The 124,218-nt window shown below is 41.9% G+C and overlaps 2 protein-coding genes across 2 annotated transcripts; one reads left to right on the forward strand and one right to left on the reverse strand.

The window, feature by feature from the left end:
- Positions 1-26,046: 26,046 nt before the first annotated feature.
- LOC110175108 (homeobox protein engrailed-1a-like) lies at positions 26,047-35,854 on the reverse strand. The gene is made up of 2 exons (XM_055150868.1): positions 35,257-35,854; positions 26,047-26,366 (listed from the first exon to the last, which is right to left on the reverse strand). The coding sequence occupies exons 1-2, from the start codon at positions 35,852-35,854 to the stop codon at positions 26,047-26,049; spliced, it is 918 nt and encodes a 305-aa protein (XP_055006843.1).
- A 20,172-nt stretch (positions 35,855-56,026) lies between these two features.
- Positions 56,027-112,505, forward strand: marco (macrophage receptor with collagenous structure). The gene is made up of 14 exons (XM_020940862.2): positions 56,027-56,411; positions 60,673-60,771; positions 65,637-65,791; positions 69,915-70,032; positions 70,135-70,179; positions 84,139-84,174; positions 89,197-89,223; positions 97,630-97,689; positions 97,909-97,944; positions 100,007-100,087; positions 101,232-101,258; positions 102,205-102,261; positions 107,936-108,100; positions 110,900-112,505. The coding sequence occupies exons 1-14, from the start codon at positions 56,309-56,311 to the stop codon at positions 111,028-111,030; spliced, it is 1,140 nt and encodes a 379-aa protein (XP_020796521.2). The 5' UTR covers positions 56,027-56,308; the 3' UTR covers positions 111,031-112,505.
- Positions 112,506-124,218: the final 11,713 nt, after the last annotated feature.

The following is a 124,218-nucleotide window of genomic DNA, read 5'->3' on the forward strand; positions in this document are numbered from 1 at the left end:
CTCTGGAACACGTGGACTTGAGTGGGGACAGTGGACGCCCCTGCCGCGTTCCCCCGTCAGGTGACATGTGTGAGGCTTGAGGTTTGTCCAGATGAAAGTGCGTGAGTTACGGCGTGGAGAGTGTGAACGAGGCTGCGTCTGCCGTTTGATCCTGGACAGAAAAAGTGACGCCGGCCTCAGATGTCGACCGTACGCTCTAAGACAGAAATAGATCCACAAGTATTCACACGTCCTCACAAGTGTTTCTTTGATTTACACCTGATCACACACTTTGAATTTATGAAAAATACTAAAAGAAATCTCTTAAAGCAACTATTTATGAAGCTATGCCCAGTTTATGTTATATTATCATTTGGAACTCGAGCACTTGACTTGTTTTTAAGATATTAAAATAATAATAATTATTATTATTATTATTTTAATCTACTATATAACTACCAACTGAAATACTTTTTTTTTTTTTTTCAAGGGCTACAATTTTCAGACAAATTGACAGAATGTGTTTGAATTTGGAGATATTTTCTGAAAACAGTCAGAAATATGTTTAAACCACAGAGATGAGGACTTGCAAGTCGTGACTTGGACTCGAGTCAAAATTGAGTCGCTATTTTTAGGACTTGAGACTTCACTTGATTAAATGGACTAACACCTGGGACTTGACTTGGACTTGAGGCCTGTGACTTAAGAAGCACTTTTAAATCTGAATTCTTTCTATTCTGACTGTAATGATTCACACTAAGATCTTGTGAAAACATTTAAAAAGGAAAAAAATTACTAAATTAAATTCTACCACTCTTATACACTCGATAAATACTCATATATAAATATGCTATGATTTTTTAAGTACAATTTATCTTAAAATTCATATAAATTGCAAAAAGTTACCTTGGTTTAAAGACTTGAAATGACTTGAAGCTCAAAGCAGACGACTTGGACTTGACTTGGATGTGTGGGCCAGTGACTCGAGACTCGACTTGGACTTAACTGTATTTGACTTGGGACTGGACTTGGACTAGAGGTCAAAGACTTGAGACTTGCAAAACAATGAATTGGTCCCACCTCTGTTGATTAGTGTAGCATTCTATCTTCATGGAGACCAAACCAGACCAAGTTACAGGTCAGATCTGTGGAGATGCCTGGTTTTGTAAGTATTTCTGAGCTATAAAAACATCTGTAATTGACTAAATATAAGGTAGAGCTGTTTAACCCGTCCAGACTGACCTTGTACCAGTTAACAGGTGAGAGTAATGACAGAAGCAAACAAAGTTTTAAAATGTTTATTGAAAACTGATTGAACAGATCAGATCTGTACTCAGATGAATTCGTGGGAGCAGGAGGCACCAGATCGTTCCGTCTCTGGAGCCGTTTTCCATCAGATTATTGTGAACGAAAGCTGCATCTTAGGGTGCATCATTTGCCCAACTTTTTGAAAAATGTTTGAAAATCAATCTGTACCTAGAATCAATTTTTACACTTGTGAAATTTCCATGAGAAATTTCATGAAAATCTCTTGATGTTTACTGGGTCCAACAAGCCTCTGAAGTTTAGTGTCTGCAGAAGCCTTAAAAATAAGATGAAAAAATCAGTTTTTTTTAAAATAACATCAAAAATAATTAATTTAGCCTGATAGTGTCAATGGAAGTTAAGTATAAATATGGACATTGTGGATCATTTGGTATCAGTTTTATGTCTCTGTCGTCATTAGTTTCTGAGATAATGGCAAAAGTGTGGACCTTGAATAAGCAATATTATAAAAAAAAAAATAATAATAATAATAATAATAAATAATAATTATAATACAAAAATATATTTCTTAAAAAAGTTATTTGAAAAAAACAGATTTTTCTGCCAGAGCCTTATGGACACTGTTAGGACTGAACTTAAAAGTCTTGGTGGACCCAGTAGATTTTATTCTACTGAGCTAATATTCCACAGATTTTCTTTTAATTGGTATTGTCATATTTTAAAATTGGGCACAAGTTGAATTTCTGACACTGCAGCCTTCTACCTCCACAACGAAAACAACTCAGATACATACTAGTGTGGGTCCAGGTCTGGGGTCAGTGGGCGCTGCAGTGAGACAGTCTGCCCCAGTGGGATTGCAGGACGGGTCAAATGCAAAGAAGTGACTGACCTACTCGTACAGTGATAAACTCCCCCTTACTGTAAATCCTCCCTCACATGACGGCGCGGCGTGGGTGCATTGTCAGGATACTTGTCACTGTGCTTTCTTTAGTGTGGCAGTTGTAGGCCGGTGATGAGTCTGAGTTATGGCGCGGAGTGTGAACAGGCTCGTGTCTCTCGTCTGATCCGGCTTCATTTGCACAGACGCCAGCCCTGCTCTCAGTCTGAGGACGCCTGCCAGTCTGGGCCATTGTCAAGAGACTAAATAATGATGACCAGCCGTGTCGTGTTTTATCCCTCCGTTTGCATGGTCAGGTCGTTGTTAAAGGCGCAGTGCAAACAGTTTAAAGGTTCTGTGCTGCGCCAAAGTGATTCTTGTGAGTCTTAACACTTTAGTTTTAGTTTAGTTTTTTAGTTTTTTTGTTTATTTTACTTATTCAGTGTCATGCACCATTGAATTGGTGCCCAGCCTGCATGGGTTTATAAGACACATAAAACAATAAGCAGACAGATCACACATCAAACATAAAATGTCTCTTACGGAGGTCCCAGGTTTTCTTTCTTTTCAAACTGAGCCAACTTGAAAACATTACATTTAAACAAATACTTCAGTCTCTCCTCATCAGACAAAACAAACCAACAGTAAGACACATTAAACAACAACTGACAGCGAAGGTCATGATACAAAGGACAGTAAAACAGAAAATGCATTTCATTTTCAATGTCCTTTAAGTCGCACAGACACAAGTGCGCTGCTCCTCCTCTGGGACTGAGTGGAATCGTCCCGTCTCCAAGACCAGAGTCAGAGTCCCACACCTCAACTGGGCCCATACTGACCTCTGACCTCTGCTCAGGTTCAGGGTGACATATTTTTCAGGTCCAAAACAGTCTGTAATTAAGATATATGTTCTTAATTTTGGTTTACATAAGATGTCATTGTGCCACTTTTGTTTATACTTATCAAAGTAAATGTTCCTCACTTGTCGAACACTACAGATTAATTTATTTCTGTAAATAATCTGGAGATCTGCAATCTCAAAAATGTTCTCCATCTCTCTACTCCAGGAAGATTTATGTAACAGACTCCAGTTAAAAACATGTTTGGTTCATCTTGTGTCTGGCAAATTAACCAACCTGTTCCATAACCGCACCATGTCACAAATGTGTCTCACTTCACATGGTTCCAGCCCATATCTCCATACAGAGCAAGTTTAGGCGCCTTTTTGTGCACGTCTAAAAAATACCTCAGAACTCTGCACGGAACTTTTTCACTGTGGGTGTGTTTACAGTATTAATCTATCTGCATCTTCAAAGCTCAAAGTTCCACCTTGTGATGTCATGTAGTGATAGTTTTGAAGTGAATACCTTTACCTTTAGCTCAGTAGAGAGTGTCATTTCAAGGGTGTCCAAAAAGCTTCTGAAAGTGTCTTCATAGTCCAGGAATGATGTACATTAAAGCGAACACAGCATTTTCAAAAATTCATTTTGCGAAAATAAGGCAGAACACCGTCACAAATGTTGGATATGTTAAAATCAGGCATCTAGTCTTTCTAAAACTGTCCATTTTGTGTTAGTGGGTGCCGTAATTTCTTTGGTATAACATGGTAAAGATGGAACCAAATTTATTTTTTCCATTTTTAATTAGGGATGTCCTCATCACATTTTTTTGCCCCCAAGTCCGAGTCATCTGCCGCTACCGGATCCAATACTTCTGGGTCTGGTCAAGTGGTAACGGAGGGAAACGGGCAGATTTTTTACATTCAAATCACTCTTATTCAGAAACTAGAGGGACTATTGAAATAAGTAAAGTATCAGAATGTAGGAAAGAGCGGTGGGACTGATGTTGCGGTGCGCTCCGCTGTGGGTTTGTGGATGTAAGTAACTCTTTATTTATAAAGACATTTACATACACAGACATTTTTGTCACAAAGACACTTTACAGAGCATTTTATTCAGCATTATTCATTCACTCTAAGCTACTGTTGTAGCCACAGCTGCCCTGGGGCAGACTGACAGAAGCGCAGCTGCCATGCCAATCAACGCCAACAGTCCCTTCGAACACCACCATCACTCACAACCTTCATATTAGGCAATGTAGGTGAAGTGTCCAGCCATTATCACCAGTGCTAATTTACACCTGTGGTCCCTGGGCAGATTCGTTGATTGATTTTATTTAACTGACCTTGAATATCAACTGTTCTGGAGACCTGGAGCATGTTTTGGGTTGATGAGGGAAACCGGAGGAAACCCATCCAGACACGGAGAAACATGCAAACTCCACACCTGGGGATCAAACTCGAGACCTTCTTGCTGTGAGGCATGAGTGCTATCCACTCAGCCACCGTGCCGCCTACGATGTGGTGGCGGTGGGGGGAGGGGTGTCGGTGTGCGGGTGAGAGGCTGTGGGGCTTCTGTCATCTCCTTTTTATTTGGTAAGATTTTGTATTATTTGGATTTCATAGACGAGTCTAAATGTTTCAAATATAACGCACATGTAAACATATAATATCAAAAATACAAAGTGTAGATTGTGCAGAGTCGAGTCTCAGGTCTGATCTGATTCTGGTCTGGTTCCTGTTTTGTCCAGTTCATTAAAGGTTGTATAGAGGATTTTTTTAAGGGAAGAGAAATACAGCGACAGTTCTTTTACAAATATTGTGCATGCGTGACACCACCTTCATCCTCCACAGCCTCAGTAGAAACACCTCCTCCCGCCTCTTTACTCTAAAAATCACATTTCTTTTTAACGGCCAGTGCGCGTTCAGAATTACTGTTGAAATGACCTGTCTAGAAATAATTTAGCAACCGACGCGTCAGTTTTTAGACCCTTCGTCCGCTTCATTCACGCAATCGCTGGAAGGAATCTCCAAGAATCACCTCGGTTTGTCTTCGCTCCTTTTCTCCCTTCTCTTCTTCTTTCAGCGACCTCAAAAAACGACTTTCTTTTGCGGCGAACTGGTCGTCGATTCTCGTCCGGCATCGCAACAAACTTTGTGCGAAATGTGAGGAAGCTACAATTTGAAAAAGCCTCTAAGAACCGCTGCATAAACCGCGTGATCCCCGCATCCCGACGAGTCAGTTACACTAGAAACGTAGGGAGTTTGATTGATGACCTGACAGCCAATAGATAAAGAGGCAGCCTCGTTTTCTATTGGCTGATGTTTATCTGGCCTCAACACGTCCACAGTTGATAAATTTTCATTCTTTTTTTTTTTTTTGGTCATCATAATTACAAGGCTGCTGCGTCTCTGTAATGGTATTTTAAACTTTCATTGACAATTTGAAACAAAAAAAAAAAATCCTCCATACAACCTTTAAAGTCATTTTAACTTGCCTTGATATTTTTGCTGTTTTCTTTACAGTCATGAATTCAAACCTGAACCTTCTTGCTGTGAGGTGAGAGTTCTACCAGTGCTTTTTTCCCGGTATAACACCATACACGATTTCTAACTGCGTCCTTGCATTTGTGGATTACTAATTACAAACCGCTAACAATTGTCTTAGGTTTTGTGTTTTGTGTTCCCCGGCCTCTCCGCTGTACAGTACCTGTCACATGGGACCGCGCACATGCCTCTGCGCCGTTTTATTGCCTTCATTTGCATGTAAATGAAAGCAGCTCGGACACACTCCCCGTGCACGCCGGCCCGGCCCGCCTTGAATGCGCCGCGCCGTAATTGGCTGGGAAATGTTAATCTGTCTAATTGTTTGAAAATTTGCATCGCGCTCTGTAATTTCACACGGAAGCCTTTTATTATTATGCAATTACTCCTGACGAGCTGAGGGAGGAATGACATTATCAGATGTGAGAGACGAGGCGCTTTGTTACGACGAGACGCATGCAAATAAAGATTTATGAAAAGCACTTGTACACGGAGGATCAACAGTCAGGAAGAAAGATGTGGGCTTCATTTTTACTGCTTTTTTTTTCTGTTGACGCACTTCACAATGTGCCAACTCAACACTTTTTTTTTTTTACTTTAAAGAGCCCAAACTGTGATTTTCTGATCTACTGGAGGTTTCACATAAATGACACTAAAAGCAAAATTTCCAAAACCACTGCTGTGCTGCATAGAGTCAAATTCTCACTAAATAGAGCAGAATTATTCACCTTTTTTAACTCTGTAATTGCACCAGATCTGATGGACTGAGTGGAAATTTGTGGGTCACGTGTAAAACTCAAAAACAGCCATTATTTAGTTGTGTCCATAATAGTGAAGATTTCTGTTTGAAATGTATTAATAATTGTGCCTAAACTGAAAGGTTCTGATTTGAAATGTTTTAAAGTAACTTTCAGTGTTGATGTTTTGTCTTGAAAAGGGAAAAGGCGACAGAGAACATAAGACGACTTTTCTTCTTTCTGCTCTTTTTCATTCATTTCTTGTGTGTTTGATGTTGTGACACTGTTAATGTCTTTTTATACTTTTATGAAATAAATACATTAATTATAAAATAATAATAATAATAATCTATGTTCTAATGTTGTTTCTGGAGTTGTGTTTTGTTTGACAAGGTGGAACAGAATGTTTTCAGTTCAAGAGAAGAACTCAGCCTTAACCCTCACGCTCTCCTCAGGGTCACGTTGACCCGAAGAATTTTTTTCCCCTTCCCGCTCTCTTTGGGGCGGGTCAATCAGACCCAAAAATTTATTTTCAAATAAATTCTCACCAGACGAGAAAATAAATTTTTGGGTCTGATTGAGAGCGGGAAGGAAAATTGAGGAGAGTCTGAGGGTTAAAGTTCTATTTCAGACATGTCAAACTCAGGCCTGGGGGCCAAATTTGGCCCATGATATAATTATATTTGGACCATGAGATCATATCAAATATGTATTAAAGCTGACCACCGGCTACAGGCAGACTAAAGAGACATTATTTATTTAAAATATTGTTATTATTTTATATTCTGTTGTGAAGAACGACAACGTGAAAAGTAAAGGAACGGAGAAGTTGGAAACGTAAGTAAAAGTCATTTATTGTTTTATCATTATTCGTTTCACGTTGTAGTTCTTCTTCTTCACTTGCCGCTTGATCGGTCCATTGGAAAATAGAGTCCAACGGTCAGTTCCGTTGTGGCTTTTTTAATGTGTTGTGGCTTTTTAATGTGTTGTGGCTTTTTTGATGTGTTGTGGCTTTTTAATGTGTTGTGGCTTTTTAATGTGTTGCGGCATTTGCGTTTGTGTTGTCGCATTTGTATTTGTCGCGGCGTTTGCATTTAAACCGAGTCCCGCGGTCATTTCCATTGTGGCTTTTTTTGGTTTGTTGTGGCTTTTTTTTTTGGTCACGTTTGCATGTGTTGCGGCGTTCGCGTTCGCAGTGACCCCTCTCGGCTCCCGTAAAAACCTGCTCTCCAAACTCTCTGTTTCCCGGTGGCGCGTTCAAAGCCCCGCCGTCGAGCAGGTTCAGACACGGCCGCGCGCGTCACTCCGCCGGGCCCTTTTTTTGACGAATGGACGTGGCGGCAGCGGCGGCGGTGGCGGCGGCGATGGCGGTGCTGAGGGGGCCGGCGCTGTTTCCTATCGGGGGAAGTATGAAGCGTCCGATGACAGATGACCTCCAGGCTCCAGGAAATAGCCAGTTTCATCAGGAAGACGCGCACTCGATAACTAATTTGGGCCCCGCGTAATTACAGCGGCGGCGGGGAGCGGTGCGCGTTTAGCGTCTTCTGATCGACACAGGAAGGAGGTTTTAAGTACACGGCGCTCGGACAAAGGGCGGGTTTAAAGGGGCAGTCGTGCTTTTAGGCTGAAAGGTGCTCACTGACAGATTGGAAAGAGACAAATCACCGTTTTTCCATTTTGGAGAAAGCTGTGGGTTCTCCTCGTGCTGGAGGTGGAGAAACGAACGTATAAAAGCTTTAATAAAAACTGTAATGACATGTAATGAAAAAGATACTCGAGTACAGTAATAACAGGACGATTAATGTCATTATTGCGCTGACACTCCTTTATAAACGACACACGCTGAAAATGCCCGGGGACTTTCCTGCACTGTTCTGTCCGACGAAGGCAAAAAGACTTTAACTCTCCAGAGAGTGAAACTGAGAAAAAAGTTTAATATTTGTTTGTGAAAAAATATTGAACTCAAATTTGACCTTTGACTGTTTGTATCATGGGTCTAAAATAAGTTTTTGTGCAAAAGACAAAGGCAGAAAGTCCTGGTTTAGTCCTGTTTTTTTCCTGATTCTGTTGGGTTTTCATCCTGTTTTCATCCTGGTTTAGTCCTTTTTTCATCCTGGTTTAGTCCTGGTTTAGACCTGGTTTAGTCCTTTTTTTTAGTCCTATTTTAGTTCTGGTTTAGTCCTTTTTTCATCCTGGTTTAGTCCTGGTTTCCTGGTTTAGTTTAGTCCTGGTTTAGTCCTGGTTTAGTCCTGGTTTATCCTGGTTTAGTCCTGGTTTAGTCCTGGTTTAGTCCTGGTTTTAGTCCTGGTTTAGTCCTGGTTTAGTCCTGGTTTAGTCCTAGTTTAGACCTGGTTTATTCCTGTTTTCATCCTGGTTTAATCCTGATTTAGTCCTGGTTTTGTCCTGTTTTCATCCTGGTTTAGACTTAGTTTAGACCTGGTTTAGTCCTGATTTAATCCTGGTTTAGTCCTGGTTTAGGTTTAGTCCTAGTTTAGACCTGGTTTAGTCCTGGTTCTCTCCTAGATCTGTCCTGGTTTAGTCCTGTTTTCATCCTGGTTTAGTCCTGGTTTAATCCTGGTTCTGTCCTGTCCTTCAAGATACTCGAGTTCAGTTCGAGCTGAATTGCCCTTTGGGATAAATAAAGTTGTTGATTGATTGATTGATTGATTAATAACAGGACGATTAATGTCATTATTGCGCTGAGACTCCTTTATAAAAGACACACGCTGAAATGCCCGGAGACTTTCCTGCACTGTTCTGTCCGACGAAGGCAAAAAGATCTTAAATCTCTAGTGTGAAACTGAGAAAAATTTTATGAAAGTTTCTTTTTTGTCCAGACAAAAGTTTAATAGGCAGGGCAACTAGTTACTATAATGAAGAAAATATTTGTTTGAGATTTTTTATTAAGAAAGGTCATGGTAACAGAGGGAAAAGTAATGAAGGGAAAATTGTGCAAACAAGTAGAAGGTGCAGGATTTTACATCATTTGTGGCTTTTTTCCTTCTGAATACTTTAATATTACTTCAAAATGAAAGGAAACTATTTCTATAAAATATGTCAAAAAATACTTTTTTTTTTTAAAATCATGTACCTTCATCAACAGTTCAAAGATGGAATAACACAAGATATGATGAAATACATCCATTTATTTACATGATTTTCAGGTCTTTGAAATTTGGGAAATAATTTTTGTTCCATGTTTCATACATGGTCTGTTTAAAACGGATGGAACTTTAGAACCAAAAATGGTACAGAAAAAAGGTCAACAGTTTGATAAACTAGAGTACATATGTATCTGTTCAATACATTTTTATATCAGATGCATTAACTTGAATTTTTGGTCTTGCTGTTTACTTCTGCTTGACCGGGACCATATAATATATTTCTCACCTTCCATGGTGGTTGGTTTCTCACCCTCATCCAGCTCGGGTCCTGGGAGCCTGAGAGTTCTTCAGTATCTTTGCTGTTCCTGTTCTGCACTTTTCTGGACTTTGATGTTTGTTGTTTTTCATGGTATCTGTTGTTGTCTCTTCCAGTTTGGGGGTTACGGCCCCGAGTGTCCGATCACCACAGGCACCAATGATTCCTTCACCCTCCAGACCTTCTGCAGCTCCTCCTTGAGCCCCTGGTATTTCTCTAGTGTCTCATGTTCGTGTTCCTTTTTTCCTTTTTCCTGATACTACCATCCATATATTCAAAAGTGCAATTAAAAAGTGTCCTCTTCAGTGCAGTAGTTTGAAATAATCACTTTTTTAGTTGCACTTTTTAATATATGTATATTTGGACAAAGTTTTAGATCCATAATTTGTTTCAGTTGTTCCATAATTTTACACCAAAAACAGAGTTAAAAAAAAAACTCTTATCGTTCGAGCACGAGGTATTTCAAAATTTTAAAAGCTTCTTAAGTTACAGTTTCCTTCCCATTTTTGTTTACGTCCATTACATCTGATTATTATTTGTCTTATGATTATTTAAAAGTAAACTCCTCTCATTTAATGTCATATTGAGAGAAACTCAAATTGCTGCGGATGATTGGTTTGGGGGCCCCTCCAGGTTTGGGGGCCCTAAGCAGCCGCCTGCTTTTGCCTAATAGTCGTGCCGCCTCTGAATATTTAAGTAGTTTTATGATTCAGTTGTATTTTTTATAAGTTATATTTTTATATTTGTAGACTTTAAGGTAACGTGCAGCAAATGTTTGAATTTTCGCTTTAATTTTTAAAATATTTTTTTATTGATTTTAAAGCTGCACTGCGTAACTTTTTGTCTGGGGTCCATCACCTGCTTGTTTCCACGGAGATGCCATTGCTTTACGTGAAATGTTCCACAGTGTGACATTAAACAGCTCGACTTTACATTTATTCAATCACAAGTGGTTTTAAAGCTTAAAAAAAAAAAAAAAAAAAAAAATTCTGACTGTGAGCAGGGTCGCCTCTCCACAGATCTGACCTGTAACTTGATCCGGTTTGGTCTCCATGAAGAAGATAGAAAGCATTAATGCCATACTGTGAAACATTCCAGACAAAGCAATCATCAACATCAACATCTCCATGGAGAAAAGCGTTTGACAGATCCTCCAACAGAAAAATTACACTATTATTATATTTAAAAAATAAAAATAAAAATACAAGAATAAAATAAAAAATATATGAAAAAAATAAAAAATAATAAATAAAAATATAATAATAATAATAATAATAATAATAATAATAATAATGCAAAATAAAAATAAAAATAATAGTAAAGAATACAAAATAAAAAATAAAAAAATCCTCCTGCTGCTATTTTCTTATTTTTGCTAGACTTTTTTTTTTTTTTTTTACAGTTTTATTTACTCAAGATTGCGTTTTAATGTTTGGCCCTTTGGAAATTTCCCCCCCGATCATTAAATACATTTCGAATCCAACGAGCTGCCAAGACAAACACGATTTCAAATGTTTTGTTTGTTTTTTTTTCTTCCCAGCCATAAACGTAAATGCAGCTCTCCCTCCAAAAGAAACATCGGGAAAATATGCAGCATTGTGTATCTAGTGTAAATCATAATTGAATAAGAAGCAGCTCCTGTCATCACCTTTGATTCTGTCTGAAGCGCTCAGACAGAATCGGAGTGCGCTGTCATATTTATGATCTGATCCAAATGCCAGCGCCCTGATGGATGACTGCTGTCTCTCCGGGGCATCGCGTCTCCGGGCCGAACACGCCTCGCTCTTATTGGCAGCTCCGGATCGCGCTCATCGTTTGTTTTCCAAAAAAAAAAAAGGAGGTTATGCGGCGAAACCAGGTCTGGGATTCTTTACAAACGTCTGTCATGCTTAACAAATGAGATCAATTTGTCAATAAGATCTGATTGTCAAAAGAAAACGCGGCGTCTGCTCGAGGTTTTTGTCTGTTTATGTGTTAATCACGGGAAATATCCGAGAAGGTTTTCGGCGAATCAGCGTTTCAGATGGAAGGTTCGTCGTTATTTTAAATCTGTGTATCGTTCGTTCATTCGTTTTTCATCATTATTTGTCTCCAAAACCAAAATGAAAGGAAGGATAATGGCCGATTTCCGTTTCTGTGACTTAAACTGTGATGCCAGGACTAAACCAGGACTAAAAACAGCCCTAAAACAGGACTAATACAAGACTAAAACAGGACTAAACCAGGACTAATCCAGAACTGAGTGTTGGGACCAGAACTAGGACTGAACTAGGACCAGGACCGAGACCAGGAACGAGAGCGGTTTAGATCTGGTTTAATCCTGGTTTAGTCCTGGTTCAGTCCTGGTCGATCAAGACAAAACCGAGACAAGACCGAGATAAGACCGAGACAAGATCAAGTGCCTTCAAGACTGAGACCAAGTGCCTTCAAGGCCGAAACAAGGCCGAGACCAAGCACCATCAAGAACGAGACAAGACCGAGACCTAGCTCCTTCAAGACCGAAACAAGACCAAGACAAGACCAAGACCAAGTTCCATCAAGATTGAGACAAGACCGAGACAATATTGAGACAAGATTGAGACAAGACAGAGACAAGACCAAGCACCATCAAGGCCGAGACAAGACCAAGACCAAGTGCCATCAAGACCGAGACAAGACCAAGACCAAGAGCCATCAAGACCGAGACAAGACCAAGACCAAGAGCCATCAAGACCGAGACAAGACCAAGACAAGACCAAGCACCATCAAGACCGAGACAAGACCAAGACCAAGAGCCATCAAGACCGAGACAAGACCAAGACCAAGAGCCATCAAGACCGAGACAAGACCAAGACCAAGAGCCATCAAGACCGAGACAAGACTGAGACAAGACCAAGCACCATCAAGACAGAGACAAGACCAAGACCAAGAGCCATCAAGACCGAGACAAGACCGAGACCAAGCTCCTTCAAGACCGAGACAAGACTGAGACCAAGCTCCTTCAAGACCGAGGCAAGACCGAGACCAAGCTCCTTCAAGACCGAGACAAGACCGAGACCAAGCTCTTTCAAGACCGAGACAAGACCGAGACCAAGCTCCTTCAAGACCGAGGCAAGACCGAGACCAAGCTCTTTCAAGACCGAGACAAGACTGAGACCAAGCTCCTTCAAGACTGAGACAAGACCAAGACAAGACAAAGACCAAGCGCCATCAAGACCAAGACAAGACCGAGTTCAAGCAGAATCAAGACCGAGACAAGACCGAGACCAAGCGCCTTCAAGATCGAGACAAGACTGAGGCAAGACCAAGACAAGACCAAGTGCCATCAAGACTGAGATAAGACCAAGTCCAAATGCGTTTAATGAGTCCGGAGACAAGACCAAGACTGTAAAAAAGCGGTCGAGGTCTTGAGTACTATCACAGTACTAATTAGAAATGAAAGATCACATTACCAACCTTTTTTTTTTTTTTTTTTTTTTTTTTTTTTTTTTTAAATATTCCTTTTAATTTTGGTAAAATAACTAAATTCTGAATACCACCAAATAAAAACATAATTGTACAAGAACACAGTTACTCAAAATCAGTATTGACACTGTATTTTTGGTCCATATTTTCCGTTATTTCCCAACACTGTCTGTTTATCCCAATGTTCAAAAGGTAAAGAAAGTTAAATATCAGTACGAAACGGAAGCCTCATCACAAAAACACACATGTCCCATTGAAACGGATCATACAGTGATATTAAATCGGATGTTCAGTGCTCAGAGTCTGTTACTACGCCTTTTATTTCAAACTGTAAATACTATTATTACGAAGACTTTCCCGATTTATGACCATCACAATCTGTGCTGTTTGTGAGTTTGCAGAGCCCTTTTCACTCCCACAGCTCTTCAGATCTTTTGTTGTTAATTTGCACGTGGAAACCGTAATTTGAAGTCTCAATAGAACACGTAATAATAAGTCTGCGTGTAGATGCGATCAGTGTGTAAACATTACTTTGTGTTCTCCAAGTACCAGACCTTCTAGTTCACGCATAAACCCGTGTGTTCGCCGTCGTCCCCGATCCAGACCGAGCGAGAATGAGAAGAGACAGAGATCATTTCATGCTCGGCGTCGTACTGAACAGCCGAAAGTGCTCTCTCTTTCTCCTTTTTTTCACAACCGAGGAACCGACGAGGCGAGGCTCACGGATGCAGTTGTGTTTCAAATCTGTGCGTCTTTTCACGCATGTTTTGGGATCATCCGTGCTCCTTATTTTGTGTCATAAAATGTACACAGTGTTTCTATACGTTCATACTTCTCGATTTTCTATGTTCTTATATCGTTTCCTCGTCACAAACAAGCCTCGAGTTGTGTTTTGATGTTTTGTTTCATTCACACATGGAAAAAATATCTAGGTAAATTCAAATAACTTAAATTAAGAACATGTAACTGAGTGATCCCCTTATTAAACTTCTCACAGAATCTGTTTAAAGTTATTGAACTTAATTAACATTTTATCGTTAATAAAATTCAGCCAAAATTATAGATATAAAAGTACCAAATTATGTTTTGTTCCACCTAATTTTACATTAAAAACCCCAGCTCCCATATAATTGTACAATACATTTCAGAAAAATTTCAGATAAATTCAAGAATTTTGTACGAAACAAATTATAAAAATCATTTCCAAGTACAAAGTAAAGTTCTTTACCACTTTCTATGTTTTAGAATTTTATATATGTACAGAAGATAGTAAATGTGCAAAGTAACATGTATGGAATTATGTAGCAAAGAAAAGAAAAATTTAATATATCTATTAAACGTTGTAAATATTTTATAACCAAATTCTCAAACTACCCACTTTTTGCTTTGTTGAAAAAAAAAAAAAGTTTAGTTTAGAGTTATTTCACTTCCATATATCTGGCTTCATATATTTGATGTATTTTATTTTATTTTTTTTTTTTACTTTAAACAGCACCCGTCAAAAGTTGGGACTCTTATTTCAACTTTTAATTTTTTTTTTTTAAACCACTTTCTACATTTTATATTCATACAGAAGACATCCAATATATAAAGCAAGATTTATGGAATTATTTAGTTTAGGTGTCAGTATTTTCTAAACTTTTCTACATTTAAAAAACAACAACATAGTACTGTAGTGATGGTGTCCCCCAAGGTTCAGTTCTAGGACCACATTTATTCTGCCGTCAAATGCATCAATGATCATTTCTGCAACCCAAGTGTAATATTGTTAAAAAAAATAATTCCATATGCTCTTCTATCTCCTCTTTTGACTTTTGACTGATAGTGTATGTTTGAACAGCACCTGTCAAAAGCTTGGACTCTTATTTAACATTTTTAGTTTTTTATTTAACACTTTCTATATTTTATATTCATACAGAATACATCAAATATATAAAGCAAGATTTATGGAATTATTTAATTTAGTTGTCAGAATTTTCTAAACTTTTCTACTTAAAAAAAAAACATAGTACTGTAGTGATGGTGTTCCCCAGGGTTCAGTTCTAGGACCATGTTTATTCTGCCGTAAACTGCACCAACGATCATTACTGCAACCAAAGTGTAATATTTGGAAGCTCATAAAGGTTTTATATTTATTTTTTCTAGCTAGAGTGGTAAATTTTAAACCTATTTACAATAAACTTGTGCAAAACTTCAAAATTCCACAAAGTTATACTAATATTTCCAGGGAAACACGAAAGCAGAGAAAGAGAGTTAAATGAAAAACAACTCAACGTACATAGCTTTTTAATTTAATTCTCTTATGATATTTTATTCCTCAAAATCTGCATTAATTAATTGTTTATGAAGTACTGGACAAAAACTTTATATAATTTTATACGTTATATAAACCACACAGTGAAATCCGGACGTTCAGATATAAAAGTTTATTTGGAAACATGGTTAAAATGTACATATAATTCACCAGCATCTTTCATATTCCCTTTTCATTTCTTTACCATTTTCATCACACACATTTTTATTATTATTTTTTTTATTCTGCTGCTTCTGTCCAACACGCAAACACAAACGGCCAAAATATCGAACAAAAATATTCATCAAAACCAAATCTTGTATTAGACAAATTGTTCTGTTTGATTTCGCTGAATTGGTGAAATCTGTAAATTGTTCAGGAATGTTAAAAAATGATTTCAAATAAATCGCCGGACGGAGTATAGAGTTTTAGTAAAAAGGAATTCACACCATTTTAAACGATAATATTCTGCTTTTTTTTGTGTAGACTTGAGTATTGACCAATGGTGGAAAGTAACAAAGTACAAAAGTAAAAGTACAAGAATTAAGTATGACTTTTCATTTGAGAGTAGATATTTGTACTTTCTACTCCACTACATTTTAGATAAATTACTTTTTTTATGGTTTAACACCTGCTGAAATGGCTGAGACTTAATTTTAGCTCATTTAATTTGAGTAAACATCCCCAACTTTGGCCCCGTCCACACTATTACGTATTTGAGCCGTTTTCATTGTCCACAAAATTGCAACGATTTTTCAGGTGAGTCCTTCTAGCAACAGAATTTAAAAGGACAAATAACGCAGAGAGAATAAAACAACAAAATGAAAATAAGCACCAACACAGTTTTGTTTGTGACTGGTGTTAATTGAGATAAACGTTAAATTAAATATTGGAACTGGACGTCGAAATCTGTTTTGTTGTTTGACAGTAAAACGGAAAAATGCAAGAACAAACTGTTTTCGTTCTTAATTGAAATTCAAAAGAACAAATGTGAAATACCCCAAAAGTAAATTCACAAATGTTGAACCTGATATTTTCTGAGTACAGATGTGATCCGGCACCGCGTGGACGCCTGAAAACGTTGATACTCTGACGTACGAGCTCTAGTCAGGTCCTTATTGTTAAGTAACGCCAAAGTTTGTCATGTTTGTCCACAAAATTGCAATTTTTTTTTTTTTCAGGGGGTCCTTCTCACAGCAAAACATCCAGAACAAATAAACCAGAGAGAATAAAATATCAGAATTAAAAAATTAACCAAGACTGTTTTGTTTCTGATTGGTGTTAAATGAAATGAAAAAACGTTAAATTAAATATTGGAAATTGACATCGAAATCTGTTTGTTTTTTTTTTTTTTATTTAACACTAAAACTAAATCATGAAATGAACTGTTTTCGTTCTTAATTGGAATTCAAAAGAACAAATGGACGGACCAATGTAAAATAACCAAAAAAAAAAAAGTAAATTCACAAATGTTGAATCTGATATTTTAAATTTTTGACTAAACCCCCCAAAATTCCATTTGTATTCATTAATATTGGCGTAGGAATTCAAATTTTCTCAGTTTTCTCTCAAATTCCAGACGATGTTGTATCCAAAATCTCAAAGAATCGCTGAATTGGTCCAAAAAAACAAAAATAAAAAGTGGTTGGTTTTGTGATTCTCTCGTTAAAGTTATATCCAGAAACAGCAGAGTGGGTGATCCTGATCCGTCCTCGAGCGTTTCAGTCCGTTCGCTTCCGTTCGCCGCCGTCCACCGTCCAGGCCCGATGAAATCTTTGGTTTGGCGTTGGGTTTTGAGTCTCTTCAGATTTTAAATTAGAGATTACATATTTACAATGTACACACCAGAACATTCCGGAGAGGCTTTTCTAAACACCGACGACGGGGACACTCGTACAAGCAAAAAAACTAAACAAAAAACAACAAAAAAAGTAGGTTTATATTCAATCCGTGTGTCGTTCGTTCATTGGTTTTTCAAAATAAAACCAAAAATAAGAAAATGGGAAAAAATATATATATATATATTTTTTTTTCTTCAGCTGAATTTTTGTATACGGACTGAACCAGGACTAAACCAGGACTAAAACAGGTCTGGGATCAAACCGGGACTGAGACCAGGACCAGACCGTGATTGAGACCAGGACCAGACCGGGACTGAGACCAGGATTGAGACTAGGACTGAGATCGAGACCAGACCAGGACTACAGCAGAACTGGGACCGGGACCAGACCAGGACAGACCAGGACTGAGGCCAGGGCTGAGGCCAGGACCAGACTGTGATTGAGACCAGGACTGAGACCGGGACCAGACTAGGACTGAGGCCAGGACCAGACTGTGATTGAGACCAGGACTGAGACCAGAACCAGACCAAGACCAGACCGGGACTGAGACCAGGACCAGACCAGGACTAAGGCCAGGACCAGACTGTGACTGAGACCAGGACTGAGACCAGGACCAGACCATGATTGAGACTGGGACTGAGACTGGGACCAGACCAGGACCGGAGCGGGCTGGGACTGGGACCAGGCCAGGATCAGACCAGTGCTGAGGCCAGGACTGAGGCCAGGACCAGACCAGGACCAGGACCAGACCAGGACCAGACTGTGATTGAGACCAGGACTGAGACCGGGACCAAACCAGGACTGAGACTAGGACTGAAAACGGTTTAGTCCTCAAAAATTGAATCAAAAACTGAAAAAAATAAATCGTTATAATTTTTTTTAATTTTGGTTTTGGAGACAAATAATGAAGAAAACAGTTTTTTTCTTTCATTTTCTTATTTTTGCTTTTATCTTGAAAAACAAATGAACGAGTGACACATGGATTATATTCGCAGTTGTGACAAATTACAAATCAAATATTAAGTGCTTTCGCTAAAGGTGCATTGTGTAACTTTTCTGGCTGGGCGTCCATCACCTGCTTGTTTCTATGGATACGTCATTGCTCTGGATGGAATATTCCACAGTGTGACATTAAACAGCTCTACTTTTTTTTACATTTATTCAATTACAGATGGAGTTTTTATAGCTCAAAAATGCCAAGAAAAACAACATTTTGACTGTGAGCGGCGTCGCCTCTCCGCAGATCTGACCTGTAACTTGGTCCGGTTAAGGTAGAAAGGTTTAAAGCCACACTGTGAAACATTCCAGACAAAAAAATGATGTTTCAATGGAGAAAAGCGTTTGACGTAACCTCCACCAGAAAAATTACACAACGGACTTTTAAATTTTTTTTTAAGTGTTTTCAAAATAATAATTAAAAAATGGCTTTGTTTTGTAGGGATGTAACGATATCCAAATCTCGATACGATATTTATTGCGATATTTTGAAGAGGCTGATATATTTGTTGATGGGACATTGTAGATTTTTGTTTTTAAAATACCTTGACAAGATTTTGTTGTGAATTATTTCCGTCATAATCCCAAGAATTCAAGTAAAAAACATATTTCTTCATGTTGTCTGCGCTGAAATGAATCATGGGAAATGTAGTTCCCCATGTTTATAAACTATTGCTTCAATAAAACCTGCATTTAAGCAAAGGAACTCGTGATTTGATTTATTGTGACAGCCCACGATGTTATTGTGAGACCTCTGACGATACGATATCACGATATTTCGGTTACTGTTACATCCCTATTGTTTTGTGGATTGAAAAAAAAAAAGTTTGCCAATTTTTACGGTATCTTCGTGTTGCCAAGGCACGACTCTCATGACTTCACAAATTCCAAAAAATCGAATTGAACCAAAACCAAAAAAGCCGGAAATACTAAACAAGATCTTCCTTTTTTACTTCTCGTGGAGCGACCGCCACCTTCTTGTCTCCGTGGAGATGTTCTTGCTTTTTCTAGAATGTTCCGCAGTATAGATTAAACCTCTAGACGAGCAGGTTACAGGTCAGATCTGCGGAGAGTCGCGCCAATTCACAGAAGGAGTTATTGTATTTTTTTTGAGCGACACAAGCACCCGTAATGAACAAACGCCGGATGGAAATGTTTAAAGTCACACTGTGGAACATCCCAGGCCGAGCAATAACATCTCCATGGAGACGAGCAGGTAGAAAAGTTACGCAATGCAGCTTTAACAGTTGAATTTGTGTTCTTTTTGAGCTGGATTAAAACCAAAGAAAGCAAATAAACGATTACGAGGAGGTCCGAAACGCTCCAAAGTTCGTGTGTTCTAAAGGTGCATTGTGTAACTTTTCCGGCGAAGAGTCCGTCGAACGCTTTTCTTTTTCAGCACCAGACCAAGTTACAGGTCAGATCTGCGGAGAGGCGACCCCGCTCACAGTCAGAATGTTTGTTTTTCGAGGTATTTTTGAGCTTTAAACCCGCCGGCGATTGGATAAATGTAAAGTAGAGCCGTTTAATGTCACACTGACGACGCAACAAGACGATGACGGTGCCCCCAAATGAAAAGTTACACAGTGCAGCTTTATTAAAACCCATTTACACTGCAAAAAACGAAATCTAGTAGAGTTAAGACGACTTGAATTAAGAAAGTTTTATCACGATTTGAGTCAATTTCACTTGACGAGTAAAATTATCTAGTGGAACAAGACTTAAAATATGAAAATACATCCTGCTGCACTTAAAATCAGAAAAAATAACAACTTTTTGGACTTAAAATAAGAAACGAAATCGAGTGTTGCTTGAATTAAGAAAAACAAACTTGTTCCATTTGCAGATAATTTGACTTGCTGAGTGAAATTTGCTCAAATCATGCTCAAACTAACTTGGCTAGATTGCAAAAAAACTAAATCTAGTCAAGTTAAGATGGCTTGAATTAAGAAAGTTTTGTTATGATTTGAGTAAATTTCACTTGACGAGTCAAATAATCTGCCAATGGAACAAGACTTTTTGTACTTAAAATATGAAAACACATCTTTCTGAACTTAAAATAAGAAAAACAACAACTTTTTGGACTTAAAATAAGAAACAAAATCGAATATTGCTTGAATTAAGAAAAACACACTTATAGGCGAGTTTCATTGTTGACAAAAGCGCGCGTTGCATGCTGGGAATTATTTTGGTCGGCGGCAAGAAACACTAATTCAACATGACGGACGGAGCGAGAAAGCACGTAAAGGGTATTGATCCCGGTTATTTATCCACTCTAACGGCAGAGGACCCAAGACCATTTGACCAGAAATTGGTCATAAGCATCGATGGACGACAAATCACCCTTTTCAACCCCGACAAACCAAATTTCTGGTCAGAATCTCCAACTACCTGGACAAATATTCACTTTGGCGATATCCACAATGACTTGGTGGAAACTCCTGGGCCATTCACAGCAGAAAAGATGAAAACCTCCAAGAGTCTCGATGTGTTGTTGAACTTGTTGGAGTCCACGGTTTGTTAGGATCTTCTACGTTTGCTCTGCGAATGTTTGAAAGACGTTTTAATTCACCGTTAGTGGTTCTTTTCACTCAGAATACGAAAAAGACATTTTCCTTCTTCCGTGCTTCTATTTGTGCATGCATCCGATAATGCAGCAGGAATGTACCATTATCAGGGATAAATACGCGAGGTTACGCACTGTGTTTGACGCTACCGTGTTTCTTGCCTCCGACCAAAATATTTCCCAGCAGCAACGCGGGCTTTTAATAACAATGACGTCAGCTGAAACTCGCCTATTCCATTGGTGGATAATTTTACTTGACAACTTGAATCATCCCAAATAAAGTGAAATCTTTGTAATTCAAGTCATTTTAACTCACCAAGATATAGTTTTTTTCCAGTGTGGACAACTCGTGTGGCTTATTTTGTACCGTGGAAGTCCGTTATTCTCAAACTTAACGTTGACGTTCCTGGTGTTTTCAAACGGGAATTATCTAGACGCAGTTTCCCGGCGATGTATCAGTTATCCTCTTTGTGTTTCCGGTGAAGTCCTTTTGTTTTGAAGTCTTTATCCGTTGGTTTTCTCAGACGAACTTCTTTTACACGTTCGTAATATCCAAAAGGAAAAATCCACAGCTGCCGGTGACGCGCGGACAAAAACGTAAAAGGGGCGGCCGCGGAACCTTCGAACTGCCGCTTGCTTCGCTTCTCTTCATCGAACTCACTGTTGTACTCGCTGCTTTTGCCTAGAATGTCCCGCAGTGTGACATTAAACGCGTCCGTTTCCGTGGAGACAAGCCCCGCAAAGCCTCCAGGCCAAGTTACGCGCTGCAAAAACTCCAACCTAGATCTTGAATTAACAAAGTTTGACCGCGATTTGAGTGAATTTCGAAATAATCTGCCAATGGAGCGAGACTTTTTCGTACTTAAATATGAAAATACATCTTAAAATAACAACTTAGGGACCACATATTCAAAGCTAGTTCATAGTAAAATGCATAATAAGTGCTTAATTACATCTTTAAAGTACTTTCAGTGCCATTTTTTGCGAGTAAAAACCCATGAGCTATTTTCTTCCCATTAAAATACTTGAGATCACAATAGATGTTTCCGTGCGTACACTGAAATCTTAATAAGTGTTTAATTAATACCAAACTAAAAGCTAAGTAACAGTTAATTAACAAACCAATTACCACTTAGTTAAGCGATTAATATGTGGTCCCTAAACTAAAGTGTTACCGAAACAAAAACACACTTTTTCCATTGGTGCACTGGAAAAAAACAATATCTAGGTAAGTTAAAATGACTTAAATTAAGAATGTTTTACTTTTTAATTTGAGTCGATTCAACTTTACAAGTGACAAAACAAGTGTAGTGAGATGTATTTTCATATTTTAAGGACAAAAAGTCAGATAATTTACTTCACTTGTCAAGTGAAACTGACTAAAATCTTGTTAAAACTTTCTTAATTCAAGTCGTCTTAACTCGACTTGATTTGTATATAATTTTACTTGTCAAGTTGAATCGACTCAAAGTAAAATGTTCTTAGTTTAAGTCATTTTAACTCACCTTGATGTTCAGTTTTGCAGTGCAGGTCAGATCTGTGGAGAGGTGAGCTCACTCACTGTAGAAATGCATGTTTTGTTTTGTTTTTTCTTTTTGTGTAGTAGAAGTTTTAAGCAGTAAAATACCTGTAATTGAGTTTGATTTTAATGCCATACTGGGAAAACTTCAAGGCAAAGCAAAAATATCTCCATGGAAACAAGATGCACTGAAAAAAAAACTATATCTCGGTAAGTTAAAATGACTCAAATTTGACTTTAGTTGAGTCGATTCAACTTGACTTGACTTGAAGTAAAATTTTCTACCAGTGGAGTAAGTGTGTTTTTCTTAATTCAAGTAACATTCAATTTTGTTTCTTATTTTAAGCCCAAAAAAGTTGTGTTTTTTCTGTGTAATAAGATGTATTTTCATATTTTAAACACAAAAAGTCGTGCTCCATTGCTACATAATTTAAATTTACTCATATCATGATGAAACTTGCTTAATTCAAGTCATCTTAACTTGACTAGATTTTGTTTTCTAGCCAAGATTAGATGACTTGAATTAACAAAGTTTGACCTCGATTTGAGTAAATTTCACTCAATAAGTCAAATTGTCTACTTATGGAAGAAGTGAGTTTTTCTTAATCCTAACAACACTTGATTTAGTTTCTTATTTTAAGTCCAAAAAGTTGTTGTTTTTACTTATTTTAAGTATTGCAAGATGTATTTTCACAGTTTAAGTACTAAAAATCTTAATAATTTTAGTTTTCAAGCAAAATAGACTCAAATCATGATGAAACTTTGACTAGATTTTGTTTTTTTGCAGTGTGTAACCTCATTTTGAAAAGTAAAACATTTCCAATTTTTATGTTTTTTTGGTTGAAGTCATCTTAACTTGACTAGATTTTGTTTTCTAGTCAAGTTAAGATAACTTGAATTAACAAAGTTTGACCACGATTTGAGTAAATTTCACTCAACAAGTCAAATTATTTGCCAAAGGAATAAATGTGTTTTTCAATTTAGTTTGTGCAAAAAGTTGTTTTTCTGTGTAGCAAGATGCATTTTCACATTTTAAGTACAAAAACTCTTGTTGTACTGGCAGATAATTAAAATTTTCAAGCGAAATTTACTCAAATTATGATGAAACTTTGACTGGATTTAGTTTTTTGCAGTGTGTAACCTCATTTTGAACAATAAAATACTTCCAATTTTAATGTTTTTTTTTTGATGTGTCATAAAAAAAGAGGTGAAAATCTTTAGGGGGACTTTTTGGGGGGGCTTTGGTCATCCTAGGAAGAGCTGGTGCTGCCCCTGTCTCATGGTTAAAGTCACGTTTTACACTCAGGGGTGTTGACAGGGAAAAGTGGTCTGTAGTCCCGGGGCCCAGAGTTGGAATTAAAATTTGAGGGGGCCCGTGTGAGTCTTCAGGCCCCAGCCCCCCTGATTTCTGTCGACGGACCTGCTTAGAGCATTAAATATAAATCATAAAGTCGTCGTTATTCCTCATTTGTCCACGGTAGAAAATGTTTCAGACGTAGAAATCTGGAAACGGTTTACGAAATTGAAAACGTCTGAGTTCCATCTGTAAATCTTTTTGTATCTTACGGTCTGGATTTAAGAAGCTGCAGGAACATCTCGATTTTAAAAACACTGTCCAGATTTCTACCTCTGAAACTTTTACGGTAAATTGAAGTGTGTTCTGGAGTTCAACAGTGATCGAAGTAAAATTCCCATTAACTTTTCCCGTAGACTTTACAAAAAAACGAAAAATATCTTAAAAGTCCGAAAGCGGCTTTTAAAATCTGCTTCTGGCACGTTATAACCGCGAAGTTATTGAAGCATTTTGCCGAGTTTTGTGTTTTAAAAATTGCTTTTTGGACTTAAAACAACCGCGTTAAGTCTACGGGAAAAAAATCCATGGGAAATTTACTTACAAACAACACAAAAATTCAGTTATCAGGCTCAGTACATGTGGATTTCCTCTTGGATATTTCTTTTTTACGAACTCTACCTTCCCCCGCAGAATAACATGGACTCCCTGCGTCTTTCCAAACGACCCCACGCTGCAAAAAGTACTATCTCGGTACGTTTAAATGACTCAAATTAAGAACTGTTTGACTTGATTTGAGTAAGTAAAATGATCCACCAATGGAGCAAGTCTTTCTTGATTCAAACGGCGTAAGATTCCAATTCTTTAAGGCTGAGTTCAGACTGCAGGGCTTGATTTTTTGTGAAATCCGATTTTTTTGGCGAAGTCGTTCACATTTCCAGTTAAAGGCCCAAAAGTGTGCTCAAAATACGGTCCAGATCTTCGTAAAACGGACAGGTTACACGTAAGTCTTTAGCCTCCTTGTATTTGGCTCGCAGGGTCTTGATTTTTCGTTGACGTTGGAGCCAGGACCGACTGTAGATCCGGTTTCTTTGGCGATCGTTTCAGAAATCACCAAGTTCCGATCGCGACCTGGCCGTTCAGACTGAAGTTGCGTGTCAAAGGATCGGATAAGTAAGATAAGATAAGTTTTAGGAGCACATATCCAAGTGGCCTGGGTCGCGTTTGAAAAAAATCGGATCTGTGTCGTTCAGACTGGAGCCAAAAATCGGATTTGAGCCACTTCTGAACGTAGCCTTAGTTTAGTTTATTTTTATTTCAAGTGCAAAGAGCTGTCGTTTGTCTTATCTCCAGACTAACCAGAGCCGTATTTTAAGTACAAAAAGACTTCTTCCGTTACCCGACCAGCCAGAACCACACGCTTTGACCAAACTTTACAAAGACGAAAAAGATCTGGAGCTCCCTGATTTCAACGAAAATCTACATAAAGGACTCAAAAACAGCATGGATTTTTCCAGAATCAGCACTTGAGGCACCAAAGTTTGACTTATCTCAGGTAAAAGAAGTTCTGTATTTTGTTTTGAACTCTACGAGAGTTTTGGAAGAGGAGAAGTCTTCTGCAATTACGAACGAGCATCTGTGGTTGGACCATTTCAGGTTTAGACGGAGGTTTTTCACGCTCTGTGGTCCAGTTTCAGTCTCTTCTAGTGAAAAATCATGAAATCGTATCGTCAAAAGTGTCATAATATTATCGTGGGCCATCGCAATATATCGAAATTACGAGTCTCTTGGCTTAAATTCGTTGTCAGCAAACAGATGGAACCACAAAGACCATGATCCTTTGGACGATACAAACAAGCATCTGTGGTTGGACCATGTCACGTTTAGACGGAGGTTTTTCACGCTCTGTGGTCCAGTTTCAGTCTCTTCTAGTGAAAAATCATGAAATCGTATCGTCAAAAGTGTCATAATAATATCGTGGGCCATCAAAATCACATCGAAATTACGAGTCTCTTGGCTTAAATTCATTGTCAACAAACAGATGGAACCACAAAGACCATGATCCTTTGCTGTTTCAGAGCAAAGTGCAAGTAGAAATCATGTTTTGAAAGACTTTTAAACCATAATTCTTTGCTTTAAAAGAAAACTAAAGACGTTTCAAGGCATTTTAAAAGGAAAACAAACATTCACAGTTTTGTTGGCCTCCAGAAAATATCGTGAAAATACGGGGAGAGGTATGGATATCTTTGCATCCTTCGTCCGTTCAGGTTTCGAACTGGCTGATCAGGCAACTCGTACCACTGGCAGATCATTTTACGCGTGAACTTTACTCAAACCAAACGAACATTTTGGTAACTCAAGTCATTATAACCTGGACAGATTCAAGTTGTTGCAGTCCACGTTTGCCCCCCGACCCCCGCCCGTCCTCCTCCTCCTCAGTCACTGTCCTCCTTATCGTCCTGTATGGTGGTGGTGGAGTGGTTGTAAAGCCCCTGCGCCATCAGCTGCAGCGCCAGGCCGTTCTTGAAGCCGGACGCCTTCTTGATCTTGGCGCGTTTGTTCTGGAACCAGATCTTGATTTGGGACTCGTTGAGGTTGAGCTCGTGGGCCAGGCTCTGACGGCGCTGCTCCGTGATGTAGCGGTTGAGCTGGAACTCGCTCTTGAGTCTCTGGAGCTGCTCGGCGGTGAAGGCGGTGCGCGGCCGCTTGTCCTCTTTGCCACTCTTGGTTTTCTTGAGTTTGCGCGTCCGTGGGCCTGCAGTGGGAGCGAACAGAGAAGCGGGAATGTGAATATGCAACATCAGAACCGGGACGACAGTGGATACAGTGTTTGTTAAAGGTTCTATATTACACAAAATGGATTCACGTGAGCTTTAAGACGTGTTATAATAATGTTTCCTCATCAAAAAAAAACCTGGAGTTGTGTTTTGGTTCATTCACATGTTTGATTCTTCATCTCTGTGACGTCGTGCAGCTGTAGTTTTCAAGTTAACAGCTCCTTTTACCTTTAGAATCTTTGTGTCATTCGTTCATTCGTTTTTCAATATAAAACCAAAAATAAGAAAACCAAAAAAAAAATAAAAAATTATTTTGACTCTAAAAACCAAAATGAAAAAACAGGTAATGATTTGTATTTTCAGTTTATGATTTTGTGTTTAAATGAATAATGCAATATCTGTGACTTAAAATGTGATGCCGGACTGGACCAGGACTGGACCAGGATTAAAACAGGACTAAAACAGGACTAAACCAGAACTAAACCGTTTTCAGTCCTGGTCTGGTCCCGCTTTGCTCCCAGTCTCAGTCCCGGCCTCAGTCCCAGTCTCAATCAAGGTCTGGTCCTGGTCTGGTCCTGGCCTCAGTCCCGGCCTCAGTCCTGGTCTGGTCCCGGTCTCAGTCCCGGTCTCAGTTTTGGTCCTAGTCCCGGACTCAGTCCTGGTCTCTGTCCCCGTCTGGTTTTGGTTTGGTCCCGGACCTGGTTCAGTCCTGGTTCAGTCGTAGTCTCAGTCCTGGTCTGGTCCCACTTTGGTCCAGGTCTCAGTCCCGGCCTCAGTCCTGGTCTCAAGCAAGGTCTCGTCCTGGTCTGGTCCCGGCCTCAATCCTGGTCTCAGTCCTGGTCTGGTCCTGGTCTCAGTCCCGGTCTGGTTTTGGTCTGGTCCCGGACCTGATTCAGTCCTGGTTCAGTCCCAGTCTCAGTCCTGGTCTGGTCCTGCTTTGCTCCTGATCTCAGTCCCGGCCTCAGTTTTGGTCTTGGTCCCGGACCTGATTCAGTCCTGGTTCAGTCCTGGTTCAGTCCTGGTTCAGTCCTGGTTCAGTCCTGGGTCAGTCCTGGTTCAGTCAGTCCTGGTTCAGTCCTGGTCAGTCCTGGTTCAGTCCTGGTCAGTCCAGTCCTGGGTCAGTCCTGGTCAGTCCTGGGTTCAGTCCTGGGTCAGTCCTGGTTCAGTCCTGGTTCAGTCCTGGTTCAGTCCTGGTTCAGTCCGGCATCACAGTTTAAGTCACGTAAACGGGAAACAACCGTTATCTGTTTTTTCCATTTTTCATTTAAACACAAAAACTAAAAAAACCGAATCATTTTCTGTTTTTTCATTTTGGTTTTGGAGACAAATAATGAAGAAAACAGCTGTGTTTTCATTTTGCTTACTTTTGGTTTTATTTTGAAAAAACAAATGAACGAATGACACACAGACTCTTTAGTTTAGTGTTGATCTTTAATTCCAGGACTGAAATCACCCAGATGATTCTAGTGAAGGTGTGTGGAGTTCACCTCATGACATCACAAGGTGTTTTCAGTTTGAAAGAAGAAACGGATCTGCAGGTTTCTGTTTTAAACATGTGTGAATGAAACAAAACACAACTCCAGGTCTGTTTGTGACGAGGAAAAGACATTAGAACATCAGAAAACAGAGTGTACGAGAAATTTAAAACATTTTTTCTCAAAGACTAAGTCAGGTCGATTTTTTTATTTATTTATTTTATTTTTTTTTTTTTTTTGGGGTCACCCTGTCACGATCTGCGTTTAGATCTGCAATATACATTTCTGTACATGGGTTAGGGTTTGTGGATCTTATCGTCGTTCTGGATAAACATCTGGTCTGAATCTCCGGTCCTCAGCAGGTCCAGTGTTTCTCTGTTTATTTCTTTCACTTTTACATAAATGTGTGAACTGAAGTTTTCTGTGCTCACAAAACTGAAGTCAGAGCACAGAGACCAGGTCTGAACCAGGTCTAAACCAGGACTGAACCAGGACTGAACCAGGACTAAATCAGGACTAAACCAGGACTGAATCAGGACTAAACCAGGACTGAACCAGGACTAAATCAGGACTAAAACAGGACTGAATCAGGACTGAACCAGGACAAAACCAGGATTAAATCAGGACTAAATCAGGACTAAACCAGAACTAAACCAGGACTAAAACAGAACTAAATCAGGACTAAACCAGGACTAAAACAGAACTAAATCAGGACTGAACCAGGACTAAACCAGGACTGAATCAGGACTAAACACTGACTAAAACAGGACTAAACCAAGACTAAACTAGGACTAAAACAGGACTAAACCAGGACTAAAACAGGACTGAATCAGGACTAAACCAGAACTAAATCAGGACTGAACCAGGACTAAAACAGAACTTAATCAAGACTAAAACAGGACTAAAACAGAACTTAATCAAGACTAAAACAGGACTAAAACAGAACTTAATCAGGACTAAACCAGGACTAAAGCAGAACTGAATCAGGACTAAAACACAACTAAAACAGGACTAAAACAGAACTAAACCAGGACTAAAACAGGACTAAGCTGGTCTCAGTGCTGGCCTCAGTCCTGGTCCTGGTCGCAGTCTCAGTCCTGATCACCAGAGAGTCTATGCAGACGAACCTCCAGGCCCGTCCCGACACTCCTGGTTCAGTCCTGGTTCAGTCCTGGTTCAGTCCTGGTTCAGTCCTGGTTCAGTCCTGGTTCAGTCCTGGTTTAGTCCTGGTTCAGTCCATTACATGTTGTTTCCATTTTTCATTTAAACACAAAATTGAAAACTGAAAAAAATTATCAGTTTTTTTAAATTTCCATTTTGGTTTTGGAGACAAATAATTAAGAAAAAAAATAGTTTTTTTTCTTATTTTTGCTTTTACTTTTAAAAACAAATGAATGAATGATACACAGATTAATTTCCTCTTCCTTTTTTTCAATTTTGTGTTAATATTGTCTCATAAAATCTTGTTCGGTCCCTTTAGGTACCGCAGGAAAACTCAAACTCAGACTCAAAATGTCCACTTAACAGTCTCTTCTGTACACCTAAACCTCACACTCGGTTTAATAATTTTTTATTTATATTTTTTTTGTAGTTCAAAAATAGTGAATATATATATAATATATATATATATATTTTTTTTATTAATTTTTTTGTGTGGATTCTTGGTTTTATATGTTCACACAGTTTACCAAAAATTCCTAAATAATTACACAATGAGGTCAGTAAATATAGGTCTACTAATAATAATATTACTAATAATAATTATTACTAATAATATTACTAATAATAATAATAATTCATTGATTTATTATTTTTTTAATGCAAATACGTGATGAAAAAAAAAAAAAAAAAGTCCTTTAAAACCGTGTTGACGATGTTAAATGTGACACACGTAAGACACTAGTAAATAATTTCGTAACAAAATCGTATCGCATTGTTTTGTTTAGTTCCCAGTTTTTCCATCTGTTTTAGAATTACCCCAAATTTTGAAGGTTTGCGTCTTCGATCGTTACGTAAGGTGTCCGTACGTGACGTAAGGTGACGTAACATGACAGTAGAAATTTAGGCCTTTGAGATGATTAGTTACTTTTTTTTTTCCAGATAATTTTAAGTTATTTCAAGTTTTATGTTAATTTATCAGATTTTTTATTTTTTATTTTTTTTTTAACTTTGGGCCCTATTTCTTCGATCATTGCGTAAGATGTCCGTAAGGTGACGTGACGTGACGTAAGTGATTACTTCGTAGAAATATAGGCCTTTGAGATGATTAGTTATTATTATTTTTTTTTTTCAGATAATTTTAGGTTATTTCAAGTTTTATGTTAATTTATCCGATTTAAAAAAAAAAACAAAAAAACTTTGGGCCCTATTTCTTGAAAAGGCTTTTTTTTTTTTTTTTTTTTTTTTTTTTTTTTTTAACGTTAAAACGCGTAACGCTGAGTGACTAGAAACACCCCCCTTTTCCAAAAACCATACATTTTATAATTACAAAGTTGGCACGTCATTTCTGTTCCCACCTGGGCGCACGGCACGCGGGGGCGGGAGTGAGGTGGGGAGGGGGGCACGTCATTTACGCGCGGGGCTCTCGAGCGCATCCACGTTGAACGAAATCACATTGTGCACGTGGAGAGCACCGGAGACAATTAAAGGAGCTCTTTGGGGTTCCAGCACGTGTCAGATTAGAACCCGAAACCCCGTTAAATACCAAGAGGGAAGAGATTGGATTTTCCTGTGACCTTTTGGAGACGGGGCGAGTGCCGATTTTACGCAGCTTTTTACGCACGGCGCGGAGTGACCCGTTCCAGCTCCGCACCCCATGTAGCGCTTTATAACAGATTACATTTACGAATTTAAGCATTTTACAAACAAAAACACACACTTTTAGCTCTGAATTGGGGGAGATGTGTTTTCAGGTGAAGTAAAAACACGTAAAATTTGTAATAAAGTATGCAAAAATACGTGAATTTTTAGATTGTAACCATGTAATGTAAAAAATAAAGCTACCTTAGTCACTGGTTTCAGAAATTTGACAAAAGATACAGCTGCCATAACGATAAATAATTCAAAATAATAATAAAAAAGTAAGTAAAATGTATTTTTAAATGGGAAAATCCTCGAAAATGTTGAACAAAAATCTGATTACGCGTAAACCTCGTAGCCTATAATGGTACAAAACAAATCACTTTTATTGTAAATTGACTGCAGACCTTAATTATTTAGGATTCAGGAAGCCTACGTATTTTAATTGCCCCTGTGTTATTATTTCAGTTCGTTTTTTCATCCATAGAGTTTGAAACGTGTGTGTTTACGCGTGTTGTGTTGTTCTTTTACAAATAAATACGTATAAGATTAAGCTTTAGGGAGAAAATGAAAACAGTTTTATTGCCAGTATCGTGTTTCAAATGTGCATTGTAGTCTGTGGAAAGAAAGTAAATTAAAATGCAAACAAAGAAATTAAATGTTTAAAAATTAACCTGGATAAAAGTACAACAATTACGCACGACATCCATGCGTAACAGCGGTCGTCTGTTTTCTAGGTTACACACAGGTTTGTTGGAATGGAGTACGTTTAAATTTGTTTTGGTTTAGGATTAGTCTCAGGTTAGGTTGGTAATTTGTAGAGTCGAAAGTCTGTTTCCTAAAAGGTAAAAAAAAAAATGATAATGGACAAAAACAGAAACAGAAAAGAGAAAAGAAAGACACGGGCCAAACACAAATTACGCACAATACGCACATTACGCACGACAAACAAACAAACAAAACCAAACTGAGAAATAAACCCACAACCTTAATCATCTAAAATCATACACCTACACTAACCTATTAAAGATTATTTTATGTATAGGCCTGTATATTAAAATAAAATTTTAAAAAAAGGCACAGAAGCGTATTTTAAAAGAAGCAGTGTTCTCAAACAACGCAGTCAAAGTCACTGCGTCCAGACAAATCACCTTTTTACGCACTATAGTAACACTTTTTCATAACAAAACATGAATTATAAGAAATATAACATAAAAAATATGTTTGAAATAGCGAAACAAAACAAAAAATATCTGGATTTGGTTGGATACGTGGTTAATTCCTCAATGTGGTGCCATGTTTCGTCGAGCTTTACGTCGAAAAAATGTAGAAATAAAAAACAAAAAGACTAACCAATAATATTAAAATGAATTGGAATTATTAGGTTTATTATTTATTCTAATTCCAGACCTATGTATTAACATTTGACACGTTTTAAAGACTGACTTGTATAAATGGTGCATGTGTTATGTCCAAATTGGCACATGGCACAAATTGGCACAATGCGTAAAATGCGCACGGTAGAATAGACGCTTTGTTTTTATCTCTAAACCAGCCTACATTGCTTTGTTTACATTTTAATTCATTTTGTGTTATATTTATTTATATTTTAAACCTGTAAAAGTCGAAGAGAGTTGCTTTAATGTTCGTTTTTGGTTTGTTTGTCCGTTTTTGTTAGTTTTTTCGCTTTTACGCACAGCTCTGGCTCCAAACGACGGCCCTGAATGTGTGTGTATTATTATTTTCTTACGACAACACACTAAAATGAACTGTTTTTAATATTTCCTGCACAAATTTAACCCAGTTTAAATAGATTATAGTGGGTGATCTGTTTCTGCTCTAGCGGAAGTCATAAATCCGTAAAAAAAAATGGTAATATTTGGCGATTTATAATAAAAGTATTGATCATAATTAATATTTTAGTATATTATGAGACATATATACTATTCGTGACGCTACAAAAGCAAATTAACATCACGGGTTAACCTAAAATCACTGCAGTTGTTTACCGTTTTTGTTGAGAGCCTTTCTATTAAACAAACAAACAAAAGCAAAAAACAATAAAAAATTAAAAAAAATCATCGTTCATTTTCTTTATAATCACAGCATTTCTCGCGTATTTCCCGGGTTTTATACACATTTATCTAATCTCTAATCTCACCCAACAGGCTCATGTGCACAACTTTGAATGCGCATTACAGAGCGGAGCGGATCAGCGTCACACGTGGATTACGGGATCAGCTCGGGCGCCAGATTTACGCACGATACAGTCCCGGGTTTATTACACGAGCCGCTGCGCAAATGTTTAGCTGTTTGTACGTTTTCAGAGCCGCAAAATCCTCACACACAACGGAATATAATCATTTTCACGACAGGAGACTCTGAGTAAAACGTAAATTGCAAAACGTGTTTGGGTAGAGGCTGGACGCAAGGTTACGACCGTGCGTCAGATTTGGATTCTGGTTTTCTTTGCTTATATTTTTATTGTTTATTGTAGATTTTAGGCCTTTATTGGGGAAAAAATGCTTATGTTTTTGTTCACTACACCAACAATGTAACAGTCCAAACAAAAAAGTGATGAAATGTTAAAAATGTGGCGAAAAAACGAAACAAAACACCAACAAAGGCGATGTAAATATAAAGTAGCCAAAGAACTAAAAGTATAAATAGAATCGTGTTTATACTTGGCCATTATTCAGCAAGAAAACAGCGTGTGTGCACATGCCCGTGGCTACGACATTGAGCATGACAAAGGAACAAAACGAGCTTAAATACGTAAAGACTGATAGGAAAAAATGCTTTTAAACGCGCTAAATATGAAAAAGTCGAGTGAAAATTGGATAAATACGCGTTGGATTGAAGAAATGCGTAAAAACAAGACACTTAAAGCCTCTGTCTACGTAATTAATTGTGATTATTTGCTGATAAAAGAAGGTGTGAATACGGATCTGGGCGATTAGTGAAAAAAATAAAACAAATTTTCAGTTTCTAATCAGTTCAGTGTTTTGGAACGCAAATTCAAAATGTTTTTCAGGAATAATTGGCTAAACAAGACAATTTTACGCAAAAGTCTCGAACTTCTCTGGACATTAACGTGCTGAATTTCGATTAAAAGTCGATGGTGCAGTTCTAAATAAACATCTGCGTAATTTCAAAGCGTAATCGGAATGAAAATACGCGCAAAAACGTGACCAGACGTGCGATTTCTGTCGGGTGATTTCGTCGTTAAACGTGCAGAGAAAGAACAATGGGCAGACGTGAAAGGCGTCATGTCGTTCCGGTTGAACACCCGGTAAGACTCTAAGCTTCCCTCACGCTCCTTTACGCATCCCGGTCACCGTAACCGTACACAACCGCTCCGCACTCAGCCGTGATCAAAAAACAAATCAGCTCAACAACACGGAGCCGGATTTAAGCAGGGAAATCGCGTAAACGTCGTTGCGTAACGCTCCAAACTGAACAAGGACGACGATTTGTAATTATGTCATAACAAACTGCAGCTGGAAATATTTAGACAAATCCTCCCCAAACGCTGAACACTTCAAAAAAAAAAAAAAAAAAAAAAAAAAAAAAAAATCCTAATTTCACTTCGATAAAGCTGTTTATTTTGAAAATGTAACGCACAGAAATGTTTAGAAACGTGACAGCGTAAAAATCTAAACGTAAAAATATTCCTACACGTGATAAAAATTTGATCTTTAAAAAAAAAAAAAAATAAATAAAAATAAAAATAAAAGAAAAATAGAAACAAAAAATGATTCAAAATTAAAATACATTTTAAAATAAATATAAAAAAAATTATAATTCTAGTTTTATTCTTTCAAATCCTGGCACAAAACCAAAATAAATCGCCTTGATAATATTCAGAATAATAAACATATTATTATTATTATTATTATTATTATTATTATTATTATTATTATTATTATTATTGGCCTTTTTTTTCCACCTTTTATTTATTTTACCAATTAAACTACAGTTCCAAAGTGTTTTACACAAGGACGTCATTGGGTTCCAAAAGGTTTCTGACGTAGCGACGTTAAGTGAAAATTAATTTAGCGCACAGATATAATTTGTTTTAAATGTAAATGTATTTAAAAAGGTGTTGCAGAGTCGGTGTGTTCAGCAGAGTCTGTGTGAGGCTCGTGTTTCGGGTCACGCTCGGCGCACGTACACGCGCACGCGGCTTTTGGTTTTACAGCAGCAAAAAGAAACAGGCCGAGACACGGAGAAAGTGTCTCAGAGAGAAGAAGAAAACAGCAGAACTCACTGAGGAATAAAGAGACTTTCACTCGAGATAAATTAAATCCAGTACAATAATATTTTCTGTCAATTTACGCACGTGATTTACACTCCGAGGATTATTATTTTATTATTTTAAATTACAGTTTATAAATGTATTTTCCCTTTTTCCAGTTTACAGTGTTTTTTTTTTTCTTTCACTGCGCACTAAAACAAATTTTCATGACGATATTAAAATAACAAAGCGTCTTAAAAAGAATAAAAGAGTGAAAGCCTCGTGCTCGTGCCCCGTGTCTCGTGCCGTGTGTGCGTCCTGCAGCTCGTGCGGTGCAGGGGCTCGTGCGCCTCTTACCAGATGAGGGCCGGTCCGAGTAGCGCGTGCAGTAGACCCACGCGGGCCACAGCATTGGCTGGCTCTCGGGGCTGGGCCCCGGGGTGCGCGCGGAGCCCGGACAGTCCTGTTGCGCGGCGCTCGTGCGCTCCTCGCCTTTTCCTCCCGGTGCGCTCGCGACCGCGGGCCCCGGCTCCACGCGCTCCCCGTTCTTCCGGGGGCACGCGGGGGAAGAGTCACTGCTGCAGCTCGAGCTCGAGTCCCGGCACGGAGTCCCGGGCGCGTGCAGGCGCAGGGTCACGCGGCCCGAGCCGTGCGGCCGCGCGGCGTCCTTCCGGCCGAAGTCCGGCCTCAGAATATCATCAATGAAGAAGTTGGTGACGCGGTGCGGCGGCGACGCGCTGTCCTCGCCGCTGTCCGAGGCGCTGCCGCGCCGCTCCTCCATGTCCCGCCTCTCAGTCCGGTCCTGGTCCGGAGCGGGTCCACGGTCCTGGTACTGGTCCACGGTCCGAGGCGGGTCCGAGTCTAAAACATGTCCACGGGTCCTGCGGGGCGCGTGCAGCACGCTGCGCACCGCGTCATGGTGAGTGGCTGCGGTCGGCGCGAGCTCACAGCTCATCACACACACGCACGCGCACACGCAGACCCGGGCCTAAGTGTCCAATCAGAGCTCGCGACACGTTTAGGCTCGAGGTGACGACGGCCAATAATGTCAGAGCTCGCGCGTGAAACCAAACAAGAGATTATCACGTCCCCCTCACGCGCTCACCCACCGTGTGTGCGCGCGCGCTACAGAGGGCTTCAGACGTTTACAGAGGTTTACAGAGGTTTACAGAGGGCCCTGAACGCACCACGGGCTCAGCCCATCATCTGCTACACTGTACACCCCCCACACCCCCTACTGCCCCACACACACACACACACACACACACACACACACACACACACACACACACACACACACACACACACACACACAGCGGTGTGGAGAACCCCAGGACCAGAGCAGGACCGGGGCTCAGTGAGTGCTCAGGCCCGCGGAGGAGCGCGGTGCTCGGTCTGAGCGGGGCGGGGGGCCTGCTGGAGCCGCTGCTGGAGCCGCTGCTGGAGCCGCTGCTGGAGCCGCTGCTCAGGTGCTTTGTGTTTGAAGGTCAGAGTGAGAGCTGCGCTCTGCGTCTTTGTGCACAGACAGACTCTGGTGTTTTTTCTTATTCGTCACAGTAAAGGTTAAATCTGAGTCCATTGTTCAGAGCTTCATCACGGACAAAAGTGCACAGTGATGCAGACACATCCTGTCACAGGCCGAACAGGAGATTTATATTATTATTAAGATTATTAAGATTATTTTCATTATTACAGTGAGGATGGGAGGAGACTCAGTTCTCAGGAGGAGGAGGCGCGAGATCAGATTCACAAGACGAGATTTTTGACGTAATTTAATATAAATTCGTTTCAGTTCAAGATTTTGGCCTCACAATTTAATAATTTATTTCAATGTTATATTTTTCTGTAATTGTATCACGGTTGTAAAAAGGTAAATTTTGACTTTGAGATGGTCAGACTGTTTTGAAAATGTAGTGATAGAAAACTGAATAACTCCATTAACACGTGTTTGTAAAGAGACTATGAAGACTTGTGCCATTATTATACTTATATTATTATTCTGCTTAAACTTACACTTATACTTAAAGCAGTTTTATATTATTGTCTGTTTGTATTTATTTATCACTGTTTTTATCACTGACATTATGATGAAGTCCCGCCATGTTTTCCCTTAATTTTTGGAAAGTAACTGTACTCTGAATTTCATAATTGTGAATGTATTTTTCAATTACTTCTGCCTGAAATGTCCCACAGTGCGACATTAACCAGCTCGACTTTACATTTATTCAATTACAGCTGGTTTTATCGCTCAAAAATACCTAGAAAAACAACATTCTGACTGTGAGCGGTGTCGCCTCTCCACAGATCTGACCTGTAACTTGGTCCGGTTTGGTCTCCGTGAAGACAGAAAGCTTTAAAGCCACACTGTGAAACATTCCAGACAAAGCAGTAACATCTTCATGGGGGAAATATTTGACGGAACCTCAACCAGAAAAGTAAAAATACCAGAAAAAGCAGAATAGCCTATGTCATTTTTAAATTTAATATTATTTTGTTATCATAAACTCATAAAAAACAAAAGTAGTTAATTTTAAATGTTTTGCAGTGGTCCAAAGTTCTTTCTCACTTACCTTCTGCATTCAGAGGATCGTAAACATTCACCACGATGAGTTTAAAAGAGCTTTTCTGAGCGAGGGTTTTGCAGACATGGTGAAGCAAGGTAAACAACAACGCACATCCCAATGTTCTAGGACAAAAAAATGCTTTTTAATTAGATGCAGACAGCACACAGCAGACTTATTTTGACCTCAAGAGTTGCTTATACCACATATTTGTACTCGAGGAAGACAAACTTTGCTCAAATACACGTAAAAGGCCCATATCACGCAATTTTCTGATCTAATGTTCTAATGTTGTTTCCTCATCACAAACAGACCTGGAGTTGTGTTTGTGTTTTCAAGTGAAAGGGACAGTCCGGAATTTTGGACGTAGGGCCTCATTTCCTCATGAGCCAGAGTGTTGGAGACGTGCGGAGACACTTTAAAAAAAAAAATTCCATCCAGTCCTTGTATTTGCAGAGGTCGCTGGTGCTAGACTAGTGCATGTCAATGGTCATAGTTTATCCTGACGCTAAAAACAGTCTTACCCACTCCACAAAACACCCGAAGAAAATCTATTATTACACCAGACTGTCCATGTAAATGTCTGTGTTTGAAATAAAACTAAACTTGCATTGCATCAGTCTTCGCATGTTGAGGGATTATTTTCTCAACAGCAGCGAGATTTTACTAGCTGGTAAGACAGGTCGCACTCCACTCATGACACAGTTCCCATTATTGCACAGCTCCCATTATTGCACAGCTCCCATTATTGCACAGTTCCCATTATTGCACACTCCACTCGTTACACAGCTCCAATTATTGCACGGTTCCCATTATTGCACACTCCACTCATTATCGCACAGTTTCCATTATTGCACAGTTCCAATTATTACACATTTCCAATTATTGCACAGTTCCCATTATTGCACACTCCACTCCTTACACAGTTCCCATTATTGCACACTCCACTCCTTACACAGTTCCCATTATTGCACACTCCACTCATTACATTGCTCCTATTATTGCACAGTCCCCATTATTGCACACTCCACTCCTTACACAGTCCCTATTATTGCACACTCCACTCCTTACACAGTTCCCATTATTGCACACTCACTCATTGCACAGTTTCCATTATTGCACAGTTCCAATTATTGCACATTTCCCATCATTGCACAGTACCAATCATTACACATTCCCCATTATTGCACACTCCACATATTGCACAGTTCCCATTATTGCACAGTTCCCATTATTGCACACTCTATTTATTACACAGCTCCAATTATTACCAGTCTCCTCAAACCGGGAGTGTCCCGGTTTTTAATTTTGAAATTCTGGTCGCTCTATGAAATATTCCAGTCGTTTCCACAGAGACGAGCAGGAAAGTGTTTTGTCATTTTTAACATGTTTCTTTCCATTTACAAAGACTCAGAAAACAAACAAACGAACAACTGGCCCCTGTTTTATTCAACACAATTATAATCACATTTGCTGGTGTCTGATTTGAAACTGTCCCCCCCATGAAACCAGCTGATCTAAATTTATTGATTTAAAGATTAATGATATAATATTGTTTACTTTTCATATGATGCAAACTATAAAAACCAAACAACACATCTTTATAAGAAAGGGTCAAATGGGATCAGAAGTTGTGTTTATGTTTTATGAATTCTTTGTCTGGGCATTTTTCAGTTTGTGTCCGTTGTTCTTCTAAGATGATTGTTTAGTGAATAACAGTGATGTAGAAGTTTGTTTCAGATTTCTCTTTGCTTGTTGGTGATGAGATATTTGTGAGGTCGTGTCCGTACATTTTTCCATGGAATATTGTCAGTAGAGTCGGGGTCTCACAGCGCACGAGTAGGGCTCCGTTTGGGAGGTGCACTTTTATTTTATTTTATTTATTTATTTATTTGAAATAGGGACAAAACACATTAATGAACATGTACGTGATATGTAAATATTTTATCAGATTTTAGCCCAAGGCAAATTTCCGTCTGCTGTCCCTGGACAGGATGATGTAATCATAAAACAAATACACACAGTAAAAACAATACACCCAGACAGACAATAACAATAACACAAAAAGACATAAAGAGCTGTTCAAGATCACAGACACGGGTCAACTAAAGGATGTTCAATTATTTGATCAAAATTGCACGCTGCCCTGTTTAGTTAAGGTGCCAGTGTGTAAGTATTGCACACAATACTTTGCACAACCCATCCATCCATCCATTTTCTTCCTCTTATCCGGGGCCGGGTCACGGGGACAGCAGTCTAAGCAGGGACTCCCAGACTTCCTTCACCCCAGACATTTCCTCCAGCTCTTCCAGGGGGACCCCGAGGTGTTCCCAGGTCAGCCCAGAGACATAGTCCCTCCAGTGTGTCCTGGGTCTTCCCCGGGCCCTCCTCCCGGTGGGACATGCCCAGAACACCTCCTGAAGGAGACGTCCAGGAGGCATCCGGAACAGATGCCCGAGCCTCAACTGGCTCCTCTCGACGTGGAGGAGCAGCGGCTCTACTCTGAGCTCCTCCCATGTGACTGAGCTCCTCACCCGATCTCTAAGGGAGACGCCCAGACACCCTGCGGAGGAAACTCATTTCGAGCGCTTGTATCTGCGATTAGAGTTTGCACAACCCTAAAAAAAACCCCAAAAAAGTGTAAAATGAGATTGCTAAATAACCCGTGTTATAAAGTGCTGTTCTACAATGTATTGCACGTGCCCTTAAAGGTCAAATTCTTTAATATACTGCCAGTGTTGGGAAGTTTACTTTTAAAATGTAATCCCCTACAGATTACAGATTACAAACCCCAGAATGTAGTTTGTAACATAATCCATTAAATTACTTAAAGTGAGTAATGTAATCTGAATACTTTGGATTACTTGATATTGTCATGTTTTTTCACTTGTTTTGTCAATTAATAAATAAATTAAAAATATATATATTGTCATGTTTTTTAAACTACATGAATGTAACAACCACATGCTGAAAATTACTAATACTTGACCACATAAAAAATATTATTGATAGAGAAATTATTTTTATATGAAATCACAATTATGTCCAGTTAGACTGTTAGTGTCATATTGTATTAGTTTAGATCTAGTTTAGTCCTGGTTTTAGTTCTAGTTTAGTCCTGGTTTAATCCTGTCTTAGTCCTGGTATTAGTTCTGGTTTAGTCCTAGTTTAGTCCGGGTTTAGTCCTGGTATTAGTTCTGGTTTAGTCCTAGTTTAGTCCGGGTTTAGTCCTGGTATTAGTTCTGGTTTAGTCCTAGTTTAGTTCTAGTTTAGTCCTGGTTTAGTCCTAGTTTAGTCCTGGTTTAATCCTGTCTTAGTCCTGGTTTAGTTCTGGTTTTAGTCCTAGTTTAGCTCTAGTTTAGTCCTGGTTTAGTCCTGGTTTAGTTCTGGTTTTACTCCTGGTTTAGCCCAAAATGTGAAAACAGGAAAATCCCTCTGTGTAATCCATTTATTTCAACCTAGTAACTGTAATCCAATTACCACTCACTGAAACAGTAACTGTAACTGAATACAGTTACTCATAATTTATACTCTGATTACTTAACTCTGGTACATGTAATCTGTTACTCCCCAACACTGTATATTGCATATAGCCCATAAGTAAAATATTAAAATACTTAAGTAATAAATAGTATATTGCATATTGAACATTGCACATTGTAAACTATAAATGGCCTTTAAAAGTGAAGCTGGGGGAGTCTCTATGGCTGCGTTCAGACTGCAGCCTGAAGTGACCCAAATCCGCTATGTTCCTGTATCTGATCTTTTAATGTCAGTCTGAACCACACAGATCCAATTTTTTCAAATGTGACCCAGGACACTTGGATATGTGCTCCTGAAACTGATACATATCTGATCTTTTGACATGTGACTTCAAGTCTGAACGGTCAAAGTGCATTCATCCACCTACACGTTATCAACAAGACACAAACGTCACTATTCTGCACTGAAGTAGGTGAAAATTGTTAATGAACTCGTGTCACTGAAGTGAAGCACATCACCACTCACCACTCTTGGCTCCGTCTCCACATCCACACGTTCCTTTCAACGGACTGAACCACAAAACACCACGACCAAAAACCTCGTCCTTCTCCTTCTCAATCTCCTCCTTAAAACAAGTTGTTCATGTTCTGGCTCCGGTACGAGAGGAACTTTAAAATCTCCAGGTGCTCGATGCTGCGTCCATGTTTGGACAACTTCCGTAAACACAGAGACGCTCGCTGCGGTTGACGTCGTCGTGTCTCCAGTGTCACATGTGGGACACTTTTGGGCCGTTTAATGTTCACACTGGAGTCACATACAAGTCACATTTAACTGGAAATGTGAACGACCTCGAAAAAACATCGGATTTCACAAAAAAATCGGAATTGAGCGTTAAGCCCTGCAGTCTGGACGTAGACTAACTGTGGGCGGTCGACTGTTCCACACAACACTGCCCTTATATGAAAACACATTTTGACTGAAAGAGGATTTTCTTTCAGGCACCTCACAGTCTCCTCTGTCTGTGGCCCTGGAGGAGCGAGATGTAAGAGTTGATCATGGATCTATTAACCCTTGTATTATGTTGGTAAAAAATTACATTGATTATGTTGCGGGTCGTTTTGCAAAACAGTAAAAAAAACAAACAGGTTAAACCAATAACATCTTTATTTTAGATTATATGAACATTTAGAAAAGAGACAAACAATAACTTTTTATTTTCAACAGAACTATTTAAGAACAATTGAAAGTGTTCCCTCTTCACCCTTTTTTTTTTTTTTTGTCATTCGACTTGCTCCATTTTCAATGTTCAACAATGTTCACCCATTTATCCCATACATCTCTGATCGCAGCTCATTTGTCTCTTTCACATCGACACATCAGCTCTGGTGTCAAATCGGATCAGACGAGACGTCATGTGGAATGTCTCCAGAGACACTGCAGCTCGATAGATTGTCCTTCCATTTTCTTCATTCCACAGACTTGTAGTTGCTTCTCCTTTTGACCTGTTCACTCCAAAATGACCCACATCATCTTTGTATAAAACTCTGCACACACATTGTACTGCACATCAAAGAGTCCAGATTTCACACTCGAGTTCATGACCCAAGATGAGAAAAAGTCACAAAATTGTAGGAAATAAAAAATGGATAAACAGTACTTTGATCAAAACAAAAACTGAAATGGATCAAATTGAGCCGTAACATAATACAAGGGTTAAAGGAGTCGACCTGTACCTGATGTCCTCACTGAGTCTTACACTTGTGCTGATATTCGCTCTTTTTCCTCGGCGACTCATTATAAGACAAGTTTAACTGAAGATGAAGCTGAGTAAGTTTCTTTTTGGGAAGTTTTTCAGAGTTTGTTTCGTGGCGCCTGCTCACGTCGACATGTTCAGGTGCGGCCCTGTCCTGTCGCTTCCCCAGTTTCAGGCTCCTGACTCCAGTAATGACGTCACTCTGTTGTAACCAGTGTTGGGAAGGTGACTTTTAAAATGTAATCCCCTACAGATTACAGATTACATACCACAAAATGTAGTTTGTAACGTAATCCATTAAATTACTTAAAGTGAGTAATGTAATCTGAATACTTTGGATTACTCGATACTGTCATGTTTTTTAAAACCACATGAAAGTACCAACCACATCCTGAAAATTCTTGTTTGTTCTCTTCAAATTGTCTGAGCTCAAGTTTGGTTTTAGTTCTGGTTTAGACCTGGTTTAGACCTGGGTTTAGTCCTGGTTTAGTCCTGGTTTAGACCTGGTTTAGTCCTGGTTTAGACCTGGTTTAGACCTGGTTTAGACCTGGTTTTAGTCCTGATTTTAGTCCTGGTTTTAGTCCTAAATTAGTCCTGGTTTAACTCTGGTTTTAGTCCTGGTTTAGACCTGGTTTAGTCCTGGTTTTAGTCCTGGTTTTAGTCCTGATTTTAGTCCTGGTTTAGTCCAAGTTTAGTCCTGCTTTTAGACCTGTCTTAGTCCTGGTTTAGTCCTGGTTTAGACCTGGTTTAGACCTGGTTTAGACCTGGTTTAGACCTGGTTTTAGTCCTGGTTTAGTCCTGGTTCAGACCTGGTTTAGTCCTGGTTTAGTCCTGGTTTTAGTTCTGGTTTAGTCCTGCTTTTAGACCTGGTTTAGTCCTGGTTTAGTCCTGGATTTAGACCTGGTTTAGTCCTAGTTTAGTCCTGGTTTAGCCCAAAATGTGAAAACAGGAAAATCCCTCTGTGTAATCCATTTATTTCAACAAAGTAACTGTAATCCAATTCCCACTCACTGAAACAGTAACTGTAACTGAATACAGTTACTCATAATATGTACTCTGATTACATAAGGCCGGTACATGTAATCTGTTATCTCTGTCGTCATATCACTGAACACATCTCAGAAAGTCTAAGAAACAAAATGTGAACCAAAACATGTTCAATTAAAACTATTGAGTTTGGAAAAATATCGTAATAAATTTATATTTTTGTTCATTAAAATAAATATTGGTGGGGATTATTTAGTTTTGCCCAAATATTGGTTGTGACGCGTCCCCACCGTCACAGTGCAAACCTACGCTCTTGATGTCTTTAAAATCAGTTTAATGGACTTAAACTGTCATTATTTTGCTGATCTGGGTCATTTTTTCGGTTATTTTCACAGAGGTTGGTTGTTTTTCTTCACCCAAACGCTGGATCAACAAGTTGGGTCGTTTCAAATCTAACATAATGACAGACATTTTCTCACTTTTTTCCAGTCTGCTCAGGATTCTGGGTCAAAACGTCTCAAACGACCCAGTGAATCAGGTTAAACACAGAGTCTAAAATGACCCAACTCTGTGAAAATAACCCAAAACAGCCAACAAAATAAAACAATATAATAATAATCCTAAAATAATTTTTAGGACGAGCCAAATGAACAACACTGCAGGAGGCCGGGCCAGATAAGAGTCGGGTTTGTGGAGATGCGAGCCCGTCCACAGTCAGGATGTATGTTTTTTTAATGTTTTTTTACTGCAATGAAACATCCCAAATGAAAAAAAAACAACACGCTTTTATCTCAGTCTGATTTTTGGTTTTAAGAAAAATGACAAATGGACTAAACAGTGAATAATAAAATATTCTAAACACATAAACAGCTTTTTTGTCACGATTTATTTCAGTCTAATGTGCAGAGGTGTAAAAATGCTTCAATGAGCCTCTCTTCAGTAACACCACAGCTCCATCTAGTGGCCAAATGCAGCATTACATCTGCATTTAATATAACGTCTCTTCTGTTTTCAGGGATCTGATGAAACACACCGAGCAACTTCTTAAGATCATTATATTTGAGATTTTACTAAAAACACAGAAATTATTATATTATTATATTATATTTGTAAAAAAAAAAAAAAAAACATAATTTTCCCATTGTGATGCAAAAGTTTCTGGGGCCTCTGGAAACATCTGGGGCCTCTGGAATCTGGAGTTTCTGGGGCCTCTGGACTGTCTCTGGGCCTCTGGAGTGTCTGGGGCCTCTGGATATCTGGATGTTCTCCTCTGAAGTTCTGGGCCTCTGGAGTGTCTCTGGGCCTCTGGACTGTTTTCTGGGGCCTCTGGAGTGTTTCTGGGGCCTCTGGTGGGCCTCTGGAGTGTCTCTGGGCCTCTGGGGCCTCTGGACTGTTTCTGGGGTCTTTCTTCTGGATCTGGGGCCTCTGGACTGTTTCTGGGGCCTCTGGAGTCTCTGATGTCTCTGGGGCCTCTGGTCCTCTGGAGTGTTTCTGGGGCTCTGGACTGTTTCTGGGGCCTCTGGAGTGTCTCTAGGGCCTCTGGAGTGTCTCTGGGGCCTCTGGAGTGTTTCTGGGGCCTCTGGACTGTTTCTGGGGCCTCTGGAGTGTCTCTGGGGCCTCTGGAGTGTCTCTGGGGCCTCTGGACTGTTTCTGGGGCCTCTGGACTGTTCTGGGGCCTCTGGAGTGTCTCTGGGCCTCTGGAGTGTCTCTGGGCCTCTGGAGTGTTTCTGGGGCCTCTGGAGTGGGCTCTGGATGTTTCTGGGGCCTCTGGAGTGTCTCTGGGCCTCTGGACTGTCTCTGGGGCCTCTGGAGTGTCTCTGTCTGGGGCCTCTGGAGGTCTGGGGCTCTGGAGTGTCTCTGGGCCTCTGGACTGTCTCTGGGGCCTCTGGAGTGTCTCTGGGCCTCTGACTGTTTCTGGGGCCTCTGGAGTGTCTCTGGGCCTCTGGACTGTTTCTGGGGCCTCTGGAGTGTCTCTGGCCTCTGGAGTGTCTCTGGGCCTCTGACTGTTCTCTGGGCCTCTGGAGTGTCTCTGGGGCCTCTGGAGTGTCTCTGGGCCTCTGGAGTGCTCTGGGGCCTCTGGACTGTTTCTGGGGCCTCTGGACTGTTTCTGGGGCCTCTGGACTGTCTCTGGGGCCTCTGGAGTGGGGCCTCTGGAGTGTCTCTGGCCTCTGGACTGTCTCTCTGGGGTTTCTGGGCTCTGGAGTGTTCTGGGGCCTCGTGTCTCTGGGCCTCTGGACTGTTCTGGGGCCTCTGGAGTGTCTCTGGGGCCTCTGGACTGTTTCTGGGCCTCTGGAGTGTCTGGGGCCTCTGGAGTGTCTCTGGGCCTCTGGACTGTTTCTGGGGCTCTGGACTGTCTCTGGGGCCTCTGGAGTGTCTCTGGGGCCTCTGGAGTGTCTCTGGGCCTCTGGAGTGTTCTGGGGCCTCTGGAGTGTCTCTGGGCCTCTGGACTGTTCTGGGGCCTCTGGAGTGTCTCTGGGGCCTCTGGAGTGTGGGGCCTCTGGAGTGTCTCTGGGCCTCTGGGTGTCTGGGGCCTCTGGACTGTCTCTGGGCCTCTGGACTGTTTCTGGGCCTCTGGACTGTTTCTGGGGCCTCTGGACTGTTTCTGGGGCCTCTGGAGTGTCTCTGGGGCCTCTGGAGTGTTCTGGGCCTCTGGACTGTTTCTGGGGCCTCTGGACTGGGGCCTCTGGAGTGTCTCTGGGGCCTCTGGGTGTTCTGGGCCTCTGGACTGTTTCTGGGGCCTCTGGACTGTCTCTGGGCCTCTGGACTGTCTCTGGGGCCTCTGGAGTGTCTCTGGGGCCTCTGGACTGTCTCTGGGGCCTCTGTTGCTCTGGTGCAGAGGTCTGTACTCTTAAGGTTCGTCAGTAGTATTAATGATAACACGTTTTGAGTGTTTTGGATGTTTTGGGTGTTTGTTTTGGTGTTTGTTTTGTTTTGTTTTGAGTGTTTTGGGTGTTTGTTTGTGTTTGTTTTGGGTGTTTGTTTTGAGTGTTTTTGGGTTTGTTTGTTTTGTTTGTTTTGGGTGTTTGTTTTGTTTGTTTTGGGTGTTTTGGGTGTTTTGGGTGTTTGTTTGTGTTTGTTTGTTTGTTTGGGTGTTTGGGTGTTTGTTTTTGTTTTGTTTTGTTTGTTTTGGGTGTTTTTGGGTGTTTGTTTCGGGTGTTTGTTTTGTTTGTTTTGGGTGTTTTTGGGTTTGTTTTGTTTGTTTTGGGTGTTTGTTTCGGGTGTTTGTTTTGTTTGTTTTGGGTGTTTTGGGTGTTTGTTTTGTTGTTTTGGGTGTTTGTTTTGTTTGTTTTGGGTGTTGTTTTGGTGTTTGTTTGAGTGTTTTTTGGGTGTTTGTTTTGGGTGTTTGTTTTGTTTGAGTGTTTTGGGTGTTTTATTTGTTTTGGGTGTTGTGAGTGTTTTTCAAATGTTTCGTTTTCCTGGATCTTTCAAATAACTTTCAATTCCTGTGAATGAGGCGGAAAAATGTAACGAAAAAAAAATCGAAAGAGGAACCGGTGAAACACACTGGGACGTCATGTGACACTTACACAAGATAAAGTCAAAAATGTGCAGCATCAGGGTCAAATATTTCTCTGTTTTAAATAAATGTGACCTCTGCATTTGACCCGAACTTAACTGCTGCTGGGTCATGTCCTGAGGAACAGTCAGGTCATGAGGAGCAGTCAGGTCCTGAGGAGCAGTCAGGTCATGAGGAGCAGTCTGAGGAGCAGTCAGGTCCTGAGGAGCAGTCAGGTCCTGAGGAGCAGTCAGGTCCTGAGGAGCAGTCAGGTCATGAGGAGCAGTCAGGTCCTGAGGAGCAGTCAGGTCCACATTGGCCCATCTCCACCTCAGCTGCAGGATGTGAACTCTGCACAGACCTGGGGAACTGAACCTGTGACCCTGTGTGGAGCTTTAGTGAACTCAGCACCGACGACAATGGACAATAGTATTTACATGAACCACTGGGCTGGTTTAGTCCTGGTTTAGTCCTGGTTTTAGTTCTGGTTTTAGTCCTGGTTTAGTCCTATTTTAAACCTGGTTAAGTTCTGCTTTAGTCCTGGTTTAGTCCTGGTTTTAGTTCTGGTTTAGCCTTGGTTTAGTCCTGTTATAACCGTTGTTTAGTCCTGGTTTAGTTCTAGTTCAGTTCTGGTTTAATCCTGTTTAAGCCCGTGATTAGTCCTCTGGCCCCAGTTTAGCCCTGGTTTATTTCGCGTTTAATTCTGGTTTAGTCTTGGGTTAGTTCTGTTCTAACCCCAGTTTAGTTCTAGTTTAGTTCTGGTTTAGTCCTGGTTACATTCTGGTATAATTCTGGTTTAATTCTTGTTTAGTCTTGAGTTAGTTCTGTTTTCATCCTGGTTTAATCCTGGTTTAGTTCTCGTTTAATTCTTGTTTAGTCTTGGGTTAGTTGTGTTCTAACCCCAGTTTAGTTCTAGTTTAGTTCTGGTTTAGTCTTGGTTCAGTCCATGATTAGTCCTTTGGCCCCAGTTTAACCCTGGTTTAGTCCTGGTTTAACCCTGGCTTTGTTCTAGTTTAGTTCTGTTTTAGTCCTGGTTTATTTCTGGTTTAATTCTGGTTTAGTCTTGGGTTAGTTCTGTTTTAACCCTTGTTTAGTCCTGGTTTAGTTCTGGTTTAGTTTTAGTTTCGCCCTGATTTACCTCAACTGTTTAAATTCTTCTGAAGCTGATGTGAACACTGACAGCTGCTGCTGCGGTGGGTGACACTTCCAATTTCATTCATTTAAATGGAGAAGCAGAGAAAAGTCTAAAACATGATAAAAACTCGTGTGATTGGTGTAAAATATCGACCATCGGCATGTGTGATCCTCTTTGGTGCGTCACTGTTTCCTCAAACACATGGAACTGAAACTATCTCTGTGGAGGATGACACCTGCGGTCAAGATGGATCATAGTTTTCCATCATTTACAGGAAAAAAAGTTCAGAAAAAAACACTTACAGTCCTTTAATTCTCTCAAAAAATCGACAGTGCGTCTTATGGATCGAGCGTTTAGCCATGTTGAACTTTATTACCTCCTCAAAAACAAACCCGGACTTGTGTTTTGCTTCATTCACGCGGTTATTGATTCATCTCCAAAGCTCGAAATGCTCTGTTCCACCTTGTGATGTCATCAAGTGGTAAATCTCATGTTACCTTTTGCTCACTAGAGACTTGCAGTTCCAGGACTGTATGGGCCTTTAAGACTCTGGATACAAAGGTTCGTTTTGTAGAACGCAGGATACAGCTCCTTTAAAACGTTTGACTTTTACTTTGGACCAACTTTTGCAGTAGATTTTGTAAGTGACGAAATGGCTCATTCTCTCCAAGTGTTTCCTCTGAATGATCTTCTGCCACATGTGCTGTAAACAGATCGATGGTCAAAAGTCCCAGTTTCAAATTTTATTGCTAAGGTTATATGTTGTTTATATGATGACAGTCTAAATCAGGGGTGTCAAACTCATTTTGGTCCGGGGGTCGTATCCAATCCGTGTGTCATTCGTTCATTCGTTTTTCAATATAAAACCAAAAATAAGAAAACGAAAAAACAACCGTTTTCTTCGTTATTTGTCTCCAAAACCAAAATGAAAAACCGGATAATGATTCGTTTTTTCAGTTTTCGATTTTGTGTTTAAATGAAGAATGGAAAAAACGGATTTCCCGTGACTGCGATGCCGAACTTTTGCACCACGTACGGAGTGAACCAGGACTGATCCAGGTCCGAGACCAGAGCGGGATCAGAGCGGAACTGAGTCCAAGACCAGTGGTCCGAGTGGTTCCGTGTCATCGTCTTCGCGCTGGTTCCGTGCGGGGAAAGTGAGAATGTTCTGTGGACTACAGGTCCGGACGGGCTGCTCCAGAACCGCGGTTAGTCCCGGTTCCGAGGTGGAGCAAAGCATCCGACTGACGCTTTCACGCCAACGAAAACGAACCGAACTAAGAGCTTTTGGTTCAAATGGACCAGGTCCGGGATCAGACCGGGACCAGAGCGCTACTGAGACTGGGACCAGACCGAGACAAGACCGAGACCAGATCGGAGGCTCAGAGCCCACGGCAGGGCCGGAGCTCGAAGCTGAGGCTTGGACCCCGCGGAGGCTCAGAGTCAAAGCTTGGAGTCCGCCCCAGTCCCGCTCTGGTCCCGGTCTGGTCCCGCTCTGGTCTCGGACCTGGATCAGTCCTGGTTCAGTCCGTACGCGGTGCAAAAGTTCGGCATGGCAGTCACGGAAGTCACATAAACGGGAAACGGCCGTTATCCGTTTTTTCCATTCTTCATTTAAACACAAAATCGAAAACTGAAAAAACGAATCGAGACAAATAGCGAAGAAAACTGTTGTTTTTTCGTTTTCTTATTTTTGGTTTTATATTGAAAAATGAATGAATGAATGATACACGGATTGTATCCAACCTACTTTGATCCCAAAGTGTCCGGATCAGAAAACTCATGTCATATAAACCCCAAAAATAACAATAAGTTCAAATATTTGTGCAGAGAAACACAAATCTATTACAGAAATCTTTTTTAATTGATGAACTCTTTTACAAAATATTATAATATTATAAATAACCAGAAACTGTAAGAAAAATTTAAATTTCAACACAATAGGAATAAGTCCATTTTTGTTGTAAAATCCTGCACTCAGCTCCACTTTTCTCCTGTTGGACATTTTTCTGATGAGGGTGTCACGGTCAACAGTCAAAACGATCGTCCTTTAAGAGCGTTTGGAAAGAGACAAGTCTTCATTTGTGCTGCTCTGGTGGGAGGGGCCACGTACAGAGACGCTGGAGACGCTGCTGTGATAAACACCACAGAAAATTAACAAGATTTTAACAGAAAATATCATTAAAATATTTGAGTAGAAAATCAGCCGAGGGCCAGATTAAAGGTCTTGGAGGGCCGGATCTGGCCCCCGGGCCGCATGTTTGACACCTGTGGTCTGAACAAAAGACACAAAAGTGGCATCGTGTCTTCACTTTTTATTCCACATTTAGACGAGTGTTTTCGGGAGGAAATCTGCGTGCAGACGGTGACGCAAAAGTGTGTGGAATTTGAATTGTGTGTCTTTGTAACAACAACGGCGTCTTTGGACATACTGAAGTTTTCATGTCACGCATTTTCATCAGCTCCTCCTTCCACAAAGTCGTTCCACCATCGACTGGTTCTCCGGGTCTCGTCCAGATCCGTCTGACTCGATCGCGATGACCTGGTGCATCCAGAATTTGATGATCTCAATCAAGTTCTCCACCTGTGCAGTAGGAGATATGGGGCCTGCAGGTAAAAACGACAAAATATTTTATCGGAAGTGCCTTTTGTTTAAACGGTGACGGCGTTTTTGGGGCTTAAAAACGCAAAAATGTGAAACCACCTCCGGAGTGGAAAAGTTGAATTACTCTCCGCTGTAGTGTTTCTGTCTACACTGCCCAAGACGCAAAACTCTGGTCAGATCTGCTCAGGTCGAGTACACGTTTACGTCACAAACATACAGGACACAGAAACAAACATGTCGGATCATTTCCATGTGTTGGACCTTCAAGTTCCTCTGGAAGCTCGATTAAACTTACAGGAGGCTCCCAACAAATGTGGAGAATCTGCAGAGAGACTTTCAGTGACCAGAGAAGGATCTGAAATCACCTCTGTCAGATTCTGGATGCACCAGGTCGTCGCAGTCGAGTCAGACGGCGTGCAAACACAACCGAATACCACACTGACGCCCTTGTGCCCGACTGTCGCCCTTGTGCCCGACTGTTGCCCTTGTGCCCGACAGACGCCCTCTGCCCGCCCGACTGCTGCCTCCATGCCCACCCAACTGACCCCACCGTTTTCCCCTGACACACACTGCCATGCCTGCCCGACTGACGCCCGTGTACCCACCTGACTGAGCCTCCCGTGCCCACTCGGCTGACATCCTTGTGCCCGCCTGACACACACCCCCATGCCCCCATGACACACACACACCCTTGCTCGCCCGACTGAAGCCCTTGTGCCGCCTGACTGCTGCCTCCATGCCCACCCAACTGACTCCCCCGTGCTCAACTGACTGATGCCCCCATGCCCGCCCGACTGACTCTCCCTCGCCCGTCCGACTGACACCCCAGTGCTCAACTGACACACACCCACATGCCCTCCTGACACACACCCCCGTGCCCACCTGACTGACACCCCCGTGCCCGCCCGACCGATGCCCCCGTGCCCACCCAACTGACCCCACCGTTTTCCCCTGACACACAGCCCCACGCCTGCCCGACTGTCGCCCGCGTACCCGCCTGACTGAGTCTCCCGTGCCCGCTCCACTGACACCCCCATGCCCCCTGACACACACACCCTTGCTCGCCCGACTGAAGCCCCCGTGCCCGACAGATGCCCCCATGCCCGCTCCACTGACACCCCCATGCCCCCTGACACACACACCCTTGCTCGCCCGACTGAAGCCCCCGTGCCCGACAGACGCCCACTTGCCCGCCCCACTGCCGACTTCGTGCCCACCCGAATGCCGTCTCCATGCCCACCCAACTGACTCCCCCGTGCCCAACTGACTGATGCCCCCTTTGCCCCCCTGACACACACCCCCGCGCCCACCCGCCCGCTGCCCGTGCTTTGCTTAAACCTCATGTGCATCACGTGATCACGAGTTATTACGAGAACGACTGAGAGAGCGACTCACAGCAGCAGATCAAATATTTAAAGGTTGTATAGAGGATTTTTTTAAGGGAAGAGAAATACAGCGACAGTCCTTGTGCGCGTTCAGAATCACTGTTGAAGTTTCCTGTCTAGAAGTAATTCAGCGACCGACGTGTCAGTTTTTAGACCCTTCGTCCGCTTCGGTCGCGCCATCGCTGGACGAGATCTCCAAGAATCACCTCAGTTTGGCTTCGTTCCTTTTCCCCTTCTTCTCTTCTTCTTTCGGCGACCTCAAAAAACGACTTTCTTTTGCGGCGAACCGGTCGTGGATTCTCGTCCGCCGTCGCGACAAACTTTGTGCGAAATGCGAGGAAGCGACAGTTCGAAAAAGCCTCTAAGAACCGCAGCGTAAACCACGTAATCCCCGCGCTCCGACGAGTCAGTTACACTAGGGAGTTTGATTGACAACCTAACAGCCAATAGAAAATGAGGGAGCCTCGTTTTCTATTGGCTGACGTTTATCTGGCCTCAACACGTCCACAGTTGATAGATTTTCATTCTTTTTTTTTTTGTTCGTCATAATTACAAAGCTGCTGCGTCTCTGTAATGGTATTTTAATCTTTCACTGACAGTTTGAAACTAAAAAAAATCCTCCATACAACCTTGAAGAACTCTACATTTGGTTTGTTTTTTTCTGCTCTTTTTTCGGGTGACACAGTTTTACGGAGGAAGGAAGTCCTGAGCAGATGAGGACAAAAGCGTCGCTGCAGAGGGAAGCTGACTGTAAGAGCGAGTTATGAAACCGACCACACGCTCTCTAAAAAATATTTATTCATACACACAAATCACATTAAATCAGATTATTAGGATTTACTGGAATTTTAGTGCATAGTATTATTGTATTATATTTTTAGACAAAGGAAGTTTATTTGTTGCACAGTTCATTCACAAAATAATTCGAAGTGTTTTACAGAATAAGAAAAAACATTAAAGTCAAAATAAATGAAAAACAAAACGATAAATGATCGTCATAAAATTCAAAGAGAAAAAGAGAAAAGTGCAAAATAAAAAGTTTTCATTCATCAGCAGCTCAACACAAACGTTTCAGTCTCGATTTAGAATAGAGTCTGGGTGCCAGCAGGAGGGGACTAAACCAGAACTAAACCAGGTCTGAACCAGGTCTGAACCAGGTCTGAACCAGGTCTGAACCAGAACTAAACCAGGACTCTGAACCAGGACTAAACCAGGAACTAAACCAGGACTAAACCAGGACTAAACCAGAACTAAACCAGGTCTGAACCAGGTCTGAACCAGGTCTGAACCAGGTCTGAACCAGGACTGAACCAGGACTGAACCAGGACTAAACCAGGACCAAACCAGAACTAAACCAGGTCTGAACCAGGTCTGAACCAGGACTAAACCAGAACTAAACCAGGTCTGAACCAGGACTAAACCAGGACCGAACTGGAACTGAACCAGGACTAAACCAGAACTAAACCAGGACCGAACTGGGACTAAACCAGAACTAAACCAGGTCTGAACCAGGTCTGAACCAGGACTAAACCAGAACTAAACCAGGTCTGAACCAGGACTAAACCAGGACCGAACTGGAACTGAACCAGGACTAAACCAGAACTAAACCAGGACCGAACCAGGACCAAACCAGAACTAAACCAGGTCTGAACCAGGTCTGAACCAGGTCTGAACCATGTCTGAACCAGGACTGAACCAGGACTAAACCAGACTAAACCAGGACTAAACCAGGACCAAACCAGGACTAAACCAGAACTAAACCAGGACCGAACCAGGACTAAACCAGAACTAAACCAGGTCTGAACCAGGTCTGAACCAGGTCTGAACCAGGTCTGAACCAGGACTGAACCTGAACTAAACCAGGACTAAACCAGGACTGAACCGGGACTGAACCAGGACTAAACCAGGACTGAACCAGGACCGAACCAGGACTAAACCAGGACTAAACCAGGACCGAACCAGGACTAAACCAGAACTAAACCAGGACCGAACCAGGACTAAACCAGAACTAAAGCAGGACCGAACCAGGACTAAACCAGGACTAAACCAGGACCGAACCAGGACTAAACCAGGACTGAACCGGGACTGAACCAGGACTAAACCAGGACTAAACCTGGACTAAACGTGGACTAAACCAGGACTTAACCTGGATTTAACCAGGACTAAACCAGGACTAATCCTGGACTAAACCCAGACTAAACCAGTATTAAACCTAACCAGACTAAACACCTGACTAAACCAGACTAAACCTAAACTGGACTAAAAACAGGACTAAACCAGGACTAAACCTGAACTAAACCCGGACTAAACCAGGATTAAACCTGGACTTAACCAGGACTAAACCAGGACTAAACCTGAACTAAACCCGGACTAACCAGGATTAAACTGGAAACCAGGACTAAACAGGACTAAACCTGAACTAAACCGGACTAAACCTAAACCTGGACTTAACCAGGACTAAACCAGGACTAAACCTGAACTAAACCCGGACTAAACCAGGATTAAACCTGGACTTAACCAGGACTAAACCAGGACTAAACCTGAACTAAACCCGGACTAAACCAGGATTAAACCTGGACTTAACCAGGACTAAACCAGGACTAAACCTGAACTAAACCCGGACTAAACCAGGATTAAACCTGGACTTAACCAGGACTAAACCAGGACTAAACCTGAACTAAAGGACTAAACCAGGACTTAAACCCTGACTAACCAGGACTAAACCAGGACTAAACCTGAACTAAACCCGGACTAAACCAGGATTAAACCTGGACTTAACCAGGACTAAACCAGGACTAAACCTGAACTAAACCAGGACTCTCAGGAGGCCGGTTTTTGCTCTAACTATGCCCATTCACAGATTTTTATTTTTTTTTACAGTGCGCTGACAGATGAACAAACAGACCCATGATGCAACAGGACAAACACCCTCCCCCTCTTTCTCTCTCTTTCTCCCTCTCTTCCTTTCTCCATCACTCTCCCTTTTAATAATAATAATAATAATAATAATAATAATAATAATAATAATAATAATAATAATAATAATAATGCATCAGTTTTATATAGCACTTTTTTGGACACTCAAAGACGCTTTACAGATCATTATTCAGCATTATTCATTCACTCCAGACCCGGTGGGGGTAAACTATTATTGTAGCCACAGCTGCCCTGGGGCAGACTGACAGAAGCAAGGCTGCCAATCTGGGTCAAGTGGGGCACAAGGACACAACAGTCACAGTTTTGTGACTGGTGTCTCCTTGTGGCTCCTGATTTTCCCAGTGTCTCCATCAAATACAAGTACTAACCAGGCCCAGTCCTGCTGAGCTTCTGCGAGCTGACGGGATCAGACTTTGTCTCTGTCTCACTGACTGATGAAGTTTAACTGACCTTGACTATCAACTGTTCCTGGAGAACAGTAACATGTTTTGGGTTGATGGGGGAAACCCATCCAGACACGAGGAGAAACATGCAAAGTCCACACAGAAAGACCCTGGCGACCGGGGATCAAACCCGGAACCTTCTTGCTGTGAGGCATGAGTGCTAACCACTCAGCCACCGTGTCTTCTCTCCTCCCTCCCTCTCTTCTGCTCTCTCCCTTCTTTCTCTCCTCCTCCCTCCCTCCTTCTCCTCTCTCTCTCTCTCTCTCTCTGTGTCATCAGTGGGAGGGGACAGTGTTCAGAAGGACACATAAATACACTGGTGCGTTGGACATTTGGACACAAAGACACACAGACACTCAGAGACACACAGACACTCAGAGACACACAGACACTCAGAGACACACAGACACTCAGAGACACACAGACACTCAGAGACACACAGACACTCAGAGACACACAGACACTCAGACACACAGACACTCAGAGACACACAGACACTCAGAGACACACAGACACTCAGAGACATTCACACACACACAGAAACACTCGGAGACACACACACACACAGAGACACACACACACACACACACACACACAGACACACGGAGACACACTCAGGGACATATGGACAGTGGTGTGGACACAGAGGACATGTCTCACACTCATCATAACCCTCTGTTTGGAATGTCCGTGAGCAGCTCCGAGCTCTACAGCTTCGAGCACGAGGGTGAGTACGACACCCGTCTCCATGACGACCACAACAACTATAACATGAAACTTTTCAGAGGGTCGCAGGGTCGTTGGTGTTTATGTTTTTCTTTCTTTTTCACTCGATAATAAGATTTAAAGGTGTGGAACTTTTTGGATGGGGGGCTGTACAAGACTAGGACTAAACCAGGTCTAAACCAGGACTAAACCAGGACTAAACCAGGACTAAACCAGGACTAAACCAGGACTAAACCAGGACTAAACCAGGACTAAACCAGGACTGAACCAGGACTGAACCAGGACTAAACCAGGACTAAACCAGGACTAAACCAGGACTGAACCAGGACTGAACCAGGACTAGGACTAAACCTGGACTAAACCAGGTCTAAACCAGGACTAAACCAGGACTAACCAGGACTAAACCAGGACTAAACCAGGAACTAAACCAGGACTAAACCAGGACTAAACCAGGACTAAACCAGGACTAAACCAGGTCTAAACCAGGACTAAACCAGGACTAAACCAGGACTAAACCAGGACTAAACCAGGACTAAACCAGGACTAAACCAGGACTGAACCAGGACTGAACCAGGACTAGGACTAAACCTGGACTAAACCAGGTCTAAACCTGGACTAAACTAGTACTAAACCAGGACTAAATCAGGACTAAACCAGGACTGAACCAGGACTAAACCAGGACTAAATCCAGGACTAAACCAGGTCTAAAACTGGACTAAACCAGGTCTAAACCAAGACTAAACCAGGTCTAAACCAGGACTAAACCAGGTCTAAACCAGGACTAAACCAGGTCTAAACCAGGACTAAACCAGGACTAAACCAGGACTAAACCAGATCTAAACCAGGTCTAAACCAGGACTAAACCAGGTCTAAACCAGGACTGAACCAGGACTAAACCAGGACTAAACCCGGTCTAAACCAGGACTGAACCAGGACTAAACCAGGTCTAAACCAGGACTGAATGTTCCACAGTGTGACTTTAAACATCTCTTTACATTTATTCAATTACAGTTTATTTTAGAGCTGAAAAATAGTTAGAAAAACAAACATTCTGTTGTGAGCAGCGTCGCCTCTCCACAGATCTGACCTGTAACTCGGTCTGGTTTGGTCTCCGTGTTCGACTAATGATAGAAAATGAAGCTGAGAGTTTTTTTTTTTTCAGTATTGTGTTTTGGTGAAGTTTGCAGAAGTGGGCAGAGCAGCCAAATCTGTGAAAAGTCAGAAGTGATTTCGAAATAAAATTAAGTAAAAGTACAAAGAGGTTCTTCCACAAACTGCTCAGTGCAAGAAAAAACACACACAAAAAACCCGTCTGATTTATGATTTGAACTGAGGTCAGAACATTATTTAATGGAGAAATCCTGTATTTTCTAAAGATCGACACAAAAATTAGAAAAATGAAATGTTACGAACAAAACAAGAAACACAAATGAACTTGAAGTGGCTTAAAAGTGTCATGTTACTTTTTGGAAAATAATAATAATAATAATAATAATAATAATAATAATAATAATAATATTGATTTGTCCAGTAAATAATATTTTATAATCGTTAGATTAAGAATATTTATATGAAGTATTTATATTTAAATAATTATATAACGTATTTACATTTGATGTTGAATTTTCATCACCTGACAAACTCAAGATCAGGACTAAACCAGGACTAAACCAGGACTAAACTAGGACTAAACTAGGTCTAAACCAGGTCTAAACCAGGACTAAACCAGGACTAAACCAGGACTAAACTAGGTCTAAACCAGGTCTAAACCAGGTCTAAACCGAGACTAAACCAGGACTGAACCAGGATTAAGCCAGGACTAAACTAGGACTAAACCAGGACTAAACCAGGTCTAAACCAGGACTAAAAAGGACTAAACCAGGTCTAAACCGGGACTAAACCAGGACTAAACCAGGACTAAAACCAGGACTAAACCAGGTCTAACCAGGTCTAAACCAGGACTAAACCAGGACTAAACCAGGACTAAACCAGGTCTAAACCAGGACTAAACAGGACTAAACCAGGTCTAAACCAGGACTAAACCAGGACTAAACCAGGACTAAACCAGGACTAAACCAGGTCTAAACCAGGTCTAAACCAGGACTAAACCAGGACTAAACCAGGACTAAACCAGGACTAAACCAGGGTCTAAACCAGGTCTAAACCAGGACTAAACCAGGACTAAACCAGGTCTAAACCAGGACTAAACCAGGACTAAACCAAGACTAAACCAGGACTAAACCAGGACTAAACCAAGACTAAAAGGACTACATCAAGACTAAACTACAAATACTGTGAAATCCAAGTTTTCAAACTGTCATTTAAATTGTTATTTATTTAATTATTTATTTATTTATTTAGATATTATTTTAAATTAGAGATAGATCTTTAGATTACACCCAAAAAGTATAAAAAATATGAATCTGTTATGATTTAAAGTTGTTTTTGTTAATCGACCTTCAAGTCTTTGGCGTCTGAGGGGAACAAAGAAAAGGCTCCAAGTCGCAGTAATATTTTTTTAAAACAAAAATCTTTGACAAAAAATGTGCCTGGTCACGTTTTTGGCATCATTAGAAATAACCTGAATCTGAAAAACACGGAGAAAACGAAAAAGTCCAAATGATTAATGTCACTTGAACTTTTTAGGCGTTTACAACATTTTACAACCATCCAACAGACTCTGAAAACGAACATTTGTGAGTAAAAATACAGTCATAAAATGTAAAAAAAGGATTCATTAAAGCTGCATTGTGTAACTTTCCAGGTAACTTGACATTTATTCAATTACAGTTGGTTTTAAAGCTTAAAAATTCCGAGAAAAACAACATTCTGACTGTGTGTGGCGTCGCCTCTCCACAGATCTGACCTGTAACTTGGTCTGATTTGGTGTCCGTGATGATAAAAAGGTTTAATGTTGTACTGTGGAACATTCCAGACAAAGCGAAAACCAAAAATCTCCATGGAGAAAAGTGTTTGATCCAAAAAATGAAACTGTATTTGTTTGAGAATTGGAGGAGAATTGGCAGTGACGAGGAGTAACCAGAAGGGGGCGACATTGCTCTGTACAAAATGAAAACCATGTGCTCTGCAGCAGTAAAGAAAATCACCTAGTTTCACCTTAAATATAATATCACTTTAATATAGTATAAAGAAAGAGGTGGAATAAAAACAAAACAAAACAAAATAAGAAGAAAACCCAACAAAATTCAAGTAAAATGCAATTTATTAAAGATGCACAGTGTAACTTTTCTGGTGGACGGTCCGCTGTGTTTATGGAGAAGTCATTACTTTGGCTGGAATGTTCCACTGTATGACGTTTACTGTATTTTTCGGACTATAAGGCCACTTAAAATCCTTTAATTTTACTCAAAAATGGTTCAGTCCGGCATCGCACTTTAAGTCACGGAAACAGGAATCGGTCGTTATCCATTTTCTCCATTATTCATTTAAACACAAAATCGAAAACATCATCAGCTTCATTTTGGTCTTAGAGACAAATAGAATAGTTTAGAGCAGACATGTCAAACTCAGGCCTGGGGGCCAAATTCGGCCCGTGATATAATTATATTTGGCCCGTGAGATCAAATCAAATATGTGTTAGAGCTGCCGCAGCACAGAGATCGACTATAGAGACATGATTTATTTAAAATGTTGTTATTATTTTATATTCTGCTTGTTCTGGATTCATTGTTTAAGCAAAACTTATTAAACATTTATTTTAATAAGAAAAGGTTTAACATTAAATATCTTGAAAGAAGAGAAAACATGCAGATGTTGTTGAAATTTTTCAATAAACATTTAGTTTGGTTCAAAACATAATTCCAGTTTTTTATTTTGGCCTCTGTGAATTTGAGTTTGACACTTCTGGTTTTTTTCTTAATTTTGGTTTATTTTGAAAAATGAATGAATGAATGATACACAGATTACACGTCCACGTTTGTCTCAGTCTCAGTTCACGTTCATTCCTCGTGTGAAGCTCAGAACCTCCAGAGTTCCTCCTGTGAGCTGCAGAAGCTGCACTAGCACTGACTCAACTGTATTTCATTTGAACAGATTTACCTCGTAACTCGTCATCTTAAGATCTTACACAGAGTCCCTTAAAAATGAGCACGTCCGTTCTGATCTTGTCACTCGGACGCTGTGACTTTAGCCCCGCCCCCTCTCCTCGGGGCAGATGTTTGATTGACAGCTGACAGGGCTGGAGTATTCTTTTGCAGTGGGCCTGTCCGATGTGATGACTGTTATTATGGGATGTATTTCAGAATCGAAGAGGTACCCTCGGAGGAGACCGTGGTGTTTTATCGTCATCGTGATCTACCTCGTTCTGCAGACGCCTTTAAACATCTTCCTCCTTTATAAAGGTGAGTATTTGCTCGAGTCAAAGCTCCTCTAAAACACAAAATAATATTATTAGTTCAGGGGATAAGGTTTGAAATAACTAACTAAACTTGAAAAATTGTGAGTTTTAAACCATGGGTCATTCCACGGCAAATCTCCGAATGCCCCTGCTCAACCATGTCCGATTTCTTTTTATTATTATTTATAATTTGTCAGTTTTGAGGGATTGGATACCCAGTACATCAAGAACAAGACAGACATAACAAAATATAAAACTAAAACACATACAAAGAAAGTAAAAAGGGGAGGGGTTGTGTGTAGTACAGAGTTTCTCAGTGCAGTGTTTGTATTTGTGTATTTACTAGTGTTGGGCGAATGGAGCCTCATGAAGCACTGACACCTCAGTCGCAATTTTGTCTCAAATGGTTCGACGTGTCTGAGGCCTTGGAGAAACACTGACCTCTAGAGGACAAATTTAACAATAAGACAATAGTTGTGTGCAGAGCGACACCGAACCTATCAACAACAATAATAATGATGATTTAAAATAAGATGTAAAGAGCAACATAAATAGCTGTAAATAAGAAAATAGGTGTGACCTTGTTAGGTGGAATCAGATCAAAGGCTGCGTTCAGACTGCAGCCTGAAGTGACCCAAGTCCGATTTTTTGGCCCCTGTGTTCCTGTATCTGATCTTTTAATGACAGTCTGAACCACACAGATCTGATTTTTTTTCAAATGTGACCCAGGACACTTGGATATGTGCTCCTGAAACTGATACATATCTGATCTTTTGACATGTGACTTCAGTGTGAACGGCCAAAGTGCATTCATCCACCTACACGTTATCAACAAGACACAAACGTCACTATTCTGCGCTGAAGTAGGTGAAAATTGTTAATGAACTCCGTGTCACTGAAGTGAAGCACATCACCACTCACCACAAAACACCACGACCAAAAACCTCGTCCTTCTCCTTTTCAATCTCCTCCTTAAAACAAGTAAGTTGTTCATGTTCTGGCTCCGGTACGAGAGGAACTTTAAAATCTCCAGGTGCTCGATGCTGCGTCCATGTTTGGACAACTTCCGTAAACACAGAGACGCTCGCTGCGGTTGACGTCGTCGTGTCTCCAGTGTCACATGTGGGACACTTTTGGACCGTTTAATGTTCAAACTGGAGTCACATACAAGTCACATTTAACTGGAAATGTGAACGACCTCACAAAAACATCGGATTTCACAAAAAAATCCAAATTGAGCCTTAAAGGTTGTATAGAGGATTTTTTTAAGGGAAGAGAAATACAGCGACAGTTCTTTTACAAATATTGTGCATGCGTGACACCACCTTCCTCCTCCACAGCCTCAGTAGAAACACCTCCTCCCGCCTCTTTACTCTAAAAATCACATTTCTTTTTAATGGCCAGTGCGCGTTGAAATGACCCGTCTAGAAATAATTTAGCAACCGACGCGTCAGTTTTTAGACCCTTCGTCTGCTTCATTCACGCAGTCGCTGGAAGGAATCTCCAAGAATCACCTCGGTTTGTCTTCACTCCTTTTCCCCTTCTCTTCTTCTTTCAGCGACCTCAAAAACCGACTTTCTTTTGCGGCGAACTGGTCGTGGATTCTCGTCCGCCATCGCAACAAACTTTGTGCGAAATGTGAGGAAGCTACAATTTGAAAAAGCCTCTAAGAACCGCTGCATAAACCGCGTGATCCCCGCATCCCAATGAGTCAGTTACACTAGAAACATAGGGAGTTTAATTGATGACCTGACAGCCAATAGATAAAGAGGCAGCCTCGTTTTCTATTGGCTGATGTTTATCTGACCTCAACACGTCCACAGTTGATAAATTTTCATTCTTTTTTTTTTTTGGTCATCATAATTACAAGGCTGCTGCAGCTCTGTAATGGTATTTTAAACTTTCATTGACAATTTGAAACAAAAAAAATCCTCCATACAACCTTTAAGCCCTGCAGTCTGAACGTAGCCTAAGATTTGACTGAAAAAACTGTAGGAGGTTCACACACTTCCCAATAGGAAAAGTCCCAAATTTTAACTCCCAACTCTTTATAGTTTTGTTATTACAAGAATATTTTGTTGACTCCCCCCTGACCTGTTTTGAGCAGAGTTTTCCAAGGAGCCACTTTCAGATCGCTGTATCTAAAAGACTATTTAAGGTAGCAAAGACATGGGAGCACTCACAGTAGCACGTGGCCCCTCCTTGGGCAGACAGGTCCATAGTCTCCATCCTCCATGTGCTGAGTCCAGACGGGGACCAGCGAGACCAGTAAAAGTGAGAATGTGTGTGGACGACCGTGCTCGAGGACTGCGACTGGTACTGAGGTGGCGCAAAACATCCAGACAGAAGCGTTGATCCCGTTTGTTTGGTCCATCCTTCTCGCTCTTGGTTCTTCCCCGGGGAAAGCTCTTCTCAGGCCGAGGCACCAAACACTACTCCCCGCTACAACTGATCTGGGCCCGACCTGAACCGGAGCTGCTCCCGCTGGTTCAGGAGTCTGGGTTTGGACTGTTGTTCCACAGTTTGTGTGAGTGAGCGAACAGTGGTGTGCATCCCTACGCGTAACAACAAACCGAGATGATAAAAAAAGCCGGTAGCAGCTGGAGTGTGTGGTTTTGTTTTGGTCGATGTAAATCCGTTTGTGTGTTTGTCCAACCAGAACCTTCTCCACCCTCAGACATTGAGTGGATTTAAATAAAGCCACGTAAACTTCAATCCAGAATTATTATTTCCATGTAAACTCGAAGAAGAATAATTTAATTCCGAAGTATTTATTTTGGAATAATTAAATCCATCCATTTTCTTCTGCTTAACTGGGGCCGGGTCGCAGGGGCAGCAGTCTAAGCAGGGACTCCCAGACTTCCTTCACCCCAGACACTTCGTCCAGCTCCTCCAGAGGGACCCGGAGGCGTTCCCAGGTCAGCCCAGAGACGTAGTCCCGGCCGTAGCTCAGTTGGTAGAACATTCGCCCACTGATCTGAAGGTTGGCAGTTTGAATCCAGCTCTCGACATAAGAAAAAACATCACAGGTTGAGCGGTCAGATCCACTGACCCACAGGTTGGCTGGTGTGATTCCAGCTTCCACAGATGAATGCTGCTGTTGTGTCCTTGGGCAAGACACTTAACCCACCTTGCCCAAAGTGTCTGCGTACACTGGTGTGTGAATGGGTGAGTGGTTCCTTGTTGTAAAGCTCTTTGAGTGCCTTGAAGGTGAAAAAGCGCTATAGAAAAATGTGACCATTTACCATAGTCCCTCCAGCGTGTCCTGGGTTTTCCCCGGGGCCTCGTCCAGGAAGCATCCAGAACAGATGCTCTAACCACCTCAGCTGCTCCTCTCGACGTGGAGGAGCAGCGGCTCTACTCCGAGCTCCTCCCGTGTGACTGAGCTCCTCACCCTATTTCTAAGGAAGCGCAGACGCCCTGTGGAGGAAATTCATTTCAAGCGCTTGTATCCGCGATCTCATCCTTTCGGTCACTACCCAAAGCTCATGACCAGAGGTGAGAGTAGGAACAAAGACTGACCGGTTAAATCAAGAGCTTCGCCTTTCGACTCAGCTCCTCTTCACCACAACGGTCCGATACAGCGACCGCATCACTGCAGACGCCGCACCTGTCCACCTGTCAATCTCACGCTCCGTCCTCCCCTCACTCGAGAACAAGACCCCGACATACTTGAACTCCTCCACTTGAGGCAGGGACTCTCCATCCACCCGAAGACGACAAACCACCTTTATCCACTCGAGGACCACGACCTCGGACGTAGAAGAGCTGATCCTCATCCCAGCCGCTTCACACTCGGCTGCAAACCGCCCCAGTGCACAATGACATACTTAAATCAGAATAAAAAAAATAACATGGCCAGTGAGAACAGTACAACAGTAATATTGTAATGTAACAAATTACTTTAAAATGACAGTAACAAGGAATAAATAACAGATTACAGTTTTGAAGTAACTTGCCCAACACTGATTATTATTAACTAAGTAACTAACTAACGCTGGAAATTCATAAATTGTTGTTTATCTTTGGCAATAAGAAAGCCTTGAATTCCTTGAAGGAATGGGAGGCCCTCAGGGATGTGTCCTCTGCCCTGTTGTCTTCTCACATCTGGGTAACATGCCCCAGCGGTGGTGTTCAAACATGGAAAATGTGAACTTCTGCCAAAGACTCGCAGCTAAACTGTGCAAAATAACACGAGGAGACAGAGCGTGCGGCGTCTGCGAGGGGACGCCGAACATAACAGGAATCCAGTCGTATCTAACCACAACCTCGCCCTGAACCGCCGCGGATAACCAGTCAGAACCAATACGACGGAAGATTTGATTTGTAAAAGCTTAAAGGTGCATTGTGTAACTTTTCTGGTGGAGCGTCCGTCAAATGCTTTTCTCCAAGGACGTGTTATTGATTTGCCCGGAATGTTTCACAGTACAGCTTTATAAACTTTTCTATATTCGTGGAGATCAAACCAGATCAAGTCACAGGTCAGATCTGTGGAAAGGCGAGCCCGCTCACAGTCAGAATGTTTGTTTTTCTAGGTATTTTTCAGCTTTAAAATGAACTGTAAGTGAATAAATGTCAAGCAGAGCTAATGTAATCATGGTGTAGTTCTGGTCCAGTCCTAGTCTTGTAATTGAATAAAAGTAGAGCTGTTTTCATACTGTGGAACATTGCAGGCAGAGCAAAGACATGTCCACAGAAACAAGAAAGTGAAAAACCCCCAACCAAAAAGTGGTTTAGCGCATGTTTAACTTAACTAAACTAAAGTGTAAGTTTGTACGCAGAGAGAAGTTCTTTGTGTTATCGCCAGAAAACCACACAGATCTGCTCTGCCTCTGTTGTTCTAATCGACCTCCTGGACTTTTCTTTCAGTTTTCTCGTGTGGACAGTCAGGGTCCAGTCTCCATCAGTCCAGCCAAATGTCCGCTCAGCTGTCACAAAGTCCAGCAGACTTCCAGAGTCTGGTCAAGAACACGAGCCTGGAGACACAGAACCTGAAGGGACAAATCACGACCCTCAAGAACCAGGTCAGGACTCTGGCACCACACAAACACTCACAGTGTAAATCATGATGTATACAGACGCAGTAAAGTACTGCAGTAAAACAGACGCAGTAAAGTACTGCCCTAATACAGATGCAGTAAAGTACTGCCCTAATACAGATGCAGTACACAGTAAAGTACAGTAAAGTACAGCAGTAATAAGACAGACGCAGTAAAGTACTGCACTAATACAGACACAGTAAAGTACTGCCCTAATACAGATGCAGTAAAGTACTGCACTAATACAGATGCAGTAAAGTACTGCCCTAATACAGATGCAGTAAAGTACTGCAGTAAAACAGACGCAGTAAAGTACTGCACTAATACAGATGCAGTAAAGTACTGCAGTAAAACAGACGCAGTAAAGTACTGCCCTAATACAGATGCAGTAAAGTACTGCACTAATACAGACATGCAGTAAAGTACTGCCCTAATACAGATGCAGTAAAGTACTGCACTAATACAGACACAGTAAAGTACTGCCCTAATACAGATGCAGTAAAGTACTGCCCTAATACAGATGCAGTAAAGTACTGCACTAATACAGACACAGTAAAGTACTGCACTAATACAGATGCAGTAAAGTACTGCCTAATACAGATGCAGTAAAGTACTGCACTAATACAGATGCAGTAAAGTACTGCCCTAATACAGATGCAGTAAAGTACTGCACTAATACAGATGCAGTAAAGTACTGCACTAATACAGATGCAGTAAAGTACTGCCCTAATACAGATGCAGTAAAGTACTGCACTAATACAGATGCAGTAAAGTACTGCACTAATACAGACGCAGTAAAGTACTGCAGTAAAACAGACGCAGTAAAGTACTGCACTAATACAGACACAGTAAAGTACTGCACTAATACAGATGCAGTAAAGTACTGCCCTAATACAGATGCAGTAAAGTACTGCACTAATACAGATGCAGTAAAGTACTGCACTAATACAGATGCAGTAAAGTACTGCACTAATACAGATGCAGTAAAGTACTGCACTAATACAGATGCAGTAAAGTACTGCACTAATACAGTAAAGTACTGCAGTAAAACAGACGCAGTAAAGTACTGCACTAATACAGATGCAGTAAAGTACTGCACTAATACAGATGCAGTAAAGTACTGCACTAATACAGATGCAGTAAAGTACTGCACTAATACAGATGCAGTAAAGTACTGCCCTAATACAGATGCAGTAAAGTACTGCACTAATACAGATGCAGTAAAGTACTGCACTAATACAGATGCAGTAAAGTACTGCACTAATACAGATGCAGTAAAGTACTGCACTAATACAGATGCAGTAAAGGACTGCACTAATACAGTAAAGTACTGCAGTAAAACAGACGCAGTAAAGTACTGCACTAATACAGACACAGTAAAGTACTGCACTAATACAGATGCAGTAAAGTACTGCACTAATACAGACGCAGTAAAGTACTGCAGTAATACAGACGTAGTAAAGTACTGCAGTAAAACAGACGTAGTAAAGTACTGCACTAATACAGACGTAGTAAAGTACTGCAGTAAAACAGACGTAGTAAAGTACTGCACTAATACAGACGTAGTAAAGTACTGCAGTAATACAGACGCAGTAAAGTACTGCACTAATACAGACGTAGTAAAGTACTGCAGTAAAACAGACGTAGTAAAGTACTGCACTAATACAGACGTAGTAAAGTACTGCAGTAAAACAGACGTAGTAAAGTACTGCACTAATACAGACGTAGTAAAGGACTGCAGTAAAACAGACGTAGTAAAGGACTGCAGTAAAACAGACGTAATAAAGTACTGCAATAATACAGACGTAGTAAATTACTGCAGTAAAACAGACGTAGTAAAGTACTGCAGTAATACAGATGTAGTAAAGTACTGCAGTAATACAGATGTAGTAAAGTACTGCAGTAATACAGATGGAGTAAAGTACTGCAGTAAAACAGACGTAGTAAAGTACTGCACTAATACAAACATAGTAAAGTACTGCAGTAAAACAGCTATAGTAAAATACTGCAGTAATACAGACGTAGTAAAGTACTGCAGTAATACAGACGTAGTAAAGTACTGCAGTAAAACAGATGTAGTAAAGTACTGCAGTAAAACAGACGTAATAAAGTACTGCAGTAATACAGACGTAGTAAAGTACTGCACTAAAACAGACGTAGTAAAGTACTGCAGTAAAACAGACGTAGTAAAGTACTGCAGTAAAACAGACGTAGTAAAGTACTGCAGTAATACAGACGTAGTAAAGTACTGCACTAATACAGACATAGTAAAGTACTGCAGTAATACAGACGTAGTAAAGTACTGCAGTAATACAGACGTAGTAAAGTACTGCACTAATACAGACGTAGTAAAATACTGCAGTAATACAGACGTAGTAAAGTACTGCAGTAATACAGACGTAGTAAAGTACTGCACTAATAAAGACGTAGTAAAATACTGCAGTAATACAGACGTAGTAAAGTACTGCAGTAAAACAGACGTAGTAAAGTACTGCAGTAAAACAGACGTAGTAAAGTACTGCAGTAAAACAGACGTAGTAAAGTACTGCACTAATACAGACATAGTAAAGTACTGCAGTAATACAGACGTTGTAAAGTACTGCAGTAATACAGACGTAGTAAAGTACTGCACTAATACAGACGTAGTAAAGTACTGCACTAATACAGACATAGTAAAGTACTGCAGTAATACAGATGCAGTAAAGTACTGCAGTAATACAGACGTAGTAAAGTACTGCACTAATACAGACGTAGTAAAATACTGCAGTAATACAGACGTAGTAAAGTACTGCAGTAATACAGACGTAGTAAAGTACTGCAGTAATACAGACGTAGTAAAGTACTGCAGTAATACAGACGTAGTAAAGTACTGCAGTAAAACAGACGTAGTAAAGTACTGCACTAAAACAGACGTAGTAAAGTACTGCAGTAAAACAGACGTAGTAAAGTACTGCAGTAAAACAGACGTAGTAAAGTACTGCACTAATACAGACATAGTAAAATACTGCAGTAATACAGACGTAGTAAAGTACTGCAGTAAAACAGACGTAGTAAAGTACTGCAGTAAAACAGACGTAGTAAAGTACTGCAGTAAAACAGACGTAGTAAAGTACTGCAGTAAAACAGACGTAGTAAAGTACTGCAGTAAAACAGACGTAGTAAAGTACTGCAGTAATACAGACGTAGTAAAGTACTGCAGTAATACAGACATAGTAAAGTACTGCAGTAATACAGACGTTGTAAAGTACTGCAGTAATACAGACGTAGTAAAGTACTGCACTAATACAGACGTAGTAAAGTACTGCACTAATACAGACATAGTAAAGTACTGCAGTAATACAGACGTTGTAAAGTACTGCAGTAATACAGACGTAGTAAAGTACTGCACTAATACAGACGTAGTAAAATACTGCAGTAATACAGACGTAGTAAAGTACTGCAGTAATACAGACGTAGTAAAGTACTGCAGTAAAACAGACGTAGTAAAGTACTGCAGTAAAACAGACGTAGTAAAGTACTGCAGTAATACAGACGTAGTAAAGTACTGCAGTAATACAGATGTAGTAAAGTACTGCAGTAAAACAGACGTAGTAAAGTACTGCAGTAAAACAGACGTAGTAAAGTACTGCAGTAAAACAGACGTAGTAAAGTACTGCAGTAAAACAGACGTAGTAAAGTACTGCAGTAAAACAGACGTAGTAAAGTACTGCAGTAAAACAGACGTAGTAAAATACTGCAGTAAAACAGACGTAGTAAAGTACTGCAGTGATATGAGTGACTGAAATTGTCATTTAAACCACCAAAGCTGCAAACACAATGAAAACACTTCATACTTCAAAGTGACACTGGGTGCACGGGTCTTGGATTCTGTCTCAGAATCTTTACTCGATCTCCTCTGAGTTTTTCCAAGTTCCTCCATCCGAGGAAACGGGGCGTGTCATTGTGTCTGTCGCGAGGCAACGTCCTCGGACCTCCAAAAGTCAGATGGATAAACGAACGCACCATAAATCCACTGTGTCGTAAAGCGTTTTCTTTTAGTAAAGCTGGTGCGCTGTTAGCATGCTAGTTTTTGTGTTTTTGTCCTAACAGTGGTGACGTGTGTGTGCAGGTGGAGAGTCAGTGTGGAGCTGAAGGTCAGATCCACAGATTTCAGACTGACCTGATGATGTTAAACTCCAGTACAAAGAGCCTGGACTCACGCCTCAACGCCATCAGGCTCAAGACAGGTACTACTACTACTACTACTACTACTACTACTACTACTACTACTACTACTACTACTACTACAAAATTTTCTTGTACTAATACTAATATTTGTGTGAATGCAGGATCCCCAGGAATCCCAGGACTCCCAGGAAGCCCAGGACATAAAGGTGAGTGTCAATCAGCCTTTATGACACCACTTATTTCTATATTACCACAAATGTCTGATTAACAAATGGATTTTTAGTTTGATCTGAACTAACTGAATTTGTCCAGAATAATGTGAGTGAACAGAGGTGAGCCTGGGGTTAAATGTTGGCTGTATTAAAAGGTACACTGCTTTATTTTGTTCATAAATACAAAATTTTTTATAAAAAAAAAAAATCCGTGTATCATTCGTTCATTCGTTTTTCAATATAAAACCAAAAAATAAGAAAACGAAAAAAGAACAGTTTTCTTCATTTTTTCAGTTTTCGATTTTGTGTTTAAATGAAGAATGGAAAAAACGGATAACAACCGTTTCCCGTTTACGTGACTTCCGTGACTGCGATGCCGGACTTTTGTATAGCATATGGACTGAACCAGGACTGATCCAGGTCCGAGACCAGACCAGGACAAGAGCGGGACTGAGACCGACACCAGTGGTCCGAGTGGTTCTGTGTCATCGTCTGCGCGCTGGTTCCGTGAAGGGGAAAGTAATTTTTCATTTAAACACAAAATTGAAAACTGAAAAAACGAATCATTTTTTTCATTTTGGTTTTGGAGACAAATAATGAAGAAAACTGTTGTTTTTTCATTTTCTTATTTTTGGTTTTACATTGAAAAACGAATGAACGAATGAAACGGCTTATCCTGGTAGAAGTTTTGAGTCGTTTTTATTACGTCAGTTCAAGCTCCAGTCTTGATAAATCAGGATGCCTCGGACCCTGGATACTCTCTGAAAAACCCAGTGAGATGATCCTAGTTTCTCATAACCTGATTCTCCCTGACGCAGGACACTGTGTTTCCATGGAGACTAACAAAACCAGAATAATCAAAAAAGCCAAAACCAAATCAGAAATCCACTTCTACGGTCAGTCTGGAGTTTTGTCAGTCCGGTAAAAGCCGGGGTGTAGTGGACGTGGTACACGGGGATACGTCCACCCACGTCTCCCACTGTGAGGCTCACCTCCCCACAGGGCGTCGCCCGATCACCCTCCTCCACAGGCTCGGGGTTCTCTCTCTGCTCTCAAGTCCAAGATTAGTCCAGGATCACTCCCGGTTTAGTCCTGGTTTAGTCCTGGTTTAGTCTTGGTTTAGTCTTGGTTTAGTCCTGGTTTAGTCCTGGTTTAGTCCTGGTTTAGTCTGGTTTAGTCTTGGTTTAGTCCTGGTTTAGTCCTGGTTTAGTCCTGGTTTAGTCTTGGTTTAGTCTTGGTTTAGTCCTGGTTTAATCTTGGTTTAGTCCTGGTTTAGTCCTGGTTTAGTCTTGGTTTAGTCCTGGTTTTTAGTCCTGGTTTAGTCTTGGTTTAGTCTTGGTTTAGTCCTGGTTTAGTCCTGGTTTAGTCCTGGTTTACTGGTTTAGTCTTGGTTTAGTCCTGGTTTAGTCCTGGTTTAGTCTTGGTTTAGTCCTGGTTTAGTCTTGGTTTAGTCTTGGTTTAGTCCTGGTTTAGTCTTGGTTTAGTCCTGGTTTAGTCTTGGTTTAGTCTTGGTTTAGTCTTGGTTTAGTCCTGGTTTAGTCCTTGGTTTAGTCTTGGTTTAGTCCTGGTTTAGTCTTGGTTTAGTCCTGGTTTAGTCTTGGTTTAGTCTGGTTTAGTCTTGGTTTAGTCCTGGTTTAGTCCTGGTTTAGTCTTGGTTTAGTCCTGGTTTAATCCTGGTTTAGTCCTGGGTTAGTCTTGGTTTAGTCCTGGTTTAGTCCTGGTTTAGTCTGGTTTAGTCCTGGTTTAGTCCTGGTTTAGTCCTGGTTTAGTCTTGGTTTAGTCCTGGTTTAGTCTTGGTTTAGTCCTGGTTTAGTCCTGGTTTAGTCCTGGTTTAGTCTGGTTTAGTCCTGGTTTAGTCTTGGTTTAGTCTTGGTTTAGTCTTAGTTTAGTCTTAGTTTAGTCCTGGTTTAGTCCTGGTTTAATCCTGGTTTACTCCTGGTGTAGTCCTGGTTTAGTCCTGGTGTAGTCCTGGTTTAGTCTTGGTTTAGTCTTGGTTTAGTCTTAGTTTAGTCCTGGTTTAGTCCTGGTTTAATCCTGGTTTACTCCTGGTGTAGACCTGGTTTAGACCTGGTTTAGTCCTGGTGTAGTCCTGGTTTAGTCTTGGTTTAGTCCTGGTTTAGTCTTGGTTTAGTCCTGTTTTAGTCCTGGTTTAGTCCTAGTTTAGTCCTGGTTCAGTCCTGGTTTAATCCTGGTTGAGTCGTGGTTGAGTCCTGTTTTAGTCCTGGTGTAGTCCTGGTTTAGACCTGGTTTAGTTCTGGTTTAGTTCTGGTTTAGTCCTTGTTTAGTCCTGGTGTAGTCCTGGTTTAGACCTGGTTTAGTTCTGCTTTAGTCCTGGTTTAGACCTCGTTTAGTCCTGGTTAAGACCTGGTTTAGACCTGGTTTAGTCCTGGTTCAGTCCTGGTTTAGTTCTGGTTTGGTCCTGGTTCAGTCCTGGTTTAGTCCTTGTTTAGTCCTGGTGTAGTCCTGGTTTAGACCTGGTTTAGTTCTGCTTTAGTCCTGGTTTAGACCTCGTTTAGTCCTGGTTAAGACCTGGTTTAGACCTGGTTTAGTCCTGGTTCAGTCCTGGTTTAGTTCTGGTTTGGTCCTGGTTCAGTCCTGGTTTAGTCCTGGTTTAGACCTGGTTTAGACCTGGTTTAGTCCTGGTTCAGTCCTGGTTTAGTTCTGGTTTGGTCCTGGTTCAGTCCTGGTGTAGTCCTGGTTTAGACCTGGTTTAGTTCTGGTTTAGTCCTGTTTTAGTCCTGGTGTAGTCCTGGTTTAGACCTGGTTTAGTTCTGGTTTAGTTCTGGTTTAGTCCTTGTTTAGTCCTGGTGTAGTCCTGGTTTAGACCTGGTTTAGTTCTGCTTTAGTCCTGGTTTAGACCTCGTTTAGTCCTGGTTAAGACCTGGTTTAGACCTGGTTTAGTCCTGGTTCAGTCCTGGTTTAGTTCTGGTTTGGTCCTGGTTCAGTCCTGGTTTAGTCCTTGTTTAGTCCTGGTGTAGTCCTGGTTTAGACCTGGTTTAGTTCTGCTTTAGTCCTGGTTTAGACCTCGTTTAGTCCTGGTTAAGACCTGGTTTAGACCTGGTTTAGTCCTGGTTCAGTCCTGGTTTAGTTCTGGTTTGGTCCTGGTTCAGTCCTGGTTTAGTCCTGGTTTAGACCTGGTTTAGTCCTGTTTAGTCCTGGTTCAGTCCTGGTTTAGTTCTGGTTTGGTCCTGGTTCAGTCCTGGTTTAGTCCTGGTTTCAGTCCTGGTTTAGTCCTGTTTAGTGGTTAGTCCTGGTTTAGTCCTGGTTTAGTTCCTGGTTAGTCCTGGTTTAGTCCTGGTTTAGTCCTTGTTTAGTCCTGGTGTAGTCCTGGTTTAGACCTGGTTTAGTTCTGCTTTAGTCCTGGTTTAGACCTCGTTTAGTCCTGGTTAAGACCTGGTTTAGACCTGGTTTAGTCCTGGTTCAGTCCTGGTTTAGTTCTGGTTTGGTCCTGGTTCAGTCCTGGTTTAGTCCTTGTTTAGTCCTGGTTAGTCCTGGTTTAGACCTGGTTTAGTCCTTAGTTCTTTAGTCTGGTTTAGACCTCGTTTAGTCCTGGTTAGACCTGGTTTAGACCTGGTTTAGTCCTGGTTCAGTCCTGGTTTAGTTCTGGTTTGGTCCTGGTTCAGTCCTGGTTTAGTCCTGGTTTAGACCTGGTCCTGGTTTAGTCCTAGTCCTGTTTAGTCTGGTTTAGTCCTGGTTCAGTCCTGGTTTAGTCCTGGTTTAGTCCTGGTTTAGTCCTGGTTTAGTCCTGGTTTAGTCCTGGTTTAGTCAGTCCTGGTTTAGTCCTGGTTTAGTCCTGGTTTAGTCCTGGTTTCAGCTGGAACAGGACTCTCTGCCACATACACCACACGCTGTCCGGACCGACTGCTCTAACACTGCATTTCCTTCGACCAAAAATTCTAAAAAAACAAAACCCCGTGCGTGTCAGACCGAGCCGCGCGTGTAAACCGGGAGCGCCATCCTTTGTGGTACATTATATTTCCGCTGGCGTGCTGAGACGATGGCGGTGATGATCGGCTCCTGTCCTCCTCTCGTCCTCCTCTGATGAGAACAGCTGATGGATGAGGAGCAGCTGATGGATGAGGAGCGCTGACATTTCCCTCAGACCGTCGGCTCCGTCTCACTCGCCGCCTCGATAGGTCAGCTGGAATTACGACTTTCCTTTCACCCGCGGTCAGTGCGACGCTTTTTAACCCGCCCGGAACGTTCCACGGTGCAGCTTTACAGTCTTCAATCATTATTTTTGAGCAGTAAAAACACCTGTAATTGAATAAAAGCAGCATGAATGAGTTTAATGTCATACTGCGACGCCTCTCCGTGGAAACAAGGTACCAGAAAAGTTACACAGTGCACCTCGGGTCCTTACTCGAACTAGGAAGTACGAGCACATAAGTCCTGTGCTCAGGTCTCTGCACTGGCTCCTGTGCCTCAGAGACTTTAAAGCAGCTCTGCTTGTACAAGTGTCTCCATGGCCGAGCACCAAAGTCCATCTGTGACATGTTAGTGTCATATGAACATCTCACACTCTGAGGAGCTCAGGGACCAACTCCTGCTGGTGCCCAGAGTCACGACTAAACAAGGGGAGTCAGAGTTTCAGGTTCATGCAGCTAAAACCTGGAACAGTCTGAACATGTGAGACAGACTCTTCTGTGACGCTGTTTAAATCCAGACTCAAAACATTTCTGTTTAACTGTGCAAATAACTGAAAGGTTTTCATTCCGCACTCTTCTCTCCAATTTATGTCTCTCTTTTTTACTTTTAATCTTCATGATTATTTATGTTTTGATTTCTTTTTATTATGATTTTAATGTATTTCTTATTCTGTAAAGCACTTTGAATTACTTTGTGTACAAATTGTGCTGTACAAATAAACTTGCCTTGCCTTGCCTTTAAAGGTTGTATAGGGGATTTTTTAAGGAAAGAGAAATACAGCGACAGGCCTTTTTCAAATGTTCCTCTAGAAATCATTTGGAGACCGACACCTCAGTTTTTAGACCCTTCGTCTGCTTCAGTCGCGCAATCGCTGAAAGGAATCTCCAAGAACCACCTCAGTTTGTCTTCGCTCCTTTTCTCCTTCTTTTCTTCTTTCAGCGACCTCAAAAACTGACTTTCTTTTGCGGAGAACTGCTCGTGGATTCTCGTCCGGCATCGCAACAAACTTTGTGCGAACTGCGAGGAAGCTACAAGTAGAAAAAGCCTCTAAGAACCGCTGCATAGTTACCCTGGAAACGTAGAGAGTTTGATTGACAACCTAACAGCCAATAGAAAATGAGGCAACCTTGTTTTCTATTGGCCGATGTTTATCTGGCCTCACTAAGTCCACAGTTGATAGATTTTCATTCTTTTTTTTTTTTGGTCATCATAATTACAAGGCTGCTGCAGCTCTGTAATGGTATTTTAAACTTTCATTGACAATTTGAAACTGAAAAAAAAAAAAATCATACAACCTTTAAGTGGCATTTATCTAGTCAAATGGTACACAGTGGCTAGTCACATGAGAAAAAAGAACATTTAAATAAAAAAAAAAATATTTAAACATGTTAAAAACGCTTGGGGAAAGTGAAAACTAATCTTAACATACGACAGTCGGTAAATAAAATTCTGTGCTGTGTGCAGGTGACGCTGGATCTACAGGGACAAAAGGAGAACAAGGTGAGTTAAAAAGACTTTTGTTAACCTATATTTAGAATTGCATCAAAGTACTAAAAATCAATCTGCATTTGTTTTGTTGGTAGTTAAAGTTATAGATGAGTACATTAAGTCTACACTGAAAGTCTATAGTGTACGGCAGGGGTGGGCAGTTACCGTAAGTTCCGGATTATAAACTGCAACTTTTTTCTCACACTTTCTGAACCGTGCGGCGAATATATGGACGGATTTTTTGTTTGGCACATTGCTCTTTCATATTTACGGTCTATGGTTTGGAAACACAGTGGATACTCGCAGCCTGAGAGCAGAAAACACATGGATCTAAGGTTCACGTGAAGTTTCCACACTCGCTCGTGATACTGTCAGTGCACTCAAATAGTTTGTGTGTAAATGACGAGAAGAAACGTCTCAAAATTCAGTAGCTGAACGTCACACTCAGACCTGATTGATAGAACTAACGTAGACCCCGAGAGAGTCTGAAATCTGCTGAAATGCTCCAAGACACTGACATGATACAGACAGAACAGAGGCTCTTTCTGCAGGAGACATGCGCAGTAGAGCGCGGGGGGAGACGAGGGAAGGAAGATGCTCGTTCGATTGTGTTTTGAACCAGACTGATGTATCTGTGGAAGAAGGAAACAGAGCTGCTGCTGCTGCTGCTGCTGCACGTGAACTCGGCGTCACTGAGTCGGTGGTGGTGAGATTTTGAAGTGACGAACTGACTCAACGCAAAAACACGACAAAAACTTTCAGAGATGATAAAAGCAGACGCCTGAACTTGAAAAAACGTTCTTGAAGATGCAGACACTTGCGGCTTATATTCAGGTGCGGCCTATGTATGTACAATTAAAATTTTGATGTTAAAATTTAGTTGATGTGGCGTATGTTCAGGTGCACTCAATAGTCTGGAAAATAGTGTTTTTTTCCATGGGGCCTCATGAGAAACAGAAAAATTTTGTGGAAGGACAAAATACTTAAAACTGAGTTCTGCATAATGTCTGAATCAGTGTGTCGTTCGTTCATTCATTTTTCAATATAAAACCAAAAATAAGAAAACGAAAAAACAACAGTTTTCTTCATTATTTGTCTCCAAAACCAAAATGAAAAAACAGATAATGATTTGTTTGTTCAGTTTTTGATTTTGTGTTTAAATGAAAAAAAATGGAAAAAACTGATAACGGCCGTTTTACGTGACTTCCGTGACTGCGATGCCGAACTTTTGCACCTCGTACGGACTGAACCAGGACTGATCCAGGTCCGAGACCAGACCGGGACCAGACCAGACCAGAGCGGACTGAGACCGGGACCAGCAGTCCGAGCGGNGTAGTAAAGTACTACAGACATAAAGTACTGCAGTAATACAGACAGTGCAGTACGTAGTAAATACAGACAGTAGTAAAGTACTGACAGTAAAGTACAGACAGTAGTAAAGTACTGCAGTAATACAGACGTAGTAAAGTACTGCAGACGTAGTAACAGACGTAGTAAAAGTACTGCAGTAATACAGACGTAGTAAAGTACTACAGACAGTAATACAGACGTAGTAAAGTACTGCAGTAAACAGATGCAGTACTGCAGTAATACAGACGTAGTAAAGTACTGCAGTAAAACAGACGTAGTAAAGTACTGCAGTAAAACAGACGTAGTAAAGTACTACAGACAGTAAAACAGACAGTAGTAAAGTACTAATACAGACGTAGTACTGCAGTAATACAGACGTAGTAAAGTACAGTACAGACAGTGCAGTAAAACAGACGTAGTAAAGTACTGCAGTAAAACAGACGTAGTAAAGTACTGCAGTAGTAAGTACAGACGTAGTAAAGTACTGCAGTAATACAGACGTAGTAAAGTACAGTTAGTAAAAGTACGTAGTAAAGTACTGCAGTAAACAGACGTAGTAAAGTACTGCAGACAGACAGTAATACAGACGTAGTAAAGTACTGCAGACAGTAGTAATACAGACATAGTAAAGTACTGCTGCAGTAATACAGACAGACGTAGTAAAGTACTCAGACAGTAATACAGACAGACGTAGTAAAGTACTACAGACAGTAATAAAACAGACGTAGTAAAGTACTGCTACAGACGTAGTAATACAGACGTAGTAAAGTACTAAATACAGACAGTAAGTAAAACAGACAGTACTGCAGTGTAGTAAAGTACTGCAGTAAAACAGACGTAGTAAAGTACTACAGACAGTAAAACAGACGTAGTAAAAGTACAGTAGACAGTAATACAGACGTAGTAAAGTACTACAGCAGTACGTAGTAAAGTACAGACGTAGTAAAGTACTGCAGTAAAACAGACGTAGTAAAGTACTGCAGTAAAACAGACGTAGTAAAGTACTGCAGTAAAACAGACGTAGTAAAGTACTGCAGTAAAAACAGACGTAGTAAAGTACTGCAGTAAAACAGACGTAGTAAAGTACTGCAGTAAAACAGACGTAGTAAAGTACTGCAGTAAAACAGACGTAGTAAAGTACTGCAGTGATATGAGTGACTGAAATTGTCATTTAAACCACCAAAGCTGCAAACACAATGAAAACACTTCATACTTCAAAGTGACACTGGGTGCACGGGTCTTGGATTCTGTCTCAGAATCTTTACTCGATCTCCTCTGAGTTTTTCCAAGTTCCTCCACCCGAGGAAACGGGGCGTGTCATTGTGTCTGTCGCGAGGCAACGTCCTCGGACCTCCAAAAGTCAGATGGATAAACGAACGCACCATAAATCCACTGTGTCGTAAAGCGTTTTCTTTTAGTAAAGCTGGTGCGCTGTTAGCATGCTAGTTTTTGTGTTTTTGTCCTAACAGTGGTGATGTGTGTGTGCAGGTGGAGAGTCAGTGTGGAGCTGAAGGTCAGATCCACAGATTTCAGACTGACCTGATGATGTTAAACTCCAGTACAAAGAGCCTGGACTCACGCCTCAACGCCATCAGGCTCAAGACAGGTACTACTACTACTACTACTACTACTACTACTACTACTACTACTACTAAATTTTCTTGTACTAATACTAATATTTGTGTGAATGCAGGATCCCCAGGAATCCCAGGACTCCCAGGACAGAAAGGTGAGTGTCAATCAGCCTTTATGACACCACTTATTTCTATATTACCACAAATGTCTGATTAACAAATGGATTTTTAGTTTGATCTGAACTAACTGAATTTGTCCAGAATAATGTGAGTGAACAGAGGTGAGCCTGGGGTTAAATGTTGGCTGTATTAAAAGGTACACTGCTTTATTTTGTTCATAAATACAAAATTTTTTATAAAAAAAAAAATCCTGAATCCGTGTATCATTCGTTCATTCGTTTTTCAATATAAAACCAAAAAATAAGAAAACGAAAAAAGAACAGTTTTCTTCGTTTTTTCAGTTTTCGATTTTGTGTTTAAATGAAGAATGGAAAAAACGGATGACAACCGTTTCCCGTTTACGTGACTTCCGTGACTGCGATGCCGGACTTTTGCATAGCATATGGACTGAACCAGGACTGATCCAGGTCCGAGACCAGACCAGGACAAGAGCGGGACTGAGACCGACACCAGTGGTCCGAGTGGTTCTGTGTCATCGTCTGCGCGCTGGTTCCGTGAAGGGGAAAGTAATTTTTCATTTAAACACAAAATTGAAAACTGAAAAAACGAATCATTATCTGTTTTTTCATTTTGGTTTTGGAGACAAATAATGAAGAAAACTGTTGTTTTTTCATTTTCTTATTTTTGATTTTATATTGAAAAACGAATGAACGAATGAAACGGCTTATCCTGGTAGAAGTTTGAGTCGTTTTTATTACGTCAGTTCAAGCTCCAGTCTTGATAAATCAGGATGCCTCGGACCCTGGATACTCTCTGAAAAACCCAGTGAGATGATCCTAGTTTCTCATGACCTGATTCTCCCTGACGCTGGACACTGTGTTTCCATGGAGACTAACAAAACCAGAATAATCAAAAAAGCCAAAACCAAATCAGAAATCCACTTCTACGGTCAGTCTGGAGTTTTGTCAGTCCGGTAAAAGCCGGGGTGTAGTGGACGTGGTACACGGGGATACGTCCACCCACGTCTCCCACTGTGAGGCTCACCTCCCCACAGGGCGTCGCCCGATCACCCTCCTCCACAGGCTCGGGGTTCTCTCTCTGCTCTCAAGTCCAAGATTAGTCCAGGATCACTCCCGGTTTAGTCTGGTTTAGTCCTGGTTTAAGTCTTGGTTTAGTCTTGGTTTAGTCCTGGTTTAGTCCTGGTTTAGTCCTGGTTTAGTCTTGGTTTAGTCCTGGTTTAGTCCTGGTTTAGTCCTGGTTTAGTCTTGGTTTAGTCTTGGTTTAGTCTTGGTTTAGTCCTGGTTTAGTCTTGGTTTAGTCCTGGTTTTCTGGTTTAGTCCTGGTTTAGTCCTGGTTTAGTCCTGGTTTAGTCTGGTTTAGTTTGGTTTAGTCCTGGTTTAGTCTTGGTTTAGTCTTGGTTTAGTCCTGGTTTAGTCTTGGTTTAGTCCTGGTTTAGTCCTGGTTTAGTCTTGGTTTAGTCCTGGTTTAGTCCTGGTTTAGTCTTGGTTTAGTCTTGGTTTAGTCCTGGTTTAGTCCTGGTTTAGTCCTTGGTTTAGTCTGGTTTAGTCTTGGTTTAGTCTGGTTTAGTCTTGGTTTAGTCCTGGTTTAGTCTGGTTTAGTCTTGGTTTAGTCCTGGTTTAGTCCTGGTTTAGTCTTGTTTAGTCCTGGTTTAGTCCTGGTTTAGTCCTGGTTTAGTCTGGTTTAGTCCTGGTTTAGTCTTGGTTTAGTCCTGGTTTAGTCTTGGTTTAGTCTTGGTTTAGTCCTGGTTTAGTCTGGTTTAGTCCTGGTTTAGTCTTGGTTTAGTCTTGGTTTAGTTCTGGTTTAGTCTTGGTTTAGTCTTGGTTTAGTCCTGGTTTAGTCTTGGTTTAGTCTGGTTTAGTCTTGGTTTAGTCCTGGTTTAGTCCTGGTTTAGTCCTGGTTTAGTCTTGGTTTAGTCCTGGTTTAGTCCTGGTTTAGTCCTGGTTTAGTCTTGGTTTAGTCCTTGGTTTAGTCCTGGTTTAGTCTTGGTTTAGTCCTGGTTTAGTCCTGGTTTAGTCCTGGTTTAGTCCTTGGTTTAGTCCTGGTTTAGTCTGGTTTAGTCCTGGTTTAGTCTTGGTTTAGTCCTGGTTTAGTCCTGGTTTAGTCCTGTTTAGTCCTGGTTTATCTGGTTTAGTCCTGGTTTAGTCCTGGTTTAGTCCTGGTTTAGTCCTGTTAGTTTAATCCTGGTTTAGTCCTGGTGTAGTCCTGGTTTAGTCTTGGTTTAGTCTTGGTTTAGTCTTAGTTTAGTCTGGTTTAGTCCTGGTTTATCCTGGTTAGTCCAGTCCTGGTTTAGTCCTGGTTTAGTCCTGGTTTAGTCTTGGTTTAGTCCTGGTTTAGTCCTGGTTTAGTCTGGTTTAGTCTGTTTAGTCCTGGTTTAGTCCTGGTTTAGTCCTAGTTTAGTCCTGGTTCAGTCCTGGTTTAATCCTGGTTGAGTCCTGTTTTAGTCCTGGTTAGTCCTGGTTTAGACCTGGTTTAGTTCTGGTTTAGTCCTGGTTTAGTCCTGGTTGTAGTCCTGGTTTAGACCTGGTTTAGTTCTGGTTTAGTTCTGGTTTAGTCCTTGTTTAGTCCTGGTGTAGTCCTGGTTTAGACCTGGTTTAGTTCTGCTTTAGTCCTGGTTTAGACCTCGTTTAGTCCTGGTTAAGACCTGGTTTAGACCTGGTTTAGTCCTGGTTCAGTCCTGGTTTAGTTCTGGTTTGGTCCTGGTTCAGTCCTGGTTTAGTCCTTGTTTAGTCCTGGTGTAGTCCTGGTTTAGACCTGGTTTAGTTCTGCTTTAGTCCTGGTTTAGACCTCGTTTAGTCCTGGTTAAGACCTGGTTTAGACCTGGTTTAGTCCTGGTTCAGTCCTGGTTTAGTTCTGGTTTGGTCCTGGTTCAGTCCTGGTTTAGTCCTAGTCCTGGTTTAGACCTGGTTTAGAGTCCTGGTTTAGTCCTGGTTTAGTCCTGGTTTAGTTCTGTTTAGTCCTGGTTAGTCCTGGTTTAGTCCTGGTTTAGTCCTGGTTTAGTTCTGGTTTAGTCCTTGTTCAGTCCTGGTTTAGTTCTGGTTTCGTCCTGGTTTAGTTCTGGTATAGTCCTGGTTTAGTTCTGGTTTAGTCCTTGTTCAGTCCTGGTTTAGTTCTGGTTTGGTCCTGTTTTAGTCCTGGTTTAGGTGTAGTTAAGTCCTGGTTTAGTTCTGGTTTAGTCCTGGTTTAGTTCTGGTTTAGTCCTGGTTTAGTCCTGGTTTAGTCCTGGTTTTCCTGGTTTAGTCCTGGTTTAGTCCTGGTTTAGTTCCTGGTTCAGTCCTGGTTTAGTCCTGGTTCAGTCCTGGTTTTAGTCCTGGTTTAGTCTGGTTTAGTCCTGGTTAGTCCTGGTTCAGTCCTGGTTTAGTCCTGGTTTAGTCCTGGTTTAGTCCTGGTTTAGTCCTGGTTTAGTCCTGGTTCAGTCCTGGTTTAGTCCTGGTTTAGTCCTGGTTTCAGCTGGAACAGGACTCTCTGCCACATACACCACACACGCTGTCCGGACCGACTGCTCTAACACTGCATTTCCTTCGACCAAAAATTCTAAAAAAACAAAACCCCCGTGCGTGTCAGACCGAGCCGCGCGTGTAAACCGGGAGCGCCATCCTTTGTGGTACATTATATTTCCGCTGGCGTGCTGAGACGATGGCGGTGATGATCGGCTCCTGTCCTCCTCTCGTCCTCCTCTGATGAGAACAGCTGATGGATGAGGAGCAGCTGATGGATGAGGAGCGCTGACATTTCCCTCAGACCGTCGGCTCCGTCTCACTCGCCGCCTCGATAGGTCAGCTGGAATTACGACTTTCCTTTCACCCGCGGTCAGTGCGACGCTTTTTAACCCGCCCGGAACGTTCCACGGTGCAGCTTTACAGTCTTCAATCATTATTTTTGAGCAGTAAAAACACCTGTAATTGAATAAAAGCAGCATGAATGAGTTTAATGTCATACTGCGACGCCTCTCCGTGGAAACAAGGTACCAGAAAAGTTACACAGTGCACCTCGGGTCCTTACTCGAACTAGGAAGTACGAGCACATAAGTCCTGTGCTCAGGTCTCTGCTCTGGCTCCTGTGGCTCAGAGACTTTAAAGCAGCTCTGCTTGTACAAGTGTCTCCATGGCCGAGCACCAAAGTCCATCTGTGACATGTTAGTGTCATATGAACATCTCACACTCTGAGGAGCTCAGGGACCAACTCCTGCTGGTGCCCAGAGTCACGACTAAACAAGGGGAGTCAGAGTTTCAGGTTCATGCAGCTAAAACCTGGAACAGTCTGAACATGTGAGACAGACTCTTCTGTGACGCTGTTTAAATCCAGACTCAAAACATTTCTGTTTAACTGTGCAAATAACTGAAAGGTTTTCATTCCGCACTCTTCTCTCCAATTTATGTCTCTCTTTTTTACTTTTAATCTTCATGATTATTTATGTTTTGATTTGTTTTTATTATGATTTTAATGTATTTCTTATTCTGTAAAGCACTTTGAATTACTTTGTGTACGAATTGTGCTATACAAATAAACTTGCCTTGCCTTGCCTTTAAAGGTTGTATAGGGGATTTTTTAAGGAAAGAGAAATACAGCGACAGGCCTTTTTCAAATGTTCCTCTAGAAATCATTTGGAGACCGACACCTCAGTCTTTAGACCCTTCGTCTGCTTCAGTCGCGCAATCGCTGAAAGGAATCTCCAAGAACCACCTCAGTTTGTCTTCGCTCCTTTTCTCCTTCTTTTCTTCTTTCAGCGACCTCAAAAACTGACTTTCTTTTGCGGAGAAACTGCTCGTGGATTCTCGTCCGGCATCGCAACAAACTTTGTGCGAACTGCGAGGAAGCTACAAGTAGAAAAAGCCTCTAAGAACCGCTGCATAGTTACCCTGGAAACGTAGAGAGTTTGATTGACAACCTAACAGCCAATAGAAAATGAGGCAACCTTGTTTTCTATTGGCCGATGTTTATCTGGCCTCACTAAGTCCACAGTTGATAGATTTTCATTCTTTTTTTTTTTTTGGTCATCATAATTACAAGTCTGCTGCAGCTCTGTAATGGTATTTTAAACTTTCATTGACAATTTGAAACTGAAAAAAAAAAAAATCATACAACCTTTAAGTGGCATTTATCTTGTCAAATGGTACACAGTGGCTAGTCACATGAGAAAAAAAGAACATTTAAATAAAAAAAAAATATTTAAACATGTTAAAAACGCTTGGGGAAAGTGAAAACTAATCTTAACATACGACAGTCGGTAAATAAAATTCTGTGCTGTGTGCAGGTGACGCTGGATCTACAGGGACAAAAGGAGAACAAGGTGAGTTAAAAAGACTTTTGTTAACCTATATTTAGAATTGCATCAAAGTACTAAAAATCAATCTGCATTTGTTTTGTTGGTAGTTAAAGTTATAGATGAGTACATTAAGTCTACACTGAAAGTCTATAGTGTACGGCAGGGGTGGGCAGTTACCGTAAGTTCCGGATTATAAACTGCAACTTTTTTCTCACACTTTCTGAACCGTGCGGCGAATATATGGACGGATTTTTTGTTTGGCACATTGCTCTTTCATATTTACGGTCTATGGTTTGGAAACACAGTGGATACTCGCAGCCTGAGAGCAGAAAACACATGGATCTAAGGTTCACGTGAAGTTTCCACACTCGCTCGTGATACTGTCAGTGCACTCAAATAGTTTGTGTGTAAATGACGAGAAGAAACGTCTCAAAATTCAGTAGCTGAACGTCACACTCAGACCTGATTGATAGAACTAACGTAGACCCCGAGAGAGTCTGAAATCTGCTGAAATGCTCCAAGACACTGACATGATACAGACAGAACAGAGGCTCTTTCTGCAGGAGACATGCGCAGTAGAGCGCGGGGGGAGACGAGGGAAGGAAGATGCTCGTTCGATTGTGTTTTGAACCAGACTGATGTATCTGTGGAAGAAGGAAACAGAGCTGCTGCTGCTGCTGCTGCTGCACGTGAACTCGGCGTCACTGAGTCGGTGGTGAGATTTTGAAGTGACGAACTGACTCAACGCAAAAACACGACAAAAACTTTCAGAGATGATAAAAGCAGACGCCTGAACTTGAAAACGTTCTTGAAGATGCAGACACTTGCGGCTTATATTCAGGTGCGGCCTATGTATGTACAATTAAAATTTTGATGAAATTTAGTTGATGCGGCGTATGTTCAGGTGCACTCAATAGTCTGGAAAATAGTGTATTTTTTTCCATGGGGCCTCATGAGAAACAGAAAATTTTGTGGAAGGACAAAATACTTAAAACTGAGTTCTGCATAATGTCTGAATCAGTGTGTCGTTCGTTCATTCATTTTTCAATATAAAACCAAAAATAAGAAAACGAAAAAACAACAGTTTTCTTCATTATTTGTCTCCAAAACCAAAATGAAAAAACAGATAATGATTTGTTTGTTCAGTTTTTGATTTTGTGTTTAAATGAAAAATGGAAAAAACTGATAACGGCCGTTTTCGTGACTTCCGTGACTGCGATGCCGAAATTTTGCACCTCGTACGGACTGAACCAGGACTGATCCAGGTCCGAGACCAGACCGGGACCAGACCAGGACCAGAGCGGGACTGAGACCGGGACCAGCAGTCCGAGCGGCTGCGTGTCATCGTCTGCGCGCTGGTTCCGTGCGGGGAAAGCAAGAATGTGCTGTGGACTACAGGTCAGACGGGCTGCTCTGGTCCTCTGCGCCACATTATGGATTGGGACGGGGCTCAGGTCATTGGATCGGAAAACAACAAGTTCAAACGCTGGATCAAGGAGGACGGTGAAATCAGGAAACGAGGCACAGACAGGATTAACCGAGATGACGGCGCGTTCCTCCTTTCACACACCTGGGACACCCTCCTCCAGAGACACCGGGCGACGGGAGGCGTGGCCAGTCTGAGCGACCTGCAGGTCCATCAGGTCTGACCACGCCCACAGGAAGTAACAACAGCTGATCTACGACACGTCAACACCAACACCGGTGACACTTCTGAAGATGCTTGCAGCAGCAGCCGAAACATGTCAACAAGGTAAACACACTTTACTGTATTGTCTTTAAAAAGAACCCAAGAAGTTAAAGTTCAAGAACTGCTGCTGGTTCGTCCTCTGTGCATTTGGTTCTTCCCTGGGGAAAGTTCTTCTCAGGCCGAGGCTCCTGACATCACTCCCCGCTCCAGCTCCTCTGAGCCCGGACAGAACCGGAGCTGCTCCCGCTGGTTGGAATAGTTCGTTTGGTCCTGCTGTCTCTAGTTTCGACCCGAGTTCGTGTTCACACCAGAGGAACCGCACCAAAATTTGGTATTTGGTGCGGAATCAAGTGAACCGAGACCACCTCTTGTTTGATGTCTCGGTCCGTTTGATTTGGTGCTGGTCCGAGTCCAACTGACGCTTTCACAGCAACGAAAACAAACAGAACTAAGAGCTTTTGGTTCAAATGGACCAGGTCCGGGACCAGAGCGGGACTGAGACTGAGACCAGACCAGGACCAGACCGGGACCAGAGCGGGACTGAGACCGTAATTGAGACCGGGACCAGGCCAGGACCAGAATGGAGGCTCAGAGCCCATGGCAGGGCCGGAGCTTGAAGTTGAGGCTTGGAGTCAAAGCTCGGAGTCCACCCTGGTCCCGCCCTGGTCCCGCCCTGGTCCCGGTGTGGTCCTGGTCTGGTCTTGGTGTGGTCTCGGACCTGGATCAGTCCTGGTTCAGTCTGTACGCGGTGCAAAAGTCCGGCATCGCAGTCACAGAAGTCACGTAAATGGCCGTTACCCTTTTTTTTTTTTTTTCATTCTTCATTTAAACACAACATTGAAAACTGAAAAAACAAATCATTATCTGTTTTTTCATTTTGGTTTTGGACACAAATAATGAAGAAAACTGTTGTTTTTTCGATTTCTTATTTTTGGTTTTATATTGAAAAACGAATGAACGAATGACACTGATTTTTTATCTGTTGTGTTTCTTTGTTTTAACACGCTGGTCAGGCTGGTCATCACTGATTTGTCCAATCTATTACCTATTTCTATTACAGCCCGATTAACTGTTGGTCCCACAAAACGATCGGAAAATGATTTTAAGCAGAACACTGCTGTCTAAAAACACTTATTGTGTAACATTAGACTAGAGGCAATTTCCATTCTTACACAATCGTAACTTGCAGCTTCCTCCTTCGTCTTCTCCTCCAATAAACTCTGAGCGCAGCGCGTGGACAGTTCACCATTTGAGTCACTTCTTCCTGTCGAGGTTTTTGCCGAGTCATGCTAAGAATGAATAAACACTCAAAGAACACAAGACGTTTCAGAGCTTTTAACCATATTATAGTTGTTTCCCTTCTCATTTAACATCTCGAAGTTGTATTTGGAGTGATTTGTGCATGTTTTTTTGTTTTTTGTAACTTATGTCTTAATGTTTATTCACAAAATTTGACAATCTCAGTTCAAACACGCAGAAGTAAGATGTTTTAATGTTAAACAGAAACAGCGACAATGATTCACGTACATGTTTAAGGGATCTTTAATCGCTTAGTTTCAGGACGTTATTTTGCAGATTTGCTCCTCCGGTTCACGTCCACTGGTCTGAGTTTAGATCTCGAACAGATTTATCCTCAACAAATCCGTGTGTTTTTTGTTCATTCGTTTTTCAAAATAAAAGCAAAAATAAGAAAATGAGAAAAAAAAAATAATATATATTTTCTTTCATTATTTGTCTCCAAAACCAAAATGAAAAAAACAGATAATGATTTGTTTTTTCAGTTTTTGATTTTGTGTTTAAATGAAAAAATGGAAAAAAAAAAAAACGGAAAATGACTGTTTCCCGTTTACGTGACTTAAACTGTGATACCAGACCTGGTTTAGACCTGGTATAATCCTGGTTCAGTCCTGGTTTAGTCCTGTTTTAGTCGTAGTTCAGTCATGGTTCGGTCCTGGAAACTGTTCTGATTTAGTCCTGGTTTAGACCTGGTTTAGACCTGGTTTAGACCTGGTTTAGACCTGGTTCCTGGTTTAGACATGGTTTAGACTTGGTTTAGTCCTGGTTTAGTCCTGGTTTAGACCTGATTTAGACTTGGTTTAGTCCTGTTTTAGTCCTGGTTTAGACCTGGTTTAGACCTGGTTTAGACCTGGTTTAGTCCTGGTTTAGTCCTGGTTTAGACCTGGTTTAGACCTGGTTTACTCCAGGTTTAGGCCTGGTTTAGACCTGGTTTACTCCAGGTTTAGGCCTGGTTTAGACCTGGTTTACTCCAGGTTTAGACCTGGTTTAGACCTGGTTTAGACCTGGTTTAGACCTGGTTTAGACCTGGTTTAGACCTGGTTTAGACTTGGTTTAGTCCTGGTTTAGTCCTGGTTTAGACCTGGTTTAGACCTGATTTAGACCTGGTTTAGTCCTGGTTTAGTCCTGGTTTAGACCTGGTTTAGACCTGGTTTAGACTTGGTTTAGTCCTGGTTTAGTCCTGGTTTAGACCTGGTTTAGACCTGGTTTAGACTTGGTTTAGTCCTGGTTTAGTCCTGGTTTAGACCTGATTTAGACGTGGTTTAGACCTGGTTTAGACTTGGTTTAGTCCTGGTTTAGACCTGGTTTAGTCCTGGTTTAGACCTGGTTTAGTCCTGGTTTAGGCCTGGTTCAGTCCTGGTTCAGTCCTGGTTTAGTCCTGGTTCAGTCCTGGTTCAGTCCTGGTTTAGTCCTGGTTTAGTCCTGGTTCAGTCCTGGTTTAGACCTGGTTCAGTCCTGGTTTAGTCCTGGTTCAAGTCCGGCATCGCAGTTTAAGTGACGTAAATGATCATTATCTGTTTTTTTCCCCACTTTTAATTTAAACACAAAATCGAAAACTGAAAAAACGATTCATTATCTGTTTTAAAATTTTGGTTTTGGAGACAAATAATGAAGAAAATACAAAGAAAAACGAATGATGCTGCTCGACCCTCCTGACATGAAGCTTTTTTGTCACGTAGGCTTTACTTCAGTTTTAATTTGTTTATTTTATGACTTAAAGGTTTCTATGAAATGTTTATCTCCCTGGAGACGTTCCTGCTTTGTCTGGAATGTTCCACAGTATGACTTTAAACCTTTCTATCTTCACGGAGCCCAAACCAGAGCAAGTTCCAGGTCAGATCTGCGGAGAGGCGACCCCGCACACAGTCGGAATGTTTGTTTTTCTTGGTATTTTTGAGCTTTAAATCCACCTGTGATTGAATAAACGTAAAGTCGAGCTGTTTAAAGTCAACACTGCGGGACATTCCAGGCAGAGCGGTGACGTCTCCGGAGTGTGAGGGTGAGGGGCCGTTTCCGTTCGAGGTGAAAGTCTGTAATGGATTCTGTTTTGTTTTTCGCAGGGCCACCTGGACCCCAAGGACCCCCCGGTGAGCTGCCATTAACACTGCATGATAATATGTGCTCCGTATGTGAAATGTAAAGCACCTGACTCCATTATACAGTAAGAGCCGCACTGTTTTTATTATCAGCGACGGCAAAACAAGATTAGCATGCTCCAGGATCCGCGTGTCATTCGTACTGGGGATGGGCATTCGATGAAATTTTCTTAATCGATTGCCGGAAGAATTAACGATTGATTATCGATTAATCTAGGGAGACCAAACGTCCGTTTTTCCTAGGACATGTCCGTATTTTGCGTCTTGTCCGGGGCGTTCGTTTTTTTTTTTTTAAAGTGATGCAAATGTCCGGGTTTTCATTACAGTTCACTGGGGGCATTAAACTGAGCGTCTCTCATAGCGTCTGTGACTCAGAAGGAGCGAGACACAAACAGTCGGTCAGTCTGCAACATACCGAAGCACAAATGCACATTTAACAACGACTTGTACAAGAAATTCTAGTTTTCTGTCCCAGTCGTGTCAAGTGTGAGTCCATGTGCACAGGTTGAGAGGTGAGAGTTCAGTGTCCCTCGTTTATCGTGGGGGTTATGTTCTAAAAATAACCCGCAATAGGTGAAATCCGTGAAGTCGTCAACTTTATATTTTACATTTATTCTATCTGTAAAACCCCTCAGCACAAACTTTATACACTTTCCTCAGACACGACAGGTGCAACTCTTTTTACTTCCTTCTTAAAACTTGTTGCTGCTGTCGTCCTTTTGTTATTTTCCTCCGTCTTTATGTAACAAACTGAAGATTCATTTATTCCGTAATGGAGCCCGACAGCGCAGAGTCCTGCACGGGTCCATTTTTGGAGACCCCAGAACAGGACCGCACCTGCCCGTTAACCTGAGATTATATCAAACTTTTGCGCTGCCTACGCCACGGACTGAACCAAGACTAAACCAGGACTGATTCCAGAACTGAAGAGGAGGACTAAACCAGGACTGAACCACGACTGAACCAGGACTGAACCAGGACTAAAACAGGACTAAACCAGGACTGAAACAGGACTCAGTGTCAGGACGGGCTCGGAGGTGACGCAGGAGAAAGGACCGGCTCAGCTCCGCACCTCACGGAGTTAAACTCGGCAATTGCCCGATCGCGCTTTGCGGACAAACTGCTCGGCGTTTTCTCTCTTAAGTCCAAGATTAGTCCTGGTTTAGACCTGGTTTAGTCATGACTCACCCGTGTGTAATTATTACCCGAGTGTAATACACAATATGCGTTCATATGCTGTAAAAAATTACACACAAAAAAAATCTGAGAAACGGTGAGACCCCCCCAAGGTGTCCGTGTTTTCACAAACGTAAATATGGTCACCCTCGATTAATCATTAATGTTTTTATATTAAAATGATCATCATTATTATTACTATCTGCACTAATCTGCATAAATAAATTCAACTTTACGACATATAAACCGTAACGACTCTAGAGCCACATCAGCTCGTTTGACATTATAATGTGTTTAATTCAGTTTTGTTCAACTCTCACAGAAACAAAACTTAAAACCGCATCAATAATTTGCATAAACTAAGTGAAGATAAAAAAACAGCTCTTGTGTCGCTGATGTGGTTCAATTTCTGTCGGATTAAAATACATGACTCAGTGGAATACAGGCTGTTCGATGTAACGATGGACTTTCGGAGAGTGAAACTTATAAAGGGGAGAATGTCGCTGATGCGTCTGTATGGAGTCCTGCGATATCCCAACAAACTATCCGGGATTTTATACTCGATTATGATCATGTTGCTTTGAAATATTTCAGTCCTTTTTTTCCAAGACGAGATGTATGACAGAATCGCTACAGAAACAAACACTTATGCGGAGCTCTGCGTACGAGAAAGTGACCAAGATGACAAATACTGGACACCCACTGACAGGGAAGAGTTTTATTATGATATTATTATCGTCTTATTATCTTCTGGGAGATGCCCGTGTCATTTCCAATCAAGAAAAAACTTGCTGGTTGAATAAAAGTAACTTTAAATCAAAATTTGACCTGCAGACGTATAATCTCTGAAAAGTTTCACATGAACCATCTCCAACGCGACAGAAACACAGAACAGACTCACCATCAGCAGAACACCCCTCTGTCACAGAAAGAACACTCATATTCCTCCGCTCGCTCCTTGTGCGCTGATGTGGTTCAGCTTCTGTCGGACTAAAGGACACGACTCAGTGGAATATGAGTGTTCTTTCTGTGACAGAGGGGTGTTCTGCTGATGGTGAGTCTGTTCTGTGCTTCTGTCGTGTTGGAGATGGTTCATGTGAAACTTTACACAGACGCCAGCTTTAAACAGTCGCCTCCTCGCGTTGTGGCGGTGAATCACTTTGCGGCGCACAGACCTCTGCGCAGATTCATAAATCAAAACTGATGGCAACAAGGCAACGGCGAAAATGTGTGTTGAGTCAACGCAGAACTAAACTTTGCCCTTAAATTGGGCTTTAGGGGCATAGCAAAAAAACATGGCTTTGAGGGTCTCTAAATCATGTTGTCTGAGGCTACGTTTATATGACGACGGTCTGAACAGAAGATGCAAAAGTGGCGCAGTGTCTTCACTTTTTATTCCGCGTTTAGACGAGTGCATATGGTGACGTGTTTCTGTGTACTGTATGTATGTGACGTAAACACGTACACGACCTGAGCAGATCTGACCAGAGTTTTGCGTCTTGGGCGGTGTAGACTAGGGTGACAACATTTCCGTTGTGAAAACCCGGACACCTTACCGGGGGTGGGGCCTCAACATTGAGCTACTCTCACCTTGCAAAAGCTGTGCCTGCGTTGCATACTGTGCACATGGCCTCCCACTTGTCCCGACCAGGATGGAAAGCGGGGAATTTCTTGTGCAAGTCATCGTTAAATGCGCATTTGTGCTTCGACATGTTGAAGACTGACCGACTGTTTGTGTCTGCTCGCGTCTTCTGAGTTACAGAGAGCCACAAGAGAAGCTCAATTTAATGTCCCCAGTGAAAGATCATGAAAACCCAGATATTTGCATCAATTAAAAAAAAAACCAAAAAAAAACCCAGACGGCCAGGACAGTACATGAAAAACGGACATGTCCTGGGAAAAAACGTTATTTCGTCACTCTAGTGTAGACGGAAACGCTACGGCGGAGCGTATTCAACTTTTCCAATCTGGAGGGTGGTTTCAGATTATTGCGTTTTTAAAGGTTGTATAGAGGATTTTTTAAGGGAAAAGAAATACAGCGACAGTCGTTTTTCAAACGTTGTGCATGTGTGACACCACCTTCCTCCTCCACAGCCTCAGTAGAAACATCTCCTCCCACCTCTTTACTCTAGAAATCACGTTTGTTTACAGCCAGTGCACGTTCAGAATTACCGTTGAAGTGACTTGTCTAGAAATAATTTAGTGACCAACGTGTCAGTTTTTAGACCCTTCGTCTGCTTCATTCGCGCAATCGCTGAAAGAAATCTCCAAGAATCACCTCCGTTTGTCTTCGCTCCTTTTCCACTTCTCTTCTTCTTTCAGCGACCTCAAAAACGGACTTTCTTTAGCGGCGAACTGCTCGTGGATTCTCGTCCGCCATCGCGACAAACTTTGTGCGAACTGCGAGGAAGCGACAGTTTAAAAAATCCTCTAAGAACCGCTGCATAAACCGTGAAATCCCTGTGCACCGGCAAGTCAATTACACTAAAAACAGAAGGAGTTTGACTGACAACCTAACAGCCAATAGAAAATGAGGGAGCCTCGTTTTCTATTGGCTGATGTTTCTCTGGCCTCACTACATCCACGGTTGATAGATTTTCATTCTTTTCTTTTTTTGGTCATCATAATTACAAGGCTGCTGCGTCTCTGTATTGGTATTTTAAACTTTCACTGAACTTGAAACTAAAAAAAAAAATCCTCCATACAACCTTTAAGCCCCAAAAACACCGTCACCGTCTAAACGAAACTTCCACTTCCGATAAAATATTTTGTCGTTTTTACCCTCAAGCGTTCTTGTATAAACAGGCCCTGAGATCGCGATTTTCGGTCCAAAACGACAGATCGTTCAGCCCTACCCAGACGCCAGAGTCACGTCGCCTGAATGTCGTGAGCTGCGTGTCCGAATCGCACTGTAGGGGGCGCTAAAGAGTGAGCGCAGGCCTATGTAGTGAATGAAGCGGGACTAGGGTGGACTTTTGGACACAGCCTATTATTAACTCCTCAAGTTATTTTAAGGTCAACTTTTATCATTTCTGTGGCTTTTCTACCCACCCCGGACAAGCTCCACTTCCAAGTACAAAACCAAACAACACCCAGAGGTTTCACTTCTGTAAAAGACAAAATTATGAAGTCGAGTCAGAAAATATAAATATAAATATAAAACCTAAACCACTTTCTGTTCCTGTTCAAAGGCCTGAGTCAGCTGCTGACTCTGCTGACTTTGCGATAAAAGTTCGCGTGACAGTTTCTGATGATTCATTAATTTGTGGTTAATTTGGTGGGATAATACCTGTTGTAAATATAAATTATAGTTTTACAGAAATTAAGAAGCAGTTTGCGAAGACAAGCTGAAAAATTTGTTGAAAATTACAGAAAATAGAGCGTTCGATTTTCTGTATTTTACATAAGCAAGTGAAAATTTCTGCCTCTTTTTTTTATTTTATTTTTTTTACTGTAAGCGGGTATCAAATTATTAAAAAATAGGGATATTTCTTGTATAAAACTGGGATAAATCACTGGTTTTGTATAAATCTGCTGGGACAGGAGACATAGGAGTCAAAATTGGGACTGTTTTGGGTAAATAGGAACGTCTTGTCCCCTTACACACTGGGAGAATTTTGTCCAAAAGTTCAGCAAAACTTACACACATTTTTTCTGATACTTTAAATGTGATTTCAAATAATTATATTTGTATTTGTCAAATAATAATTTCTGTGTACATAGACCTTTTTCACAACAGTCGGAAGTAAACGTAACTCCCGGTTAATGCTTTTCTGTGGTGAAATATCTGTGGAAATGTGTGTCGTATTTTCCACCAGCTTCATTAATCTGCCCCATCACCAAGGTCCTGTTCACACTAGTTCGTATTCGAGTTGTTTTCGTTGTGATGCAGTGTTCGTTCACACTAATCCGATGGAAAACGGCTCCAGAGACGGAACGATCTGGTGCCTCCAGCTCCCACGAATTCATCTGAGTACAGATCTGATCCGGCACCGTGTGGACGCCTGAAAACACTGATAATCTGATGTAGATCTGTGCACCGCGAAGTAATTCACCACCAGAACACTAAAGCTGCGTTCAGACTGCAGCCTGAAGTGACCCAAATCTGATTTTTTGGCCCCTATGTTCCTGTATCTGATCTTTTAATGTCAGTCTGAACGACACAGATCCGATTTTTTCAAATGTGACCCAGGACACTTGGATATGTGCTCCTGAAACTGATACATATCTGATCTTTTGACATGTGACTTCAGTGTGAACGGTCAAAGTGCATTCATCCACCTACACGTTATCAACAAGACACAAACGTCACTATTCTGCGCTGAAGTAGGTGAAAATTGTTAATGAACTCCGTGTCACTGAAGTGAAGCACATCACCACTCACCACTCTTGGCTCCGTCTCCACATCCACACGTTCCTTTCAACGGACTGAACCACAAAACACCACGACCAAAAAACCTCGTCCTTCTCCTTCTCAATCTCCTCCTTAAAACAAGTAAGTTGTTCATGTTCTGGCTCCGGTACGAGAGGAACTTTAAAATCTCCAGGTGCTCGATGCTGCGTCCATGTTTGGACAACTTCTGTAAACACAGAGACGCTCGCTGCGGTTGACGTCGTCGTGTCTCCAGTGTCACATGTGGGACACTTTTGGGACCGTTTAATGTTCACACTGGAGTCACATACAAGTCACATTTAATTGGAAATGTGAACGACCTCGCAAAAAAAATCGGATTTCAAAAAAAAAATTTAATTGAATTGAGCGTTAAGCCCTGCAGTCTGAACGTAGACAAAGAGGCTAGAATATTTGTCCATTCATATAAACGTGTGTCTGTGTGGACGACCTGCAGACGTATAATCTCTGAAAAGTTTAACATGAACCATCTCCAACTCGACAGAAACACAGAACAGACTCACCATCAGCAGAACACCCCTCTGTCACAGAAAGAACACTCATATTCCACTGAGTCGTGTCCTTTAGTCCAACAGAAGCTGAACCACATCAGCGCACAAGGAGCGAGTTTTTTCAGCACTTAGTTTATGCAAATGAGTCATGTGGTTTTAAGTTTAATTTCTGTAAAACGTAAACAAATGTGCTCAAAGCTGTGTGGACAGGGAAGACTTGCGGACACAGAAACGACGTGTCTGGATGAAAATCGTTTCCGATACGGTGATACGGTGATTCGTTTCAGTGTAAACGTAGCCCAAATCTTCGACCAACAAGGTCCACAAACGATAAACATTCTAACATGAACAATTTATCCACAACTATCAAGAGACGAAAGACAAAAACTTAAAGGAAACAACGACGACGCTTTAATGACACAATGAACAAAACTAATGTTATGATCATGAATTAAACAGAAGTAATTAGTGATTCCGTAATAAGCAACTTGTTAACTAAAAATCGATTTCATGATGTCGATATTAACATAGACACAGAGATTTGTGCAGTTTAAATGCTATAGACGTTCACAGTTTACAGAACTGCAAAAATCTCTCTGTCTATGTTAATACTGACATCAGGAAATAGATTTTTTAACTTTAATTCTAGAATCTGTTTTAGGCTACGTTTATACGCTGACGGTCTGAACAGAAGACGCAAAAGTGCCTGTCGCGTCTTCACTTTTTATTCCGCGTTTAGTCGAGCGTTTTCAGGAGGAAATCTGCGTGCATACGATGACGCAAATGTGTGTGGAATTCGATTGTGTTTGCATGCCAGGCGGTGATGTATGTGACATAAACGTGTACACGACGTGAGCAGATCGGACTAGAGTTTTGCGTCTTGGGCAGTGTAGACAGAAACGCTACGGCGGAGTGTGTTCAACTTTTCCACTCTGGAGGCTGGGTTCAGATTTTAGCGTTTTGAAACCCCAAAAACGCCGTCACCGTCTAAACAGAAGGCACTTCTGATCAAATATTTTGTCGTTTTTACCCACAAGCGTTCTCGTGTAAACATGATTCATGATTCACGTTTTGTTCGTCGTCATTGTTCTTCCTTTAAGTTTTCGTCTAAATTCTTAAATAAATAATAATAAATTGTTCATGTTAGAATGTTTATCCTTTGTGGAGCTTGTTGGTTGAAGATTTGGTGATGGGGCAGATTTATGAAACTGCTGGAAAATACGACACATTTACACAGATATTTTGCCACAGAAAAACATTAACCAGGAGTTTTGTGAACCTACATCGCGGCACTTCCGGCCGTAGTGCAAAAGCTCTGTAGGAGGAGATTTTGTCCAGTTTACAAGATGGTTTCTAGGTAACAGTTGTGGAATTCCCTATAGCGTGATGTCATGATTTCCAACCAAGAAATACAATTTTAAAACCTGAAAATTGACCAAACTGGGGGAAGAAAATGTCAAATTTGCATTAAAATCTTAAATATAGAAAACAGAACATCATAGGCACTTTTCTGGTAGAGGGTCCGTCAAACGCTTTTCTCCATGGAGATGTTATCGCTTTGTCTGGAATGTTCCACAGTATGGCATTAAACCTTTCCATCTTCCCTGAGACCAAGCCGGACCAAGTTACAGGTCAGATCTGTGGAGAGGCGACCCCGCTCACAGTCAGAATGTTGTTTTTCTAGGTATTTTTGCGCTTTAAACCCACCTGTAATTGAATAAATGTCAAGATATTTGGAAAGTTACACAATGCAGCTTTAATTAATCTTTTTTTACATTTTATGACTGCGTTTTTACTCACAAATGTTCGTTTTCAGTGTCTGTTGGATGGTTTTTAAAGGTATTTTTGAGCTTTAAAACCACCTGTAATTGAGTAAACGTAAAGTAGAGCTGTTTAATGTCACACTGCGGAACATTCCAGACACAGCAGAGAGATTTCCATAGAAACAAGAAGGTGACGGACCCCCAATTGAAAAGTTACGCAATGCAGCTTTAAGCCATAGTTTTAATTACGTGATTTATCTGAAGAAAATCGTCATGTTTTTTTTTTTTTTTAAACTGTAAGCGGGTATCAAATTACTCAAAAATAGAAATATTTCTGGTATAAAACTGGGACAAATCACTGGTTTTGTATAAATCTGCTTGGACAGAAGACACAAAACTCAAAACTGGAGCTGTTTTGGGTAAATAGAAACGCCCGGTCCCCCTACACACTGGGAAAATTTTGTCTAAAAGTTCAGCAAAATTTACACACACGAAACACATTTTTCTGATACAAATAAAATCGTCACGTTTTTTGTGTTTGTGTCTCGTGTTTTAGGTCCCGCGGGTTCTGCTGGTGGTCAAGGACCTGGAGCAAAGGGAGAACCCGGAGAACCAGGTCTGATCATCTTGACGTTTACATGGATTCACTGGTTTTATTTTGATGTGGCTTCGGAACTAAACCTTCAAACTACTTTTTTTTTTTGTGTGTGTGTGTTTGGTTTGTGTGGTTAGACCAGTCACACTGTTCCTTACACACCCAGACTCTCCCCTTTAGGAGCTTTTTTGGTGTTTTCAAATTATATGTAAATAACTTTTCCCTGTGTTTTGACTGCAGGCCCCAAAGGTGACGCAGGAGAGGCAGGACAAAAAGGTCTGTGCACATTTGTCAAAAGTGTTTTGTCTTAATTTGGTGAGATAATACCTGTTGTAAATATACTGTATTTTTTGGACTATAAGTCGCTCTGGAGTATAAGTCACACCAGACAAAAAAACATAATGAAGAAAAAAAAAACATATTTAAGTCGCACTTTTTGGGTGAAATTTATTTTATAAAATCAGAGACCAGGAACCGACATTTCCTGTTGAAAGTCAAGTTGTAGTAAAAAACAGAGGTGAGGGCTTTCAAGTTGTGAACTGGAGTCAAGTCAGACTTGAGTCACTATTTTTAGGACTTGAGACTTGACTTGATAAAGTGGACTAAGACTTGGGACTCGATTGGGACTTGAAGGTCAGTGACTTGGGACTTGACTCGGACTTGAGAAGCTCTTTTAAATCTGAATTCTTTGTGTTCTGACTGTAAAGATTCACTCTAAGATCTTGTCAATACATGTAAAAAGGAAAATGAACATTTCTACAGCTGTTTGGTTTAAAAATCATATAAATTACAAAAATCAAAGCTTTGATTTAAAGACTTGAAATGGCTCAAAGCGAACGTTTTGGACTTGACTTGGACTTATGGACCAGTGATTTGAGACTCGACTTGGACTTGCCTGTATTTGACCTGTGACTTGACTCGGACTTGAGGTCAAAGACTTGAGACTTACAAAACAAAGACTTGGTCCCACCTCTGGTCATAACAATAGAAGAGAGAACAACAGACTGTTAACGTCACATATGAACAGTTCTTCAGATAAACTATAACATAAACAACAGAACAGAACAAGTTTAACCAAACTCCATCTCACTCCAAATCACTAAATCCATTCAATTCTTCATCCTCGGTGTCACTTCTGAACAACTCGGCCTCGACCTCCGGAGGTAAACAGAGCGACGCAAACTCTTCTGCGTCGCTGTCGTCAGACTCAGCGTCAGTTCCAGTTAGAATTATTGGGTCTTTCTGAATCCCGACAGGATGGTTTCGGTGTCACTGAAGTCCAGGCTTTGTCCATCCGTCCAGTGACTTCAGGAAAGTTTCATGGTTCATCCTCCCGGTGTCACAAGTTTCTCTCTCACTCCGAACTTTCTTTCTGCTGCTCGATTTCCGTTTTCGGCTGAATGTTTCATGACTTGCAGCAGGACAGAGGCTCTTTCTGCAGGAGACATGTGCAACCTTAATCTAAGTCTGCGTCTATGACAGATGAAAGGATAGTTCAGATGAAATCAAACAAACAGCTAAAAGATTGAAGATAGGACATTAAAGCTTCCAAAATACCTTTCCTGTGTCTGTTTTATTCTCTGACCGGAGTAGTGTTTGGATGAAGCGTCCCAGTACACAGTCTTTAGTCCCCCTAGAAATCTCCATCGGCAATCTATCAGTATCAGTGTCACTGAAGTCCAGGCTTTGTCCATCCATCCAGTGACTTCAGGAAAGTTTCATGGTTCATCCTCCCGGTGTCACAAGTTTCTCTCTCACCTCCAAACTTTCTTTCTGCTGCTCGATTTCCGTTTTCAGCTGCAGATTTCACTGACTTGCAGTTTGTAATCTGCAGAATCTGATTTTGTTTCTGGGGGCATTTGTGTTCCGTCTTCTCAGTCGTCTTTATAAGTTTGTTTAAATGTTAAATTGTTCAGTGGTGCAGAAGTAACGGTGCGATCGACTGACATGATACAGACAGGACAGAGGCTCTTTCTGCAGGAGACATGCGCAGTAGAGCCAAGTGACAGTGGTACAGGAGGAACAGGAGCAGCAGATACTCACACACAAGACTAGAACCTCTCCACACTTCACCAAAAACATTTTAATATAGAAGTCGCACCGGAAACACCCAAACCATGAAAAAAGTGACACTTATAGTCCGAAAAATACAGTAATACGTTTTTTTTTAAATTTGTCACATAAAATCTCTGTGTGCATTAGAGGAGTTTTGTCCGTCATGGTACATCACGGTTGCTGATGCCATGATTTTACACCACATTTGTCACATGTGTTTTGTTTTGTGATTTAAATTCAGCCGTGTTCAGTTTGCTCATGTTTTCTGTTGTGGTGTGTGAAGGAGATCCTGGGGTCGCTGGAGTCCCAGGTCCAAAGGGAGACAAGGGCGACACTGGAGACGCCGGACCACCCGGACCACCAGGTAAAACACACCTGACCTAAACCAAAGGTTTGTTTATTATGTTGTTTCCTCCAGAGTCCTGCACGGGTCCATTTGTGGAGACCCGCACCTGCCAACACCCGCCCCCGCGCACTCCAGCACCACCCCCGCACCTGCCCACACCCTCCACCGCACCTGCCCACACCCGCACCCCGCGCAGTCCAGCACCACCCCCGCCCGTTAACCCCAGATTATATCAAAGTTAAATCCGCACCCGCCCGGACCTTTTAATATTCCACCCGTTACTCACCCGTGCTTGTGATAAATCAGGGTCAGCCCATTAGTCCGACTAAACCAGGACTGAACCAGGACTGAATTTATGCCATGTCATTAGTGGATTATAAATATATACACGCTGCAACAGCAGAGCTGATCGCCAGGTCTAAATCAGGACTAAACCAGGTCTAAAGCAGGTCTAAACCAGGAGTAAACAGGTCTAAACCAAGATTGAACCAGGACTAAACCAGGATTTAAGGATTAAACCAGGTCTAAACCAAGAGGTAAGGATTAAAAAGGGTCTAAACCAGGTCTAAACCAGGATTTAACCAGGTCTAAACCAGGACTAAACCAGGACTGAAGGACCAAAATCTAAACTAGGACTAAAACAGGATTTAAGGACTAAACTAGGACTAAACCAGGATTTAAGACTAAACCAGCTCTAAACCAGGACTAAACCAGGACTGAACCAGGAGCACACACTTCGAGTCAATCTCCGCTGATGGTTTTTATGTAATAAAAACACTCAAGTCTCTCTCAGTCTGGTCCATTGTTTGGGGAAAAGTCGGGAGGTGGCTCGTGTTTCCAGGGAAACGGACGACCTGGACACGCGTCAAGTATTTTTCTCCCGTTCGTTGTTCATTTGATTCACGTGACCCGCCCGTGTGTGATCACTACTCGCCCGTAAAATTCCAGAACGTTAAAACCCGCCTTTTTTAGCAACTATTTGCGGATACCCAGGTCTGATTTTGAGGAGGAAACAACAGTTCATTTTGTGTAATACAGGACTTTTAAACAATGAATAAAGCAGACTAATAATAATAATCATTAATAATATATTGTCATAATAAAACATTTTACATTTTAATCTATGAAACAGTTTTAAGAAGTTTTCTGTATTTGTTTTCAGGTCCTGTTGGTCCTCCAGGAATTAACGGTGAACACTTTATGCATTTTTTACGCTTTCTGTACAATATTATAACCACATTTAGAATACATAGATTCTTTTAAGATCTAATCTGTTTTATGTTTAGTGTTTATTTAGTTTCCATCAGCAAAAGTACAAAGCTCAACCTTTATAGAGCTGTAGGTCCTTTTTAGTTTTGTCATTTTATCCGTCGATGGAGTCTAAGGCCTAGTACATATTCGAGTCGTTTTCGTTGTGGATACAGTGTTCTTTCACACTAATCCGATGGAAAACGGCTCCAGAGACGGAACGATCTGGTGCCTCCAGCTCCCACGAATTCATCTACAGTACAGATCTGATCCGGCACCGTGTGGACGCCTGAAAACACTGATACTCTGATGCAGGAGTCTAGTCGCGTCCTTATTGGACCACGTCACCGTGACTTGCTTCTTCCTGATTCTCTTGGTTCGTGACATCGGTCATGTGATGCTATTGCGGAAAACAGTTTAAACAAACCTCGTTGTCGGTCCACGAAAAGACCACGCCACGTTCCTTGGCTCAAAATCGGCCGCTGCAACTTCAGACACGGTGCTGCACTTCGTTGTGACCAGCGTTTCAGACCAGATCTGCACTCAGATGAATTCGTGGGAGCTGGAGGCACCAGATCGTTCCTTCTCTGGAGCCGTTTTCCATCGGATTAGTGTGAATGAACACTGCACCCACAACGAAAACGACTCGAATAAAGACTAGTGTGAACGAATGATGACAGCAGATCAGGACAAAGACCGTTAAGAGCTTTATAAACCAATGAAAGAACTTTAAAATCTACCCCACCAAGAAGAATTTCTCAACAATCTTACATATTATCCACAAAACTAAGATTAATATTGCTTCAATTACTTTGGTCCATCTCTCGCCGTGGCTCTTAAGGGTCTATGAGGCTCTGAGTGTGAGTGTAATGTCTGTGTGAGTGCAGGTACTGCCGGGGAACCTGGACCGAAGGGGGACAAAGGCGACGCCTCGGCCCGCGACAGTAAGTACAGCTACTACTTCAACAACAACAACAACAACAATAAGAGACCTGACCAGCCAAAACCACACATGCTGGGACCAAACAAACAAAGACTGAAGCTGATTTGGGGAAAACGGGAAAAAATAATGCAGAGGACTAAGGCTCTGTTCAAACTGCAGGGCTTAATGCTCAGTTTGTATTTTTTTGCAATGTCGTTCACATTTCCAATTAAATGCGACTTGTTTGTGATCTTCAGTGTGAACTTTAAACGCCCCAAAAGTGTCCCACATGAGCATTGGAGGACACAACGAAGTCACACACTCAGAGTTTACAGAAGTCGCCTAAACGCTGAGATCGTCTCCCAAAATCCGGTCCAGTTGTTGGTAAAATGTTCAGGTTACACGTCCACGGCCGCTTCGTTTGTTTGAGTCTTTATCCTCCTTGTTTTGTCTCGCAGGATCTTTATTTTTCGTTGACGTTGGAGCCAGGATGGACTGTACCCGGGCTCGGACATTTCTTTGCCGATCATTTCAAAAAACGCCTGGTTCCGATAAGACTTGAACACAGCGATCCCCCCAGATATGAATAAAGCTCTCTAACCTCGCTTTCCCTCCATTGACGAGACTCTGAGCCTGACGTGTAGGTGGGATGAATGTGACCTGACCGTTTAGACTGAAGTCGCATGTCAAAAGATCAGATATGTATCGGTTTCAGGAGCACATATCCAAGTGTCCTGGGTCACATTTGAAAAAATTTTAATTAAAAGATCAGATATAGGGGCGAAAAAATCTGATTTGGGTCACTTCAGGCTGCAGTCTGAACGTAACCTTGGATATTTCCTCCTAAAACCGATACATATCCGATCTTTTGACATGCGACTTCAGTCTGAACGGTCAGGTCACATTCATCCCACCTACACGTCAGGCTCAGAGTCTCGTCAATGGAGGGAAAACGAGGTTAAAGAGTGTTTTAATATTTGGGGGGGATCTCTGTATTCAGGACAAATTGGAGGAGTCTTATCGGAATTGGGCGTTTTTTTAAATGACTGCCAAAGAAATGTCCGAGCGCGGCTACAGACGGTTCTGACTCCAACGGCAACGAAAAATAAAGATCCTGCGAGACAAAAACAAGGAGGTCAAAGACTCAAAGAAACGGAGCAACCGTGAACGTGTAACCTGAACATTTTACAACAACAACTGAGTCGGATTTTGGGAGACGAGCCCAGAGTTTAGGCGACTTTCATAAACTCTGAACACGCTCGCTGTGTGTGACGTCGTCGTGTCCTCCGGTGCTCATGCGGGACACTTTTGGGGAGTTTAAAGTTCACACTGGAGATCACAGACAAGTCACGTTTCACCGGAAATGTGAACGACATCGCAAAAAAATCGGATTTCACAAAAAATCCGAATTGAGCCTTAAGCCCTGCAGTCTGAACATAGAGTAAGTGGCCTGGGAAACACTTGAAAAAATCAGATCTGTGTGGTTCAGACTGTCATTAAAAGATCAGATACAGGAGCATAGGGGCGAGAAAATCAGATTTGGATCACTTCAGGCTCACTTCACTAAACTCTTATTTATCTCAGATCAAAGACGTTATGTGTTTTGTTCAGAGAGGAGACGTCTTCTGCGTTTAAGAGACACATGAGCGGACAAATTAACAGCTGTGGTTGGACCGTCCCAAGTTAGATCTGAGGTTTGAGGCCCTTAAGGTCGGATCCCAGAAGGTGCTGAGGTTCAACACTCTAAAGCAGGGGTGGGCAAACTTTCTGGCTCGCGGGCCACATAGGGTCCTAAAGTTTGACTGAAGGGCCGGACAGAAGACAGGACATAACGTGTTAAGAGCTCAGATTCATTGCATCACAGGTGTCAAACATGCGGCCCGGGGGCCAGATCCGGCCCTCCAAGACCTTTAATCTGGCCCTCGGCTGATTTTCTACTAAAATATTTTAATTCTATTTTTTATTAAAATCTTGTTAATTTTCTGTGGTGTTTATCACAGCAGCGTCTCCAGCGTCTCTGTACGTGGCCCCTCCCACCAGAGCAGCACAAATGAAGACTTGTCTCTTTCCAAACGCTCTTAAAGGACGATCGTTTTGACTGTTGACCGTGACACCCTCATCAGAAAAATGTCCAACATGAGAAAAGTGGAGCCGAGTGCAGGATTTTACAACAAAAATTTACTTATTCCTATTTATACAAGTTAATGTTAAACACGTTCATGTTAAAACATTGTGTTATAATTACATTTTTCTTAAAGTTTCAGGTTGTTCATAATATTATAATATTTTGTAAAAGAAAGAGTTCATCAATTCACAAAGATTTCTGTAAAAGATTTGTGTTTCTCTGCACAAATATTTGAACTTATTGTTATTTTTGGGTTTATATGACATGAGTTTTTGATCCGGCCCCTTTGGGATCAAAGTCGGTTGGATACGGCCCCCGGACCAAAATGAGTTTGACACCCCTGCATTACATTCTTATTCACATTTATCTAGGACTTCAGACGCGCTACACGTTTCATCACTGCTGTGAAAGATTCAGAACATAAAACTGTTGAGACCTGTTCCACTGCACAACACGAGTGAATGTATATCGTGAGTTCACCGTTTTCGAATATGACTGGTAACATCTTAAAAACAAAGCTCACGCCAAACAACCACAGACACACACCTGTGAGTGTGATAAAACCTGACTCCAAAATGTTGTACACATCCACAGGTTTCCTTGATCGATTTAAACCAACTCAAACTGGAACCAGTACAGTCTTATATCTTAAGCACCAACTACTTCACTCATGGTCCGAATAACTCCTGTAAGAACACTTTCCCATAAAGCATTGCGGCCAACATAATACGCCGCAACTCAATGTATATATAGTGCGCCATCTACTGGGAAACGCCGGAAATGCATGACAAATAAAACACCAACAAGGTTTATTATTGTAATTTATTCCAGTTCGGATTAAAAGGTTTAAAGGGCCGCATACGGTCCCCGGGCCATAGTTTGCCCACCCCTGCTCTAAAGCCACTGTACGGTCACACTCACTCTGATTGTTTTAGTCCAAACTGTGGAACATTTTTAGCAAAGAAGAAAAATTACATAAGTTTTTTTGTGGTTGGGACACTAACAAATAATCTACTTTTAATAAATTTAATCGTTTAAATCGTCAGTGTTTGCAAAAGTGAATTTTGCCTAAAGAAAGTCATACAGCTCTTTGCACAAATTCAGTTTGGTATGTGTTTGTGACTCAGGAGGGGCATGATTAGTCGACTAATCGATAATTGATCATTAAGAATTTTGTCGATTACGTTCATTTCTAATCGACAAACTGAATGTAGGTTTCTGTGCGTAGATACGAAGCTGCGTTTGACACAAACACTGGAGCTGCAGCCTCACAGTCCAAGTTTGGGCTCTGGCTCCTCCTTGGAGACACTGTACCGCTCAGTGAGAGTGTTTACATGCACATCAGTGTCCCGGTTTCGTCATGCTGCATGTGAACGCAGTTACTGTAACATAAAGAGCTGCGCGAAACCTGCACATATCTGATCTTTGAAAACATCGCGACACACAGAACAGACTCACCTTCAGCATCCACACCCGTCTGTCACAGAAACAACACTCATATTCCACTGAGTCGTGTCCTTTAGTCCGACAGAAGCTGAACTGCATCAGCGCACAAGAGCGTTTTTTTTTTTTCTCTGCTTAGTTTATGCAACTTAGCCATGCGGTTTTAAGTGTTGTTTCTGTGAGACTTGTGCAAAGCTGCATTAAATGTATTAATATGAGTAAGTGAGATTCAGGAGCAGGACCGTGCCTCAACCGCCCTCTCCACTCACCAGCGAACCACAACTCACCTCGACCACGCCTCGAATTTCCCTGAAGCCTGTATAATCCGTGTATCATTCGTTCATTCGTTTTTCAATATAAAACCAAAAATAAGAAAACGAAAAAACAACAGTTTTCTTCGTTATTTGTCTCCAAAACCAAAATGAAAAAAACGGATAACGATTCGTTTTTTCAGTTTTCGATTTTGTGTTTAAATGAAGAATGGAAAAAACGGATAACGGCCGTTTCCCGTTTTATGTGACTTCCGTGACTGCGATGCCGGACTTTTGCACCGGGTACGGACTGAATCAGGACTGATCCAGGTCTGAGACCAGAGCGGGACTGAGACCGGGACAGAGCTGCTCTGGTCCTCCGCGCTCAAGAACCGCGGCTGGTTCCGAGGTGGTGCAAAGCCTCCGACTGACGCATTCACACCAACGAAAATGAATCAAACTAAGAGCTTTTGGTTCAAATGGACCAGGTCCGGGACCAGACCGGGACCAGAGCGCTACTGAGACTGGGACCAGACCGGGACCAGAGCGGGCCTGAGACCGAGACCGAGACAAGACCAGGACCAGACCGGGACCAGACCGGAGGCTCAGAGCCCACGGCAGGGCCGGAGCTCGAAGCTGAGGCTCGGAGTCAAAGCTCGGAGTCAAAGTCTCGAGTCCGGTCTGGTCCCGGTCTGGTCCCGGTCTCAGTCCCGCTCTGGTCTCGGTCTGGTCTCGGACCTGGATCAGTCCCGGTTCAGTCCGTACCCGGTGCAAAAGTCTGGCATCGCAGTCACAGAAGTCATGTAAACGGGAAACGGCCGTTATCTGTTTTTTCCATTCTTCATTTAAACACAAAATCGAAAACTGAAAAAACGAATCGTTATCTGTTTTTTCATTTTGGTTTTGGAGACAAATAACGAAGAAAACTGTTGTTTTTTCGTTTTTTTATTTTTGGTTTTATATTGAAAAACGAATGAACGAATGATACACGGATTCTGTATGTACGTAGCAGCCTTTCCCATCATCTCAGTTTGTCTCGGCGAACTCGACCCCACCCTCCCACACCCTACTTTGTTCGTCTTTTAGTCACAAGCGGGGTCCTGTCCCGGCTGGGCCAACTGAAGACTGAGACGGAGCCCCAGTCTAGAGTCTCAACCCAGACATCTCCTCCCCGCTTCGTACATTATCAATAAACTTCTTCGCACTATGTTGTTGTTGACGTGGTCCTACTAGTGAAACACGTTATAACGTCAAACGGGCTGGTAACACTTTATAATAACTACACCTTATTTAGCCTTAATAAAGCATGAACAAAGACTTAATTAATAATGATTCACGCTTAGTAACTACTTAATTACTACCTTAATTAGCACTTGCACTTAATTTGCCTGTGCTGTAAATAGTTACTCATAATTATTTCATACTTAATTACTCATGAATTAACCATTTGAGCATTTATTAATGATTAGTAAGCCATGAGAGAATGATTTACTAATAATGCAATGATCATTCAGGCGGCTGTTATCTGTTAGTTAAGTCTTTTCTAAAGTGAAGACGAATTACGCTTTATTAAGCATTTACTAAGCGTGAATCATTCTTAATTAAGTCTTTGTTCATGCTTTATTAAGGCTTAGTAAGGTGTAGTATGTTATGGTTTATATGTCGTAAAGTTGAGTTTATTTATACAGATTAGTAATAGTAGTAATAATTATGATACTTATTATATATTTAAAAAAAACATGAATGATTAATCGAAAATTGATCGTTAATTCTCCCGATGATCGATTAAGAAAATTTCATCGAACGCCCGTCTCTAATTGTGACTTCTTCTGTGTGTGTGTGTGTGTGTGTGTGTGTGTGTGTGTGTGTGTGTACAGTGAACGTGCGGCTGGTGCCCGGGCCGTCTCGTGGTCGTGTGGAGGTGAGGTACAGCGGTGTGTGGGGGACGGTCTGTGACGATAACTTCGACAGAGTGGACGGGAAGGTGATCTGCAGGATGTTGGGATATCAGAGTGTTCTGACCACCTTCTCGGCTACTGCAGGTAAACACACCGAGCGCTCTGTCGTCGTCCTCACGATGCAACACCGACTCTGTTCTGCTCTGAGCCGTGTTTTAAAGAGCAGCCGTACAAACAGGCAGTGAACACGGGACAACTCTGACTCCTATTCAGTTCACAGTGAAAAACTATCACCCGTCTCTGAAACTGTTTATCTTAGCTTTGTGTGTGTTTATTATACTTAAAATTTTATATAAATTATAAATTTTGATTGAGTAAGTAATAATAAAGCAAAATATAGATCTGTTATGGTGAACCAAGTAATAGTTTGCACCATTTAAAGCAGGAGTGTCCAAACTTTTTTCATCAAGAGCCGCATATGTAAACACAGATGAAGCAGAGGACTGTAGACTGGTGCTCTACACAGTGAATAATTAAAGTATGTGCATGTTTAACATGTTAGAATGAATAAAGACTGTGGCTCATTCTAAGATCCTTAAAAACACACACTAAATATTAAACATTAGTTTTATCAAGGTAAATTTTCAAAAAACTTGCAGTAAAAAGTTAATTTGTAATTTATGCAAAGTAATTTGGGCCAATTCACAAGGAAGCCTGAGGGCCATAGTTTGGACATGCCTGATTTAAAGGTTGTATAGAGGATTTTCCAAGGAATGAGAAATCCAGCGACTGTTTGTCCTGTTTGACCCGCCTCCCCCACAGCTCCCAACGTAAAAACACCTCCTCCCGCCTCCTCCTTACGCCAGAAACAGGTTTGTTTCTAGAAAACAAGTGCTCATCGCTGCAAATGACTTGTAAACAACTAACTACAGTGTTGGTTAGGCAAGGTGGAGAAGTGAGGAGCGGGGAGGGGGTGCAGAGAGGGGTGCACGGAGATTCCATGCGAATAAACTTGCTACTACTACAACACGCAGCAGCAAGCGGACTCTTTCTTTGCATTGAATATTACGTTTTCAGACATAGGATATCGCTTTCGTGTCCTGAAAAACGTTTGTGTAGCTCTTGGAAATAAAGTACGTTTTCATAATAAGCAGAAGTTTCCTGTCCAGGAGTAATTTGTGGACCAGTGCGTCAGTCTTTAGACCCTGCGTCTGCTTCAGTCGCGCCATCGACTGAAGAGATGAATCTCCAAGAATCACCTTAGTTTGGCTTCGCTGCTTTTCCCCTTGTCTTCTTCTTTCAGCGACCTCAAAAACGGACTTTCTTTTGCGGCGAACTGCTCCTGGATTCTTGTCGCCATTGCAACAAACTTTGTGCGAACTGCGAGGAAGATATAGGTCAAAAAAAGCCGCTAAGAACTGTTGCGTTGGTGGAGTAAACAGCGTCTGTGCGTCTTGCGTCTGTGGACTGCGTGACAGACGTACGTAAACCACGTACCGGCGGCGCAGGCAAGTCAGTTACACTAGAAACGTAGGGAGTTTGATTGACAGCCTGTCAGCTCACAGATAACGAGGCAGTGTCGTTATCTATTGGCAAATGTTTAGCCCCACCACGTCCAGAGTTGATGAATTTTTATTCTCTTTTTTTTGGTCATCATAATTACAAGGCTACTGCATCTATAATCTATCATTGACAACTTGAAACAAAAAAAAAATCCTCCATACAACCTTTTAAAGTGTGCCTTGGTAAATGTGTGAAGAATGTTCATGTGATTGAGCTCTGCACAAATTGACCCGTTCACACGTTTTAACCCTCACGCTCTCCTCGGGGTCACATAGACCAGAAGAAAGATTTCTTTTTTCCTTCCCGCTCTCATGGGTCAGTCACACCCATAAATGAAGAAAAGAAAAATACATTTCTGGGTCTGATTGACCCGCCCCAAGAGAGCGGGAAGGAAAAAAAAAGTTCTGTCGAGTCTATGTGACCCCGAGGTTAAAGCGGACCCTTCTGTGGCATAAACAGACTTGTAGCTTTAAAATATCTGGTGCTATAATGTAAATCTGTTCAAAGCCAAACTTAAAACCTACTTATTTAGAACGGCTTTTAACACTTTTAACACTAATGGTGTAATGTGCTTTGTTGACCTGTTTGTATGATGTTTATTGTTTTTTATCTTGTTTTAATGTTGTACAGCACTTTGCTCGTTGGAAGGTGCTATAGACAAGTTTCATTGTTGACAAAAGCGCGCGTTGCATGCTGGGAATTATTTTGGTCGGCAGCAAGAAACACTAATTCAACATGATGGACGGAGCGAGAAAGCACGTAAAGGGTATTGATCCCTGGTTATTTATCCACTCTAACGGCAGAGGACCCAAGACCATTTGACCAGAAATTGGTCATAAGCATCGACGGACGACAAATCACCCTTTTCAACCCCGACAAAAGGTGGAACCAAACCAAATTTCTGGTCAGAATCGCCAACTACCTGGACAAATATTCACTTGGGCGACATCCACAATGACTTGGTGGAAACTCCTGGGCCATTCACAGCAGAAAAGATGAAAACCTCCAAGAGTCTCGATGTGTTGTTGAACTTGTTGGAGTCCACGGTTTGTTAGGATCTTCTACGTTTGCTCTGCGAATGTTTGAAAGTCGTTTAATTCACCGTTAGCGGTTCTTTTCACTCAGAATACGAAAAAGACATTTTCCTTCTTCCGTGCTTCTATTTGTGCATCCGATAATGCAGCAGGAATTTACCATTATCAGGGATAAATACGCGAGGTTACACACTGTGTTTGACGCTACCGTGTTTCTTGCCTCCGACCAAAATATTTCCCAGCAGCAACGCGGGCTTTTAATAACAATGACGTCAACTGAAACTCGAATATAGAAATAAAGTTTGATTGATTGATTGAAACCGAGTTGTTTAATGTTCCTCTTCAGGCACCGGGAGGATCTGGCTGGACGAGCTCAGGTGCACAGGAACCGAGGCGGACGTCTTTAACTGTCCCCACGCTGGAATCGGCACCAATAACTGCGGTCACAGCGAGGACGTCGGGGTGCAGTGTGTGTGAAAACCATGTCAGGGTTCTTCGTCTGACCCTTTCAGAATCACCCGGGCTCGTTATAATGACCAGAATCATGTTTTTATTCACGCACAAATGTCTGTAGAGTCCAACCCTCAGCGTCTTTACTCACTAACGTCACCGCCGCTTCACTCACCAAAAACTCTTCAACAAATCCTGAAAGATAAACTGAGTCTCCGTTCAGACTGCAGCCTCGACTCACACAAATCTGATTTTTTCAACCCTGTATCTGATCTTTTAATGCCGGACTTTTGGGTCGCATACGGACTGAACCAGGACTGAACCAGGTCTAAACCGTTTTCAGTTCCCCGTCTCAGTCCTGGTCTCAGTCCTGGTCCCGGTCTCAGTCCTGGTCCCAGTCCTGGTCCTGGTCCTGGTCTTGGTCTGGTCTTGGCCTCAGTCCCGGGCTGGTCCTGGTCTCAGTCCTGGTCCTGTTTCCGGTCTTAGTCCTGGTCTGGTCCCAGTCTGGTCTTGGCCCCAGTCCCGGGCTGGTCTCGGTCTGGCCCCAGTCCCAGTCTCAGTCCTGGTCTTAGTCTTGGTCTGGTCCCAGTCTAAGTCCTGGTCTCAGTTCCGGTCTGGTCCTGTTCTGGTCCCGGTCTGGTCTTGGCCTCAGTCTCGGGCTGGTCCTGGTCTCAGTCCTGGTCTCAGTTCTGTTCTGGTCCTGGTCTGGTCTTGGCCTCAGTCCCTGTCTGGTCTCGGTCTGGCCCCAGTCTCAGTCCTGGTCTCAGTCCTGGTCCTGGTCCCAGTCTAAGTCCTGGTCTCAGTCCCGGTCTGTTCTTGGCCTCAGTCCCGGTCTGGTCCTGGTCTCAGTCCTGGTCCTGTTTCCAGGTCTCAGTCCCATCTCAGTCCTGGTCTCTGTCCTGGTCTGGTCCCAGTCTTAATCCTGGTCTCAGTCCTGATCCTGTTTCTGGTCTCAGTCCCGGTCTCAGTCCTGGTCCTGGTCCCAGTCTAAGTCCTGGTGTCAGTCCCGGTCTGGTCCTGTTCTGGTCCCGATCTGTTCTTGGCCTCAGTCCCTGGCTGGTCCTGGTCTCAGTCCTGGTCCCAGTCCTGGTCTCAGTCCTGGTCCTGTTTCCAGTCTTAGTTCTGGTCTGGTCTTGGCCCTAAGTCCCGGTCTGGTCTCAGTCTGGACCCAGTCTCAGTCTCAGTTCCGGTCTTAGTCTCAGTCTGGTCCCAGTCTTAGTCCTGGTCTCAGTCCCGGTCTGGTCCTTCAGTCTGAACGGAGCTTTTCTAAGTTTTCTGGTGGAGATGTCTTCTGCTTTTTGTTTCATTATACACAAATGTTCCTCAGTATGGCATTAAACTGATCTATGTTACATTTATACAGTTACAGATATTATTTTGTTTTTTTGTTTTCTGATATTTCATCCAAATATCCAACGAGGGCTGAAATGTTTTTGAATAAAATGTCCAAGTGCAATCATGATGTGAAATAGATTTACAATAAAAAAAAAAAAAACTACTGATTTTTTTGAGCTGGTAAAATGTTGTTTCCTCATCACAAACAGACCTGGTTTAGTTCTGTTTAGTCCTGGTTTAAAGTTGGTTTAGTCCTGGTTTTAGACCTGGTTTAGTCCTGGTTTAGTCCTTTTGTTGTCCTGGTTTAAACTTGGTTTAGACCTGGTTTAGTCCTGGTTTAGTCCTGGTTTAGTCCTGGTTTAGACCTGGTTTAGTCCTGTTTTAGTCCTGGTTTAGACCTGGTTTAGTCCTGTTGTAGTCCTGGTTTAGACTGGTTTAGACCTAGTTTAGTCCTGGCTTAGTCCTGGTTTAGTCCTGATTTAGACTTGGTCTAGTCATGGTTTAGTTCTGGTTTAGTCCTGGTGTAGTCCTGGTGTAGTCCTGGTGTAGTCCTGGTTTAGTCCTGGTGTAGTCCTGGTATAGTCCTGGTGTAGTCCTGGTATAGTCCTGGTTTAGTCCTGGTGTAGTCCTGGTGTAGTCCTGGTATAGTCTTGGTTTAGTTCTGGTGTAGTCCTGGTTTAGTCCTGGTTTAGTCCTGGTTTAGTCCTGGTTAGTCCTGGTTTAGTCCTGGTTTAGTCCTGGTGTAGTCCTGGTTTAGTCCTGGTTTAGTCCTGGTTTAGTCCTGTTTTAAATCCTGGTTTTAGACCTGGTTTAGTCCTGTAGTCCTGGTTTAGTCCTGGTTTTAGTCCTGGTTTAGTCCTGTAGTCCTGGTTTAGTCCTGGTGTAGTCCTGGTTTAGTCCTGGTTTAGTTAGTCCTGGTTTTAGTCCTGGTTTAGTCCTGGTTTAGTCCTGGTTTAGTCCTGGTTTAGTCCTTGTTTAGTCCTGGTTTAGACCTGTTTCAGTCCTGGTTCAGTCCTAGTTTAAACCTGGTTTAATCCTGATTTAGGCCTGGTTTAGACCTTGTGTAGTCCTGGTTTAGTCCTGATTTAATCCTGGTTTTAGACCTGGTTTAGACCTTGTGTAGTCCTGGTTTAGTCCTGATTTAATCCTGGTTTTAGACCTGGTTTAGTCCTGGTGTAGTTTTGGTTTAGACTTGATTTAGTCCTGGTTTAGTTAATAACAAGATTTTGCATTAAAAATTAAAATAAAAAATTACATAAAATATTACAGAATTTTTCTGAACTGGCTTTTTATGTTTGAGGGCTTATTTTTTTTATTTATTTATTTATTTTTTTTAAAGTAGGCAGGTGTCAGTCATGAATCTTGTTCCAGACTTTAAAAATCCCACTTCTGCTTTTAAGACAAATTCCAGGTTCGGTTTGTGCAGAGACGATGAATAACTTTAAACGTGTCTCGTTTTTCTTCGTGCCGTCGTTTTTTTGTGGTCGTATTTCGGCGTCGTTTGGAGATTGTTCACGTCCTGATTGGTCTCGGTTCTCGGGAGCGTCGAGTCTCCGCGGGCTGCAGGAGTTGGACTTGATTGACAGGCGTCGTGCTGGGGACAGAGCCACGCTAATGACGTTCTCCGCTGGAACCCTTCACACCCGCTGAATCAAAACACGCCTCTGTTTGTGCGGATAATCGGAAATATATTGAAATAAAGAGACGGTGACACTCGCTTCTCAAAGTTCTAACCGTCGATTCTGTTAAATAAACTTTTTGGAGCTGTTAGATTTTTATTATTTTTATCATTTCGTCTTTATTCTGCACCATTTTTAAAACAGACAAGGACGGTGACAATACAAAAACAATAAACATTTATGATTTATGATTTAAAGGTTGTATGGAGGATTTTTTTTTGTTTCAAATTGTCAGTGATAGATTATAGATGCAGTCGCCTTGTAATTATGATGACCAAAAAAAAGAGAATAAAAATTCATCAACTCTGGACGTGGTGGGGCTAAACATTTGCCAATAGATAACGACACTGCCTCGTTATCTGTGAGCTGACAGGCTGTCAATCAAACTCCCTACGTTTCTAGTGTAACTGACTTGCCTGCGCCGCCGGTACGTGGTTTACGTACGACTGTCACGCAGTCCACAGACGCAAGACGCACAGACGCTGTTTACTCCACCAACGCAACAGTTCTTAGCGGCTTTTTTTGACCTATATCTTCCTCGCAGTTCGCACAAAGTTTGTTGCAATGGCGACAAGAATCCAGGAGCAGTTCGCCGCAAAACAAAGTCCGTTTTTGAGGTCGCTGAAAGAAGAAGACAAGGGGAAAAGCAGCGAAGCCCAAACTAAGGTGATTCTTGAAGATTCATTCCAGCGATGGCGCGACTGAAGCAGACGAAGGGTCTAAAGACTGACGCACTGGTCCACAAATTACTCCTGGACAGGAAACTTCTGCTTATTATGAAAACGTACTTTATTTCCAAGAGCGAGACAAACATTTTTCAGGACACGAAAGCGATATCCTATGTCTGAAAACGTAATTTTCAAGGCAAAGAAAGAGTCCGCTTGCTGCTGCGTGTTGTAGTTAGTTCATTCGCACTGAATCTCCGCGCACCTTCTCTTCTCTGCTCCCCTTTCCTGCTCCTGTCACCCGCTGCCCGATCTCCACTCTTCCCCCCTGCTCCTCACTTCTCCGTCTTGCCTAACCAACACTGTAGTTAGTTGTTTACAAGTCATGTGCAGCACCGGCTGTAAACAAACCTGTTTCTGGCGTAAGGAGGAGGAGGGAGGAGGTGTTTCTACGTAGGAGCTGTAGGGGAGGGAGGTGGTTTCACGCATGCGCAACATTTGAAAAAGGACAAACAGTCGCTGGATTTCTCGTTCCTTGGAAAATCCTCTATACAACCTTTAAGACCGCACCAGTGTCTCTAAATATACATGCATCCTGAATCTTCCGGTCATCGTGCAATCCACACTGGGAAGGAAAAAGTGTCAAAGTTGATCTTTTCAAGTCTTTTGAACCATATCGCTTTTGTTTCTGGTTCTGATATTGTCATATTTTAGTTTTGTGTGGTTGTTGGATCCTAACAGCGGAAAACGGCTCGAGAAATTTGTTTGCGAATTCCATAAATGCAAAAGTGAATCAGATGTGTGTGACTCAAACCTCTGTTCAAACTGTTTCTCTTCCCGAGGGAATTGAAAAATAGTGAAAAGTGAAGGTGATGGGCAGGATTGATCCACGGGAAGAACCAAAAAAGAAACGTTTGACTGATTAAATCATCCTGAGTTTGAAGAGAACATTTTGTATGTGGAGCCGCTGGTACAGAGATGAGTCTGGATTCGTCCAGGCAAGTTTTGTCTGGTGTGTTTTTTTTCTAAAGGTTCAGTGCGCGTCCAGAAAGAAGCACAAAAAATCCGTGTATCATTCGTTCATTCGTTTTTCAATATAAAACCAAAAATAAGAAAACGAAAAAAAACAACAGTTTTCTTCATTATTTGTCTCCAAAACCAAAATGAAAAAACGGATAACGATTCGTTTTTTCAGTTTTCGATTTTAGTGTTTAAATGAAGAATGGAAAAAACGGATAACGGCCGTTTCCCGTTTACATGACTTCTGTGACTGCGATGCCGAACTTTTGCACCGCGTACGGACTGAACCAGGACTGATCCAGGTCTGAGACCAGAGCGGGACTGAGACTGGGACCAGACCGGGACCAGAGCGGGACTGAGACCGGGATCAGACCGGGATCAGAGCGGGACTGAGACCGGGACCAGACCAGGACCAGACCGGACTCCGAGCTTTGACTCCGAGCCTCCACGAGGTCCGAGCCTCAGCTTCGAGCTCCGGCCCTGCCGTGGGCTCTGAGCCTCCGGCTCTGGTCCCGGTCTGGTCCCTCGGTCTCGGTCTCAGGCCCGCTCTGGTCCCGGTCTGGTCCCAGTCTCAGTAGGGCTCTGGTCCCGGTCTGGTCCCGGACCTGGTCCATTTGAACCAAAAGCTCTTAGTTCGGTTCATTTTCATTGGTGTGAATGCGTCAGTCGGAGGCTTTGCTCCACCTCGGAACCAGCCACGGTTCTTGAGTGCGGAGGACCAGAGCAGCTCTGTCCCGGTCTCAGTCCTGCTCTGGTCCGCTCTGGTCCCGGTCTGGTCCCGGTCTCAGTCCCGCTCTGGTCCCGGTCTGGTCCCGGTCTAAGTCCCGCTCTGGTCTCGGACCTGGATCCGTCCTGGTTCAGTCCGTATGCGGTGCAAAAGTTCGGCATCGCAGTCACTGAAGTCATGTAAACGGGAAACGGCCGTTATCTGTTTTTTCCATTCTTCATTTAAACACAAAATCGAAAACTGAAAAAACGAATCGTCCATTTATTTCAACAAAGTAACTGTAATCCAATTACCACTCACTGAAACAGTAACTGTAACTGAATACAGTTTATACTCTGATTACTTAACTCCAGGACATGTAATCTGTTACTCCCCGACATCACGTATCTGTATGAATAAGCATTGACCTTTGACCCCCGGTAATAGCGCAGGTCTGATTGCAGCGGCGGCGGCGGCGGCGGCGTCCGTGTATTAAAGATGAGAGTGATTGATCTGAGGGCAGCGAGCGGCAGATAAGATGAAACATTAGTCAAATGAAAGGTGTTTTTAATCAGAGGCTGGAGCCGCGACTAATGAAGAGCCCCTTTAGGATTCAGAGCCACACTTTAATCTCACGGCGGACGGACGAGGAGGAGAGGAGGAGAGGGTCTGCGGCGGCGGCGGCGGCGGAACACGGACGACGGAAACGCGGCGTCTGAAAAGTCCAGAGCGAAAACGTTTAAAAGTGGAAGTTGAAGGTTTCTAATGTCGTTTCCTCGTCAAAAACAGACCCGGAGTTTGTGTTTTGTTTCGTTCACACTTGTTTTAACGCACATTTTGGCCGAGCTCTTCTCTCAAACACTCTGTTCCACCTTGTGATGTCATCTGGTGATACACGATACGCTCCTACTGTGTTTTTAAACTCCACGCGCCTTCATCTAGAATCCATTTTGGATCATTTCTAACCTTGGAATTGCCGATCTCTGCTGAAATAAAAGTAAAAAACATAAGAGCTGTTCACTTGAAATCTAACACTTCATGACATCACAAGGTGGAACAGAGCGTTTTGAGCTTTGGAGATGTAAACAGACTCATAATAAAGAAATACTCAAACATGTGTGAATGAAACAAAACAAATCTGTGTGTCATTCGGTCATTTGTTTTTCAAAATAAAATCAAAAATAAGAAAATGAAGAAACATTATTTGTCTCCAAAACCAAAATGAAAAAACAGATAATGATTTGATTTTTCAGTTTTCGATTTTGTGTTTAAATAAATAATAGAAAAAATGGATAAAGACTGTTTCCCGTTTCCGTGACTTAAACTGTGATGCCGGACTGAACCAGGACTAAACCAGGACTAAACCAGGACTAAACCAGGACTAAACCAGGACTAAACCAGGACTAAACCAGGACTAAACCAGGACTAAACCAGGACTAAACCAGGACTGAACTCTGTGGAGCTCTGTGCCGGTCACCCAACGGTTTACCTGGCGATCAGTCCTGGTTTAGTCCTGGTTCAGTCCTGGGTTTAAGTCCTGGTTCTTCTTGGTTCAAGTCCTGGGTTTCAGTCCTGTTTCAGTCCTGGTTTAGTCCTGTTTTAGTCCTGTTCAGTCCTGGTTTTAGTCCTGGTTCAGTCCTGGTTTTAGACCTGGTTTTAGTCCTGATTTTAGTCCTGGTCCTGGTTTTAGTCCTGGTTTTAGTCCTGGTTTTAGTCCTGGTTTTAGTCCTGGTTTTAGACCTGGTTTTAGTCCTGGTTTTAGTCCTGGTTTAGTCCTGTTTCAGTCCTGGTTTAGTCCTAGTCCTGTTTAGTCCTGGTTCAGTCCTGGTTTAGTCCTGGTTTTAGTCCTGGTTTCAGTCCTGGTTTAGTCCTGGTTCAGACCTGGTTTTAGACCTGGTTTTAGTCCTGATTTTAGTCCTGGTTTGACACAAAATGTGAAAACAGAAAAATCCCTCTGTGTAATCCATTTATTTCAACAAAGTAACTGTAATCCAATTACCGCTCACTTTATATTTTAATTTTAATACAGAAGTCACACCGGAGAATAAGTCGCAGGAAACACACAAACCATGAAAAAAAGTGCGACTTATAGTCCAAACATTACGGTAATCGAATCTGAAGTTCAAACCCATTTGTTTGGTAGATAATTGCTTTTTTTTTTTTTTTTTTTTCTTGTATTAGAAGTGCAGTTCAGGGTCGTGTTGTGTTCAGTGACGTCACAGTAAAAATTGGAGCTGCAGGTTTAAAACAAAAGTCTGTTTTTTCTCTCATTCAGCAGAGATCTTCTTAATGGCTGTGAACAATCGTCTCGTTATATTCATTTCATTTTTAAACCTTGCTACAGTAAAAGTACAACATGTTCCGCTCGGTGCCCTTGGATGACGAACGCTGCTCTGTTTTATGACACAAACTGCAGAAGCTCCGGAAGATTCCCAGAATAAAACGATCAGATAAAGATAACATTTATAAACGGATAATACAAAAGCTTCGGTTACACTCACAGACTCTCAGAAAGTCTCTGCTAAACAGGCCGTGTGTCATTAGTTCATTCATTTTTCAATATAAAATCAAAAATAAGAAAACGAAAAAACAACAGTTTTCTTCATTATTTGTCTCCAAAACCAAAATGAAAAAAACGGATAATGATTCATTTTTTCAGTTTTCGATTTAGTGTTTAAATGAAAAATGGAAAAAACGGATAACGACCATTTCCCGTTTAAGTGACTTCAGTGACTGCGATGCCGGACTTTTGCACCGCATACGGACTGAACCAGGACTGATCCAGGTCCGGGACCAGAGCGGGACCAGAGCGGACTCCAAGTTTTGACTCCGAGCCTCCGCGGGGTCCAAGCCTCAGCTTCGAGCTCCCGCCCTGCCGTGGGCTCTGAGCCTCTGGTCCCGGCCTGGTCTCGGTCTCAGCTCTGGTCTGGTCCCGGTCTCAGCTCTGGTCTGGTCCCAGTCTCAGTCCCGCTCTGGTCCCGGACCTGGATGCCGTTTCCCGTTTACGTGACTTCCGTGACTGCGATGCTGTTTGCTCTGACCACTAACCAGATCCAGGTGAACCACGGGACTGGATCCATTTGGTGCACCAACTACTGTCCTGTGTGGCACCTTGAGACCGGGACCAGACCGGGACTGAGACTGAGACCAGGCCAGGCTGGGACTAGACCAGAGGTCACAGTCTCCGGTCTGGTCCATCAGTCACGGTCCATCAGAGCCCACGGCAGGGCCAGGACTGGAAGCTGGGGCTCGGACCCTGCGGAGGCTCAGAGTCAAAGCTGCTCTGGTCCCGGCCTGGTCTCGGTTCAGTCCCGGTCTGGTCCCGGCCTGGTCTCGGTTCAGTCCCGGTCTGGTCCCGGCCTGGTCTCGGTTCAGTCCCGGTCTGGTCCCGGTCTGGTCTCGGTTCAGTCCGTACACGATGCAACAGTCCAGCATCACAGTCACTGAAGTCACGTAAACAAGAAACGTCGTTATCCGTTTTTTCCATTTTTCATTTAAACACAAAATCGAAAACTGAAAAAATGAATCATTATCTGTTTTTTCATTTTGGTTTTGGAGACAAATAATGAAGAAAATGAGTGTTTTTTCATTTTCTTATTTTTGGTTTTATATTGAAAAACGAATGAACGAATGAACCACGGACTGAATCGGAAGAAAATCAAACGCAGGATCAGCCAACAATAAAATATCCTCATTAATGTTCAATAATGATCACGAATGTATTTAGTCATTTATAAATAATGTTTATTGACTCGGGACTTTTAAACATGGGATAAAAAAAGTCTGGGAAACACTGGTGTAAACGAATAAAACTGCAGAGGAATGAAGCCGTCATTACTGAGTGACACTTACTTCCTCTCCTCTCCTCCTTTCCTCTCCTCCTCTCCTCTCCTCTCCTCTCCTCCTTTCCTCTCCTCCTCCTTTCCTCTCCTCCTCTCTCTCCTCCTCTCCTCTCCTCCTTCTCCTCCTCTCCTCTCCTTTCCCTCTCCTCCTCTCCTTTCCTCTCCTCCTTCCTCTCCTCCTCTCTCTCCTTCCTCCTCTCCTCCTCTCCTCTCCTCTCCTCCTCTCCTCTCTCTCCTCTCTCCTCTCCTCCTCTCTCTCTCCTTCTCCTCCTCCTCTCTCTCCTCCTCCTCCTCCTCTCCTCCTCTCCTCCTCTTCTCCTCCTCCTCCTCTCTCTCCTCTCCTTCTCCTCTCCTCTCCTCCTCCTCTCCTCTCCTCCCTCTTCTTTCTCCTCCTCTCCTCCTCCTCTCCTCTCCTCCTCCTCTCCTCTCCTTCCTCCTCTCCTCTCCTCTCCTCCTCCTCTCCTCCTCCTCTCCTCCTTTCCTCTCCTCTCCTCCTTTCCTCTCCTCCTCTCCTCTCTCTCCTCTCTCCTCCTCTCCTCCTCTCCTCTCCTCCTTTCCTCTCCTTTCCTCTCCTCCTCCTCTCCTCCTTCCTCTCCTCTCCTCTCTCCTCTCTCCTCCTCTCTCTCTCCTCCTCTCCTCTCCTCCTCTCCTCTCCTCCTCCTCCTCTCTCCTCCTCTCCTCTCTCCTCCTTTCCTCTCTCCTCCTCTCTCCCTCCTCTCCTCCTTTCCTCTCCTCTCTCTCTCCTCCTCCTTTCCTCTCCTCTCCTCTCCTCCTCTCCTCCTTTCCTCCTCTCCTCCTCTCCTCTCCTCCTCCTCTCCTCCTCTCCTCCTCCTCTCCTCCTCTCCTCTCCTCCTCCTCTCCTCTCCTCCTCCTCTCCTCTCCCTCCTCTCCTCCTCTCCTCCTCCCTCCTCTCCTCTCTCTCCTCCTCTCCTCTCCTCCTCCTTCCTCCTCTCCTCCTCCTCTCCTCTCCTCCTCTCCTCCTCCTCTCCTCCTCCTCCTTTCCTCTCTCCTCCTCCTCCTTCTCCTCTCCTCTCCTTTCCTTTCCTCTCCTCTCCTCTCCTCCTCCTCTCCTCTCCTCCTCTCCTCCTCCTCCTTTCCTCCTTCCTCTCCTCCTTCCTCTCCTCCTCTTCCTCTCCTCTCCTCCTTTCCTTTCCTCTCCTCTCCTCTCCTCTCCTCTCCTCCTTTCCTCTCCCTCCATCCTCGTCGTGTCACCGGGGAGTCGAGGTGTCAGACGTGGCATATTAAACACGCTCCGGTGTCATTAGCATGCGCGCGCCCCCCCCGTTCATAAACACGGGCGGCTCGAGCGCGCGGCGGTTCGTTAGCCCGCCCCCGTCTGGGTCAAACGCCGGCGCCCCGACCCCGCCCCCTCCGCGCGCGCGATGGGGACGTTAAATAAATGATGGGCGCTTAATGAGGTGCCCCGTCTGTCCCCTGACCCCGGTGCTGCCGCGGCGGCGCCGCGGGGATACGAATGAGAAGAGAAGAAGAGAAGAGGCGCGAGCGGCGACGGAGAGAGAGAGTCACGCAGATGGTAAAGAGCCAGGTTAGGTTCCTGGTTCAGTCCTGGTGTAGTCCTGGTTTAGTCCTGGTTTAGTCCTGGTTTAGTCCTGGTTTAGTCCTGGTTTAGTCCTGGTTTAGTCCTCATTTAGTCCTGGTTTATTCAGTCCTGGTTTAGTCCTGGTTTTAGTCCTGGTTTAGTTTTAGTCCTGGTTCAGTCCTGGTTCAGTCCTGGTTCAGTCCTGGTTTAGTCCTGGTTCAGTCCTGGTTTAGTCCTAGTCCTGTTTTAGTCCTGGTTCAGTCCTGCACTGTAAACCCAAATTTTCTTTTACATATTAAGCCAATGCTAATATTACTAATCTTTTTAATATTTTGCAAAAGGCGGGACCATTACTAAACAAAGTGTGAATTGTAAACTATTTTAAACTAGTATTTGCTGTACTAATGGCTCTGAGTGGAGACGCTCACACTTGTATGTTTTTACCGGTGAAGGGAGGTGCTTGGCACCTGAACTCTCCCAAACTGCACCAAACCACATCTGACTTCTGCTCGGACTGTTGGCTGCAATTCAGCGTCAGTTTGCTTTATCATCACATGGTAAGTGAATAAATATGGTTTCTGTTCCCGTGAGACTGAATAGTTGGTGACATTGGTTGACGCTTGCAGCCAAATAAGGCTAACGTGAAGTTAACTTGTGGTCACGATGCGCTCGCTATCATCTGTTAGCCGCTAACAGAGAACAGCTAATGCTAACAGTTAACGGTGTCTGAGCCGGTACTACCGGCATCTTTACCGGCGTCTCTGTATATTTCTTTTAATTTATCATACAGTATCCATTTTCTGTCTTACAGTCACTGGATTCTACTGAAAAAAGGACAGTCACACTAAGACGTCTTCCTTACTCACTCAGAGACAGTCCCACCGAATTCTTTTCGCTTTGTAAATGTACATTTTGTTTGTAATGTGAAACTTTTAGAATGTGACATTTATTGTATAATTTGAATATGCCAAAACTGACAAGTAGTCTGTATACATTACGAGCTTCAGCCATTCCATGAATATTATTTATCTTAAAGTCAGATTATTATTGATTTTCAAATATTTGTTTGAACATTTATCAGTTATCATGTCAGCATAAATTTAATTTCATACAATTTATGTTTTGTCATTCTTATTGAGTCTGTTCTAGTTCAGTAATTTCATTCACTAATGGTTATGTTTCTGGCATTCATTTTGTTGTTTTTCTTTAGGATGGTGATGAATCCTTTTCGCCAAATGGACATTGGGATCTTGTTAGTAAATCTGAAGGTGTCTCTCTTCCAACACCAGATCTTCCCCCAGCTGCCTGAAAATCATCATTGAGGGTGAAATTGTTATGGACAAGCTGACAGCCCTTATAAGCCCTTGTTTGAATTGTGAAATGTAAAACACAAAAGCAAATGCTGTTACAGGGAACAAACAGAAGACTGCACTTTATTCAGGTTTAAGCATGTTATTATTGCACTATTTTTGCAATAAATTTGTGAGAAAAAAAATGTCATTTTATGTCAATTATTAAAAAAATAATATGATGTATAATTTGCATCTAATTATTATAATTAATAAACATATTCAATAAATACTCATAAATATCAGAAATACATACTGATAAAAATAAGTAATGATTACTGTAATACACAAGTAATGGTTAGTTAATTACTTGTAAACATTAGTTTTAGAAACTTAAGTTCTTTAGTAATGGTTTATCTTGGACAGAAGATTTTATGTAAACAGAGCTTGATTTGTTTAGTTTTTGATATTGTAAAAACTAGACGTCCCAGTGCGTCACTTACCACGCGCGGTTTTAGTAATGATTATTAATTTGGGTTTACAGTGTGGTTTAATCCTGGTTTAGTCCTTTTTTAGTCCTGGTTTAGTCCTGTTTTAGTCCTGGTTTCCTGGTTTAGTCCTGGTTTAGTTCTGATTCAGTCCTGATTCAGTCCTGTTTTAGTCCTGGTTTAGTCCTGTCCTGTCCTTTAGTCCTGGTTTAGTCCTGGTTTTAGTCCTGGTTTAGTCCTGGTTCAGTTCTGGTTTAGTCCTGTTTTAGTCCTGGTTTAGTCCTGGTTCCAGTCCTGGTTTAGTCCTGGTTTAGTCCTGGTTTTTAGTCCTGGTTTAGTCCTGTTTTAGTCCTGGTTAGTCCTGGTTCAGTCCTGGTTTAGTCCTGGTTCAGTCCTGTTTTAGTCCTGTTTAGTCCTGGTTCAGTCCTGGTTTAATCCTGGTTTAAGTCCTGTTTTAGTCCTGGTTTAGTCCTGTTTTAGTCCTGTTTTAGTCCTGGTTCAGTCTGGTTTAGTTCCTGGTTTCAGTCCTGATTCAGTCCTGTTTTTAGTCCTGGTTTAGTCCTGGTTTCAGTCCTGGTTTAGTCCTGGTTCAGTCCTGGTTTACTCCTGTTTTAGTCCTTTTAGTCCTGGTTTAGTCCTGGTTTAGTCCTT

Source organism: Boleophthalmus pectinirostris, unplaced genomic scaffold (assembly GCF_026225935.1).
Source record: "Boleophthalmus pectinirostris isolate CB_2022bp ecotype Guang Dong unplaced genomic scaffold, ASM2622593v1 HiC_scaffold_1, whole genome shotgun sequence".
Taxonomy (NCBI): Eukaryota; Metazoa; Chordata; class Actinopteri; order Gobiiformes; family Gobiidae; genus Boleophthalmus; species Boleophthalmus pectinirostris.

What these genes read in the sequence shown, in the direction of transcription:
- LOC110175108 (XM_055150868.1), bottom strand. Translation starts at nt 35,854, where the DNA reads ATGAGCTGTGAGCTCGCGCCGACCGCAGCCACTCACCATGACGCGGTG. An exon ending in CTCGGACCGGCCCTCATCTG is followed by an intron (nt 26,367 to 35,256) that starts GTAAGAGGCGCA and finishes CTCCCACTGCAG; the next exon opens with GCCCACGGACGCGCAAACTC.
- marco (XM_020940862.2), top strand. Translation starts at nt 56,309, where the DNA reads ATGGACAGTGGTGTGGACACAGAGGACATGTCTCACACTCATCATAAC. An exon ending in AGGAGAGGCAGGACAAAAAG is followed by an intron (nt 97,945 to 100,006) that starts GTCTGTGCACAT and finishes TGGTGTGTGAAG; the next exon opens with GAGATCCTGGGGTCGCTGGA. An exon ending in TGGTCCTCCAGGAATTAACG is followed by an intron (nt 101,259 to 102,204) that starts GTGAACACTTTA and finishes GTGTGAGTGCAG; the next exon opens with GTACTGCCGGGGAACCTGGA.